Source organism: Agelaius tricolor, unplaced genomic scaffold (genome assembly GCF_023055355.1).
Source record: "Agelaius tricolor isolate 1412-34295 unplaced genomic scaffold, bAgeTri1.0.p SCAF_15, whole genome shotgun sequence".
Taxonomy (NCBI): Eukaryota; Metazoa; Chordata; class Aves; order Passeriformes; family Icteridae; genus Agelaius; species Agelaius tricolor.
This window is the reverse complement of record NW_027269275.1, coordinates 19161511-19303550: the sequence shown is the minus strand read 5'-3', so window position 1 is coordinate 19303550 and position 142040 is coordinate 19161511. Positions and strand designations below refer to the sequence as shown.

Here is a 142040-nt window from a genome sequence, read left to right as displayed (position 1 = left end):
GCTCTCCTGCCCTATTGTGTTATGTTATTATATCAAGTCGTGGCATGGCATAAAGCAGCTTAATGTGCCGCAGGAATGCAGCTCTCTCTGCAGTAATCCCTGTCAGCTTTGCTTCCAGAGCCTCTTCCATGGGTTTTGGGAGAGGTGTGATCCATCAAAGCCTCTCATTTTCATATCTACCTGGTGTAGTGTTACACAACCCAACAGAAAACCCCCCGTGTGCCATATCAAAGAGCGGCCCCGATTCCCAGAAGTGTTTTTGTTGGATCATCAGTGCCTGCCTGCAGCCAGAGGAATGGCTTATCCCCAGTTTTCCCTTTCCAGAGATCTGAAAGGTGTCAAAGAGCTGCAGGGCCTAAATCCTCATCCCGTCCCCATTGTCTCTGACAATGGAAATGGCATATCCCCACTATAAACCTGGATGGTTGGCAAGGGTTTTACCCACACCAGCACAGGGATTTCAATCCCTATAAAGGGTTGGGAAAGAAGCACCAGTGGGGTTTTTTTCTTTCAGATCAGTTTCTCCCATAAACATTTCTATTCTACTTTAATCACACAGGAATTCCAGTGACATCTTTACTTCCCAGTAAAGTGCATGGGGAGGAATTCCTTATGTAACTTCCCCGCCTGAGTTGCATAAAAATTCATCCTGCCAAGAAAGTGAGTGCATTTTGCATGCATTTAGATTGGTTTATATGGCTTTTATTTCCCTCGCTGGACCTGTTATCACATTTCATCCCTCAAAAGTGGTTGTTGGACTTCTCCTTATTTCTCCCCTTGGTGGTAGGGATGGTAACAGGAGAAGAGTACATTCTATTCTGGGTTATTTTTAGGTCTAAAATCAGAACATTTGAAGTCATAGCCCGAGTGGATTAAACAGTTCAGAGTAAAGCAGGTCCCATTTCTGTGTTTGCACAGCATCAGGGTCCTGGCAGATAACTGCAGGCATTGTGTTCATGCAGATGATGACAAAAGGGGTTGCTCTGCCCACTCTCAAACACCTCAAAGCTTTGCCAAGATCCCCATTTCGAAGAAAGCTGGGATATCAGATTTACGACTTCTAGAGGGAGAAAGCTGGGGCTGAAGGAGGTAAATTAAGGTCAGCTTAGAGAAGGAAGAAAGCCTCGAACTGCTGAGCTGTGTGTGAACATCCAATCCCAGATTCCTGCGTGGAAGAGGCTCCTCTGAATTAATCCTGAATTATTCCCAAGCAATGCCTTCTCCCAGAGTGGATCTGTGGGTGAAACATCCAACCTGTGCTGTTGGAAGAGAACAGGAGGTGCTTTCCAGGTGCAGGAAGACTCCCACCTGTTGTTTTAAATTCAGTTTTTCAGCTGTGCGGAACCATTGATTCGCCCACATAAATTTCCCCTAGGTACTCTAGGTAAATTCCTCAGTAACTTTACTTCCTCTAGGTAAATTCCTCAGGATGGGCTCTGCAGAGCCATTCTGCTCCTTCCTGTGGGAAATTGTCAAATTCTCCCTCTTTGGCTCTGTTTATTCACAGGACAAGTGGATCCAGTGCCACTGAGCCAAAATGGAGATGGGGTCTGGGAAGGAGTGAGCTCAGCCAGATGGGATTTCCACCTTCTGGAGCCAGGCTGACAGAAAACCACCTGCAGAAAACCAGGATCTGCCGCTCCTGGGCCCCAGTTCAACAGGGAAACTCCAGCAGAATTTCTCTGGTAGCTTTACGGACACTTCTTGGCAACCCCACAACCTCAAACACCCAGATTTATTTTTTTTTTTTTCCTCCTGGAATAACATCAGCCCAAGTCTTTCAAGCCTTCAAGACAATTTGGGCTGCAGTTGCCTAGAGAGCAACAAACACTCAGGGCTCTCCTTCCTGCAGCCCTGAGCCCAATCCCACGCACGTGGGGACGTGTGCAGGGGACAGAGGTGTGCAGGACTTGGGTGCTGAGCTCCAGCAGCTGAAGTCATGCCTGTGGTATCGCAAATATGAGAGCCCCAAGCCGTTTCAAGGGTTTCCAAGCCAAACACTCGAGCACATTTCGTAGCCTTTGAAATCCATCTGGCCAAAAGCTCCTGACAGTGTGATCTATGAGGCTGTGGAATAGTTTCCCCTGGGAAGTGTTGGAAGGGCTATCATTTGAGTCATTTAGTGCTGAGGGGAATATACCACGGGGAACAATCCCTCATTAGCTGGACTAATGGAGCTTTCTGCTTCAAACTCTGGTGTTCCTACAAAAAAAAAAAAAAATAATATCCCTTGTCTTCTCCTTGTTCTTCCATATGCTGAAATTGGCAGGGATGCGGGGCCGTTGGCTATTTTGTAGCTTTTGTTTATAAGGCACATAAATTTATCAGAGGAGGGGGGTTTCATGTGTCAGGCAAAGTGTGGAGTGTCAAGAGCAATCTGAAGGAAAGAGTCCTGGGGATAAATGAAAGGCACATCCGTTATTTGCTAAAAGGCAGGGAGACGTGTGGGTCCTTCCTGAGGAGCTCTGAGCCAGTTCCAGGGAATGGAGGTGTGGAATCTGAGTGGAGCTGAGCCCTGAGCTCACCAGCCACCCATGGACAGCACCTGTCTGCATTTGGCTGCTGGATTCCTGGGACATCTCATCCTCCATTCAGATCTTTCCTGGGATAACACAATTCCCAATAACACAACTCCAACCCGTCCTTTGCACCATGTCTTGTTCCAGATCAGTCATTTTTATGCCCTGGATGTGGAAGGATCCCAGGTCTGGTCCTCTGGGAACACCAGCACGGTGACTTTGAGGGTCAGGCTCCTGCTTTTTGGGTGACACCTGCTCCCTTCCCTCATGATCTTCCCATGTAACCTTGGGAATGCCACTTGGATTTTTGGGATCACTCACTTTGAGGTGCAATTTAACATCTCTGATGGGTGAATCACAGTCCCAGCAGGCTGGATCCTCACCAGCTTTGCCTTATCTGTGGAGAACATGGAGAAACCATCCCAAACTTTATTGCTAAGACCTAGGATGGGGTGTTATGACCTTTCTCCTATGGGCTGCATAGGTTTTCCAAGAGATCTGGTCACTCCAGAGAGCACCAACTCACTCATTGCTCCCTTGACTTTACCTGTCATAGGTGCCTCAGTGCCAGTGTGGCCTTTCAGAGAACACTGACATCACTCCAGGATCTGCAGTGGATTTTTTGGGGGCTATTTTTTTTTTTTTTTTTTACTTCCCAAAGTCTTGAATATTTTCCAGCCATGATGATTTTCCCTTCTGTGCTTCTTTTTTTAACAGTAGATTTTCCAAGTGGACAATCCCAAAGGTGGCCGGCTTCACGGGCGGGAAAAAGAAAAAGAGTCACAGAGATATTTTAAATGCGACGTGAATTTTATGCCAAAAAGTGTCTTTTCCATATTTATAAGCCCCTGTCATCCCCTCTCCCTCCGCCTCCTCCTGCTTAAAAGGAAACTCCATTACAAAGGCAGGAAAGAACATCAAACAAACCTCGCTTGGCAGCCATGTCTATATGTGAAATTACTGTCAGAGTACAAAGGAAGACTCAAGATTTAGAAGGTAACATGTGACAAGAGAATGCTGTCCTTCTCAATGCCTTTACCTTTTGTTGGTGAGAGCTGGGAAGGGGTTGGTGGTGCTGCTTTTTTTTTTTTTTTCTCTTTTGGGAAGGACTGTGCCAATTATAGAAAGGCACAAATCACGGCGGTTTGGCCGGCTGGGAGCCCCCGATGCCAGGGCTGTGTAGGCACTTGCTCACCCTCAGCTCCATCCCTCAGGGCCACCCCTGGAGGAGCAGCCGTGGTGTTTGATCCCACAAAGCTTTGATGGAGCCACTTTGGAGCTGCTGGGGGGGCTCTGGATGGCTCCCCTTGGCACGAGGCAAAATGTGTTTGGTTGGAGTGAGCACATGTGCCTTCCGTGCAGCCTTTCAGCAAATGGCTCCCAGCAAATATGTTTTATTTCACTAGGGGAGCAAATTCCTGCTCTGGAATGGAAGTTATTCCTGCTCTGTGACTGGAAATTAATTAATGGGTCAATGTAGCCACGGTCTTGACGTAGATCTCAGTCTCATCTTTCTCTTCATCTTGGACAGTGTCTTTATTAGCTCTATTCTTATCCACGCTCTTGCAATCCTGCTTTTCCTGCCAAAACAATGCTCCTTTTCCACATGTCCCAAACGCCGCAGGAGAGCAGGGCAGGGAAAGCAGTGGAGCAGCACAAGCTGCAGGTCCCCAGCCCTGACAGGTGGGACAGGAGACATCGAACCTGCTGCCCTCACCAGCCTTGGCTGCTTGGACTCTGCCCGAAAATTCAGGCACTCAGTTGAGAATCGAATATTCAGGTGTTTATAATTAAAAAAAAAATAAAAATCCAGGGGTTTTATTAAAAACCACAGGGTTTATAATTAAAAAAACACCAAATCATGGAGTTGGCCGCCTCATTTGGATGTCACCCTGCGGATTGATGCATCTGCCCTGCCCCTCCTCTACCCCACAGTCTCAAATGAAAGTTAAGCTGAGAACAATTCCCAGGCCCAACCCTAAATTAGTTTTCCCCTCCTGTATTTATGAAATGTTTGTATCTTTAATCTGCTTCTTGCCCTGTGTGTTTCCATGGTCTGTCCCTTCCTGGTCAGCCTTGGCTGCTTGGGCTCTGCCCGAAAATTCAGGCACTCAGTTGAGAATTGAATATTCAGGTGTTTATAATTAAAACAAAGAAACAAACAAACAAACCCAGGGGTTTTATTAAAAACCACAGGGTTTATAATTAAAAAAACACCAAATCATGGAGTTGTCTGCCTTGTTTGGGTGTCACCCTGTGGATTGATGCATCTGCCCTGTCCCTCCTCTACCCCACAGTCTCAAATGAAAGTTAAGCTGAGAACAATTCCCAGGCCCAACCCTAAATTAGTTTTTCCCTCCTGTATTTATGAAATGTTTGTATCTTTAATCTGCTTCTTGCCCTGTGTGGCTCCATGGTCTGTCCCCTCCTGGTCCCCTGTGCCAGGACCTCTGCAGGAGAAGCTGGTTCATGCCTGGTGTGGCTCGCTCAGGTGTGAATCTCTCCCCTTTGCTCTTTGAAGGAACGTTTTTTGGTTTTTTTCTTAAAAGCCAGGCTTAATGCAAGAGACACTTTTAATCCCTCTTAGTTTTGAGGGCTATTGAACTTACCCTCTGTAATCCAAAGGTGAATTTAACTTTTCAAAGAACAGGAGCTCTCTTTTTTGGCTGTTGTTGAAGCGTGGGTGCTACAAGGTCTCTTTCCTCCTTTATTTTAGGGATGGAGGCATTGTTTGCTTGGGTTTTTTTAAATACAGAGTTGATCACGAGCTGCAAGTGGCATTTGTTGACCTCAGACGTGCGGAAGCACCACACCAACTGTGTCTTGCATCTTTGGGAAGAACCATTGCCCTTCCTCCTTTTATTAAATACAGTAAAAATTGAGCCTTTTTCATTTTCCCCTATAGGAAAAAAAAACCACTTTAAAAATCTGTGTGGGGAGGCACGTCTGCAAACCTGGTTTGCAGCCTCTTTCCAGTCTCATCTGAAGTTTTTTTGAATGAGGTGCAAAAAAGTGGCTGAGAGCAGGGGGAAGGGAGGAAAACTCAGTTCTGTGCACACACACACACACACAAGATGGAGACACTGGTTAGCAACATAAACAAAAGGTGGGTGGTAACCCCCGAGCTTTTTTTTTTTGACAGCCAGTGGTGGCAGTGATGAATTTGTGAAGTTATCTAATTTTCCACTGTTTTAATTAGAGGCCTGGGCTATGAGACCTAACAGCTGGGTTCTTTGTACTGCTTTCTGTTGCCTGACAGAGAAAAATTTCTGCTGTATCTTCAGCCAAGCTTTCAGTCTGACCTGAGCAAATGAAACTTCTGGGACTCATAAACTGTGGTTTCTGGGCAGATTGCTTTTTGAACTGCTCCTTAGCCCTCCTAACATGCAAAGAACACAAAGGCTCACAGAGTGAACTCCCTTTGTACTCCCGAGCTAATGGGGATGCTCATTAAAGAGGTAGGAGGGGAGCAGGAGGGGAGGGAGGGACTCTCCCTGGCATATTAGAGGACTTATCAAGTGTAAAGTCTCTCCTGATCGGCCACAGCAGAGTTGGGAAGCTGTAAAGCTCAAGCCCTTGGAAGACAATGGCTTTGGTTGCAAAGCACGGGCCCGTTGAGCAACTTAATTTATGACTCAGCTCCTGCCAAGTGATTTTTAAAGCTTTACATTAGACTGGATGTGCATCACAGTTCATCACCCCTCTGCTTCTCGAGGCATGCACTATAACCACTTTCTTTCACTGTAATCCAGGAGGGAAAAAACGTCAGAGGAATTTTTAGACCTGAATTTAGCTCAGTCTAAAGCCTTTGCTTAAATCCCATTGGAGTCAAAGGAATTAAGCAAGGCTTTGACTTAAAGCACATACTGAATTGCTTTGCTGAATCAGAGCCCATATTCTTATTCTCTTCCTCAGGAGCTCTTCAGAGTCAGAAATGTGTTTTCATCCTCCAAAGGCCATTGCCCCCCGTTCCCCCACCTGCTCAGCTATGGCAGAGGAGTCCTTTAGGATTTCCTTGGGGCTGTTTTGCTGCAGGAGTCGAAGCCACTCGGCGATGACAGGGCCACTCAAGCCAATGCAACTTCAATAAACCAGAAAGTCATTTCATTTGCAAGGAACTCACTGGAAATAGTGGGGTTTTTTTCTGTGAAGGCAGCTGAGTAATGACCCATCACTCAAGCAGTTGTGAGAGGAGAGCCCTTTGCAGCTCGGGGGTGAAGAACGGTGCCTTTAATTGTCACGATCTCAGGCCTGGCTTGGACAAAAAATTTCAGGCATGTCCAAGTGCTGGAGCAGATGGATTGTGCAGCACAGGGAGGGGTTTCAGGCTTTCCATCCTCCACACCAGTGGTAAAACCATGGGCTGCTGCAGCACTGCAGCCCCACCAGCTCCAGGAGCAAGGGAAGGGCAGCTCTTGTGAGATCCACGGCCAGAGAGCAACAGCCACCCAAATAAACCTGGGAGCTGCGAGAGATTTTCCTCCTTGGATGGAGCAGTGTCTGGACCTCATCCACCCATTCTCCTTCACTCTTGAGACAGGTGGCCAAGAATGGCAGAGAACTTGGGCAGAGAGTATGGATGAGCACGATTTTGGCCAGAAATACCAGTTCAAAACTCTTACCAAACCCAGCTACTTCCAACAAAAACCTTTGTTCCCTTCTGATGGGAAGTAGGTCTGTGTGGGAACATGGTCATGCTCCTGTGTGATGCCTTCCCTGTGGTTTGCCCCATAAGTTTGGATCTGGTTTTATTGGATGAGTCCATTGGTACCGAAGGGAATTCAGGGCCTGCAGTGTGTGAGGAGTGAGAAGGGAGACCACAGTGCTCCTCTGTCAGGGAGAATCTCCATCTCCATCTCCCTGATGGGCACTGACAGCTCCTTGCACGCACTGACTGCTGCTTTCCCTTATATGTAAAAAAAAGGATGGGAGAAATCCTCTTGTGACATTCCCTATTTGTCCTTGGGTGGATTCTCCCATGAAAAAGTGGAAATTTCATCCTTGTCCAGTTCAGAGAGGTCACAACTCCCTCTTTATGAGCTCTGGCTCTGCTGGGCAAAAGTTCCTGTGTTTTGCCCTCGTGACTCTGGATTTGTCCCTCATGTGTTGGGCGTGGTCTGGGCACAGCTGTGCCCACGTGAAGGCTTTGGGGAAAAAGCAGGAATGGTGCCTCTCCTGAGGTTAATTAATGGGACAGTGCTGAGTGCATTTTAATGGAGGCCACTCTGTCGCCCCATGTGGAAACATCTGCACTTTTCTCTGGGATGAAGCGACAGCTGACATTAAGCAGTTTGCAAGTCCCAGGTGCCGAAAGTCCAACTAAAATGGGATTTAAGCCAAATTCAGGTTGCATTCCAGGCTGTGATGAAAGGGAATTTTGAAACGTTTGACTTCCCTGCAGAGCAGAAATTCCGTTTCCCAATCAGCTCCAAATAATCATTTAAAGATGGATTCTAAATTGGGATTGTTTTAATGTGTCATCTTGGTTTTAATTGCTTCGAGTTCTGAGTAAATGTTATCAGACCATCAGAGCCTGAGGATGGAGCAAGAGCCGGGTGGTGATTCAGATGGAATTGCCTCTTGCCAAAGAGGAAGTGCTGGGATTGGGATGACTCCTGCTCCAGCACAAGACAAGACACTGAACTCTCTGTTTACAGTGGGCCACCGAAAGAATGGGATAATTGCAATTATCCCAGCGAAGCAGCCTTTTAATGACTGCTTCATTTTAAAAATACATATGTAAATCTCCCAGGAGGTGGAGAGCTGCCAATTTGTCCTGGCCGAGCTGGGGACCTTTTATCTCCTTCAAAGAGCTGGCAGCTCAGCTGTGGCAGCAGGGTCCAGCATCAGGGCAGGCTGTGCTTGCTCAGCTCGTGAGTCACAGCACCAGCGTGCACAGACCACACCAGGACCCAGCTCAGACACCCAGGAGCAGCTGAGAGACGGACAGGGCTGGTTTTCCCTCTGAGAATCTCTGAGGTTTTGCGCAACAAGCAGAGTTCAGCTCTAGGAGTTTGCTCTGGGGAGATGCTGAAATGTGGGTGCTTCTCATTTGCTGCATTGGGCAGTGAATTCTTCTTTTCCCACCCCATTTTTCACCTGCTTCACCATTCCAGTGGATTCCCCCTCCAGGGTACATGTGATCCATCTTCCCTGGGGTGAAGTGATCCCATATTTATCCTGTCAGTCCAAGATACTCAACTCTGTGCTCTAAAGAATCTCTGTATTTGGAAAGGAAAACTTCACTTAGACTTTGTTGTAATTCCCCCCTCTCAAAAGCTCCCGATGCTGAATTTCTGAAGAGGCCCAAGGAATCAGGAGCCAGCACCCGCTGGGTTGGAATTTTTGGACCCTTTAAGGACATTGGAGTGGAATATTCTTAGTCTAACATGTGGTCAGAGGTATCCAGAGGATCAACAACATGTTGAGAAATCAAGATTCTTGAAGGGATAAGACCTTCCCATGCAAATCCTGGCCAAATTCTGTGCTGTGAGTAAGCGAACAGGAGCTGTGCTCTTAATGCTGAATTTATTGGTCTTTGTGTTTCAAGGTCTGCAGTAATTACCATCATGTGACTGGGGTTCATGGACTTGGGAATGTTACACGTCCCACTATCTGCTGTGGGAGTGCTCAGACACACGGCCCAAAAAGGCCCAGAAACCACAGATTTATGAGAGCAGCCTTTTTAAGCGTGCCCCTGTCCAAGAAATGGAAGTTTCTAAATCACTCCTGCTCTCCCTTCTTCCCCACATATTGGGTTGGCTTTGCTGAAGCAGGCGCTGCTCCCTGATATTAATTGCTGGATTTAATAAATTGTATTTGGAGAGAGTTGGAGATTTGCCATGTCAGCTTTCTAACTCCTCCTCTCTTCCCCACTTGTGGAGGGGAGGAAGGGAACGGCCACCCCTGGATGGATCAACACGTTGGAGAGCACGGAAGCTCCCCCTGAAATACCCTAAAAACACCTCAGATCCCTGCCTGAGCTGGAGTTCACTCGTTTCACCCATGGCTGTCATCCCCCCACCATGTCAAAGTTCCTCTCTGATCTCTAAGGGCCCAAAAGTGACCATGGTGTACTTGGATGGGTCCCAAGGAGCAGATCCCCATGGAAGCTGGGCACAGGTCCTCCAAATGTAACACTGTGAGGAAAATTTCTAGGAAAAATAAAGCCCATCCACATATTAGTGACAAAGAGCCTTCCCAATCAATCCTGCAGTGCTGGGAACTCACAAAAAGATTTGTGTGAGGTGAAATTCCATTTATTTTCATTCCCCAAACCAATAAACCCATCCATTATTTGCAAAATCTGCTTAAAAGGGTACATCCTCTGCTTTTTTTTTTTTTTCAAAACAAGGTTTCCAAATGGGCAATTTGACTGTGAAGATGAAATAAAAGATACAAAAAAGAACTACCATGGAGCATCCTTGTACCTCTACTCAAAGTACAACTTGTCTGCTACGAAATTTATTGGAGATACTGACTGAGCCCTGCCTGTGGGTGCAAAGGGGCCTGTTCTGCCGGCAGTTTTTGTGTGAAATGACCCTAATTTTGGTTTAGGGTGCTGATATTTAACAGAGGGTGTAAATGCTGGGGGCTGTTTGTGTTCTTTAGGGTGATTAAGCAGTGCCCGAGCAGGACACATGGCTGAAGTTAAATCTGATCCTGGTGCTTGGGTACGTGGAGGTTCAGGGGTGATGCCCATGTTGATGATGTGCTCTCTGTCCTCCCCTGACTCAGGTTATTAATCTAAGGTCCTTTCCCAGCCCTCACTGGTTTATTCCTTTGCTGTTTCTCCCTCAAGCTTGATCTGCGGAAAATAAAACCCCAAACTTGGATTTTTCCTCCATTAACTCCTGCAGAGGCTCATCCTTCAGGGAAGCACTTGAGTTTCTCCATAACCTTGGGATGATTTGCAGCCCTAGGCAGCAAAATCAGGAATTATTTGGTAACCTCATGCCAAAATGCTGTGGATACAACTGTGCGGATTAATCTCCATCACTGCAGTCCTGCCTTTTCCCTCCTCTTGCCACATTATTTCCATCCCTTCCCTTCTCCTGGCCCTGAGACTCTGGCCTGGCTGAGCTGGGAGAGTTTTGTAGGGCTCATTCTTCTGCTGATTCAATTAATTAGGGAGTCAATTAATCAATGAATTGGGGAGCTGGGTGAGTTGTGCCTAGGGATGAGTGAAAAGGAGCTGTATCCTCACACCCCCTGTTATTACTGGGGTTCAGATGTTGAACTAAAAAGCTCCAGAGGGTTTGGCAGTGAGCCTTGCTGCTCCTGGATGGTGCCTTTCTAAAAAATATCCAATGGATTGGGATTTTCCAGTTCTGGTGACCCAACAGGGCAGGGGCATGAGTGGGTTTGGCACAGGTGGCTCCTGGTGACCAGTTTTAGTGCTAGAGCAGATTCATCCAACTTCTGCTAGAGAAGCTTGCAGAATACTGAACTTTGCACTAAATTGATGTGTTTGCTGATAACTGAGTGTTTTAAAGGCTGAGTGAATCCTGGCTAACTGCCTGTTTGCCTTTTTATTGCATTTTTTTAAAATTTTATTTTATTTTTTGTTGTTGCTTCTCTTTTTTTTTTTTTATTTAGAGTTTTAATTTTAAAAAAACTCCTTCCTGAAATTGCCAAACCTCTGTAAAGTTCAATACTCTGTTCCATTCAGTTTACAATTCCAAAATTCCTATTTCACCTGCCACTGCGAGTTCACTTCCATTTTTATTGGAGCCTTTCAATTCTCCATAATTTTATCCCCAGATAAAGTTCTGTGCCTGAACACATCACACTGAGTTTAACACAGGAATATTTCTGCTGTGCACCTTCAGCAGAGAAACTTCCATTACTCCTGAGAAGAAACCCAGGACTAATTCCCTCCCTGCCCTCAGCCAAGACACATTTTCTGCCTATAGGACACCTGTCAAAGAGGAACAGACTTTTTAAATAAAATAAACAAAAATCATTTGGTGAGAAAACTCAGGGAAGAGAAAGAACCAGCCAAGTCCCGGATATCCTGGACAGAAGTTTTCATGCTTCCTTCAGCTGTCTTGAAGAAAAATGTCATCTCGTTCTGGCCAATTCCAGTTTTATTTTCAGCCTAAGGAATCGCTGCAGAGCGTAGATGAAATTTTCTTTCTTGCCTAATGTAATCAAAGGCTTAGCGGACAAGGCAAATGATGGCACGAGCTACAATTAAATGTTCCAGGGCTTGAGGTGTCTGACTGATCTGAGTGTCAAAAGTGGGGTGAAAAATGAGCTGGAACGTGGGCAACAGACCTGCATGGAGATGTTCCTTCTCTCCAGGAGGGACCAGGATGAAAAGGTCACATTCCAACAGCCCCAAAACGTGGTGATGCCGGGGCTGAGGCTCAGGAGGGACTTTGGGCTCTGCTGGGCAGGGCAGGAGGGTGAGCTGAGCTCAGCTTGGTGGGAAGTGCTGAGCAGAGCTGGGGGATCAGCCCATGAGCTGTGCTGGGATCAGCCCATGAGCTGTGCTGGGATCAGCCCATGAGCTGTGCTGGGATCAGCCCATGAGCTCTGCTGGGATCATCCCATGAGCTGTGCTGGGATCCTGGCTCAGGGCAGTCCTGGATGTCCCAGGCAGAGCTGTGGCCTCATTCCTTTGTGCCGGCCTGGGCAACCATAAATGAGTTTTATAAAAAGACCCTGTGGATGTGCCCTGCGTATCTGATACTGAACGTGGGCATTCAAAATCTCATTTACAACCTGTTCTGAGATCCCTGGCCCTGTGTCTAAAAGCCCAGCACCAAATGAGGCAGCAGATGGATGCAGGCAGGATTAATCTGGTGGGTTTTGGGCACACTCCACCCCTCTTTAGCTCCCACTTGGCTTTTTCCTTCTGCCCTGACCTCAGCGTGCCTCTTTTCCCTGCCTGCTGCTCTCTGAATAACACTGTCTCATAAAACTGCATCTCAAAAAATAAATTATAAAAAAAAAATCCCAGATTCCCTGTTCCTAATTCAGAAGCTCAGCTCAAATCAGGCAAAGAAATTGAAACAAAGACCAGAGCAGCTTAGACAAAACTGAATTGCTGCTTATTTTAATTCACCGCAATTTTCCTGCAAGCGGCTCTGGACGTTTTATTTGTGAAATTTTCAAGTGTGAAATTACCATAATGCAGGGAGGCAGAGGCCAGAGCTGGAAACTGTTTACCCACAAGTTAAGAAAATGTTTTTGCAGTTGGCTGATGCTCAGTCCCATGAATAATATTTTGCAGAGGAGTTTGCTCCCTGATTAGCACAAAATGCTCTGTGCATGTCTAGGAGCAGCTTTCTGGTGGGTCTGCAGGTTTTTTGAAATCCCTCCTGTTCCTTGGAATATCTGGGTTTGTCTTGGAACCCAAGCAGTGCAGAGGAGGTTGGATGGGCAGAGGAAAAGTTGTTTTGTCCTGGTTATTATCTCTGAATCAACTCTCTCATTTCTCAGGAAAAAATTAAAAAATATTTAATTACTCGTGGTTGGGAGAAGCCACTGCTGCATTCTGGCTCTTATTGAGCTTGAAACCCTTTAGTGCTCAGCCTTTCCCCCCTCTCAGAAAGATTTTTCCTACTTGAGCCTAATCCTGGTTTAATCTTGGGAGAAATCAGCAATCCATCCCAAAATCCAATGGCTTTTCCGGTGATTTTTCAGGATTCAGATTTGGGTGGGAATTTCCCTCCCTGTTTTTCTCACCATTGGAGAAAAGCTTTCAGCAGCAGTTTTAGGATTTTTTTTTGCTGTTCTTCAACCCTTCAGAAATGGCTCCTGTACACCCAGGAGCCTTCAGGCCACCAATGAAGCTCAGCCAGGGGAAATGCAGGTTTGGAACCATGATTGTGTGAAGATTTCATGGAATCACAGGATCATGGAATGGTTTGGGTTGGTTGGAAGGGACCTTAAATCCCATCCCCTTCTACCTCCTGCCATGGTTTATATCCATATAAAATCCAAGTCGAGCTGGAGCAATGCATTGATCAGGCTTCTATATCCTGTCCTTATTTTATCCATTGCTCTCGGAGGATAGAACATTTCACTCTGTCACAAGCTCAGAAGATATCTCAACTTTACATCCTTCTTGGATAAAAATATTTACTCTTTCTCCTCAGAGATAACAACTTCCTGCACTATTTTACACTTTCTCTTTATTCTTTCTCTATATTTCACACTTTCTCCATATTCTTCCCATCACCCAGTTTTACCTTTTAGCTGAGGAATTTATTCTGTTGCAATTATTAATGCCTGGGTCTGAGTGGAGCTGGTGGTAACACAACTGAGGGAGCTGTACGTGGAATTTTTGCGATATTCTCATTGAGGGAACCCAAAGAACGTGAAGAGGTCTCAGGCTGAGAGATATTTCAAGCTTTCTGAACATCTTCAGCATTATTTGCAGGGACAGAGGCATTTAATTTGTAGTTTAAGAGAATGGAGGCATTTTTTGGAGCGTGGTCAGATAAGAACAGTGAGAAATCAGCAGATCCAACATTTCCCTCAAGCCCAAAGCCAATCAAACAGTTGTCAATGAAATTCCCTTTGGTTCTTTAACTTTCTTTACCTTTCCAGAGGTAATCTCTGGAAAAATTGAATGAGTGAAGAACTTGGAAAAAACGGCATCAGAAGGCGCTTGAGGATGTGTTTAATTCTTCAACTTTTCATTAAGAAAAAAAAAAAAAAAGAAATTTCTAAGCATTTTGACCAGATTTCTTTGAATTTTATCCTGAGTGACTCAAAACCAGGATTACCGATACATTTATTGATGCATTTCTGATTTTTCTGTTTTTCCAGCAGCATACAAAGCACGCCTTGGGGAAAATCCCTGCAGGAACTTTGGCCAGGGTCTCCTCAGCTGTGCCCTGTGCTTCCTGCAGCTCCGTGGGGAACCCAGGCTCCTGAACAATGGGCCCCAGCTCCCAGCCCTGGGTACAGACCCCGTGCACAAACACAACATCAGCTGCACTTTCTCAGCCCCCAATTGTTTGAAGCTGCCTGAAAACTTCCTATGGAACCGAAAGGATTCAAATGCCCACAGTGGTTTCCCTCCCCTCCTCCTGCTTTGGGTCTACAAAACAACTCCATCAGTACAATTTGGGAAAAAAAATCTCTACAATGGGGGCACCTTGTTATTTCCTGATGGGTTTGCACCCCATGCTGGCTCTGGGAATCAAATGTTTTTGAGTTTATTAGGATGGTTCATTGGGCTGAGCAGCGGAAGGTTTGGGGTGAAGGAGAGAGGCCTGGATGGGCATTAAAGGATGGCAGAGGAGCAGGAGGGAGGAGGTGGGAGTGAGAGCAAAGGGATCAGAGCAGGGAGGCAGCAGCAGCACTGGGAATGTGCTGCTGGGTCTGTCTGTGCCATCTTCGGGCTGGCATCGCCCTCTGGGTGTGCCCATCTCCCCTGGCAGTGACCCTGGGACCCTCACTCCGACAGAGAGCCTGAGCTCTCTGCTCCACCCCTATCCCAGCGCCTCTCCCCAGCAGGGATCTCCAGAGGGAATCTGCTCTTTCCAGTTCCCAGAGAGGCAGGGATTGAGTGGGGGAAAGGGGGATGAGGAACAGAGCACCACAGAAACACCCCACAGAAACACCCCAGAGAAACACCCCACAGAAACATCCCACAGAAACACCACAGAAACACCCAGAAACACCCCACAGAAACACCCCACAGAAACACCCCACAGAAATACCCAGAAACACTCCACAGAAACACCCAGAAACACCCGACAGAAATACCCAGAAACACCCGACAGAAACACCCAGAAACACCCCACAGAAACACCCAGAAACACCCCACAGAAACACCCAGAAACACGACAGAAACACCCAGAAACACCACAGAAACACCACAGAAACACCCAGAAACACCCCACAGAAACTCCCCACAGAAACACACCACAAAAACACCCAGAAACACCCCACAGAAACACCCCACAGAAACACCCAGAAACACCCCACAGAAACACCCAGAAACACCCCACAGAAACACCCACAGAAACACCCAGAAACACCCCACAGAAACACCCAGAAACACACCACAGAAACACCCCACAGAAACACCCAGAAACACCCCACAGAAACACCCAGAAACACACCACAGAAACACCACAGAAACACCCCACAGAAACACCCAGAAACACCCCACAGAAACACCCACAGAAACACACAGAAACACCCAGAAACACCCCACAGAAACACCCACAGAAACACCCCACAGAAACACCCAGAAACACCCCACTGAAACACCCCACAGAAACACCCAGAAACACACCACAGAAACACCCCACAGAATCACCCCACAGAAACACCCAGAAACACCCCACAGAAACACCCAGAAACACCCCACAGAAACACCACAGAAACACCCCACAGAATCACCCCACAGAAACACCCAGAAACACACCACAGAAACACCCAGAAACACCCCACAGAAACACCCAGAAACACCACAGAAACACCCCACAGAAACACCCCACAGAAACACTCCTTCCCCAGGACAGGCAGCTCTTCATTGAATCAATTAGGGGCTGAGCTTCTTCTCGAGGGCAAATAGGATTTCAGGGAAATGGAAAAGTCTGAAGAAACATTTTAAATAGGATTTCAGGGAAATGGAAAAGTCTGCAGAAACATTCTTGGCTGAGCAGGGTGGGGATGCTCAAGGTCTGCTCCAGATGTGTCGATGGAATTAAATTGGGAGATGTTAAATTGGGAGATGTTAAATTGGGAGATGGGATTTCTGCATGGTCACTAAAGCTGCAGATAAATGCCTAAAAGGGAGTTTGCCTCACTGATTACCAGATTTGCATCAGAATTACTGGAATTCTGTGATTGATCAGACGGAAGTGGCTCTGTCCTGCACAAACCTCCCTTCTTTGAGGCTGCTCCTTCTCTGAAGCATCCTCAGCTTGTCCCTGCCCACCCTGTGCTGAATGCAGGCACTGATTTCATGTTTGTTTTCCCTCCTGTTGGGAAGGAGCTGCACAGCTCCTTAGTTCTGATTTTTCCCTGGCTCATTTTTGCTCTTTGCAAGGCCTGTAATTAGGATGGCATTTGATCAACTGGCTGAATGTTTCCTGAAGCAGAAGCAGGTAGAGGTGCTGATATATTTGTGCTTTGAACAGTCTGGGCCAGGCTGTTTTCTCAAGCCTGGACCTCTCTGACAAACTCTTGGAGGTTTGTTCCATGTTTATAATACACAAATATACAAATACGTTGAAAAGAAACAAGAAAAGATAAAAAAATACCCTCCAGTCCTCTGTGGAATCGAAAGCAGAAGGCTGGGGCTGTCTGTGAAGAACTGGGAGAAGTTTTGCTCTGGAAATCCCAGGCGGAGGCACAAAGTGGTGCCATCTGCCAGCCCCAGCTCTCCCAGGAGCAGCCAACCTGCAGCTCCTGCTTCCCATGCCAGCCCCAGCTGCCGTGGCACTGAGCCACCAGGAGCTGCTGGGTCACTCCAGGTCCTGCCTGCAAGCTCAGCCTGGCCTGAGCCTGCCCAGAGCCCCTGGGAGCTGCTGCAGTCCCCCCACGCCCCCCTCTTCCCATGGTTTTTTTCCAAAATGGGAGAAAATCTTGGCCAGATGAAGTTTTTCTGTGGTCTGCAGCACTGGGAAGGTTGGGTAACTTCTGTTCCTGCATTCCCACCTCTCCTCTTCATCCCTTAACACAGAGGGATGAGGACTCACCTGCTGTGAGTCCCTGTGGATCCTGTCCCACCTGGATCCAACCTTTCTCCCCCTGAACGCTTCGAGCTGGGATCTTTCCTGAAGAAACCTGGGATTATCAAGCTTTGGATTAGCAGGCAATTTCCTGACTTTCTCAACATCATAAATGAGGTCAAAAAGGTCTTTTTGAATGGAACCCATTAATCTCCTTGTTGTTAGCAAGGAAATGTTGAAAAGTGCAGGTGTTAACAGTCGCTGTGTTATTTTTGGGAGAATGTGAACTGAAACACTCACAGGAAGCGTAGTATTCCCCTGCCAGCATCCTGGACTATTATTTTAGGCAGCAGAACTGAGGGTTATGTGCAGGATTATGCTTTCATCACACCTTTAGGGCTCGAGCACTTTGTGTGCAGGAATTTTGCCTGGAGCGTTTCTTTGCTCTGTCTCCTCTGTTTTGGAAAAAATGAAAATAATCCCTGTGGTGGCCAAGCAGCAGCATCGTGGGTAAAACAACTGCTGGGTAAAAACAGGACAGAATTCAGCCCCTGGATCACAGGAGGGATTTGCTTCAGGGATCATTTCAGCTTTCTCCAAAATACAGCAAGGTGTGGGCATCTGTTCTCTTTGAAAAGGCTTCTTCAGGAAAAGCCTTTTTACAAATACACAGCTGGAAATGAGCCCAGGTAGGAGCTTTGGGGTCTGGATCCAAAATCCAGCCTGTGTGCTGACTTTGGGAGCAGATTCTGCAAGGAATGGGAAAGGATCAGGCACGTGTGGAGGTGAAGTGATGGGATGAGGGTCCCAGAGAAAATCAGAATTAGGGAGAGTTTTAACCAGCAGCTTTCTGCTGCCTCCTGCTCCACATTCTTCTGCTAATTGAATTCCCAAGCCTTGTAGCTAAAGTAAGATCCATACCCTTATAGCAACAACACAAGCTCGTGTTTCAGGCACACATCTAAATATGTTCACCACTTGAAAGGTTTCCAAAACATGGCAACTTCTCTGTGTGCAGTGGACAGAGCTGTAACGTGCAAAGAAAAGGAGAAAATCGGGAAAAAAAAGAACTCGAATTATCATGAAGGGCAATGAGTAATAAACGAAATAATGTGACTGAAGCCTGGATTTTGCTGGTTTGCCTCAGTGTAGATGTGGAATTGCTTGTTCTTGCAGGGAATGACCTTATGTGGACGGCCAGACAGAGTTAACAAAGCCACATCACAGGGGAAATGTCAGCACTGGTGGCTCAGTGCATGCGCTGGCTGCAGAAACTTTCCCCAGTGACACGGGCTGGTTATAAAAAGCAGCATCTCCACAGAGATTCAGAGGGAAACCATCCAGGATCCCTGAAGGAATTAATGACCCTCCAAGATCAAGGGCTTGATGTTATTTTCTGATATAAAAATGCTGAGTGGAGGAGCAGAGTCACCCCAAAGCTTCCCATTTCTTTGCTTTGATTTCTCCTCCTTTTTCGAAGCGTGGTGGCTGGAGCTCTCCAGCTAATGGAACTGATGAGGGAAAACCACCTGGATCCTGAGGTTTTCCCATCAGCTGATTAAAATCCAGCATCATCAAAGAGGAATCTCACTGAACATGGAAGAAATTCCCTTCCCATCCCCACCAACCTGTCCTGCACTACTGCTCTGGCAGACCAAGCAATTTTCCTCAGAATATCTGGAATTTGAGATGGGTTACTCATGGCCAGGCACTTTTCCAAGCATCTCTTTATCAGTTACGAGGGGTTTTTTAGGGTTTGTGGAGTTCTGGCTAACAAAGGAGGCAGAGCTTTTACATTCTGCAGAAACATTCTTGGCTGAGCAGAGTGGGGATGCTCGAGATCTGCTCCAGTTGCGACTCCAGACTGGGAGATGGGATCTCTGGGTGGTCACTAAAGCTGCAGATAAATGCTTAAAATTAGAGAGTTTGCCTCACTAATTAGCAGTTACCGTAATTCTGTGGTTAATCAGGTGTGTAAGAGAACTCCCCTGGTTTTAGTGCTGACACAGAAATCCCAGAAAAAGAGACATTTTTGGTAATGTGTTAATCAAACAGGAGAAAACACCCAGAATATAATGAAGGCCACTGTACAACACCAGCCAAATCAAAGGTTTTATCCTGAGAGCAGGTTAGAAATAACTCCAGATTTTCAGCCCTATAATTCCTTAGTGTTTTAAATGTTGTTTCTGATATTTAGGCCGAGCAGGATGATAGGAAAGGATCCCAGCCCACCAGCACTGCCCTGTTCCTGATAGGGAACCACTGATTGCTGCCCACAATCCGAGGCAAAGGGAGGATAATTTCCCAGGAACCAAAGCCATAAATACTCTCTTTCACCTTAAATGGGATTAATAAAGATACTCCCGTCTCTTAAATGCACTAATTCAAAATAACACACTCACTCCCCAGCAGATCTTTTATTTTTTTTTTACCTGACATCTGTTCCAACATCTGCTGAGCAGGACAAGAATGAATCACATTACACTGATTGTATTTGCTTAATTCTACCATGTAGGCTTTGATCCACATGAGGTGGACATGCTGAGCCAGATACCACGAAACCCAAACTCCAGGCTGGGAGTTCTTGCACCAAACAATTACAAGGCCCAGATTTTGATTCTTGGCTGCGTGGCCACAACAAGGAGAGAAGCCATTCCTTGTTCACAGGCTTCCAAATTCACTCTCTGTGTGTTGAGGGGAAGATTTTGCCTCTTGTCACTGAGTTTTTTTCCCCATAAAGGAGTCTGCAGCAGGCTGGAGGTTTCCTCTGGATGTGGAAGGTGCTCCCTGCTCCCAGGTTTTGCTGATTCTCCAAAGGACACCCTTGAGCACATTTGTCACCCACACCCTGCTCCCCCAGGGTTGTTCCCTCATCAGAGGCTCCAAAATCCTCATTAAGGGGGGGAAAAAAAAAATCTTCTTTTCCTCGTGGCACCATCCCAAAAGGGATGCTGTGATGAGAGGAGGATCACAAGCAGTTTGATTTTTCCTGTGTGTGCCATAACCTCTGGCACTCCAGTCTGAGTCTATAAAGCTCTCCTCCACTCCTCTGCAGCATTTCCAGCAGGTGCCCTTTCCAAGGGGCTGCTTGGAATCATCCCCTGACTCCAAAGATTTCTTTTGATTAAAAAAAAATAAAAGGAGGAGGAAAGAAGACTTGAAAGTCACCTCAGCCAAACTCCATTATTCCATGGTTTTAATTAGGCAGCTGGGAAGAGACCAACACTGAGCTCCAGCACATTTGGAAGCACCTCAGGCAGCCGTACAAATTACTGAGTTAAAACTAAATGCTGCAGAAATCCCATGGATTACATGGAGGCCCAAGCAAAGCTGCATGGAACGAGTCAGAAGAGGAAAAGCTGTTTTTATTTACATTTGGTGAAGTGCTCACTGGGGCAGGATACACAGGGCAGAGAATCAGAATCTGTCTGTAGATTTTTAGATGTGTGGACTCCGATTTTTTTTCCTAAAATGGCATCAAAACTTCCAGAGTCCAAATTCCAGAGAACTTCAGAACTGGAAAATAAAGCTGGGAGGACCGGAGTGAGTTCTCTCTATCCAGAACATCTTGGCTGTTTCCTCCTGGGATATATTGTGGCAGACTGGGGATCCTTCCCTAAGGTTGCTTTTACCTTAATTAAGACCCAATTTCTTGCCCCACAGGTAGATCAAGGCACAGAGGTGGAGGAGATGCAAACCATGGGTTAGGGAGTCCCTTTTGAGCAGATATGTCCATAGGCAGGACCTCAAACCATCCCTGATCTCTTTAGGTTTCCTCATTTCCACACAATTTTCCTTTTCTTCCTTTTTTGTTGCCCAGATTTTGAGGGATGCTTCCACTCTTTCAAAAAAGATCAGCCCAAAAATTGTTGAAATTAAAATTAAAAGAGAGACAAAGCAACAAGAAAGAGAAAAACTTGCTGCAGAAATTATCTGGTCACCCTCTTTTTCTCCACCAATTTAAAAGAGGAAAAAATGCCTCCATAAAAACCCATGTCCGGGGAAACTAAACTGGCTTTGGTCAAAATCTTGGTGTCCTGGAACAAAGAAAATGTGTGTGGAATAATTTCCAGCTAGTTTTAATTGGGATATCACTTATATTCCCTCTAGGTTTGTGCCTGGGGCAGGTGGGTGAGGAGCCTTTTGTGCCATCAGCACAAATCCAAGGAAAACGACAGCGGATGTTGGTGACAATTTTTGTTTCCATCTTCTCCTTCTATCTTCTACTTTTTTTTTGTTTCCATATGAGGGATCCCAGCGCTCTCCAAGGAAGGATGAGGGATTGGAGGACATTTCCTCATCCTGACGTGTTTGGGTGTTTTTCCCAGCCAAGTTTCCTTGGTTTTGTGCTGCTCCCTCGCTCCTCTCCTGGTACAGCCCACACAAATAAAGCTGTTTGTAGTGCCTGAGGCTCCTCAGAAACACAACAGCGGGGCTGGAAGAGTTTCCTGCAGCCCTCTGGTACCTTCCAGCCTCTTGTGTTTGGGCATGGATGTGCTTTGAAGGCATTTTTGGTTCCTTTCAGCCTTTGAGGGGTGTTTGGAAGGACCTTGGAAAAAGTTTGGGTGCTGGAGTTCACCTAAGTGGTTCCTCCTGGCCTCCCTCTCCCCACTCTTCTGATCCAGGATTCATTTTTAAATCATTTTTTCACAACACAGAGACTCCCTTGGGCGCTGGAGCATTGGGAATTGGGGTTGTTCAGTCTGGAGAAGGGAAAGCTTTGGAGTGACCCAGTTTCCCAATTTCAGCCTGCCAGGGCCTCAAGGCCAACGAAGAAGATGGAGAGAGGTTCTCTGCAAGAGGAAATTGCTTCCCACTGAAGGAGAGCAAGCTTAGATGGGATATTGGGAAGGAATTCTTGGCTGGGAGGGTGGGGAGGGACTGGGATGGAATTCCCAGAGCAGCTGTGGCTGCCCCTGGATCCCTGGCAGTGCCCAAGGCCAGGTTGGACAGGGCTGGGAGCAGCCTGGGACAGTGGAAGGTGTCCCTGCCCATGGACGGGATGGGATAAGATGAACTCCAAGGTCCTTTCCCACCCAAAACATTCCATGATTTCTCTGTTTCTACCCCATAAAAATCAGAGCCTGCCTTTGGGCTTGACCATCTCGGGAAGATTGAGGCTCAGACATTAAAACCGTGGGATAACGGAGGTTGGAAGGCACTTCTGAAGCTCTCCTGGGCCGTCAGAGCCAGAGCAGCTTTGATGTTGCACGAGGTTGCTCAGGTCCATCCCGCTCCTGGCAGTCAGTCAATCCTGGAACACCTCCTGCCACAGCTGGCAGGGGTCAGCTCCCTCCTGGCACAGAGGCTGAGCACTTCGAGCATTCCACAAAAAGCCAGATGGTTTCCCCAGCCCTCCCTGGAGGAACCTCTTGGAGGCAGTTTAACAGAGGGACACGGTGGGATGGAAATTCCAAAGGGTAACGCACTCCTAACACCTTGCCCTGCTTGAGAGGAGGAGAAAAAAAAAAAATTAATTATTAATGAAAACAGAGATCAATTGGCAGTGAAACCGTCCAAAAGCAAGGCAGATCCAAAGGAATGGCAATTCCCCGTTTGTCCACCAGCCAACTCCCATCCTCAGGATTTCAATTACCAACCTCAGTGCCTGGAGGTGGCAGGAAAGGATTAAATTGTTCCCCGTGGAGCTGCAGCTCAGAGGGAAGAAAAGGGATTTATTTTTCCTAAGGGAAATGGGGTCACGGTGATTTCTCCTCTCTCCATGGACTCACTACAGGGGGAAGTGTGGGTTCTGCTTGGGCTTCCAGAGAATTTGCTTTGAAACCTTTCAAAATGTCTCTGGAAGTAAGAAAAATGTTCCCATTCATGAATGCTCTGGAGTGAGAGGGAGAGAGAGGAGAAGGAAAGTCCATGGTCAGCTGGAATCAATGCAGCATTGCTGGGATTAAAGGGAGAGGAGAGGCAGGGGGAACCATCGTTTTTCATGGGGGAAGAAAAGAACCCAGCTCTCAAAGGAATGGGGTTGCCAGAGCTCAGGGCAGCCTTTTCTTTATTATTATTATTATTATTATTATTATTATTATTATTATTATTATTATTATTATTATTATTATTATGAGTGGTTTGAGCTCAAAGGGATCTCCTCAGATGCATTCCACTCCCTGGGTTTGGATTCCTGGCTGGTGGCTGTGGCTGAAGTGGTTGGAACCCTGAAAAAGATGGGAGAAGTGACCTCCACACCCACCACATCCCAACTCTGTCACCTTTTCCCTGTCCCCTGCCTCTCTACCCAGCCTTGAGCAATAAAAATATTGTCCTGTCCTAAAAATATTTGTTTTGCGTTTAACCAGGTTAATTAATTTTTTCTCTGTTTCCTGGAAATTCGTGATGGCTCCAGTTTGGTCATGATGGAAAGAAACCACTTCATTATTTTTTTATAGAGTGTGAATAGGAGGGAATAAACAGCAAGAAGAAGAGTTCTTGGGTCAGAGATGGGATATGGGATATGGGATATGGAATATGGAATATGGGATTTGGGATATGGGATAAGGGATAAGGGATATGGGACATGGGATATGGGATATGGGAGATGGGATATGGGATTTGGGATATGGGATATGGGATTTGGGATATGGGATATGGGATGGCACAGCCAGGGGTGTCCTATTGGCTCATGGATTTTCTCTCTTCATCCTCCTCTGTCCATCCTCATCCTCCCAGTGAGGGAATGGGGAAATCAACCAAGCCCAGACCCTGTTGGAACCAGGCTCTGCCCATGCCCCTGGGAAATGCCCAGCAAAACCAGGATAAAATCAGTTTTCTCCTCTTGCCAGCAAGAGAGAAACCATTATCACCTTCATCGTAACCACAATTAAGCCATTATCACCTTCATCGTAACCACAATTAAAGCAATATTAAAAGGGACAATAAAAAACTGTTGGTGCTGAATTTATATAGGGTCTGATTAAATACCTTTATTGAAATCCCATTTAACCTGTGCAGGCAGCAAGAGGAAAATTTTTGTGTGCAGAAATCTGATTTATCTCTCATAAGCTGAGCCTGGCATGGATCTTACCCTCTGCAAGGACCTCATTAAATCTACACATGCATATATTTATATTAAAAAAAAAAAAACATGCAGAGAAACTTTCCTGTTTTTCTAAGCATTGAAGCTTGCACGAAAAATATCACCACATGAGGATTTTTTTATTATTAGAGACATTTCTAGGTCTGACTTAGACTCTGATGGTGATTTTTACAAACTATTCCCATTCCATTTTACTCACATTGTTCAATGTTCACTGGTTTGGGTTTTTAGTGAGTTTATTAATAATTAAATGAATAAAAGAAGAAAATTCTGATTTAAAAAATTGATTTTTCATAATAAATATACCATTAATATGAGCCCTCATAAGGATCAAAGCATCAGCGATTTTTTAACTTGCCAGGAAAGTGGGAATGGTGGACTCTGAAGAAGTTGGAGAGTTTTGGTTCTCATTAAAAAGTTGGAGAAATTTGTTTCTTCAGAGAAGTTGATTGTTCTGAAATCACCTCCATCCAGCTGAAATTTTGTCAGGAATGTTTTTTTATTTATGTTGTGTCCTGCGGGGAAAGTTTTCCTGAAAATGAGAACACACTTTGTGTCTGCACAACTGCCCAGCCCTGTGCTGCTGCCATCACCTGCCATGATTGACACCTGTCACTCAGACAGGCAGGGGCTCCTTCTTCTGGGATTGATCCCTGAATTAAGGAATGAATGGAGGGAAGAGGAGTGGGGCAGGACCCTCCTTAGGATCAGTCTGGCAGAGTTAAGCCAGGTTTATTTGCTGGGATGTCACATTGGATGGGGCTGGAGAGGGCAATGCAGAGGAGCTGAGGCTTCCCAAGAGGCAAAACTGGATTTCACACTTTGCCCCTACAGATTTTAGATTTTCCCTACATCCATAAACGAGGAAAAAATCCATAAACAAGGAAAAATGGGACTGAGCCATCCACATGCTTCTCATGGCCCTGACTCTGAACTGGGAAATCAGTGAGAAACTTTATTTCTATGGATCTTGGGAAGGCTGGGGAGGCCCCTCTGGCCGTGCTGAGCCCGCTGCAGGTTTCACACTGGCTGTGCTAATGGGAAGGAGAATTCCCCAGGGCACCCTAAATGTGTCTGTCCCTGCTGTGTCCAGGCCATTCCTGCCAGGAACACCCAGGGATGCTGCTCTCCAAAGGGTGGGACCATCCAAGCCCTTCCCATGGAGCTCATCCTGCTCCAGCAGCACAATTAGCCCTGGATGCACTTTGCAATTTGCTTTTTTTTTTTGCCTAAAAACCCAACAACTCTGTGTTTTGTGAGTTGGAACGTTGCAAAAATAAAAAAAAAAACCCACCCAAACATAAAAGCTCTGAAATCAAAGGTTTCCTGTTATAAATAATCTTGTATCCCTCAGGCATTGAAGGGGAAAATATAGCCAAGATTAGATTAAAAGATTTTGGGGGCTTTCTGTGGTTATTTTTTAATTTAGGAAAAAAAAAAATATCTAAAAATAACTTTGGTTGGTGGGAGGTTGAGGTGAATGTTTCTTTGCTGTTTTGGCATATGTTTGTTAGGATGGAGTGTCTGTTTGTCTTTCTGGCACGGGCATTCCAAATCCATGTGTCTCCACCTCCCAGGATCCCAAATCTCCCTGCCTTTTCCAGAATAAAATTTTCACCCTGGCAAACACACAGCAAAGAGCTGCGGGATCTGATCCCTTGAAAAACCAGGCACAAACCACGAGGAGATTTAAATGAGCTGAGAGCCAAAAGTGCTCAAGGGCTTTTAGATAGAAATATGCTGATTTTTATTCAAAATTTGTCATTCTTTTCCAAGTGACAGCAAAGAGTGGATTTTTAGATTTCTTTGTGCTCTCCATACCCAAAATATCCTCAGGCCATTTTTTTTAATTGCAATTATGAAGTGTAAAAAATTACTATTTTCATTTTAGAACCATAGCTTGAACATTTAATTTGAAATGTCCAGCTTCTAAGAAATAATGAGTAATTGTTGCTTATGACCTTAATCTGCCACTCATAATCAAATCTTTATCAAATCTTCTTTTTTTCCAAGTTATAATTCAGGATTTACTCCAAGTGTAAAAAAAGCTGAGAGACATTGAAGGCTATTGTAATTTTCTTTCATTATTTGCATTTAATCCACTGTCGGGTTTGGTTGTCTGTCTCTGCCCCGACACGGGTAGAGTGGTTCTTTGGTGGGCGCGATGCAAAGGACGAGTCTGGACTCTTCAGCTTTCGGTCTTCAGGTTGTTTATTATTTCTTATTTACAAAATTTTTCTGTCTGCCTAACAGAGGTCTGATCTGCAGGCAGTCACAGGCACTCTCTGATCACTTACGGGGCGGTCATGTCTTTTTATACTAAAACTTACGTATACAATATTTACTTTTATTTCTTAATGCTTTTCGCTTATGTTAGCAAGTGCACCTTCACTAGAAACCAATCTCTAAGTGCTAACATCATCACAGGAGATGGAGGACAAGAAGAAGAAAGAAGAAGGACAAGACACGCTTTGATTTCTCTATCTTGTCTCTATAACTTTCTTGTACTAAAAACTTTAAAGTCTATATCTCACTTTCTAAATGTGTCTCTTTTACACTTTGTATTCTAAAGTGATTCTCTTGTCTTCAGACTCTTGTTACTTCTGTGGATGGATCAAAATCAAGCTACTAAGCACTCTTGGCAACATTCTAGGGTTTTCGAGACTCTCAAGGGTTCTCCTGGCATCTCTGGACATCGGGAACGATGTGCTGAGATCTCACAATCCACTACAGAGATATTATTTCTGGGAATATGACTGCTACCAGGAAAACCATCACCTTGCTAATGTGTTTTCTTTAATAAATATGAATTAAAATGTCTACTGGCTTAAACAGCAGCATTTTCTGTTGTGTCCCATTACAAACACCCTACGGATGAAGGCAGGTGTGACATGAGCTGGGAAAATGTAGTTTTGTCCTGGGAATGGTGGGGGAATGGTTCTGATCAGAAGGAAGAATTTGGACAATTAATGAGCAGCTGGAACAGTGTGGGAAGGTTGGGTTAATTTAAAGGGCTGATTAAACCTATCCATGAAATAAATAGGGGCAAGGAATTTTGCCTTTTCCATCTTGACCACGTGGAGATTCTTGATCCACACTCTGCCTGATCCCTGTGGCGGACATGAAGCCAAATATTCCTGACAGACTCAGGAGGAGGAAAAGAGGAGAAAACACTGGATTCAGGCCAACATCTCCCAAACTTTCAGGGTTTTTCATGGTGATTAAATTCTTGCATCCATTGCTTCTGTGTAAGTTTGTCATTTGAAGGCACAAGAAATGGAGATTTTTGCCATCCTGGAGTGACTGTGACTGGCAGGGATTTTCCTTCCCTTGGCTTAATGGAAATCAATCCAGTGCTGCAGACATCAGCAGGAACAAGTGTCCTTAGATTTCTTCTGGACAAGCTCCAAAACGTTGTGTAGGATTCTGTTTCTGTTTCATTTCCAGGCTTTATAGCATTGGAGATAATAGAAAGTTAAACAAACTCGACTCGCTCCTTTGCTCTGCACTTCTTTGTGGCTCCCATTTCCCTGAAAATCAAGGCAAAAAACACACACTTAGGGTCAGAGTCCCATTTCATATCAAATTTGCTCACAGCTAATTGAATTGCAGTGGATGTCTGAGAATTCTGCAAGAGGAATTTCTGGACAGAGTTACCTGAACACGGCTTGAGTGGAATTTCCAGTGGGTGTAAAGCCCAGCACATGTGCTCAGGAGATTATTTACCCTTTCCTGTTTGCTTTTCTCTTTTGAAGTTCCCAAACACCCAAGGAAGGCAGCTTGAAGCAATTTTTGCAAGCTCTTCACTGGTGAAAATTTAAAAATAATAAGGGCATGTGCCAGTTGGTTGGACTGAATTTCCTTGTGATACTCAATCCAAAGAAAGACATTCCTGGTAAAACGACCTGGTGCAAATTTGTTTAGATCTTGCACATTTAACCCACAGCCAGACATGTTAGGCTGTGATTCTTTATGGCACAGCTGCAAGAGCAAGATATTAATAGAAGTACTAATAGTTAGAATAAAAATAATTGTCAGCAAATCGCGTTGTACTGGAATACTGGAACACACAATGTGCAAATGCAGTTGTGTTCCTGTAAAAAATCCATAGGCACACATATGGTTTCATAATATATCCTAGATTGCAAAGAACAAATGGAATTTAGGAATGATTTGGTTTACAGTTCCCTTAAGTAACATTATCTTGTTAAAGACATTAACCTCAGGCCTTTACTGTTATATATTTGCTTTTATTGTTTTCATCCTGGGGAGCAACCTGTAGGAGAGACACTCAACAGGAAAAGAAGGTTCAAAGGGCATCAAAACATTGATTTTCAAGATGGCTGAACAGCTGTCTTGGGAGCACTGTGCAATTATGAAAAACAGACATCTCTCTTCAGCCTCCCTTATTATTAAAGATCTTCCCAGCCCTTCCCAGCACTAATAACTGGGGGAAGATTTACCTTGGCACTGTTGGTTTTCCTCCACGGGCTGTGCTACTCCCACTAAATCGAGTTTAACAGGATGGAATAAATTCTCTGGTGAGCTGCATCCAGTGAAATGCTGACAGAGTGAGGATGGCTCAAGCAGCCTCTCCCGAAAAGATTTCCCCCCAGCTTTAGTGACCCGACGTGGGATTTCTTCTTTCTGCTCACCCTCTGGGCTTTTATCCCACAATTTTATTTTTATTTTTGGTTTTGCTGTGGGTTTCTGGGATAGGTATGTGCAAATCTGACAACAAACTTCAGGAATAACATTTCCATTTAGGTTGCCTGACAAGTCCATTTTCCAAGTGCTCTCCAGGTTTGCTCCTATTCCTTGACACAGGTGTTCTTCCTTGGCTTCCCTTCTCCCTGCTGAAAGCCAAAGGAGCTTTTAAAATGCCTTTGGCAGCCCCTCCTCCGGCTGTCCGGGGACAAATCATCTCCCACCACGAGCTGTGCTGCTTCCAGAGCATTTTCCACAGCTTCTCACCTGCTTTAAATGAGCCGAGGATGGGGAAATCACTGTGGTCCCGATTGCATCATCCCCCCAGGCTCGGCTTTGCAGATGCTCTGAGCTGAGAGGTTTTAAACTGGGCTTGGCTCAAGTGTCCCCAGGAGTGCAAATCCCTGCTGGTCCTCAATCCCTTCCCCTGAGAGCCCCGGCCAAGGTGCAGCGCCAGGCTCAGAGCTGGGGGCAGTTTGTGTCCTACAGGAGGGTGATGGAGCTGTCCATAGAACCCTCCTCCCCCAGGAAAAAAAAAAAAAAAAACAGGAAAAAACAGGAAAAACCAGGAAAAACGGAGGTGATGCCAAAATAGACCAAACCATGAGAATGGGACAAGATGGGGAAAACCCAGCTGCTCCCAAGGGGAGAACAAACCCAAAACGACGCAAAATGCAAACGTTCCTCGAGTTCCATTGTTCAAACAGGACTCCAAGTCCCAGGATTGCTTTCCCAAATAAAATTTGTTCCCCAAATAAAATTGCTTCCTCTGGAAAGTCCTCATTGCACAGCTGCCCCAGACTCAATGACTTTCAAGCCCTTGCCTCAAGGTTTCCAAGCTGGGGCAGATTTTTTGCGTAGTCCCAGCTTCAAAGGTCACTTTGGGGTATGTGATGATGCTTTTTATTCTCTTTTTTTTCCATTTGCAGTTGTCCTCTCTCAGTCAAGGCAAAGAGTCCGTCCAGTGACATCCCTCCAGGAGGTCACAGCACACAGTTCACAGGAGCAGGCAAGGCTCTTCAGATCTCCAGCTCTCATTTCAGGCTCCTTGCAAACTCGAGCACCAACCTCGTTAATCGGTTACAGATGAAGGGTTATTTCTTTCCCATGACCACAAGAGATAGAGACTGATAAAAAAAAAAATATAAAATAAAAGCCCATATGGCTGAAACTGTCGGTTCTGGAAGAGAAAGAAGCAGCTGAGATGTCCTGTCAAGTGGTGTTGCTGTTTCTGCCTCTGCTGGATGAGTGTTTGGGGCTCTTTGCTGTTCCCCAAGGATGTAATTAGGATGCAGCACGGTGGGTCTCCATTCCTGGAGCTTCCTGGAGGCCAGCAGCTGTCCAAGGGGTTTTTTTCCTTTTGTCTTTTCAATAGGCTGAGAACTGGGAGCTTGCAGTTTTCCTTACTGTCACAACAATTTGCTGCAGAGAGAAAATGAACGAATCCTGTGGCAAACGGTGAGGGGGAAGAAAAACAATCAACATTTATTCTGCAATAATTCTGAATGAAGATGTGTTTCCTGAGGCAGAGAGGAATAATTGCACAGTCAGATGCCAATGCTGTGTTTAAAAGATCCATCCACAGTATTTAACCACATGCTGCCTTTTACAAACATGGGATTGTGGTTCTGTCAGTGCTATTTCCACCTTTCAGTGGAATCCAAAGATCCAGGAATGCTGCATTTGCATGTATGAAGTCATCAAAATCCCTTTTCCCCCCCGTTTATCCAGTGTGCTCTGACGACTTTTTTCCAGAATGAAGCTGTAGGGTTTGTGTTGTTGGATGCTGACGGGTGGAAAATTGGTTGTTTAAATTCCAGGAAATGTCTGATTTTTCAACTCCAACGGGTTTGTAATTAAGGAAGAATCCAGCTGTCAGCCAGGGGAGGAATTATGAAATGTTAAAATCACTGGGGGCGATGGAGAACAATTAACATTCTCAGCCGTCGGGCCGGGGTCTCCAAGCGCGGGCTCCGTACCTTGCACGCGCTCGTGGCCTCTTCCACTGAGGGCTCCTGTGGGATTTGGACACGACCAGAGAACATTGCATTACTTCAGCTCTTCTGGGGTCAGGAAAAAGTCATGGAGTGCTGGAGTTTCTTCTCCTTGAAGTCCACAGTCAAAGGTCCGGAGCCAAGTGAGTCGGGTGATGAGTTTCAGCTCCGTTGGCTTCGGTGGCTCCAGGGGGAAGTGCAGCCACTGAGGAGCTGACACGGGGGCTTTGGTGGGAGAGGGATTGTGGAAAAGCAGCTCAGGATCTCACATCAGCCCAGGCAAAGCTGAGTATTGTGGTCCAAGGGCTTAGGAACCAGAGCCAAGCCGGGCTCTTGCTGCTGTTGTGCTGGGAGGAGGAGGAAGGTGAAGGCAAAGAGACAGAGCCATGGGGTTGTGGTGGGGTTGGCATGAACAGAGCAGCTGTCACTGCTCAGCTGGAGCCTGCCCAGCCTTGTGGTTGTGCACAGCTTCTGGTGGGACCCTGGCCTGGGGGCGACCCTCTGCTCTGAGCACCTGAATTTGGGTTACAGCGCCCGGTTCTGTGTTTAGTCCATGGAGACAGATCCTGGTTCTGTGCTCGGTCTGTGGAAACCAGGGAGAGACTCAGGACCACGGAGCTCAATCCCAAGGCAGCCAACCCACCCAGCAGGACTCTGTAAGAAGCAGTTTAAGGAGCAGTTATCTCATTCTGGGCTGTGACTGTTCTTGTTTTATTAGTCTGTACATCCAGCCTGGATTTCTACCAGCCCAGCAATCAACACCAGCGTATTGACACGTTTGGAACCGAGGTTTATTTAAATCTGTCTTTGCATTTGTCCAATTCTGTGTTATATATAATTCTTTGGCACTCCTGTGTTGTGCCCACATTCCTCAAGTGGAAAGCCAGCCTTGTGAGATGCAAGTCACACTCATCTCCTGTCAGCTTTAAAAGGTACTGGCTGGAGGACAAAGTAGCTTGGAAGAAGTTTTGATATTATCTGGAAAGTAAAAAAAAAAAAAAAAAAAAGAAATCCAGGATGTGTTATAGTTGGAAACAATCAGCAGAGATAATGCTGGACTCGGGGAGGTGGAGAAGAAGCAGCCAAAAGGTGACCTGGAGGGAGGGAGTGTGGAATTACAGAGAGCACAGAGTGTTAGGAACCACGGTTGTTTCCTGGGACAGTGAGGAATCCACGGACGGGCTGGGAAAGGGGAGAAAGTCACGTGAATTCTGCTCTGCTGCTCTCCTTGCCCAAGCTGGATGTGAGTTACAGGGGAGCTCAAGCCAACAAGCTGGATCCCAGCTCCCTTGTCCAGATCCAAGTTTCATCTGCCTGACTCTCCCAGTGTTTATATGGGAACGCCTTGGCCGGTGTCATCACTCCTTGAGATGTTACAAAACCAGGGGAAGTGGGATCAAATGGGGTCCAAACTCATCCACAAAAGATCAACCCTACAACACTGGGCTGGGAGCTCAGAGGTGAACCCCCAGCCCTGTTCCCCTGCTGCTCCTGAGGTGCTGGACCCCCACCCATCCCTCCTGTCCCTTGAGGATGCCCCACAGGAGCTCTGAGCCTACAGGGGCTGTGCTGGATTCCCTCATTGCTCTGTTCTGGTCACCCAAATGAAAACCCCAACACCGCATGGGATTGCTTTCCCACTCCTGAAGAGCCCCAAGCCAAGCCAAGAGGCAAATTTTGGATTTGCTCAGGTTTGACCCTTCTAAAAAACACAAGGTGAGCTGAGAACTTGGGGTCTAAAGCTGGATGTGAGCTGGGCTCAGATCTGCTGATAACAGTCCTATCTCTCTTTTGGGGATGACATAAATATTTAAGAGTGCTCAGCCGGGTGTTTCTGTGAGGAACAGGAATAGTTTGGGATAAGAAGATGAGTCACGATTCTGAGATAGTGCCTGGCTGTTACTGGAACACTGTAAGGCAGCTATATCGAGTCTATATTAAGGAACAAGATGAATAATTATTTAAGGATGAAAAGCCACATTTCTTCATAAAGAGAAAATGTTAGCAGCTCTGCGAGTCTCTTCTTTCCAACAGCAAGAGTTTCACAGAAAAGAAGTGATAAAACAACCAAAAAAAACCCAAGAAACAGAAAGTGTGTCTCACATGCAGGGCCAGGAAACAAAATTCCCATTATTTGGGAATTATCTTCTTAGATAGAGATGTTTTGGTAGAGATAAAGGTGTGTATTGAGAAAGGACTGCTGTGGCCAAGGCTTGATGAGAATCTTGGATTGGGATTGTTCAGCCTGGAGAAAAGAAGGTTTTGGGGTGATCTATTTGCAGCCTTCTAATGCCTGGAGAGAGATTGTTTATAAGGAATTGGAGTGACAGCACACAGGGGATGGCTTCCCACTGCCAGAGGGCAGGGATAGGTGGGATATTGGGTAGGAATTCTTCACTTTGAGGGTGGGCAGGCCCTGGCACAGGTGCCCAGAGCAGCTGTGGCTGCCCCTGGATCCGTGGCAGTGTCCAGGGCCAGGCTGGACAGAGTTTGGAACAACCTGGGACAGTGGAAGGTGTCCCTGCCCATGGCAGGGAGTGGAATGAGATGAGCTTTAAAATCCCTACCAACCCAAACCATTCCACGATTTAATGAAATATTTTCTAACCTTCACTGCTCTAATCTCTGAACCCATAGAAGCTGTGAGCATCAATGAATTCCACAGGATACAGAAAATGCATATGGAACAAGACCTTGGGCATTTCTCACGGGGAGGGCACGCAGAGGCTGCTGTGGGTGAGCTGGGCACCAAGTGACCGCAGACACTGCTCTGAAGGACAGCCTGACTTTAAACCCTCTTGATAACCAATCACCTGTGCCAACCTGTTTGCCAGGATAGGAGCAAGCCCAACCTCTTAAAATAAAGTTTGAAAACCAAACAAAACCTCCTCCCCTTTGCATCAGAGCCATCCTCAGCCCTGCCCGCTGCATTCCCGAGCTTGGGGCGGGACTGGGAGCAGGGAGATGACATTACACACAGCCTGTCAGCACACACTCCCAGAGCCCAGGCACAGCAGGACAGCCTGGCTTGTGACAGGTGGGAAAATGTTCTGGAAGCAAAGCTTTGGGAAGAGTTACAGCCACGGAAGACGACGATTCCCTTTGCACTTTATCAGCCGTGCTTCCGATGGGTGCCGAGCTCTTGGCTCGTCCTCTGGGATGGGATGTCAGATAAACAGGGGCTTTGATGGAGCCTTCCTCATCCCCAGCCAGGGAAATGCAGGATATAAAATATGGGAGAGCAGGTTCTGGAGTAGGTGTAACCTGGAGAGGCTCCACAGCATCGGCGGGGCTGGGCTGGTTTATCCAAGCTGAGAAATCCCGGCTGGAATTGAGGATATTTCTCTGCCTTGCTCTTGGAGGGGTGGGAAAAGGAAAAAAAGAAGTCATAATGAGGATGGACTTGTCATGGTTTTGAACAATGGCCTTGGAAATTCCTCTTCTGGCAGCTCATGGGGAATGTCACTCGTCAGGGGAGTGGGATCCTTGTGGAACCCTTCCCACTCAGGACATTCCATGATCCCAAACCCTTGGGTGGCTCACAGGTGCTCCCTGGCACAATTCTGGGTGGCTTTAACCAACCTTTGTGGGGGGAAAAAAAGAAAAAAAAGCAAATGAAGAGGCAATGAGATTGATTTAGCTCCCTCAGGTCAGTAATTACCAGGGGTATGATGCAGGCTGTGTTGTGGGAAGATATCCATGATTAATCCTTGGAATTCACCACCACAAGACACGGCTGAAGCCAGAGGAGCTGCTGATTTCAGTCCCAGCCTCCAGGATTATGTGAGCAAGGTTGTGTTGGATTTGATTAGTTTGGGAAAAGCTCAAAGCCACAGCAGCTTGGATGAAATCAAAGCTTTACATGTTTTGGTGCAGGGCTGAAACCTGAGCCAAGGGCTGTAGGGGAGCCTGACAGGTTATTCCATAACTTCCCAAACTGGGGGTCCTCCTTGCAACTGCGACACCACACAACAGGAAAAACTGCTCCACAAATCCAGCTGAGGAATTGCCCAGGAGTGTGCAGACCTAAACTCAGTCCAGGGGTAAAAAATCTCTTCCCTGCTCCACAAATCCAGCTGAGGAATAACCCAGGAATGTGTAGACTTAAACTCAGTTCAGGGGTAGAAATCTCTTCCCTATTCCAAAAAATCCAACTGAGGAATAACTGAGGAGTGTGCAGACCTAAACTCAGTCAAGGGGGTACAAATCTCTTCCCTGCTCCACAACCTCCCAAGGAAAACCAGGGGATTTTTGCTGATACTTTTGGTTATCCCATCCTCCCCACTACAGTTGTGCTCTTCAACTTGAACTTGGCCACGAGTGGCTCCATCGGGAGCTCTGATGGATGGACAGGGGAGGCTCTGATGGATGGAGAGAGGAGGCTCTGATGGACAGACAGGGGAGGCTCTGATGGATGGACAGGGGAGGCTCTGATGGACGGACAGGGGAGGCTCTGATGGATGGACAGGGGAGGCTCTGATGGACGGACAGGGGAGGCTCTGATGGACGGACAGGGAAGGCTCTGATGGACAGGGGAGGCTCTGATGGACGGACAGGGGAGGCTCTGATGGATGGAGAGAGGCTCTGATGGACGGACAGGGGAGGCTCTGATGGACAGGGGAGGCTCTGATGGACGGACAGGGGAGGCCCTGATGGACGGACAGAGGAGGCTCTGATGGATGGACAGAGGCTCTGATGGAGGGACAGGGGAGGCTCTGATGGACGGACAGGGGAGGCTCTGATGGACGGACGGACGGACACAGAGGCCTCGCGTGTCTCCTCAGGCCGGTTCCCTTCAGCAGGTGTTTGCTGTGTCTGGGCCTCCTCTGTTTATAGAACCCCTGTTCCATTTGGAAGGATGAAAAATATCACTGGCTTTTATTGTAAACAGCCTTCTCTTCCCTTAAACACTGAAAGGAAAGGTTACAGGATTAGTCACAGGCCTCTCCCCCCACCCCACCTCGCTCTGCTCTCACTCCCAAAACCCAGCAGGGACAGATCTGCCCCAGGGCTGGGGCTGGAGCAGGGTGTGGGTGTGGGAAAGGGGGAAACCCTGGGGTCCAGCCCTGTGTGGGACCCCTGCTCTGGGTGAGGGGTGTCTGCAGCCTGGGGGGTCTCTGGAGCTGCCCAGTGCTGGCTATCAGCTTTCAAACACAAACTTGGATGAGTGTCCAGGTTTTATCTTCTGTTTGCTGCCAGCAAGGCTCATTTTGATTTCTTTTCCTTTTTTTTTTTTTTTTTCCCCTTCTTTTCTTGGTTTTTATTTTTTCCTTGACTGAAAGCTCCATCAGGGAAAGCCAATCTTTTATAATGACAGAAGCAGAGCCAGGCATCTGTGTCAAAGGGCTGAGAAAGCACAACGAGGGCTGGCCTGAGCTTGGTGCTTGGGTGAGGTGGGTTTGGAGACAAGATGGAAAGGGTGGATAGGTTTGGGATGTGGAAATCCAAGCTGGAAGCAGAACGTGGTGGCTTTGCAGTGATCTTAATGCAGACCGAGCTCCCCAGGACTTTCTGCAAGAGGCTGGGACATGGATAGAAGGAGTTTTCCACATTAAGGCCATAAAAAATTGGTGCAGTTTGCCCAGAGAGACGGTGGATGCCCCAAAATCCGAGTTCAGGTTGAACAAGGAGCAATCTGACGTCCCTGCAGGAAGGTTGGACTAAAAGACCTTTAAAGGTCCCTTCCAACCCAAATAAATCCAATTTTTTTGGCCATCACCAGAGGGGCAGCCAGGCTCAGGGCTCAGCTTTGCCCTGGGCACGGGGATAAATGAGCTCTGTGCAAAGCCCTCCAGCTCCAGAGGGGCACGAGCATCTTGACAGGGCCTCTAACATAAGGCATGTGTGCGTGTGAGAGCCGTGGCATGAATCATCAGGGAGCTTTATTTAGGATGCAGAGTCAGAGAAAATTCCACCCCTGCCCCGGGAGAAGGGGAAAGCAGGTGTTTTTTTCCATAAACTGTCCTTAGCCCTGAAGTTAATGGCCATAAATTAAAGCAGCAAAGGGAACAGCAGATGTTGCTCTGGGAATCCATGTGCATGGAGGTGAAAACTGGAGGGTTTTTTTTCCCTTTTTGAATCCAAATCCAAAGAGATGTCACACCTTTTTCCTTGCTGGCTGACGGCTCACAGGGATTTGAGAGCTGCACCTTCCCACCCTCATCCCAGCACAGGGATGGGCAGGAATCCCAAATCCCACAGCCCCTGCTCCCCGCTGGGTCTGGGTGTCCCTCCCTAGAGTGAGTTGCAAGGGATTTGTTTGTTAATTGAAAGAGCCCCCCCAGTACTCTTGATGAGATCTAATTCTCCCTTTTTTTCCCCTAAAATCGCTCAATTCCTGCCCTGTGGATCCCTGTGAGGAGGCACTGGGGGCTTGGCACCCAGAATCGCCCAGGCACATCCCACTCCTGCTGCTCCCGGGCATGGAGAAGGGGGAAAAGATGTTCCTTGTGGAAAAATGCCTTTGCTCATGGCAGGAGGTTGGGATGGGATGAGCTTTAATGTCCCTTTCAACCCAACCCATCCTGTGATTCTGTGATCCTCAGCTTTTTCCTTTTTCAGGCACTTTTCCAAGCAGATTTACCCCTTTCCCATTTGCTTCAATTCGCTGATCCTCCAAAGCAGGCAGGAGGGGAAAAAAATAATAAAAGGAAAGAAAAAAAAAAAAAAAGAAAAAAAAAAAAAGAAAAAGAAAAAGAAAACCAAAAGCCCTGGGGCTAAATTGAAGCCATTAGTAGCCTCCAACTGATGACAGGGCAATAAATTACTAATTAACCTTGGGGGCGAGTTCAACACCTTGGGGATAAGTGTGAAAACACGCGGTAATAAGGCCTGACACGGGCAGGCTCCCGCCGGGCCGGGCCGGCAGCGCTGCCGCGGCTGCTGCGGGAATTCTGCACGGATTAGGGAGCGGCACAGGGAACACGGGGCTGGGACCTCGCACCTCGCCTGGCCTCAGTCCGGAAAAAAAAAACCCAAAAACCACAAAAAAACTGCATTTCTGCCTTGTTTTTGCAAAGCTGCTTCTTCCTCGGGTGTCCGAAGAAGAAAATATATATACATACATATATATATATGTATGTATGTATATATATTTATATATTTATATATTTATATATTTATATATTTATATTTATATTTATATTTATATTTATATTTATATTTATATTTATATTTATATTTATATTTATATTTATAAAACATATATATATATAACATATATTTATATATTATATAAATTATTATATTATTATATAATTATTATTATATTATATACATTATTATATTATTATTATATTATTATATACATTATTATATATATATTATTATATACATTATTACATTATTATATACATTATTATATTATTATTATATTATATACAATTATATTATAATTATATTATTATGTTAATTATTATATAATATATATTATAATATATTGTATATAATATATATTATATATTATATATTATATATATTAAATATACAATATTTAAATATATAATAAATATAATGTTTAAATATATCATAATATTTATATATTTTATATATTAAATATATATTTTTATATATAAAATATATATTAAATATATATATAAATATTCTTTTTTTCTCTTCCTTATATATATTTAAGTGTGGTTTAGTGCAGCCACACTTAAAAAAAATCTATCTATCTATCTATCTATCTATCTATATCTATCTATCTATCTATCTATCTATATCTATATCTATCTATCTATATCTATATATGTGGTAATCACATCATGCAGGAGATTTTTTATGTCTTTAAATGCAGATGTATGGATATCTCCCTGTGATTCCAGGAGCAGGAGGAGAGTGTGGTAATTATTATCCCAACCTGAGCCCAGTCTCTGCAGGTTTTCTGTGGTGGTTTGAATTTTATTCCCCAGCAAGGAGGGGGAAATGCAATCCTGACCACCCACGGAGAGCTCTGGAAATGTGACCACGGTGGGGACAGGGGGCTGTGATTGCAGGGGGCTGTGGCACCAAGGAATCCTCATCTCTGTGCTGGGTGATGATGAAGAGGCAGCACACGCTCGAGGCAGTGAAGGGCAAAGCTCTTCCCACATCACAAAAAAACCCCCAAACATCCAAACTTTCAGCTTAAAGAGCAGCCCAAAGCCACCTCTGCTCTGAGACCCCCCCAACTTCTCTTTTTAATCGTTTTTATTTCCCCTCCTACTGGGGTGAGCATTTGCAAGGTTCAGTTTCTGGTTCAGTTCAGTTTTTGGTTCAGTTCACTTTTTGGTTCAGTTTTTTCAGCATCTTGCTGCTGATGGAGCAGGGGCTGTGCCAAGGCTGTTGCAGCAAGGTCCTTTCAGCTGTAATGGTGCCTGACAGCTCTGAGAGCAGATAGGGCTCAGCTAATCATATTTTAATAGCCCTACCTTGTAGGGAAGAGCTGGCTCAGAGTGTACCCAGTAATATTTTAATTTCTGAGCTCTGATGAGCATAATTTTGAGCAGGTATTCAGTTTCTTTGTGCTCCAAATCGTGCTCCCAGATGTTCGATGCCAACGGGCTCTAAAGAGCAACTGCACAAATATAATATTTAATACCCCATGTCAGTTTGGGTGTTCCACTCAATTTCCTGGAGAGATCTTTAAATTCATCTTATTTAGCTTGAATACCCAATCAGTTCCATACTCCAGCTCTGTAATTCCACATAACTCAGTTCTCTAATTTCTGGGATGCAAATGTGGAGCAGATGTAAAGGGGGAGTGCAGGGAAGGGGGGGATGTTCCTGCACTTTCTGCTGGGCTGGTTATCAGGGAGAAAAAGCCTGGCAGGATTGGCAACAAATGCAGCCCCAGATGCTTTGGGCCCTGAATGAGTGTTTGGAAAGGAGGAAGGACAACCTGATGTCCCTAACCATGAGGAATCATCCAGCTCACGATGGAATAAGTGCTCCTGTCCCATGACGTGAGCCTGAGCTGCCAGGCAGGTGGAAAGGGGGCACTGAGATTCCAGGGTGCTGATGATAAAGGGGAGTTTGTGGCTTTCTGGGCAGAGAATGAGCTGTGATGCCCTGGGATGGCTCTGAGGCAGCAGGAACTCGTTCCTTGCTGGTTCCTCTGCCACTCTGTGACCATGAGCTGCCTTTTCACCTCTGAGTAACCCGTGAGTGACCTCCAGTCTCTGTCCTCACAGCTCCTGGCGCTGTCCTGGGGTTATCTGTGCACTGGGAATCAGCAACAGCAGCAGAAATCCCCTTTCCATGCCCTGGCTCCCACCTCCTGCCCACTGCTGTCCCCACACCAAGCCCAGCTCTGCTCCAGAGGATTCTGCATCAATCCTGACCCAGATCCCTGCCCAGGAGCCCACAGGGCTCAAAACTGGGCTGGGACAATCCCAAAGGCATGGGGACAGACAGGCCAGTGACACAGCCCCTCCAGCAGCCCCAAAAATGCTCTCAGGGCTGGAAATCAGGGCTCAAAACTGGGCTGGGACAATCCCAAAGGCATGGGGACAGACAGGCCAGTGACACAGCCCCTCCAGCAGCCCCAAAAATGCTCTCAGGGCTGGAAATTTGGGCTCAAAATTGGGGTTGGGAGAATCCCAAAGGCATGGGAACAGACAGGCCACTGACACAACCCCTCCAGCAGCCCCAAAAATGCTCTCAGGGCTGGAAATTTGGGCTCAAAATTGGGGTTGGGAGAATCCCAAAGGCATGGGAACAGACAGGCCAACCCCTCCAGCAGCCCCAGAAATGCTCTCAGGGCTGGAAATTCAGCAGCTGCCACTCACAGCATCATCCATCACCACGGGCTCTTTGAACACTGCTGAGTTATTTGACCCTTTTTTTTTTTTTTCTGCTTTCAAAAGAAACACAATAAAAATGCAATTCTGGCTGCTGCTCTCTGAACCCAGCTGACCAAGCACCATCCATAGCATCAACCAGGGACTGCCAGGGACTTCCTTCCATGATTTTCAGCAATTCCCCTTCCTCCAGCTCCCTCCAAGCAGCATTAATCATGGGTTTCTTCAGAGAAAATGGGATTAATCTGCCCTCTTGCCTTTTCCCTGGTGTTCTGCAGCAAACTTGGGGTGCCTGTGGGGTCCTGTGCATCTCCCAGCCTCGAAAGGAAGCAGGAGTTATTTCCTCACAGCATTTCCTGCTCCTCCCAGGTGCTCACAGCCCCCTGTGAACACTCAGGTAAAGAAAAAAATCCTCACTTTCTCCAGGTTTCCTTGCCAAAAATAAAAATGTATTTTTGCTGACTGACCTGTGGGAAATGAATCTGTAGAATTTTTTTGAAATAGCTTCTAATTGTAATAGTGTGAATTATAACATATGTATTGTCTCATCCTTCTCATGAGACTAAAAATAAAATAAAAGTTTTTAAGAGACCTCTCAGTTACCCCATCTCTAAATCAAAAAGAAGTAAAATCCAACACTGACCCAATCCCATTTCTTCAATTGAAATCTCTCAGCAGCTTCAAAGGCTGCTGGATCTGGACCTTTGGGGATGTTCTGGGAAAGCTCAGAGGCTGTTTCAGAATGTGAGGAGGTGAATGTTTATTTCCACCTGTTGGCATCTTTAGCAGCCCAGGAGTTTCTCCCTTTTCTCCTCCCCAAAGGCATTTTCCAAAGGACTCCTTGGGGATGTGCTCAGTGTTAAGCAGACAAGTGTAATGCCATGAATGTACCCATAAAACATTAAAAAACCCCAAATTCTGTGTTTTATCTGATCTAATCCCAGTCTCTCTCTCACACTGACAATGTAGATCCTTCATGTCATGTCTTTATTAAAAAAACCTCTTTAAAACCTTTTTTTTTTCATATTTCTTTTTATTTTACTGAGAAAACCACTCATATTCTGCCACATAAAAGTAGATTTCCCTTCATCTGTGGCTGTGCTGATTGCAAAGCCTGGGAGATCTTCAATTAAATCACTTGGGCTTGGTGCATTCCTTTCAGAAAAAAACATCAAAACAGCATTTGTGTGCCATTACAGATAAAGCATTATCATTCTTTGCCTTCTTGCATTATTTATTTTCATCCTCTGAGTGAAGATCCCTCACTCAGCTCTGCAGACAAGGATGGGACTCTCTCCCTCCTGCAGGGACACTGGGAATTACAGGATTATTATTATTATTATCATTATCATTATTATTATTATTATTATTATTATTCAGTTTATTTTCATCATTTTATTTTTATTTTTAATTTTATTTTTATTTTTATTTTTATTTTGATTTTGATTTTGATTTTGATTTTCTTTTGTGACACCTCCCCCTCCATCTCTGCAATGTCACTTCAGCTTTCACCACGGATTTCCCCAGAACTGGAACATTTTGGTGAATTCTGAGCTCTGTGTCTCCAACCTCCCCCAGGTGCTTCCTCAGACAAAGAAGAAGACAACAAAATTGTCCTTTTCTTTCACCCAGGACCCTTTTTATGCACTGAAAATAGAAATATCATTTTAAATTAGATGCTCAGAGAGACACATTCTCCTAAATACAGATGAAATCACTTAAATATTTTGAAACTGGCAATCTCATATATTTTAATTATAGACTGCAGTGATGTTCTGCTGAAAGCAATTACATTGCAGCTCTTCCCACACACATGGGGAAATCCTGGGAGTTGGAATTCACAATGACTTCAGCATTTAAGGCATCAAGGATGTTTTTATTGAAAAATCCAATTTTTTTCCAGTGTTTTACAACAAGGCAAGAGGTTCATTGTTCTGGCCACAGCCTCATTGAATATGTGAGGGGTAATTTAGGCAGGTGAAGGTGTCTGTGTTGGTTCCTGAAGCAAAAACACACAAGAAAAACCTTTTCCCCCCACTTGTTGAACAGCCTCTTGTTTTTTGCTGAGAAAATGACCCAGCCCTGCTTCGTCAGGACTTTTTAAAACTCGCCACGGCCAGCAAAGATATTTCTGTTTCAAAGCAGAGAAATGCTCCCCTCCAGAGCTCCAAAGGAAGGAAATCTCTTTCCCTGGCTCGGACTGGCCAGCGCGCGGGGCTGGAGACGCTCAGCTCCAGCTCGTGCTACTGATACCCCTCAGAATGAACCAGGATGAATGGGGCCCTTTCAGCGAGCCAAGGAACGGGCAGGAATCACAACCATCCCTTTCTAGCCAGGATTCCGGAGCGCGGGGTGAGGCCAGGGGCTGCAGGAGAAGGAAAGCAGCGATTTCTCCGCGGTTTCCACGGCGTGTTGGAAGCTGGGGGGGATCTCCTCGCACGCAGCCCGAGTTCACCAGGGTATTTCTGGAAAAATCCTCCTTGCCCAGGGTTTTCTGCTGGGAAGCTGAGAGGAATGAACACAATGCTTATCTGATTGCTGCTCCTGTGTTTTGCTGCTTTGGAGTGCAGCTTGGGCATTGTTTACCAACAGGTGAATGCTTGATTGGTTCCGTAGGAATTGTTTTTAATTAATGGTCAATCATGGTCCAGCTGTGTCAGACTCTCTGAGTCAGTCACGGGTTTTTATTATTCATTCTTGTTTAAACCTTCTGATGTATCCTTTCTCTTTCTTTAGTATAGTTTTAGTATAGTATTCTATGATATGATATGATATTGTTAATATAATTAATAGAACATAAAATAATAAATCAGCCATCTGATTTCTTCTTTTTAATAATAAATAATATAATATAATATAATATAATATAATATAATATAATATAATAATAATATAATATAATATAATATAATATAATATAATATAATATAATATAATATAATATAATACAATACTATAGAATAGAATAGAATAGAATGTAATACAATATAATATAATGTAATGTAATATAATGTAATATATAATACAATATAATACAATATAATATAACCAACAATTATATTTTAATATATAATATATATTTTAAAGATATAAAAATATATAATTCTATTTTAATATATTTTAAAACCTTTTATAATTCTTTTTAATAATAAATAATATCATATAATAAATATAATTAATACAACATAAAATAATAAATCATATAACATATAAAATAATAAATCAGCCTTCTGAGAACTTGGAGTCAGATTCTCATCTCCCACACCCAAGCACTTTGGGCTGCCCTTGACTCCCTTCCAGCCCTTCAGTGCCATGGACTGGGGACCATGAATGGGATCCTGCCCATCTCCTGGTGGCCCTCAGGTGATGCTGGGAGGTGGCAAAACATCTCCTGGTGCTGGTGAGGTTTTCCTGTGTGCTTCACACGGCAGAGCCCTGCTCGGCTGAGAAGTTACACTTCTTTCCTGTTATTCCAGAACTAAGTGCTTTGCACATTTGGGAAATATTATTAAGTAATAGTCTGAGTGACGGGCTGTGGTCGGAGTTAATTTCTTCCAGTTCTCCAAGTGTCTAATTACACTTTCTTCAGTGCTAAGTGGATGGATTGTGTCGAGTGTGCAAAGGGCTCTTGTTTAAATTTAAAACAAAACACACACAAGGAGAAAAGCCTGGGTTCATCAGTGAAAGTCAGGGCTAGGGACACAACCCAAAAATCTTCTGGCAGCTGTGGTGGTTCTGCACATCTTCCCCCAAAAACCCACTGGGCAGCACATACCTGGTAAATCAAATAATCCCTTTTATACACCTCCAGTATTTCCCAGTTTAAAGCTGAGCCTGGCTTTAACTTAGACCCAAGAGAAGACCTTGTTAGGCAAACACAGGCAGCCCCATTTTTTAAGGAGTTATTCTCCACTTGGCATCCCTGTGAAGGGACCCTGTGTCCTGCTGTCCCCTCCTGGTCCAGGCTGCTGCCAAGGGAGGTGGGCTCTGGAAAGGGCTTTGGGCTGATGTGTGATGGCACCCTGACTTTTTAAGATTTTCTAAGCCTTCTGAGGTTTACCTTCTTGTAATGAACTTTTTCACACACTTTAGGTAAATAACTTATTGTTTTGCATTCTTTTATGGAAGAAGAGAAATTTGATGGACTGTTGGTTTGTCCAGTGTCATTGGAGAGGTGGCACTGTCACTTTTGGAAATCTAGAAATGTTGGAGGCAGAAATTAAAAAGTCCCTTTTACCTTGAAAAGAGCAGCGTGTCAACATCACATTATTTTGTGTCCCACAGTGACAGTGTTTGATCCCAGAGCAGGGTCAGGGCAGCAGAACATCCATGGAATCCCCAGCTGAAAACAGGGATTTGGTCAGACCTCCTGGCTGGGGTGTGCTTGGAGAGAATCTGAGCACCTCTTGATGCTGATGGGAGACTAAGAGAGGTTTTACATGGAAACAGCTCTCAACAGAAGGACAAACTCTGTTTGGAGGGAATTTCCACTGTAGCCACATTTCACAGAGAAAAGCAAGGCACAAGAATTCTTCCCAAGAATATTTCTGGGTTTCACATTCTCTGAACCTCAGAGAAAGGAAACACAATTCTTATCCTTTGCTGTGCCTGTGTTTGTACAAAAGCAGAATGCAGTATGGAGATTGTTTACCCACAGTGATGGTGTTTGGGTTCCTTGGCCTATCAAGTGTGTGTGTGTGTGTGTGTGTGTCAGGACTGTTGGGGGACAGTCACGGGTTTCAGAACAGCATGTGCAGCTCTGTGCAGGGTTAAGTGCTTGGCAGATTCAATTTTGAATGTATAGAATATGGAATAATAAAGTCATTAATCAGCCTTCTGCTATCCATGGAGTCATCATTCTCTCCCCTCGTCGGGGCCATCGCAACATTACAATATTTCCACCTCTGCTGTGGCCAGTTTGGGAAACCCAGGTGATTTTCTGGTTGTGGTTTAAAATTTCTTGGGGTAGGGGTGGCAGGGGAGAAAAGAGGGGCAGAGCCACACGAGGGGCTGAGGGACAAAGCAGGGACACATCACCCTTCAGTGCCAAGGACAAGCTCTAGGAAGGCACCACCAGCTTGGTCATGCTCATCAACCACCATGTTCAACCTTAATTTGGGTTGATCAGAAGTTTTTTTTTACTTTGGCCATGCTCAAAATAAGGATTTCATGGTTATCAGATCCTTTTTGGTGGCTGTGTTCGCTGATTTCTCTGAGGAATGGACACATCCAGTTGGGAAGGTGGCTTGCAGGACCAGACTGCAATCCTGTGAGACCAGGCAGGCTCAGGTTGTGATTTATTTTTCTTTCCTGGGGTTTGTGACCGAATCAGACGGGAGAGAGGAAGTGAAGGTTTGTTCTTTCTAAAGATTTATTTCGTTACATCTGCAACAAGTCAAGAGGAGAATGGGGTAGAAAGGCTTTTGGTTTTGGGCCTGGAACAAAGCTCAGGACTTGAGATAAACAAATGGGGGAAGGAATTATCAAAGAGAGAGCTGGCCACAGACTTTGTTATGAGCTTTGTGTAACAAGCTGAGAAACTTTGGGAAATTAAACCAAACTGGAAGTGCACAGGGGTAAGAGGAGAAGCAGATGATTGAGGCACCTCGAGGAAGAAAATGGGGATACTTGACATGGAAAACATTGATTTGATAGCCATGGACACGCTCTGCTGGCTCCTCCAGGAGTGAAATGATGATGTTTTCTTGGTTTTTACATCCCTGAGACAAAACACTGGCACTGCTGTGGGCAGGGATTGTGACCCTGGGAGCTTCACCTCCTGGGTGTGAGGTGTGGCAGCACCCACAGCCAGGAACTGCATCCACACACGAGATTTTTCTCAGAGCTGGCTGCAAAAATATCCAGTAATTTTGATTTCCTATTTACAATTGTGAGTAATTGAAAAGAAAAAACAGAACAACAATGTCACCCCATCCGAGTTTCCACTTTGGTAAGTAGGTGTGAGTAACTCCTACCTGGTGTTCAGGATAGTGTAGGAGCTGAATTACTCTGTGTAGGTCAGTGGAGGTGGTGAAAAATAACAAAAGTTCTGAGAGAGACAGCATTTGTTAAAAGAAAAAAATTTATTTCTCTGTGGGGAAGAAAAAAGGGGAAAAAATGTTTAAAGTTTCATTTGCACGGTGTTAAATTGACAACAGCAAAACCCAGCCAAAGGAATAAAATGCATGTTAAGGAAATTTAAGAGTTACTCAGAAATGAACGCCAGCTTGATTTTCTGAGCTCCTGAGTCACCAAAATCCCACAGGGCACCTCCTAAAAAAGCTTTTCATCCTCTCTTGAAGATCCCTATTAGGCTCTGCACAGACCCCCAGGATCAGAGTGTTTCCCTTTGGAATGGGTGCCCTGTGCTCTGGGGAGGGCAGATAACCCCTCCAGAAGGTGCCAGCACAGCTCTGCCAACACTTCACCATTACCTGTGCTGAGTGCTCCTTATCTCCCTGATACTCTATCAGCCTGGCCAGTCAAGTGGCTCAATTAGCAGTAATTAGTGCAAAGAAACCCTCTCTGTGCCGGCATGGAGCAGGTCTGTGCCTGCTGGTCCCTCCAGGGAAGCTGTGGGCTTGGACTGGGGGCCAGGATGGGTTTTGTGCTTTTTTTGGTTCCCTTTTCCTGCTGGGTTTTGTGGGACTGGGTTTAGGGGCAAAGCCTAAAAGTGGGGAAATGGTGGAAATGATTCCATCGGGGCAGGGAGAGGGTGAGGGAGGCTCCCCCCTCCATCACAGGGGTGCCCAGACAGGAATTGCAGAGCCACTGGGCTTCCCAAAACTGTCCTGCAAGGGATGGGCCCTGGTAGGGGCTTGGCAGGGGCTGCAGCTCCTCACTGGGGTGGGGATTTCTCAGTTTGATGGGAAATCTGGGGAACTGGGAGATGTGAGCTCCTCTGGTACAGAGATAACAGGGATTTTCTACAGCAACAAAGCCCTTGAGATGCCCCAGCCACCAGCACATCCCATGGGAGAAGAGGGAAAACCTCAGGCAGGAGATCAGGATATTTCCTGCACACACAGATTGCTCTGCATGGCTCCTCTCTCACTCTGCCCAGCTTTTCACTGCAGATTTGGTATTGCCTGCACTTTCCAAGTTCTCACCTTTGGGGTTGAGGGGGTTGAAGGGGTCGAGGGCTGTCCTGTCTCCAGCCCACAGCACGGCCAGCGATGTCCCTGTCCCTCCTGCAGGCACACAGTTAAAACCCAGCATCTCCAAATGTTGGCCTCGGTGTCAGTCCTCAGTGCTGCTGGCCAGAAACCTGCAAAGCAGAAGAGAAAAATGGTTTTGGTGGCAGAACTACAAATGCTCCATAAAGCACAGCTTGTTTCGGGCCTTTTTAATGTGGTTCTCTGCTGACTTTTTGTCCCCTAATTCACAGCAGAAGCGGAGCAGAGCTCGGTAGAGATTGAGCATGAATCCCCTGTGCTGGGTTAATGGGAACAATTACAGAGGTTTCTTCTTTTTCTGCTGCCAAGCTGTGATATGAAATCATTCTCTGGATTCCTGTTTCCACGGGAACAATTAGTTTCATGCCGTTTTGCTCTTAGACATCAATGAAGTGTTTAACTAAATGAAGGCCAACACTTCATAAACGTATTGTCTCATGCAATAATCAAGTAGCTACCAAGTGCCACAGCTAAATGCACCGAAACCAACCCCAAAAAACGCTCTGGAGCATGTGAATATTTATTGATCTGCTACAGCACATCACCCATGAGCCAAAAATACTGAAAATTCCAGCCGTGGGTGTTTAGGTGTTACCAGCTTTTGTGCCAAGCCACGTTTTCTCAAAGGGTCTGGTGACCTTGAGGCATCTCCAGGAGAGGCTTTGGGGACCTGCTGGGTGATGCTGATGGGTTTCAGCTGGCCCATCCTGCGGGCCAAGGGCAGGGGGCTTGCAGGACCTCGTAGCCCCGCGGTGCCGGAGCTGCCAGGGCCGTGCCTGGTCCCCAGCCTTCCTCCAAGGACTCCACATATTTCCTCCTTCAAGCAAAATATACAAAGAGTCCACACGGCAAGGAGTGGAATTCAGGGCTCTGCCTGCTCCCTCCCCAGCACATCTGGGAGCCTTTCCCTCGCAGAGCTCAGCAGCTGCACGGGAGGGAGGGAAGGAGGCAGGCAGGGAGGGAGGCAGGGAAGGAGGGAAGGAGGGAGGAAGGAGGGAGACCATTGTATTTTTGGGGTGCCCCACGGCAGGAAGGAATTATGAATCTGACTCCATGTTCTTAGAAGGCTAATTTATTCTTTATTATTATTTTAAATTATTATTTAATAATTTGCTGTTAGTAATAAATATATTATTATAATTATTTAATTATTAATAAAATATTAGTTTATTAAATTAGCCTTCTAAGAACATATATATTATACATATACATATATATAATATAATATAATATAATATAATATAATATAATATATATAATATAGTATAGTATAGTATAATATAATATAATATAATATAATATAATATAATATCGTATAATATCATAAATATGTGTGTGTATATATACCTTATATATATATGTGTGTGTGTGTATATATATATGTGTATATATATATACACACTTATATATATACTATATTATATAAAGGAATACTATTCTAAACTGTACTAAAGAATACAGAAAGGATGCTTACAGAAGGCTAAAAAGACAATAATGAAAACTCCTGACTCTTTCTGGAATCCCAACACAGCTCGGCCCTGATTGGACATTGAGTCAAAACAATTCACAATAAACCAAGGAAACAATCACCTGTGGGTAAACAATCTCCAAACACGTTCCACATGAACACAACACAGGAGAAGCAAATCAGATAATTATTGTTTTCCTTTTTCTCTGAGGCTTCTCAGCTTGCCAGGAGAAGAATCCTGGGCAAAGAGATTTTTCCAGAAAACATGAGTGTGACAGGAGACTCCTGTGCTCTGCCACGGAGCAAAGAGAGGGCAGAAATGGGAATGGAATTCAGGGATGCTGCTGTGGGTGGCTCGAGTGGGACAGGGACAGTAGGGAGGGAGGGGCAGCTGGGCAAGAGTGACTTCCTGAGCTTCACTCCTGAAAATGAGCCACTCAAAAGGTTTGGGAGGAGCTGGAGTAACTCATTTTAATGAGTTGTTAAGGAAGAATTCACTGTGCAACCCTCAATATTGGACCCTGAATTATTACTTCACTGAGCAGTGGATCACATCCTTTGTTGATACCAGCCCTTAGAAAGAAGGAAATTATGTTTCCCCCTGCATTCAAGAGGGATTTATACACAAAGAGTAACCTGATTTCAGTTTAGCAACTTGAGAAAATCATAATTTTGCTTGCAGCATTCCCTTTGACCCCTTTTCATTCCCTTGACTGAAATATGTCCTGGGAATGGTGTTGTACCCAGCCTTTCCCTGTTCCTGATGGACACTCAGACCACACTCAGTGACCCTTTGCACGGGCATTTCTTGGATGAAGCCCCCAAGTTGGCCCTTCCAGCCAAATGCAACAGAGATTTCACAGAGAAACTTCACATGAAATAATTTTTTTACCTGATCCCAAAGAACATTTTCACACAGGAGGGAATGGTTCCTCCACGTGTACAGGGTGGACCCTCTCTGCCCACTGCTGTCCTTTCTGCTGACAAGCTGGCAGGTGCTGAACCACCTCAACTCAACACAAAATATTCTGTGATGGATGGAGGAAATGCACGAGCTGTTTCTCCATCCATTCACCCCCATCTGACAGAGCTCTCCCCTTCTCCCATCTGATTTTCCTGCTTATTTATCCTTCCCCATGAGCTAAAAGCAGCCTTGTTGACCGAGGAAGGAACCAGGGATGAAATTATCCCTAACAGGGCTGCCTGCACATCCAACCCTTCCTCAATCCACCTGGATCCATTAAAGCAACCAAGGAAAAGGGTGTGAAGCCACCCTCCTGCAGGACACCTGGAAGCTGGAGCTGTGTCCATAACCTGATGCAGATTTCCAGCCAATCTGGAGAGGGGAACAGGCTCAAGTCTCCCCTCCAAGGCAAATGTAAACATTTCTATGAAATCTTCATGCGGGGCCAGCCTTGAATCTCTCCCTGCTATTCCCCACTCCCCTTTTACCACCCAACCTCCTGACCTTGCTAAAATATGGCTCTGGAGGGTCAGAGCAGGGGCCTGGAGCAGACACTGATTCCTGGGATTAGGGCTGGGTGGCCCAGGGCTGGACAGTGCAGCATTCCTGCTCAGGGGCTCTGGTTGAGATAAGGCAGGCCCACACTGTGATTTACTCCAAGCAAGAGGAGTTGAGCCCTGTGTGTTCCCTGGCAGATGAGGCAGGGAAAATTCTGCAGGATAAACCCCTTTTAATCTGTCAGTAATGGTTTGCTTTGGAAAAAAAAAAAAAAAAAAGGAATTTTGTACAGCTAAAAGCACCAGGCTGGGCTGGACCACAAGCCAAGGCTCACTCCCTCCAAGCCCAAATGCACAGGATGTGCTGAGTTCTTTTATTCCTGCTTTGTTTAGCCCTGGTCCAAATCTTCCTGGGTTTGCAGCCTTCTCCTGGTTGGATTTCAATAGCAAAGTGAGGCAGAGAGCAGCAGAGTTTCCAGGTGAGAAAACTCATGTGAGATGCTTGGATTTCAGGGCTTGGTGGGGTCAGGGCTAAATAAAAGTATCAATCTCCTTCACCTGGCTGGAAAAGAGAGAATTAATCCCAACCAAGAGGTCCAGCAGTATGGAAAGGTAACACAGAGTTAAATTCTTTCTCCAGGGGGATTTCATTGATCAGTTTGGTGGAAGGATTGTGTGTGTCCCTACCAACACACCCTGCCTTTTCCCACACCCAATCTCTGACATTCCCACCAGGCTGCACACACTGGGAAGAGCCAGCTCCACCCATGTGCAATCCCTCGGGCCATTCTCCAAGGAGGGAAACCTGCAGGAAGGGCTCTTCCAGCCCCTGTGGAGCCCAAACACAGCCCCATGGCTCACAGCTAAGGAAACCTAAAGAAATCAATGCATGGCCACCATGAAACCTTCAGGTCTTCCTACACCTGCAGTGCTGGTCCCAGCTACCAACCAGCCACTTCACCACCTGGGGCTGGTTCTTCTTGTGCCCCATCTGGGTGGCTCCAGAATCTTGCCTGGAAAGCATTTCCAGCATTTTTGGGATGTTACCAAGAGTTGCCAACGCTGGGAACTGTTGCAAAACGTGTTCAAGGCAAGAGGAGCCTGAGTGAGGACTCCCCATCCAAGGTCACCTCGAGAATTTGACATCAAACACAGGATTGAATTCTTTCAATGCACGGAAACATTTCATGGAGCACACAGCAGATGACTTTGGAATTTGAGCTTTACTCTTTTCTTTCCCATATATTTTATTACACAACTTCTTCCCCTCAGAAGAACACCAAGTTCTCCTTCCACTTCGTGAACCAAAGCAGAAGAGGTGACTCTGACAATCTGGTCCTCAGCCTGACAGGGCTCCTTTCATCCCTGCCACTGATCTCAGGCCCATCTCGGGGAGGCCACTGGAATGAGTCAGGTGACAAATAGAAAACACATAGTTTATGCAAGAGCCTGAAATGAAGGAATCTCCCCTTGGAAAAACAATAGGGCCATTGTGTTCCCCACCAGAGCAGTTGGGAAACTGCTCCTGCAGGGCTGTAATGAATTAAAGGTTTTTCTGCAGCTGATGCAGTTGCTGTTTGCTGCTAAGAAAAGCTGTCTGGGTGTCTGCAGCATGTTAAATCCTTGAGTTCATGTTCCCAGCATCACCAGAACTTGCAAAATAGCAACAGAATAGAACACTAGAATTCTTCATTAGAATTCTTTATATATCTAATAGAATTAGATATATAAATTCTAATAAAACTAAATTATAATAGAATTAATTGTTTAATTCTATTAAATTCTAATCTAATTAAAGATTAGTTGCTGTTTGCTGCTGAGAAAAGCTGTCTGGGTGTCTGCAGCACGTTAAATCCTTGAGTTTGTGTTCCCAGCACCACCAGAACTTGCAAAATAGCAACAGAATAGAACACTAGAATTCTTCATTAGAATTCTTTATATATCTAATAGAATTAGATATATAAATTCTAATAAAACTAAATTATAATAGAATTAATTGTTTAATTCTATTAAATTCTAATCTAATTAAAGATTAGTTGCTGTTTGCTGCTGAGAAAAGCTGTCTGGGTGTCTGCAGCACGTTAAATCCTTGAGTTTGTGTTCCCAGCACCACCAGAACTTGAAAAATAGCAATAGAATAGAATACTAGAATTCTTCATTAGAATTCTTTATATATCTAATAGAATTAGATATATAAATTCTAATAAAATTAAATTATAATAGAATTAATTATTTAATTCTATTAAACTCTAATAGAATTAAGGGTTTTCTGCAGCTGATGCAGTTGCTGCTTGCTGCTAAGAAAGGTTTTCTTGGTGTCTGCAGCATGTTAAATCCTCGAGTTTGTGTTCCCAGCAACACCAGAACTTGCAAAATAGCAATAGAATAGAATAATAGAATTCTTTAATATAATTCTTTAATAGAATTAAAGGTTTTTCTGCAGCTGATGCAGTTGCTGTTTGCTGCTAGGAAAAGCTGTCTGGGTGTCTGCAGCACGTTAAATCCTTGAGTTTGTGTTCCCAGCACCACCAGAACTTGAAAAATAGTGCAGGGGAGGGAGACAACCAGAGCTGAGTGACTCAGCCCCGTGCTGATCTCTTCTGTTTCATGGGATATTGCTCCTCAATCCCACAGTGGAAGGAATTACAGCCAAAGCAGCTTCTGCTCTGACAGCAGAGCCTCCCAGCCTGCTCGGGTGGACACGAGGGCACTGAAAGCTCCTCTGCTGCTGGGCTGTCCATAGTCCTGCTTGCTGGAGCCTGTCCTTGGAGGCTTCTAAGGTTCAGCTGAACCAAGTCATGGCTGACCCTGTCTGGAGTTGCTGATGGACCTGCCCTGAGCAGAAATTTGGGCTGGAGCCCTCTGAGGTCCCTCTGGATCATGCAGAGACCTCCTGAGTAGGTCACAGGAGGGGCTGTCAAGGCAGCAGAGCCTTCCCTTGACTACACTCCCATTTCTAGTCCATCAGCCTGGTTTTTATTGGATGTACTCCCCTCTTTTGGCTGGAAGAGGCCACCTGGCAGCAGCTATGGGACATTTCCAGTGGGCTCTGAAAAGCTGGAGCTGTTTGAGCTCCAGCAATGGCTCAAAGGGCTCTGGCAGCACTTCTGCTGTGCCCCCAGCAGCATCAGGGCTCGCTGGGAGACAGAGGAGCTCCAATCCCGGTGCTGGAAGCGAGGAACTGAAATGCCAAGAACAACAAGCACAACAATGCCATGAATTTCCTCCTCCACAGCGCTGAGGGAGAGTGACAGGGAACATTTTGGTGGGCCTGAACAGTTCTGAGCATTGGTTTCACTTAAGAAATTCCAACCGGTTGTGTTTTGTTTTTTCCAGTGGTTGGAATTGCTCTCAGGGGTAGGAATAATTGGAGTGGATCCTGAGCTCCTGTCTTGCTGCTCCATGGGCTCCAAACCAGTGGAGCAGCTGGGAAAAGGGAGCTGGATGCTCGAGCTGGCTCTGTCCTGCATCCCACGTGTCATGTGGGAACTGGATGCACCTGCTGGAGGAGCTGTGTGGGGGCAGGCGTTCTCCACCAGTTATAAATCCTGGGGCTATCAACAGCCTTCAGTAAACATTTGGACAATCCTTCCTACCTCTCCCTCGTCCAAATATTTGCATCACAGGGGCTGCTGCCCGTTTCCTGACACGCTGCACAGCTCAGAATATCCTTGGGTCCCAGGTCGGTTCCAGCTCGCTGTGATGGATGGACTTATGGGATGAAATAAATGGCTCAGGGGAGAAAGAAAAGGAAAAACAAAAATCTGTCTCCTGATAATAAATCCAGGCCAGGATGGAGTCAAAGAGGTTTTTGGTGGTTTTAGGAGCTTTTAGGATCTATCTGGAGCACCCAAGGGTTAACAATGAGCAGCTCTGAGCTCTTTTAGTGGACTCAGACCACTTCATCTCTTGGAGGAAAGGTTGAAGATGCTCCTGAAAGCTCTTCTGTCCTGCTGGCTTGGGAACAGCCCCAGCCAGCCTTGCATGGAAAATAGGAGCCTGCTGCATGAAGCCAGGTTTGGTGGTTCTTCCTCCAGAGCAGAGCCTCCCCCAGATGAGCCACAGCAGAACCACCAGGTTGTAACCTGTGTGTAAAACATTTCATGCAGCAGAGCTGCCAAACAGAAATAAATCTCTTTTTTTTCTCTTAATGCTGAGAGAGGAAAACAACCTGAACTCTCCTTTAGCAGTTAAAAGGGTTTAGCAGTTAATTGAGTTTAGCAATTAAGAGTTCCAAACACAAAATCTGTGTTTTGTGATTTAAGACTGCTGTGCTAAACAACGACTTAAGGAAGATTAAGGCTCACAACACAATAATTTTAGTCTTTTGCTTAAGAGTTGACATGGCTGGGACTTTATGGCTGAACACACACCACAACAAGGCAGTGGATTTTCTGATAGAGTAGTAAAGAAAATAATCAACCCTCAGCTTAAGTGCAGGATAAACAGCAACCTGGGCTGGTGGAAGGTGTTGGAACCCATGGCAGGGAGCTGGAACAAGACGAGTTTTAAGATCCCTTCCAACCCAAACCACTCCACGAGTTTATGATAAAACTTCAGGTTTAAATTGGCTTTACCACTGCAGCTTCAGCTTGGACTTTTTGTTTTCATCTTCTCCCCTGCCCATAAACCCCACCACAAATAAGAGCAGTGCTGTGAGATAGCTGGGCCACAAATACGTTTTCTAATCCTGACACGGGACAAATCACATGGAGGGTTTGCTCACCCCCAGGTAATTCCCTTCTCCCAGCCTCTCCCTTTCCCCCACCCTGCTCATCACTTCTCTCTGAGAAGCCCAAAACCCGGACCCCTGTTTTTGGACAGACTAAACAACATTGCAGCGCTGGTGGGGGAGCAGAGGCGGGACAGGGCCGGGACAGGGCCGGGACAGGGCCGGGACAGAGGCGCTGTCACCGGGGAGGGCGAGCGGCGCTGCCGGGGGCCGCGGGCGAGCCGCGATGTGGCGGAAGCATAAAGCACCTGTTGGGAGGCTATTTAGGGATTAGCCGAGTGCTGACAGACAAATTGGCAAGATTAATAAGAGCAATCAAGGCTGTGTGGGCCCGAGCTGTGAGCTGACATTAATGTGACATCACTTTCATCTGCTCCTGCCTCGCCCCGCGCGGCATCCCCGGGGCTCCGAGGGAGCAGCGGCGGCGGATGCGGGGGTTGCAGCCCCGGGGGTGTCCCTGAGTGTGTGGCAGGGCAGGGGACAGCTCTGTGTGTCCCCTCGGGGAGCCAGCAGCACGTTTGGGGGAGCCCCGGTGTGCCCCAGCCCCGGCAGCTCTGCAGGGCCTGCCTGGCTCGCACAGCACTGGGGTGGTTTTGGTGATGTTTGATTCAAAACTCGCTGGGTTTGGGGTTTTGTTTTGCTGTGCCTCGGAGAGAATCGTTGGATGTCACCGAGGGAATGCAATGCTCAAAAAAAAAAAAAAAAACCCAACCCAAAAAACCCAAAAAAAACCTCAAAAAACCCACCCAAAAACCAAAAAAACGAAACAAACCCCCAAAACAAAACAACAAAACAAAACTCCAACAAACAAAAAACAACAGCAAGGAAAGAGAGGAAAAAAGCATCAGGGAATAAAGGCGAATTCCAGGTGCGAGGAGACAACAACGAAACTCCTCTGCTGTCGCTCTAAGCCCCGCACATGGAGACTTCGCTGGCTCGGGGACATGGTTTGGCACCCTAACAATGTTTTAAGGCAGAAAAAGCTGTTTTTAGGGCACTCCTCTGTCTCCAAACCCCGGGGGGAATTCTGCCCTGCATCCCTACTGCAGCACGGCCTTTGCACGGGGAAAATTTGGGGGATTTTTAAGGGATTTTTCTTTTCCCCTTGTTTTTTCTTGAACACATTCCCTGCTAAAATCTCCCTCGCCCCGAACTCTGCTCGCATCCCTTTCCAACGCGGAATTGGATGGATTTTCTTTGTTCTTCAGTCAATGAGCGATTCTAACAGTAGTAAAATATCTGAATGTCCAAATCCTGCAGGTCTGCCGGGCTCTGCCGCTCGGGCTGCTCTGCCGAGAGCTTTTGCCCACAAAAGGAAAGTGTTGGAAAGGAGGGAGATGCCAAAGGCTGAGCGCACGTTCGCTCCCAGAGCTCCTGGGGGAAAAATAATCCTCTGCCTGGGACCTCAAGTGGATCCCTCTTAAATAAATGAGGGGATTTATCGAGTACGAGGGAAAAACATCTCTAAAAATCGGATTTTTTAACTATCAGCTGTTCTAACTTTCAAATATAGATGGAGATAGAAGCAACTGGGGGGGGTCAAGAATGATTTTGGAGAGAGGTTTTATGAAGAAAACAAGAGACTGACCTCAAAACCAGACTCAGAAAACAAAGTTACAGCATGATGATTGCTGCTCCAGTCCCCCAAAAATTAATTTAAAATCTCCTTATATTTCAATTTTTATGTAAAGTAGTGAATTTATTTTTTCTTACTTGCATTTTGGAGTTATTATATATATACTGGAGTTATTTTATATATATATATATATATATACACTGGAGTTATTATATATATATATATATATATATATATATATATATATACTGGAGTTATTTTATATATATGAACATATCTATCCCATCCTAAATGGGTGAATTAACGGGGTTTTTGGAGTGAATTTCAGGTTCCTCCAATCTGCACCCGGCAAGGACAAACTCCTGAGCACAATGTCCCCAGCAGCCGAGGTTTGGGGGACACAATTCCATTTCCACCGGGACCCCTTCGGCAGGGTCGAGGTGGATTCAGGGTGGGCGAGATGAACGCCCCTCTTCCCTGCCCTCCTCCAGGGCTCGTTTTTGTCGGATTTATGGCCAAATTTTGGAGTTTTTTTCCCCCTGCAATTCTTCTCCATCCCCGCCTTCTCCACTGTGAAACCACACGGAAAGGGGCAGCCCCGGAGATCCCTAATTCCTTACCGCTACAAATAATAATTCCCCATCATTTTTAATCAGATTTGCTGCCCCTAGAAGCGATTAGGTTAAAAGTACACAGCTCCCACCAATCCGGCAGCACCACGGCGGGCATTCAGCGGTCTGTTTGTAATCTCAGCCTTTTTCACCAACATAAACACGGCTCCAACCCAAATACACGCGGCCACCTACGGAGCGAGCGCGGGGCCGGGCGCGCCGCTCTCCCGGCGGGGTTCACCCGGGTTTAGCGCAGCCCCGCGTGGAAAAGCCACGGGGAAATCGCTGCCAAGGCTCGGTTCTCTCTCGTGTCCCTGCCCCGGGGAAAGAGCAGCGAGGGAAGGGAGCGCTGAGCGCCATCCCCGCCCTGCCCAGAGCCGCTCCCCGCGCACCGAGAGCGGCCGGGCCCCTCCGGGCTGTGCCTTCCCTCCCTCTCACCCCCGTCTGCCAAGGCAAAAATTGAATTTTCTGTGTCGTGTCCTTGGTTTCGCAGAGAAATCATTTCCCTTTTCGTACTCGCTGTGTTGCTTTCTTTGGGTTTTTGCTTTTGGGGTTTCCCTCTCATTCTGCCCCTTTTCTGTCTTTTTCGCGCTTCTTTCTTTTTGTCTTTTCTCTCGTTCTTTTAATAGTTCTCTTTAAATCTTTTGTCTTTTTTTTTTTTCTTCCTTTCTTCCCTTTTTCTTTGCTTTTTTTCTTAATTTCATTTTCTTTCTTTCTTTCTTTCTTTCTTTCTTTCTTTCTTTCTTTCTTTCTCTCTCTCTTTGTCTCTTTCTTTTTTTCTTCCTCTCTCTTTCTTTCTCTCTTTCTCTCTTCCAGCTTTCCCCCTTTCCCTCTATTTTTCCCTTTCTCCTCATTTCTTTTTTATTCTTGTTTCCTTTTTTTGCTTTTCCATTTCCCCATTCCTCCGGGTTTTTTCACCCTTTCTCTATTTCTCACTCTCTTCATTTGTCTTAATTTCTTTTCCTCTCTTATTTCTTTCAGTTTCTCTCTCGTATTCCTTCTAGTTCTTGTTCTTTGTACAATCTTTTCTTTCTTTCTTTCTTTCTTTCTTTCTTTCTTTCTTTCTTTCTTTCTTTCTTTCTTTCTCTTTCTTTCTTCCTTTCCTTTCCTTTCCTTTCCTTTCCTTTCCTTTCCTTTCCTTTCCTTTCCTTTCCTTTCCTTTCCTTTCCTTTCCTTTCCTTTCCTTTCCTTTCCTTTCCTTTCCTTTCCTTTCCTTTCCTTTCCTTTCCTTTCCTTTCCTTTCCTTTCCTTTCCTCTTTTCTTTCCTTTTCTTCTTCTTTTTCTTTCTCTTTCTTTTTTTCCTTCTTTCTTTCCTTCTTTCCCTCTTTCTCTCTCTCTCCTCCCCAATCTCTCTTTCATTTCTCCTTCTTTCCTTCTTTCCTCCCTCCTGCCCGTCCCGCCTATTCTCTGCTTTTCTCTTTCATCCCCTCTCCCCTCCAGCACGATCTCTCCGTACATTCATTTATTACAGTATTTGGAAACATTTCTGTTTTCCTTTCCTGGGGCTGCGGGGCAAACCAGACCCAGGGCTGTGCTCCAGCTCAGCTCCAAACCCTTTTCCCGAGGACAGAATATTCAGAATATTCCCTGTCCTGCAGTGCCAGCGCGGATTTCCCAGCTCGCTTGCGTTTGGCTCAGCCGGGAGGGCTCTGCCGCCGGCCCCGCTCCCACTCGGGACTTTTCCATCGCTTTTGGGGCTCAGCTCCGCTCCCGGGGGTGCCCACGCGTGGGACGGGGGGGACACCGCGGTTCCGAGTGGGGAAAACTCCTCCAGCCCGCGGTGCTCTGAGCCAAGCGGTCAAATTCGATCGTTTCCAGAGGAGAAACGAATAATCCTGAAAGGCAAATTGTGATGCTGCAGCCTCAGCCCTCGGGCAGCATCTCTGCGCGCAGGTATCCCGCAAAATCTGCGCGAGAAAGGAGCTGGAGAAACTCCTTCGCTGCCCGGTTTTAAAGAGGATTAGTGTAAAATTAGTTGGTGTATTTTAAAAACTTGAATTTGAGGGAGATTGGGAGACAGGAGCTGAGGGTGCTGCGCAAATCGCGCTGGGAGTTTTGCAATTTTCCGAGCGGTTCTGAGAACGGGAAAAGCAAAACCATTTCTGGGTTCATTATTCGAATTTTTAGTGAGTTCTGGTACAGTTTTGGTGCGGTTTTTCTTTATTTTAGGTGGGGTGTTTTTTTTGTTTTCAATGGATCGTTCTTTCGGGTTTTTTGGGTGTTTTTACAAAATCCTTCCAAATTCCTCTCTGGCTTCGGAATTCCTCCCAGTTCCTCTGGCACATCTACCCCAAAAGCCAAAAATATTCACAACGGGAAGATGAACACATGGATGCACCCGTTCCCTTCCCGTTGCCAGGATGATTCTCCCCAAAATAAAAATCAATCCCTTTGCTGCAGAAATCGTTTAACTTCGGGGCACAACAACCTGAGCTGGGGAAAGTTTTCCCACCTTGGCTCGGGCATTTTACGTATCCACAACTCATCTTTCCCAGGAACGCCAGCCGAGCTTTTTATTCCCTGCAGAACATTGTTTAAAGCCCCTCCAGGTCGCTTTTAATATTTAAGTAGGTGCTGGTTGTGCAAAAGGGATCGATTTAGGAGGAGCTGCTCTGTTATCAGGGGGTGGGAAAGACGATAAACCAATTTTTGGTGGATTTTAACTCTCTGCTCCGGCAGCTGCAAAGCAGAGGGGTCCACGAACCTGCACCACGCAGAACCCGCTGGTGCACGACATCATTATTTGGGAATTCTAGCGGTGGAAACCAGGGTTTTTTTGTAGGGAAAGCTTCCAAGGCAAACCATCCCCAGATCTTTGCAAAGAAAGAATCGAGGAGAGCACAACTGCAGTTGTTTACAGCGGAAATTTCTGACGGTGTTTGTGAGCGAACCCCGGGTTTGGGGTTGGGAAAAGGGAGAAACGGAGTTTCTGTGCAGGATTGAGTGTAGAAATCAGGTTTAAAATCCGCAGCCCACCAGGCCGTTGTGCAGCCCAGCCCCGCTCCTGCGCTTTTCCTTTCTCCACAAGAACGCCCCGAGCTTCCCTACAGCAAAAGCTGCTTTTGCAATGCTCTGTCCCTGGGAACCGTGGGCACGAACAGGAGGGGTCCGCAGCACCAGGGACCTTCTCGCCCCGGGCTTTTGCTCCCCCGGTACCTCCAGGGACATCCCCGTTCTCAGCATCCCTGTCCCTGTCCCTGTCCTTGTCCCGCCCGGGTGGCTCTGCCCGCTGGGCAGGTGACAAGGGACAAGGGCTGCTGCCTGCTGGGGACCCCGACACCTGCCCAGGGCAGTGCCAGGTGCTGCCACCCCCGCCCGGGTGATGCTCTGGGTCAGCCCGTGCTGGATAAATTCCTTTTTCCCTGCAAGGAGCCCGCCTGGATCTGCACCCAGTGGGTCCCCCCAGGCTCCCCTCGGGGTTTTCCTCTTAGAGACCGCGCTGTCCTCACCTCCAGGGTGCTGTGCCCTGGAAAAGGGAGCCTGGATCTTTCCCCAAAGCCGCCGTGGTTGTTTTCTGCATCTCCCCGCATGTTTAGGAGCGATCCGCGCCGCCACCTTGCTCGTTATTTATCCCCAGAATGGACGCTCCCTGCGGCTTTGGCACCCGTGGAAAAAAAATAACCTGTTCTTCCTTTATGTGGGATATTCCGTTTGAATTTCTCCCACCTCTCGGTGCAGACGGATTTTGTGGGACGCCCCGAAATGAGGCTGGTGACCCTCGCCTGCCCGATGCTAAAATTCCCCCTTCCTCCAGCACGGGCACATTGATGGGATTTCGACAGGGTTTTGCTTTAAACTTGGGGAAAAAACAAACCAAACCAAACCAAAATAAAACAAAATAAAACAACAAAAAGGTTCCATACGGCTGGAAATGAGGCTGAACCCCTGGAATTCCCTCATCCTCCTCGTTTGGTGGAGACCCCCGGCCCGGCTTGGCCCAGCCGGACTTTTGGCATCGGGAGTCGCCGGGGGCTGGAGGTGGTTCCCGATGACAAAAAGCTCAGCAGCGAATCGAAAGGTTTCTCCTGCACAATTTTGTCTCTACCCTGACGGGATTTGGTGCTGGAAAAGCTGGAAGTGGTTATGAATTTTGTTTGGATGCCACCGCTATGCCAAGTTGTTGGGAGAAGGGAAATCCCATCGCAAGGGTTCTGTTTGCTTTGGGAGCATCCCCAACCCCGGCCCCCCAGGGAAGAAACCTCGCTCAGGAAAGCCTGAATGCCTCAGGAACGGATTTCCACCTGGATTTACACTTGGATTTACAATTCGAGCTGCCTTTAAGGGCGAATTTGTGGGATGTGGGAGCATCACTTGCCGGGTCCCAGCCCTGCTCCGGCTCAGCCCCGCTGTTTCTCTCGGTACCAAATTCTCCGGGGCTGAATCCCAGCCAGCCCAAAAGCATCCCCTCAGGAAAGCATTCTGGCTATCCGTCCCTGAGCGGGGATATAAATACCCGGAGATATTTGGAAGATCTCTGTGGGAAGCGATTGTGTCTGAGTGGTAGCGCTCCGAGCTTATTATCGCTGGAACCGATTTGTATTGCAGGGAGCGGCTCCTGCCAGAAAACTCCACAGCAAAAAAATCCCGAGCTGAAGAAGGCTGTAAATTCCTGTGCTGCAATATTTCATTGAAGGACGTCATGGAAAATCTGGGCTTGAAGGGCGGGGGAAGACTCGGGACGGGGAGAGGGGGGGAAAGGGAGACAAAAAGGGGGAGATTAAAATTTTCTTTTTTTTTTTTCTTTTTTTTTCCCTTTCTGACCAAAGCCTGAACTTCTGCCTGAGGCACGGCGGTGACAGCCAGCCCGCACCTCCCCGCAGCCGCTTCAGACACTTGGGCAGCTCTGTTACACTCCCAATTTCGGCTCCTGCTCTCCCAAAATCTTCTCCAGGTCCCGGAGACCGGGCTTTGCCTCCAGGAATGCGAGAGGCCAAGGCTGGGACTGGGAAATGTCCAAAGCGGTGCCGTGTGATGGACCCGCAAAAAAATATTTGGGGTGTGCGTGCGTCTCCCTAAAAACATCTCTCCCTCGGTGCTTCCACCTTCCCCCAGCTCTCCTCCCTCCATCCTCGACCCCCTCGCCTCTAAATAAACATTTAGGGATCAATTCGCCGCGGATTTGGGGCCAGCGGCCACGGGGATGGCGGCGACTGAAAAAAAAAAAAAAAGAAAATATAAAAAAGCCAAAGCAGGCGAGGGGGAAAGGCTGGTGCGGGGAACAGGGGGGGTCCCGCGGGTGGTGTTAATGCAAAGCAGGACAGCGGGGAGGGGGACACGGGGCGGTCACTCCCCTCGGCCTGGGTGGTCCGGGCTCGCAGGAACAGCCCGGCCCCTGTCGGAGCAGCAGCACCCTGGAACAATCCCACCTAGATCCATTTCCATCCTCGGGTTACACCGGCCTGCTCGCCGAGTTGACTTCACTTAAGCAATTAGCTAGGAAAAATACCTTGGGCGCAGGAAAAGGAAGAAAGCTCGGATTTGTCTATTTTTACACAAAACACGGCCCGAGTTTCGGGCAGGGGGAGGGAAGGAGCCGGGTGGGAAGCGCGGCGGGGCCGGGGGTGTTGCAGGGGTCGGGAAAGCGGCTCCGAGCGGGATGGGAGAGCCCAATTGCGCCAGATGATAATTTCATTTTTGTCATTTCTTCTTTTTCTCCCTGCTTTTCATCTCTGCCCGTCGGGGGCTGGGGAGGACCCGATGAACCCACCCAAATCACGGGCAGACAACACCAAAAGCGAGTCCCGTTCTCCCTCACACCATCCTCCTCCTCCTCCTCCCCGTACACCAGGCTTTTCCTCCGCAAAACTCTCCTTTCCCCAACTCGTGCGCTCGGATTAAAACCCCCAAACATTTCTGAAATTCCCACGACGAGGCCTATAAGACCCGGAGCGAGATATTGCCATTTTTAACTTTTGCTAGCTGTAATAAACGCATCGCAAACCAAATCTTCCCCCTCCTAAAAGATATTGCGAGAGGGGGAAAGGGCACTCGTGAAGGGATTGATTTTCTTTGAAGGGAAATAGTTCGATGTCCACGGAGAGTTTGGGGATTTTTTAACTTGGAGATATTTTATTTCCTCGTGGAAACGCTGCCGGTGGCAAACGCTTGGAACGGGATTTTTCCACGGGTGCTTTGTGCTGTGTTTAGAGCTCCATCCCCGGGTGTTTTGGGGGCAGATCGGGGAGATTCGGTCTCAGAGTGATATAAAAGAAAGAAATCCACCCTTTTCGCGAGCCGGGGGGGGAACATTCGATGCGGAGCAGAGCTCAGGGTCAGAGATGCGCTCCCACAGCAAAAATAAAAAGAAATGCAGCGAGAAGCAGAGGGAATATTCTGCTCCGGCCTCCTCGGGGATGTAAGCCCCGGGGCAGGTGATTGCTTCCCAAAAAAATGGATTTTTGGGGAGCTTTCCCCGCTCCCTGAGCAGCCCCCGTGCTCCGCGTTCTGCTCCGCGCAGAGGGAGCAGCGGCCGCCGCCTCCCCGGGCAGCCGGAGCTGCTCCTCTTCCTCCTCCTCAGGGGAAAAACTCCAGAAATAACTGTCCCAACCTCCTCCCAACCCTCCTGGCTACCTGCCCCCGGCCGGGGCTTGCCCGGGGCTCTCCCGCGCCTGTCCCGGGCCCGTTTGCACCGGGAACGGGAGGGCCGGTGCTGCCTGAAGGATAATTATGATTTTTTTTTTTCCTCGAAAAGTGGGGAAAAGACAGGAAGGGTGAGGATAGAAAGGTAAAAAAAAAAAAAAAAGAAAACCCTGATGTGAAATCCCTCTTGGTCGTACCACAGATGTGACAGGCGCCCCGGAGGCTGCTCACAACTGCTCGCCAATAACTGCGGAGGGAGTTAGGAAACCCGATCGGTGCCTATCTTTCCTTTAAAAGGTATTAAATTATCATTAAAACCTTGAAAAGCGAAGCTGGAAGACGAGGGGCTTGGGGAGGGGGCTGTCCCCTCTCTCTCTTTGCTCAGGGATGCGCCCACAGCCCTGCGGCGAGGCCTGCAGCGGCGTGCGGGGGGACGGGATGGATTTTTATTTATTTTTCCCCTTTTCCTTTCTCTTTTCTTTTCCCCAATGTCGGGAGGGATCAGGCGGCAGCAGCCGGCACATGGGCAGCCCTGAGAGCCCAGGCTCCTTCCCCCGTGCCCTCCCACAATGTCAGCACCCCCGCACCGCGCAGCTTTCCACGCGCGGCCCGCGACAAGGTGACAAAGGTTTCAAGCGACTTACCTCGAGTGACAGCTCTGCCGGCGGCACGGCGCTCAAAGAGGTGGCTTTTGGGGGAGAGGGGAGGGAGAAAAGGGGGTTTCTACCCCTCTGGCGTTCTATTTTCCTGCCCCCCACCCGCCGCGTGTGCCCGCGGCACGGCCGGAGCCGAGCGTCAAACTCCGGGCACGGAGCCGCCAAACTCCAGCGCGGATTTATACACACCCCCCTGAAAAAAACCCCAAACGACCCAAAACAAACCAACCCACTCTCATCCCTAAAGCAGCTCCGGAGCAGGCGAGGGGTCCGCAGCCCGTTCCCGGCCCCGGCGCGGCGGCGGAGGCAGAAAAGGGCATTTCGCGAGGCAGCGGCAGTTTTCGCCGATTTCTTTTTATTAAAGCACCCCCGAGCCCGTGTTTACATTGCGCAGTATAAACATCCTGCCCGGGCCCGCCGAGCTTAAAAAGAGCGCACGAAGAGGGGGTTTGAGGTGGGTGAAGCTGCGCGCAGCGCGGAGCCGGGGCCGGGCAGCGCCGCGCTGCCCCACGCCACGCGCGGAACCTCCGCGCTGTCCGCACGCCCTTCCCCGGCCCGCGGGGCCCGGTCTGTGCTTTCCAGGGCTGGGAAAAGGGGCAGGGAGGGGATGGAGGAGCCTCATATGGTCACGCGTGGCATAAATCACACACAGACACACGCACAGAGATACACGCGCGGTTCTCTCCGCGGCGGGCAGGGGCGCGGCGTGCAGCCCCCCCGGGTGGGGCAGGGCAGGGCGGCGTGGAAAGGGCTCTTTAAAAGCTGCCCACCAGCGGGGAGCGGCGGCAGAGGGGGCCGGCACGGGGCCGGGAGGGCGGGGGGGAGCGGCTCGGGGCGGGGATCTCCGCTCCGCGCTTACGTCTGTCAAAGGAGCGGCAGACGCCGCTGCGAGAGATAAAGTAGAAGGCGAGCGGCGGGACCGGGGGCAGACTCGACAGCCACCGCGATGGGAAGCAGCTCCCCGCAGCAGCGGCAGCGCCAGCCCAGCTAAAGCCTCCGGAGGGGACGGCGGCGGCCCCGGGAGCCCGGCCCGGCGAGGGGCAGCGGGGCAGGCGCGGGCGGCGGCCCCGGCTCGTCTCTCGCAGCAGCGGCAGCAGCAGCCGAGCTCAGCTCGCTTCCACCCGCCCTCCCATCCCGCCTCCCCCCCCCCCGACCCTCCGCCTCTCGCTCGCCTTCTGCAGCCGCGCTCGGATTTAGGGATAAAGTGGGAGGAGGAGGAGGAGGCAAAAGGGGGGGTGGGGGGTGTCGTCGCTTCCATTTGTTTATCCACGGAGGGGTGAAGTCTCCCGGTGGAAAGCGAAGCCGCCGGGGGGCCGGGAGGACGCCGGAGGGAGGGCGGTGGGTGAGTGGCGAGCCCCCAGCAGCGCGGCCTTTGGCGGGGGCGCTGGGGGGGCGGCAGGAGGAGGAGGAGGAGGGCCGGGGCTGGGGCTGGCCGCCGCGGACCTGGCCGTAGATGACTGCAGAAGCGCAGCAGGCTCTGTCCTCTCAGCCCCCTCCTCCTCCGGTGCAGAGCAGCTACGGCCCCATGTCCTCCGTGGCTGAGAAGCAGCCGCAGAGCTCGGCCATGGACGCCGCCTCCGCGGGGACCGGCGGCGCGGCCGGCAGCGCCCCGGGCAGCGGCGGGGCCCCGGGCGGCGGCGGCCCCAAGGCGAAGAAGACGAACGCGGGGATCCGGCGGCCGGAGAAGCCGCCTTATTCCTACATCGCCCTCATCGTCATGGCTATCCAGAGCTCTCCTTCCAAACGCCTGACCCTCAGCGAGATCTACCAGTTCTTACAGAGCCGCTTCCCTTTCTTCCGAGGCTCCTACCAGGGCTGGAAAAACTCGGTGCGCCACAACCTCTCGCTCAACGAGTGCTTCATCAAGCTGCCCAAGGGCTTGGGACGCCCGGGCAAGGGCCACTACTGGACCATCGACCCGGCCAGCGAGTTCATGTTCGAGGAGGGCTCGTTCCGCCGCCGGCCCCGCGGGTTCCGGAGGAAATGCCAGGCGCTGAAGCCCATGTACAGCATGATGAACGGGCTCAGCTTCAACCACCTCCCCGACAGCTACGGCTTCCAGGGCTCGGCCGGCGGGCTCTCCTGCCCCCCCAACAGCCTCTCCCTCGAAGGGGGCTTGGGGATGATGAACGGGCATTTGTCCAGCAACGTGGAGGGCATGGGCCTGGCGGGACACTCCGTGCCCCACCTGCCTGCCAACGGCGGGCACACCTACATGGGCGGCTGCACCGGCTCCTCGGCCGGGGAATACCCGCACCACGACAGCTCCGTGCCCGCATCCCCGTTGCTCCCCGCCGGCGGCGTGATGGAGCCGCACTCGGTTTACTCCAGCTCGGCCTCGGCGTGGGCGCCCAGCGCCTCGGCCGCCCTCAACACCGGCGCGTCCTACATCAAGCAGCAGCCCCTGTCGCCCTGCAACCCCACGGCCAACCCGCTCTCCTCCAGCCTCTCCACGCATTCCCTGGACCAGCCCTACCTGCACCAGAACAGCCACAACACCGCCGACCTCCAAGGTAAGGCGCGGCCACGCGTGAGGCGCGACCTCGGTCGGGGCTGCGGGCCCCGCCTGGATCCCGGCGGTGCCGCTGCCAGCCGGGATCCCGCTTCGTGGGCGGCTTTAATGCTGCTCCCGAGGGGAAGATGCTTTGTCCTCGCTCCTCGCCTCCTTTCCCGGGGGCAGCCCGTCGGGGCTCTCCCGGCTCGGGACTCCGCTCTCCCGGCTCGGGGCTCCGCTTTTCCCGGCGGCTCCCTCACGTCCAAAGGCCGGTGGGCTCGGGCAGCGGGGAACTGCGGGAAGGAGAGGCCGGGAATGCTCCCTTGGGCTCTCCCACCTCCCTCGGCACTTGGAGGGAAAAGGGAGGAATTCCTCATCGCCATCCCACCCCGTGCCACCCCGGCCCTTTCCCCGCCATCAGCTGTGTTTTTCACACATCTCAAGGCCGTGTTTTCCAGGCCCATCACCTCCCTCCATCCGCCGCCCAAACCGAAGCCGGTGGCCTGGATCCCCCAAATCCTCCCGCGACCCAAAACCCCGGCTCGGTCTCGTCCCTGGAGCTGTCGGGGCTGCATTTGCCCTGAGGCTGGACCGGAGATGGTGTTTGGCCGGGAAAAGGCCTCGGAAGGGACGAGGCCAGCGCTGGCTTTCGCTTTGCTGCCCAGATTCCGCTCGGGCTGCGGTGGCTGCGGGGTTCTCGTGGCACGGGGGAGCCCCGGAACCATGGGCGGGTGATGGGGCAGATTTGGGGTCCCTGCCCATCACCCCGGGCCTTCGGGGGAGCGGGACGTGCCTGACAGGAACGGCTGCGAAGCGGAGAACAAACGGGTCAAAACCACAAAGCGAAGCGGGGAAAATGCATCAGCCGGGCCGGGCCGGAGCTGCATTACCCGGGCAGAGCCCCAGTCCCGGCCGTGCCGGGGCAGTGCCCAACACGGGCGCCCTCCAGCCCCGGGGCGGTTCCCGGAGCTCAGCGCATCCAGGGCCTCTGGAAAACGGAGCTGGGAATCCGCCCCGAGGAGCCACCGGGCCCGTGCGCGGCCTTCACCGGAACGCTCCGATTATCACCCAAAGGAGCGGCGGGAGCGCTCCGGGGCTGGGCACCCCCTGCCCAGCGCACCCCCAATTCCCGGGGGGCTTTTCCATGCCGAGGTGGCGGAAGGGGCGGCGGGAACAGCCCCGCTCCCGGCGGCTCTCGGCCCCGGCCTCCTCCCGGTCCCACCGCCGCCAACGGAGCTGCCCCGCTCCGCACCCGGCGCATTTTCCGCAAGGGCCGAGGCGGTGGGAAAAGCAGCCGGGGCGAAAGGAAAGAAATCCAAGTGTTGAAACAAAACCAAAAACCCTTAACCCCAAAGCAAATCCCTTCTGCTCGCAGTGCCCTCGGGCCAGGCAGGGAATCGCCGTCCCCGGGCCGCGGGGCTCTCTCTGCCGCACCTGCCCGCACCCGCGGAGCCCCGATGTGCCAAAACCAGCCCCAAATCCGCGCTCGGAGCGGGCCGGGCGGGCGGGTTGGGTTGTTGGGATTTTTTTTAACCCCATTCCGAGTTGCTCACCCTCTCTTCCTGAACCTCTTCGCACTGCTGACCATCTCTCCCCCGTCCCGCAGGCATCCCGCGGTATCACTCGCAGTCTCCGAGCATGTGCGACAGAAAGGAATTCGTCTTCTCTTTCAACGCCATGGCCTCCTCCTCCATGCATTCGGCGGGCAGCGGCTCCTATTACCACCAACAAGTGACATACCAGGACATCAAGCCGTGCGTTATGTGAGGAGCCGGGCCGGACAAACCCCGCTCCCGGGAGCCGGAGCCGGGCAATGAGCATTCCCCAGGACGCTCCGGGTGCCAGGGGATGTCCCATGTCCCCACGTCCCATGTCCCCATGTCCCAGGCTGGCTTTGAGCAGCAGGAACGGACCCGAGCTCCGGGCAGCGCTGAGCATTCCCCAGGACGCTCTGGGTGCCAGGGGATGTCCCATGTCCCCTGTCCCATGTCCCAGTCTGGCTTTGGGCAGCAGGAACAGACCGGAGCCGGGCGCTGAGCATCCCCCAGGACGCTCTGGATGCCAGGGGATGTCCCATGTCCCCATGTCCCATGTCCCATGTCCCAATCTGGCTTTGGGCAGCAGGAATGGACCGGAGCCGGGCGCTGAGCATCCCCCAGGACGCTCTGGATGCCAGGGGGTGTCCCATGTCCCCATGTCCCATGTCCCAGCCTGGCTTTGGGCAGCAGGAACAGACCGGAGCCGGGCGCTGAGCATCCCCCAGGACGCTCTGGGTGCCTCCCCGAGGACGCTCTGGGTGCCAGGGGATGTCCCCATGTCCCCATGTCCCCATGTCCCAGTCCGGCTTTGGGCAGCAGGAACGGAGCGGAGCTGCCGGCAGCGAGCTGAGCATCGAGCCCGTGTGTGCCTTCTTCTGCTCGGGGAGGGATGGAGGAGAAAGCAAAAGCAGCCCCCCCGTCCGTCCCGAAAGCCCCGGCTGCGAGTTTGGGGTGAGGCTTTGCCAAATGAGGTTTTGATGCTTCTTTAAAAAAACAAAAAAAGGAATTGCAAACTCAGTTTGGGAGTTGGCGGTGAGCGATGCCACCGGCTCGGGCTGAGGGGCTGGAAAAGACCCTGAACTCAAATCCCCTCGGTGCCGTCTCACTTCGAGCCCGGAAAAATACTTTGAAAAATTTTTTTTTCCTTCCTTTTTTTAATTTTTTTTTTTTTTTGCCGGCCAACACCCAGCGGGCAAAAAAAAAAAATCTCTCAGAGGGATTTTTTGGAACTATGAATTTTGGTTTTTTTTTTTGCCTGCATAAAGACTGCAGGATCAGACCCTATGCAGAGAGAACAAGGCACTTTGGAAAGAGACAGCCATGCTCATCCTGTTATTTATTCTACAATTCTTTTTGTTGTTGTTGTTGTTGTTGTTGCTAATAATCGAGACACGAATAGTCTCAGTTGATCAGTATTAAATCGGGGAATCTCTGTTGGCAATATTTGCCATATAGATTTGGGTTTTTTTAGTTAACCTTTGTAAATTTGCAAGCGACCGTGGTCTCTGTGTAAAGACAATCCTCCATATGTTTTTATAGAAATATATATATAATGAAGGATTATTCCCCTCCCTCCCCTCTCTATTTTTTTTTCCACCCTGACGTTGTACAGTTCGGTGACACCTATTTTAATTCTTTCTGCACTGTATAAAATTGTAATTACGTGGGTTTGTTTTTTTGATTTTTTTCGCCTTTTTTTTTTTTTTGTGTACGTTTTGTCCCCAAAGGAAAAAAAAAAATCCCGAAATAAAACCTGTATGTTATTTGTACATGGGCTTCACGATTGTATGAGCAGCAAATAAACGAGCATGCGGTGTAATTAAGCTTAATTAATGAGGAGTCCGGCCCTGCAAACCCTCGGGCAATAATTCCCCGTCCCGGCACAGACTCAAAATCGACTTTTTAGGGTTTTTTCACCTTGGTGGAGTCCTGGTTGCCAATTTCCCTACTGGGAAATATTTCAATTCAGGCTATTGAAACGCAGAAGGAGGAAAAGCGGCGGTGCTTTTTATTTTTAGCTTTTTATTATTAGGATTATTCAATTTTTTTTTTTTCCAAGGCGCTGTTTGACAGCTCTTTGCCTCTCCCTCGAATTCCAGGCGTGAGGCGGCCGGGATGGAGCCCGCGGCTCCTTTTTCCTCCTCCTCCATCCCAGGAATTTTCCGGCTCCTTTTCCCTCCTCCTCCATCCCGGGAATTTTCTGAGCCGGCAGGAAAATGATTTATTTTCCCGCGTGTAAAAATAAATAAAAATTCATAAAATTGAAGGAAATTTACCCAAATCAACCCAAATTATTAGGAATTAATAAACAGGCAGAAATTAAGCAGATCAACTGCGCCATCTCCGTCGTGCACGGGGCAGTGATAAATCTGCATTTAAATATCGGTATTTTCCTGTGAGATTTTGGGGGGATTTTGGCCAATTCAGGATCCTCCAGTATCCAGAATTTTTTGCTTTAATTCGCGGGCCAATCTGTCTCTATTAATATTCAATATTAACGCCCATAAAAAAAGAGATGCAGGCGAATGAATCTGATTATGTGGATGTGGATTTCTGCCTTTAGAGAGGGAAATTTAATCACTGCACACTAATTAGCCCAGCTCTAGAATCAACTTAATTAAAATCCAAGTTTGCTGTAACAAGGGAGAAATTGATGATATTATTATAATTAAGGCAAAGCTTTCTTAGAGCTGGGGAGGCCTTTTCAGAGTGGGGTTTTTATTGTTGTTTTGTGGGGTTTTTTGAGGAGCGTTGTGGGCTTTTGGGTGTTTTTTTTTTAAATTTTGTTAATGTTTTGGGGTTTTTTAAATCTCTGTTTAGATCTCTTTAAGCCAGCAGCAATCTGCCTGCAGCATTATTGGTTTTCCTCATTTTTATGCTTTTCTGGGCTGATCTTTTCCACATCCCTCTCAGAGGTGAGCACGTTGTCTCCATCCTTTTAGGTACAAGCTGAAACCAGAAGGTTTTTTACTCCTGAAGTAAATATCTGTACTAGATGTGGCTTCAATAATGGTCCAGGGTTAGGAGCTCAGCTCCTTGCAATGCCATTGTCACTCCCAAGGTTTGTTTTCATCCCTTTGGGTTGATTTTGGGTTGATTTTGGGTTGATTTTGGGTCCTGTTTGGCATTTGGTGCTGCTGGAGGCTGGGAAGGGCAGGCAGCACCTTGTGAGGCTCGGGGTTCTGTATCTGCTCCCCACCAAAGCCTGATGTGATTCATTCCTCTCCCTCCCGTGGCTTTCCAAACCTGGAAAAACAGAGCGGCTGCATTCCGGGGACGCCACATATTCCTCAAGCCAGTGAGCTCAGTCTAAACAGGAGCTCTCCATCCCAGAGCCCTCCAGCAGCCAGGAGGGACCAAAACCCCCCAGCTCCTCCAAAACCCCCAACTCTCCATCTGCAAACTCCCCCAGCTCCTGCAACCCCCCAGTTCCAGCAAAACCCTCCCCAGTTCCAGCAAAACCCTCCCCAATTCCAGCAAAACCCTCCCCAACTCCTGCAAATCCCCCAACTCTTCATCTGCAAACTCCCCCAGCTCCTGCAAACCCCCCAGTTCCAGCAAACCCCTCCCCAACTCCTGCAAAACCACCCCCAGCTCCTGCAAACCCCCCATTTCCACCAAAACCCTCCCCAAATCCTGCAAAGCCCCCATTTCCACCAAAACCCTCCCCAGCTCCTGCAAACCCCCCAGTTCCAGCAAACCCCCCCAGCTCCTCCAAAACCCCCAACTCTCCATCTGCAAAACCCCCCAGCTCCTGCAAAGCCCCCAGTTCCAGCAAAACCCTCCCCAACTCCTGCAAATCCCCCAACTCTCCATCTGCAAAACCCCCCAGCTCCTGCAAACCCCACATTTCCAGGACCCCCCCCCGCCCCAGTTCCTGCAAAAACCCCCAGTTCCTAAACCACCCCCCCAGCCCCTGCAAACCCCTCAGTTCCAGCAAAACCCCCCCCAGCTCCTGCAAACCCCCCCCCAGCTCTCCATCTGCAAAAGCCCAATGGGATTTTTCCCAGTATTTTTAGTCCCATGGGATGGCAAACCCCAAGGCAAAACCCCCCAACTCTCCATCTGCAAAAGCCCAACGGGGTTTTTCCCAGTATTTTCAGCAAACCCCAGTATTTTTTGGGCAAACCCCGAGCTGTTTTTGCTTTTCCAGGAGTGGTTGGGCTCTGAGAGGAGGTGAGGAGGGATAAACTTGCCCAGAAATGCTGTGGGAGCCCTGGGAGAGCAGCGAGGCAGGGCTTGCTCAGAAATGTGGGATTTGCTGCTGGAAAGGCTCAGATCTGGCTGAGCTCAGCACCAGCTCCCTGCTCCTCATCCCTCACATCCCAATCCTTAGGGGAAAGAACCCATTTTCTTTTGGGGTTTTGGCATTTCTACTTCAGGAAACAGCTTCTCCTTGCTGATGCCCTGTGCAGGCCCAGGAACTTTCTACAGGATTGGAATTGCCCAGGAATTTTCTACAGGGATGGAATTGCCCAGGAATTTTCTGTAGGGATAAAATTCTGGAGTGTGATGACAAACAGGGCCTGGTGTCTCCAGGCAGGTTGTCCTCTCTGGATCAGGGGACATTGGTGTCCCCAGGCTTTGTGCAGGGATTCTGGTGGCAAATTCTGGTGGCAAATCTAAAAGATTCTGGTGCTTCCCTCTGCTCCTCCCAGGATGTTTCCCCCCGTCCCTACAAGGCCCCCATGGAGCTGTGTCTGTCACTGTCACCTGCTCGTGTCCCCAGGGGTGTTCGTGAGCCCCACGTGGGGACAGAGCTGGAGGGAGCACAGGGACAGTGCAGGGATCCCAAGGAAGGCCTGGAAGAGGGGATGTGGGGCTGTGAGGGGCACACATTTTTTGGGAGGGTCCATTGGGATGATCTGCAGCATTTTTTGGGAGGCAGCATTGGGGTGGGGATGGTTGTCAGGGGTCTCTCAGGGATCCTGGGGGGTTTGGGGGATCCTGGGGGTTCTGGAGGGTCCCAGGGACATTGGATGATCCCAGAGGATTGGAGCATCCTGTGGGAGAATTGGAGGGATCCTGGGGGGCTGAGGGGTCCTGGGGGATATTTTGGATAATCCTGGGTGGGTTTGAGGGATCCTTGGGGGTTTGGAAGATCCCAATGGGTTTGGGTGATCCCAGGGCTGTTTAATGATGCCAGGGGTGATGGATCCTGGTGGGTTTGGATGATCCTGGGGGGATTTGGATGATCCTGGGGGGATTTGGATGATCCCAGGGGTGTTGGAAGATCCTGGTGGGATTTGGATGATCACAGTGGGTTTTAGATGATCCCAGTGGGTTTGGAGGATCCTGGGGTGCTGGATGATCCCAGGGAGATCTGGATGGTCTGGGTGGGATTTGGATGATCCGGGTGGGATCTGGACAGTCCCGGGGGTGTTGGAAGATCCCGGTGATATTCAGATGATCCCGGTGGGATCTGGATGATCCTGGTGGGTTTGGAAGATCCTGGTGGGATTGGATGATCCCAGTGGGATTGGAAGATCCAGTGGGATTGGATGATCCCAGTGGGATTCAGATGATCCCAGTGGGTTTGGATGATCCTGGTGAGTTTGGACGATCCCAGGGAGATCTGGATGATCCTGGAGCTGTTGGATTATCCTGGTGGGTTTGGATGGTCCCAGTGGGATTGGAAGATCCTGGTGATATATCGGGATGATCCCGGTGGGTTCGGGATGATCCCGGTGATATCCCGATGATCCTGGTGATAAATTCGGATGATCCCGGTGATAAATTTGGATGATCCCAGTGGGTTCAGGATGATCCTGGTGATAAATTCGGATGATTCTGGTGGATTCGGGATGATCCCGGTGATATCCCGATGATCCTGGTGATAAATGAGGATGGTCCTGGTGATATCCCGATGATCCTGGTGATAAATTCGGATGATCCCGGTGATATCCCAATGATCCTGGTGATAAATTGGGATGATCCCGGTGATATATCCTGATGATCCCGGTGGGTTCAGGATGATCCCAGTGATATCCCGGTGATATCCCGGTGATATCCCGGTGATAAATTGGGATGATCCCGGTGATATCCCGATGATATCCCGGTGATATCCCGGTGATATCCCGGTGATATGCCGGTGATAAATTGGGATGATCCCGGTGATATCGCGATGATATCCCGACGATGGGTTCGGGACGATCCCGGGGGTTTGGGGGGGCGGTGCCGTTCCCGTGGCGGCAGCGCCACCTGGCGGCAGCGAGCGGGAGCGCCGGCCCGCGGCTTCCCCGCAATTTGGCTCCAAGCCCGTCCAGGTAGGGCCGGTTTGGGGCCTTTCCCCACCTGGTGGATGCTAAAAAGCTTCCGGTTTTTTCTTTATTAATTAATTTTTAAAAATCTCTTAAAAATGTATTTATTTTGTTTTCATTTTTCCCTTCTGACGTCCGCACCTGTGAGGGGAACATCCCTTTATCTTCACACCAGGTGAACCTCCTCTATGGAGCACTTTGGGATCAAACCTTTTCTGTGCCCAGGTGGGACAGATGGGAATACCTGGCATGGAAAAGCATGGAGTGTTCCATGGATACAGGCACCTGACACAGGATGCCCTCAGATGGGCTGGATTATCCAGATTTACAGAAAACCTTGGAGATTTAACCTGTGGGAACAACACCTGGAATCTTCCCTGGGTATTTGGGATACCAAGGAATGAGTGTGGCACCAAGTTCTTAGCAGCTCTAAAGGCTGAGATCCACAAGAATCAGTAGGCACCTGATTTCTCCCTCAAAACCAAACTATTTAGGATCTGTGCACCTCAGGGGATCAAAGAACAGCTCTTGTCACTTTTGGAAGGGGACTTCAATTTCTGCAATGCTTTTGGGAGGCCACACCTGAACATCTGTTCCCTTTCCAAGCATAACTCCTGCCTGATGCTCTGCAGGAAAAGGCAGCACTGGGATGCTCCTGGGGGCTTTATCCCTGCCAAGGAATCTTTGCACAAGGAATCATCCTCAGGGATCAACCAGGTGGATGAAAGGAGCCCCCTGAGGAGCAGGAGGTGCCCCCAGGGCAGCTCTGTAGCTGGAAGCTGATGTTATTCCTAGAAATTCTCAGGTTGCCTCCACAACTGAGGAAAGGCAAGGGGCTCCCTTGTTTCCTTTAGTAACTTTCCCTGTCAGAATCCAGAAAGGAATTAAAACCAGAATATTCATATCAGTGATTGGACTGGATGATCCCAGGGGGTCTTTTCCAATCTAAACGATGCTGTGGGTTTATTATTAATAAAACATAACAGAAGGAATAAATCTTATTGAGTTGTGGCTCAATATCCACATTTCCATTATCACAGGATGCCCAGAGCAGCTGTGGCTGCCCCTGGATCCCTGGAATTGCCCAAGGCACCCTGGGATGGTGGAAGGTGTCCCTGCCTTGATGAGCTTTGAGGCCCCTTCCAACCCAAACCATTCCATGAATCAGAGGTTGCTCTGCTTCATCCAACTTCTGATAAATATTCCAACTTCTGATAAATATTCCAACTCCAGTCTTGAAATGAACTAAATTTTTCAGGGGAGCTGCAGATCCTTTGGAAAGTCTCACTGAGGAGTCACTGAGCCATCAACAGGGATTTCCTTTCCTCACACTCTTCTCCAGGTCACCTCAGAGATGTCTGGAACAACACCAGAGAGCAAATGGCAATTCCAGGGGTCAAACCATGGTTAAATCATGGGAAGGGATGTGGGGACACTGGCAGTGCCACTTGGCAGTGAGAACAGGAGCCTGAGCACAGAGCTTCCTTTATTTAAAGCAGCAAAGCTCAAAACCCCTGGAATGGCACAGAAAGTGCAGCTCTGTGGCTCAGCTCAGCTTCAGGCTAATTACTGCAAAAATAAACAAACACACCTGGGAAAGCAGGATGACATGGCCTGGAAAGTTTTGCAGGGACTTTGGGGGTACCAGGAGCTCGTTTGGAGCAGAATTTGCTGCAGCAGTTGTGTGGGGGTGAAGAGAAGTCCCTGCAGAGGGATGGAAACGCCACACTGCAGAGCCTGAGCAGTGCAGGTGCCTGAAACACCCTGAGATGCCTCTGCAAAAACACAGCTATGGCTCTTGTCTGGATAATTACCCACTCTGAAATCTGAAGGAGTGGTAGCCATGGGTTTGGTAATGCTTACAAATGTGGCAGCTTTCAGCACATGAATGTTTCTCTTTTTCCCTGGCCTTTTTTTGATCCCGTTTCACTGCCCTGTGTTGTTTGCTTTATTCTTTAAGGAAAGGTAAACCTGGCTTGGCTCAAAGTGTGGGATAGGGGGGGTGATAACACATTTGTGTCACTTGGACACCTCTGGAGGTGGCACATTTGGGGAACAAATTCTGGTTTGTGTCTTTTCTCCCAGAGCAGGAGCTGTGCTTTGTCCCTGCTTCCATGTGCTGTTTGTTCCATGTGCTGGAAAGTTCTGGAGCAGGAGGATCAGTGGGACAAAAGGCTCCAGGTTTCCCTTGGGAGACAAAATGTTGGGAACATCACTTCTGTCACACAGAAGAGCGCAAGAGGGGCTTGGTTGAGGTATTTTAGAACTCCTGCTGAGTTTTTGGCCTGTCCTCGTGTTGTTTTCCAAAGGGGTTGGAATGACCAGTTGTCTTCAGTCTATCAGGAGCCATCTCTCCCTTTCCATCTGTAAAATGGATGCTCTTGGGGCAAAATTCTGGGAAAAAATTCTCATTGGTGCCTTGTGTCCCAGAGCAGGAGCTGTGCTTTGTCCCTGCCAGGTGCTGGGTACCTTGATGGAAAGTTCTGGAGCAGGAGGACCAGTGGGATTAGAACCACCCTGACGCTCCAGGTACCAAAATCCTCGTTGGGAACACCAGTTCTGTCACACAGAAAATCCCAAGAGGGGCTTGGTTGAGGTATTTCAGAACTCCTGCTGAGTTTTTGGCCTGTCCTCCTGTTGTTTTCCAAAGGGGTGGGAATGCCCAGTTGCCTCCAGTCTATCAGGAGCCATCTCTGCCTTGCCCTCTGTAAAATGTGGATGTTCCTGGGGCTGCAGCAGAGATGGAGCAGAGATAGATCCATATCCTGAACTCATTTCTCCCAGGCGCTTCAGTGGGATGCCCAGCCCAGAACAATGGCAGGATACACGACCCTAAACATTTCTGCAGGGCTTTGAAAGATGAAAAGCAGAGATTTTGCTACCTATGTCAGAGGAGGGCCAGGGAAAACGTTCCACGGTGTTTATAGCAGCCATCGCGGACATTGCACATGGGAACATGGGAAACGCTGCCCTTCTCTGGGAGGCAGATAATCTTGAAGAGATGGCAACCAGGAAATCAAAGCATTTGGTACACAGCAGCCTCCCAGGCAGGGGGGGTTTGCCTCCTGAGGAACATGGCCATGGGCACAGATGTTTCCTCCAGTGCAGTGAGGGGCTGTTCCTTCGGAGGAACCGGAACGAGAGAAATCCCTGCACGCGCTTTTCCTCCTCACCCCTGGGGAGAGAAAACACGGCCCCACTGCTGGATTTTTCAATGGAAATATTGCCCTAAAAGCCGTTTGTTTCTCCCTTTGGAGCAGTAGAAGATGATGAAATAAAAAAAAAAAAAAAAAAAGCATACACAAAATAAAGACATGACTTGGAGACAGTGTTTAATCATCCCTTTCCTGAGTTTTTAAATTGGGATAATGGGAGAAAACCTCTGTCCTTCCAGGCTGCTTGTTGGGAGGGGGTCATGGAGATGCTGGACCTGGATGTGAGATGCAGGAAAAAGCCCTGATAGTGAGAGATTTTCTTCTCCCCTTTCTCCTTCCCTGGAAACAAACAGTCTCTGACTCTTGTAACTCAGAGCCTACCCAGCAAGGCAGCTTGTTTACTGTTGTCTTTGGTGGCTTGAAGCTGTGTGGCCTTGTCCCTGTGCCAGGAAATGCATGGACATGGCTGGCTGGAGGAAAACCCTCACGCCTGTGCAGTTTTGGGGTGGCACAGAGCCACCTCAGCCTCATTGTTAGCAGATTCCAGTCTTGCCTCACTGCTCTGTGCCACACACCACGCTGGGACTGATGGCCTCCAACAAAAACCCCTCCAAAGTCACCCTGTTCTCCACTCTGGAGCTGGTGGAGCCTCCATTCACCCCATGCTGGTTTCTCTTTGCATTTCTCCCACAAATGAGGGTAGGGAGGAAGGGAGAATGGTCCTGGGAAGGTCACACCCCTCATGGAACACCTTGGTGGTCACTGCTGATCCCAAACCCAGCCCCAGGGGCTCACTCCAGACCAGCATCTTCCTCCTCTGACCCCTCAAAAAGAGGGGAGAGCAGCAACAGCAGCTCAACAACAGCATCCCAAATGTTTGAGCCATGAAAGGAGCTGGAAAGAATGTGCCTGACCACATGACAGGCGAGGCCATCGAGCTGTGCAGAGAATAGAGAGCCCTCAGCCTGAATTATTGGGAACAAAGTTGGCTCAGGAAAGCATTTCCCATTGTACTGCTGAACGTTTCTGCTCCTCACACAGCTCTGCTGCTGCTGCTAGGGATCACTTCACTCCCTATTGAAAGCAGAGTGGAGATCCATCAGCAGCATTTCAGACTGCTCTGCAGCATCCAGGCACTGCTTTGCCACTGTTGAAGATTTTCTGATGAGTCTCAAGCAGTAAAACTGGGCCAGGATGCCCCTGAGATGAGGCACATTTTGTGTCTTTGTGCACAGGTCACAGCTACAGCAGGTACAGAATGAGGAATTCTGATTTGAGGAAATATTCTGGTCTTTAAATGATGTTCATTCACTCAGAGAATATTTCAGGGTATGGATTTTTTATGGTATCACAGGTCACAGCTACAGCAGGTACAGAATGAGGAATTCTGATTTGAGGAAATATTCTGGTCTTTAAATGATGTTCATTCAGGCAGAGAGTATTTCAGGGTATGGATTTTATGGTATCACAGGTCGCAGCTACAGCAACTACAGAATGAGGAATTCTGATTTGAGGAAATATTCTGGTCTTTAAAGGCTGTTCATTCACTCAGAGAATATTTCAGGCTATGGATTTTATGGTTTCATTGTTGGTATCTTGGTATAACAGGTCACAGCTACAGCAGGTACAGAATGAGGGATTATGATTTGAGGAAATATTCTGGTCTTTAAATGCTGTTCATTCACTCAGAGAATATTTCAGGCTATGGATTTTATGGTTTCATTGTTGGTATCTTGCATAGCCTTGGCCTGGGCCAAAGTAAAACATAAGCAGGCTTTAATTCCTTGAGATTTCCTATAAGATCAGAACCCAAGGATTCAATAAAATCTCCTGCACTTCAGAATTTTGTGGAGTTACAGAAACCCCTCCAGACTCTGCTCTAAGTGATGCCTTCCTGAGCATGCAGAGAGCCTGGAACAATAGCTCTGACACAGGCACACTGCCCCATTCACTTTTTCTGCACAATCTGCTGCTTCCTTTAAGGTCAGCCCACAAGAGCAAATCCACATCAAACAGCTGCAGACACCAGAAGGCCGTGCAGGGCTGTGCCCTGGCCACTCTTGTGTTTCATTAATTTCATTTAATCCAACTGCAGTTTGGCAGCTTTGGAACTGACGTGTCTTTTAGCTGGAGAAGAGCAGCACCAAGAGCCCCATCCTGATTTCAGAGAGGGATTTACTGACTGAGATGGCAGCACCTGAAAGACCTTGACATTTATTAATAACCTGATCAAAAATACAAAAAATACTGCAGCATTTTTCCAGTCCGTTCAAAATGCTAATAAAGCTTACAGTAATTATTTTTCTTCCTAAGCACAGCTCATAGAATCAGAAAAGTTGAAAAAGAGCTCCAAGATCATCAAATCCAATCTGTGACCCATCCCTACCTTGTCACCAGCCCAGAGCACTGAGTGCCAGGTCCAGCCCTTCCTTGGACACCTTCACCACCTCCCTGACCACCCTTTCCATGAAGAAATTCCTCCTGATTTCCAACCTGTTGCACACCCCTAGTTAGCACCTCCTCATAGCATGGTTTGGAGTTTGAATCTCAAGGTGGGAAAGCAACAGGATGTTGGGTGAATACAGTGAAATGTGACCTTGAATGAAACACATGGCAGAAAGAAGTGACAGGCTGGAAAGAGCCAAGGTTTTGGACATTGCTCACCTGTGGGTTCACCCAGAGCCACAACTGCAAACAGAAAAACATCCAGATGTTTGTCCAAACAAAGCTGGGCCCTGGCTGCAGCTGGGCTGACAGGAAAGCAAGCAAAGTTACCAGGTTTACAGAACACACAAAGAGACCTGCACTGAAACTCGAGATGGGAAGAAAGGAAAGAAGGTAGAGGATGTGATTCCCACAAATGTGACCAGAAAAGGGTGGTTCCACCTGAAATGCAACAGGGGAAGTTTGAGATGCTGGAAGTTTTCTTTGGCAGAGTCACTGGTTTTTAACTGCTAAGGTCACCTGGATATCTTCAGCAGAGCAAGAAATATCCCAGAGGCAAAAGGAACAGCAAATGATCTCATTACTCAATTTGCCATCATCTGGAAAGGGCAGGCATGGATGGATAATTATTTTTTTGCTTTTCTTTCCTCTGCTTTGGAAGCTGCTGATGCAGTGAGTGTGTTTGGGCAGTAACATAACCCTGGCTCTCAGCCTTGAATGCCAAGGCCTGCAATGGGACCTAGAGGGTTGTGCAGTCTGAATTTGGGCTCAGGGATACTGGAAATCACTTGGAGCTGTACAAAGAAGGGAATGGAACTACTGATTTGTTCCAGATCCTTTGCTGACCTTACAAGAAGTTCACAGAATGACAGAATGCTTTGGGTTGGAAGGGATTTCAAAGATCATCCTGTTCCAACCCCTGTGCTGTGAACCAGGACACCTTCCACCATCCCAGGGTACCCCAAGCCCTGTCCAGCCTGGCCTTGGGCACTGCCAGGGATGCAGGGGCAGCCCCAGCTGCTCTGGGCACCTGTGCCAGGCCCTCCCACCCTGCCAGGGGAGAGTTTCTCCCTGATATCCCCTCTAACCCTGCCCTCTGGCAGTGGGAGCCGTTCCCTGTGTCCTGTCCCTCCATCCCTTGTCCAACCTCCTTCTCCATTGGGAGAGGAGTGAATTCCACTTGGAAAGTGATGAGCTCACCCCTGAACCTTCCTCCCTCCAGGCTGAACAATCCCAACTCTCTGTACCTTTCCTCCCAGCAGAGCTGCTCCATCCCTCTGCTCATCCTGGTGCCTCTTTGTCCTTCCTGTGCTGGGCTCAGGGCTGGGGCAGCTCCAAAGCTTTCCTTCAGAGCCACAAACGATGAGAACTTTATATTTAATACTGAATAAATGTCTGACCCTCAAGGCATAATAATCTGCTTAAAATATACTTAACAGTACTCCCTGGCTAAAAGAAAAAAAAACTTTCCAACTCTTACTTAAAAAAAAAAAAAAAAAATCCATTTAGATGCTTACTTTGACTACGTGCCCAGCATCACTGGCAAAAGTGCTTCTGTTTAGAAAGGATGGCTGGGCCAAAATTTAACTTGTTTTTCAGGAATAGGAAACCCAAGAGGGAAAAAAAAAAGGTAATAAGAGCCATAGGAGATAAATCATTATTGGCCATTCCACTGGAAGGGAATGTTCATGTCCAGGAAAGTGTCTGGGAGCATTTTTAGCATTTTCAGCTGGAGAAGTTGGGTGGTGATGCCTCACCCTCCTCACTGGGATGTGGAAGAGCATCAGGGATGGTGACAAAGCATCAATCTCCAGCAAATTCCCAAAGAATTCCATGGCAGACTGAGCACCAACAAGTTCTGACCATGGTGTGCCTGCTTTTCATTTCAATAATAATAATAATAATCATAATAATAATAATAATAATAATGATGATGTTATTTCACAGAGGCAAAGGAATCACATCCCATTAGAAGAGACAGTCAGGAAAAGCAGCTGAATTATAAAATTATACAGCTAAATTATAAAATTATAATTTTATAATTATCTGATCCAACAGAAAAGCAGTTTTGGGGAAAAGCAGAGAAAATTGGGATTTGCTTCCTCTGAAATAATAAATATAAGGTTTACCAAGGGCTGATTTAGCAAAAAGCTGAGAAAAGGGCTCCCATCTTTCCCACCTGATGTTACCAGCTCTTACTAGAGCTAGAACTAAGCCAGTGTTTCCACAGCCACTCTTCAAGGCACAAAAAGAACAATCTCTCTGTCCCTGGTCATTTTTATAAAAAATAAACTGAAAACTTCCAACAGGCAAAGCCCATTTTTCAGTAAACAGAATTGTTCCCCTCAGGACAGATTTCCTGCTGCTGCCTTTTGACCTGGCAGGTCTCAAGGGGCAGGTGTAACCTAAACTGAGTGACTGCAACCACCTTGCTGCAGGTGGGCAGGGCTTTAAGCCAGGCTTAACAAAACCACCAGACAGCACCAAACCAGAGTGTGGGTACTTTGTGAGCAATTGTTCATAGAGAAATGGCTCCTCTGTCACCTTGTCCCTTTGTGGGGACAAACCTTTGCATGTCCACGTGCAGAACTGAGGAAAGTTTGTGCAGAAATTTGATTTTGTTAAACCTGACGGTTACAAAAAGCCTTAAAACTTCAGGTTGGCTTCTCACAAAACAATGAAAACACCTTTTTTGTGTTGTTTTGGTTTTTTTTCCCCTCCATACTCATTTGTGACTATCGATTTCTCCTTGCCCTTTGTTCCTGTGGCTCTTGGCCAGCTCCACTCTCAGGGCATTGCCCCCAAGGCTCAGGCCCTGCAAGGAGGACAGAGCCCTGTGTGCAGCCCCCTGCTCCCTGTAGGCCAGGAAAGCTCTGTGCTGTGCTCCCTGCCACTTCAGGGCAGCAGGAACCACCTGCAGCTCCCTCAGGGCACTCTTCAGCTGGCTCACCCTCAGGCTGCCAGGCAAATTCCCCACATACACGGTGGTGATTGGGGCAGATCCCTCAGATTTGGGATTTACGGGATCACTTCCCACGTGGGCTGAGCCTGGAGCAGCCCATGGCTGGGGATCTGCAGCCATCACCTCCCTGTGTGAAATTGCTGCTCTCTTGGTGTGTGCCAGGGCTGGGTGTTCATCTTGGAGGGTGACATCCTTGCCAGCCTGCTCCTCCCTCCAGCGAAGAGTCTTTAGGATGGGGATTTTCCCCAGCATCTCAGAGCTGACCTAAAAAGGAGGAAGATGGATGTAATTATTGTAAAAGAATTTCTTGCCTTCCAGAAAAAGATGATGAGCATCAGGGCTCGTTTGTGCCATAAAAAGAGAGGAACCTTATTGTCCTCCTGCCATGCAGACAGCCAGAGCATTCCAAATGTTCCTAATTGCTGCTCTGATTGGGAAGGCTCCCTAAATACACACTGCAGGACAAAAATAAACATTAGTGACTCCTGAAGTGAGCAGCACAACGTGGATCCAGCAGGCAAATCCCAAAGTCAGGGCTATTCCAATGTGACATTGATTTATCTGAGTGCTTTCAGATCTGCATTCTCCTTGTTCACCTTCTGGGTTTGCTTTGACTGAGGGCCTGTGCTCCTGTCCTGGCAGAATCCTACAGAATCCTTGTCCTGGCAGAATCCTACACAATCTTTGTCCTGGCAGAATCCTACACAATCCCTGGCCTGGCAGAATCCTACAGAATCCTTGTCCTGACAGAATCCTACACAATCTCTGCTCTGACAGAATCCTACACAATCCTTGTCCTGGCAGAATCCTACAGAATCCCAGCCTTGGAAGAATCCTACACAATCTTTGTCCTGATAGAATCCTACACAATCTCTGCTCTGACAGAATCCTACACAATCCTTGTCCTGCCAGAATCCTACACAATCTCTGCCCTGGCAGAATCCTACAGAATCCTTGTCCTGGCAGAATCCTACACAATCTTTGTTCTAACAGAATCCATCCCAATCCTTGTCCTGACAGAATCCTACACAATCTCTGCCCTGGCAGAATCCTACACAATCTCTGCCCTGGCAGAATCCTACAGAATCCTTGTCCTGGTAGAATCCTACACAATCTTTGTTCTAACAGAATCCATCCCAATCCTTGTCCTGACAGAATCCTACACAATCTCTGCCCTGGCAGAATCCTACACAATCTCTGCCCTGGCAGAATCCTACACAATCCTTGTCCTGGCAGAATCCTACACAATCTTTGTTCTAACAGAATCCTACAGAATCCTTGTCCTGGCAGAATCCTACACAATCTCTGCTCTGCCAGAATCCTACATGATCCTTGTCCTGACAGAATCCTACACAATCTTTGTCCTGGTAGAATCCTACACAATCCCAGCCTTGGCAGAATCCTACACAATCTCTGCCCTGACAATGCCCTGGCCTGACAGAATCCCACACAATCCCAGGCCTGGCAGAATCCATCCCAGCCCAGCAGACACTTCCATCCTGCAGAGCTCCTGGTGCTCTGTTCCCCCAGCACAGGAAATCCCGTGGGCTGGGTCACACAATGGTGGAGCTGCAGCAGGAGCGTGCCTTGGAGCAGGGTTCCTGTGCATTGGGCCCAGCTGGAGGCACGTCCCCTGCTTGGGGCACATCCCCTCAGTGCCACCCGACCTCCCACAGCACCCACAGCTCCTCAGACCCCACATGGATGTGCTGGGCTGGGGCAGGGAACAGAAGTGCTCGGACACTGCACTCACAGTGTGAGCCCGTTATTCCTGCCATCCATCCATCCATCCATCCCTGACCCAAAGAGCTTTTCTGGAAGGGCCCTTCCTCTCAACAGCTGAACCCCATCCATGTGAGGCATGAGATGCCCCAGGCTGCACTCAGACACTGGCAGGAAATGCAGTGGTTCCCCAGCTAATGTGGTCGAGCTCTTGGCTTGCACACTGAGCTTGGAAGGAGGAGGAATTCCTGCTTGGCTGCTGGACAAGTCCAACATCCATCAACACCAGCTCCAATGCTGAAATGTAGGGAGCAAACCAGAGCCTGGGGAAGCAGTGCCTGAGCTAGCAGAGACCCAGGCTAGTGGCCCAGAGTGTGAGAGGGCTGGAGCAGCACCAGTACATCCCAGTCTGCCTGCAGAGCCCCCAGCCCAGAGCCTCTGAATTGCTGCTCCTGCAGTTACAGGCACAGCCAGCCTGCATCTGCACAGCATCAGGCTCAGCTCCCTGGGGACAGAAACCCAGCTCTGAAGGGACTCAGGAACAGCCAAGGCAGGGTGGGGGCAATGTCAGGATGAGGTGACAGGCAAGTCACTCAACAGAATTCTCTTCATCTTCTGAAGAGCAAACAAGCAGTTTTATTTCAGGCTGGAACTAAATAAAACCACGATTTCCATAAAGCCTGCGCTAGTTCTGCTAACACAACATCAAACAACAATGACTTGCTCCAGGAGCCTCCACACTCAGAAAGGTGCAGAGCATTTCCACATTTTACAGAGTTATTACTCTGTGGATCCTGGGGCTGATTTGTTTTTCTCAGCCAAGAACTCCAAGTGCTGTGTTTGACAGCAAGCTCCCCTTCCCCGAGTGACACAAACATCAAACCAAGGGCTGAAGGATCTCACTTTGTTTGTACTGGCCAACAATGAAGGAGGTTTGTTGTCCTCTGTCAAATTTCCATGTGAAATGGAAGCTCTATGCTAATTAAACCAAACAGGAAAAACATTTTTCTGTTCTCATGCAACTCAATCGCTCCTGGCCCCAAAGCACAACCCAAGAACTGCTCCTTTCATCCTGAAATTAAACTCAGTTGCCAAGGCATGGGTTGGGTGTTTGGTTAGGAAGGGAAATGCTACCAAGGGCAAACCCCCAGGGCTTTGGAGATTGGGACAATCAGAGATGGGCACTGAGAGTGGAATTCCAACCCTGGAATTCCCAGGACAATCCAAGGGCAGGATGTAGATAATGCAGGGAACAGCACAATCTCCAGGGACTTCCACCAGGCATCTCCTCTCACTCAGGAGATTTTGGCATCAGCCTGCAGCTCTTGGAGCTGCTGCTTCAGGCTCCTGGCAAACTCAGGAAGATGCAGTGACAACAGCATTTATGTTTCAGGAGGAATTTCTGCACAGAAAGGGGGATTAGACATTGGAATTACTGCCCATGGTGGAGTCCTCATTCCTGGAGGTGTTTATGGAAAGACAGAACTGGTCTGGTCTGGGATCTGTCACAGTTGGACTTACTGAGATTGGAAAAAACCTCCAAAATCATTGATTCTGGGATTTTTGTAAGGGCTATGAACTATTTTCTTTAAAGTTCTGGTCAAACACCACCATGAAGTGATTCCATCATTCCCTCAAAATCCAGCCCTGTGCAGACACAACACCAACAGACCTTCACCAAAGCAACAAAGGCAGCTGATTTAAGACTTTTATATTTTTTGTATTAGGAAAGATTTTGTAAAAAACATTAGGCAAGTTCTGCCACTGTCAGCTGACACCTTCCTGTCACAAGAGGCACAGAGGATTTACCTTAAGGGCTTTTTTCTCTGGGTTCTAGGGGAACATTTCAGCTGGGCCAAACCTTCTAAACCCTTCCCTGTTTTCTCTCACTTTTATGCCACTGAAAGGCAGAAACTCCAGTTTGGGGTTTCAACTCAACAAACAAATCCATTGGGGTTTTGGGGGTGAGAACTGAAAGGGCAAAGGGGGCAGTGGGTGGCAGGGGAGAGGAAAAAGCTTGTTCTGCTCTGTTGCAAAAGAGCAAACAAAAGAACCCTGTGATAGCACAATGTGTTGCTAATTACAATCATGCTAGAAGTTCCTTTTGTCCTGTGAGCTGGGGAGGATTGCAAGGATTTATTTCCTTGTGGAGAGAGGCCAAAGATATTCCTCCTCTCTTTCAGCAAGCTGCACACTTCTGGGATGGCTGCTCAGTCCTCCCTGGCCCTGTCCCTGCCTTCTGCTTTAGGCTAAACCAGAATTTAGGGACATTGCAGCCCAAGTCTGGTTGTTCCATCCATGTGAACAAGGGCAAACCCAGTACTGGAAGCTTCCCCCATCCCTTCAAGCCAAGGCCAAACCATTTACTGATGTTTTGAAAGTTGGGATTGAGTGTTGGGATTTAGCTTTGCTAGTGAAACCAAAGCTGAAGAAGTTCCCCTGTCATCCCCTGACCACCAATTCCACACTTCAGCCCTCTGGGGTTGGCCAAAGAAATGCTCATGGCTCTGTGCCATAAACTCTGAAATAATCTGGGTTTAAAATAACCACACCAAAGGCAATTAATCATTTAATAATCCCTGCCATGGCTGGGAGAGCCTTGGGGAAGGAGGACAGCAGGCTGGATAAACTCTTCTGGCACACAATTACTGGGAAAGGAGCTGAGGAGGGAAAAGTGGCCCCTTTCTGACAGAAACCTGAGGAAAAAAGTCCTGGATGCTGAGTGCACAACTCTCCCAGCACTTAACCCACAGCATCCATGGCTCTGACACCTGGTTTGATCCCAAAATGTGGTGGCAGATGGATCCTGCAGCCTCCCTGCTGGACACCAGGGCTCTCCTCACCCTCTGCTCTCCCAGACCTCTGATCAGAGCCATTTCCAACATTCTGCTGAGGACAATGAAGGATGTGCTTGTCCTGGGGCAGAGTGAGAAATGCTGAGCCCTGAGGCAGCCCAGGGCAGGGCAAAGAGCACTGAGATCTCCCTGGAAGCACTGCAGGCCTGGAGTGAGGGATGGGGATGGGATGGGATGGGATGGGATGGGATGGGATGGGATGGGATGGGATGGGATGGGATGGGATGGGATGGGATGGGATAAGGGGCTGTCCTTATCCTGCTATTTCATTCTGCTCCTCATCACACTGACACAGGAATACCTGGATCTTGTGAGCCCCCACCTGGAATCCTGTGTGTCCCCAGCAGCAGAAAACCATGGAATGTTGGATTGAGTCCAGAGGAGGCCATGAAGGACTGGGACACCTCCCCTGTGGGGACAGGCTGAGAAAGCTGGAGCTGTTCAGCCTGGAGACATCCCAGAACCTTCCAGGATCTGAATGGGCTGCAAGGAAGCTGGAGAGGGACTGTGACACCAGTGACAGCACAAGGGGAATGGCCTCAGAATGGAAAAGGGGAAAATTTAGTTTGGATATAGAGAAGGAATTGCTCCCTGTGAGGGTGGGGAGGCCCTGGCACAGGTGCCCAGAGCAGCTGTGGCTGCCACATCCCTTGGGGACATTTGGAGGTGTCCAAGGCCAGGCTGGGGAGCACTCAGGGACAGTGGAAGGTGTGCAGGGGCTGATTCCAAGATTCTCTTTCAAATCCCTTTCAGCACAACCCATTCCTTGATTTTAAGATGGAGACTGATGCAGCTGCCCTGGCAGGCAACAAACAGCACCAAACACCTCCAGGGCTGCAGATCCAGCAGCCCTTCCAAACAGGTGGGCAAAAGTGTTTGCAAGGTTCATCCTCAGAGGCCTCTGACCCCAGATTGTTCAAAACCTCCTTGGGACAGACCAAATTTTTTGTGCTGTGTCCTCGTTTCCAGGAGCTCTGAGCAAACAGGGATTTGTGGCACAGACAAGGCCAGGACAGCAAGGCCAGCACAGCTGAACATTTTATCATTCATTTGCACAAAATGTCCAAATATGAGCACACAATCCAAGGGCACGTTGGCAGCCTGCTGGGGTCCCTCAGGAGAAACTCCTGCAGCCCACACTGGGAATGCACCAGGGCATTCTGGGCACTCTGCTGCAGAGAGGATCAGCTTTGCCAAGGTGCTGGGGTGTGTGACCAGGTGTGAAAGCATTCCCTGCCCTCACCATCCCAAAAACCACACCAAAGCAAAGCCCTGCCTACACTGACTGCAACTCCTTCTGCTGAAGGATTTGCCAGCTTGGATGGGTGCATTTTTTGAGCTTTCCTTTCCAAATGTTCTATCACACACCCAGAGCTGTTTGTTGTCAGAGGGTTTCCATCTCTGCCACTGGGATTCCCCCCCCCCAGTTCAGTTCATTTCATATTTAATTTAATTTCATTTCATTTCAGGAAAAATTCTTTTCCTCCTGCTAGAAAATCCTCAGCAAAAGAATGACTTCAAAGCCAGAAGGAAATACTTGCTAAAATATAGTGATTTTTCCACCAACTACTCTCTTTTCCCTCTTCGTGAGCTCAAATATTTTAATTTGTCTGTACAGTTTCAATTTAAAATAAGCACAGCACAAATAACTTGATAATTGGGACAAATATAATAGCCAGTGTCCCAGATAAAGATCACAGTTACCCATAGAAAATATTAAATGAGAAAGCAAGTAGCTTCATGAATTTAGAGTTCCCAGAAACAATGGGTTGGATTTTCAAGACACATGAAGCCAAATAATTCTCCACTGGCATCCAAATAAAGTTTTCCAGAGTCCTCAGCTCTCAGCAGCTCTTGCTGCTCTCCAGTAACTCAAATTGATGTCCCAAACCTCAGAGGCACAAAAGTTCCACAAACACCCCCCAGCAGTGGGGATTTTGAAGTGTTTCTGGAGTGCCTGATCATGATTCTTTGGTATTGATGATGTTGTGGCTCTTCCACTTCTCTTGGAAGTCTTTAAACAGCTCAGAACACACAAGAGCACTCCAGGAAAATGCAGCAGCTCCTTCAGCATGGAAATGCAGCCATGGATTTGTTTGCTGGGTGAGCACCTCCCTCCCTTCCCTCTGGAGCTGAGTGTGCATTACTGGCAGCACATCCTTACAACAACCCTTAGCTGTAATCCCATATTTGCAAACACCTGGATTTCAAACTCCTAAACACTGTCCTGGCCTGATCCAGCCCTGCTCCCCAAGGATTTGGGGATTTTTATTTTTTTTTTTTTTTTACAATGTATTTTCCACCTCACAGCTCCTCACAATGAAGTTAAGCTACTCAGTGTTGACAAAAGCCCATGTTTAGAAGTGGGTGATTTATTTACTCTCTGCCTCTTGGTTCATTTAGTTTTGCTCTGAGGAACAGGAATGCACCAGCCAAGCCAGGATTTGAAGGAGAAAAGGATGGAGAGAAAATGATGGAGAAGTAGCCAGGAAAATCCAAAGGACAAACACTGAAATAGCCCCTATCAAATGCTGCCTTTTTCACAGCCTGCTGATTACCCAGACCTCCCACCTCCAAACCCCTCTGTGCAAGAGCTGAACACCACAGGCACACACAGAATAAATGTCACCCATTTCCCTGGGGAGTAATGGCAATTTCTGCTTCATACAGGCACCACACTTTGTTCTGGTCCCAAAAAGACACAAAAGTGATTATTATCCCTGGTTTTCTCTAATATTCCTATTTAATCCATACAGCTCCAAACAAAAGGTGTTAAATCAACACTCAAATATTCAAATCAAGGGTCAATCTGTGCTCCATTCTCAGTGAAAGCTGCAGAAAATTCAGTTTCTGCTAAAGGCACAAAAAAAAGAAATAAAAAAAGTGTCAGCAAGGCCACTTACTGAGAAGTCTGACACCAAGGCAGACAAACTGATCAAAAATATGTTGGCAAGATGGATGGAGCACAAGGGGTAGGCCTTCAACACAATTACATTCAATAATATCCTAAAAAAAAATTACAATTCAAAAATAATTCAATGGAAAAAATGCACTAGGACAGACAGAGCTGTTATTTATTTATTTATAACCTCAAATCCTCAACCACAGGCAGGGTAAAATGCTCTCCCACTTCTGGAATAAAAATAGTCCTGGCTAGAATTTGTTTGTTGTAGATACATTACCTAAAGAAATTTAACTCTTTCAGCTGGTCGACAAATTTTAACCAACAAATTTTGATTTCCCTGGGAGTATTCCCTTAGAATTGCTCAGTTTCTGCAAGATGTGGGTGCACAATTCCTCATTTCAGCATTCCTGCTGTACTCACTCATGCAGGATTGGGTCTGCTCCCTGACTGGATGATTTCAGAAATGAAAATCCAATGACAAAGAAAAAGCTTTCCCAGCAGGAACCTCCAGTAAAACAATTCACTCAAGGCTTTCCTGAAACTGTTTGGGAAGCTGAAGAAGTTTCTGACAGTGGGCAGGGGGAAAAGGCCAATCCATAACAGATCTACCAATAAATAAAGATTCAAGTTTAAAGTCTTTGTTCTTCCACCTGAAACTGCAGAAGCAGGAATGTACCAGCAGCAGGTTGTGCTTTCCTCTCACAACCAGAGCAGCACACACTCCTACCCAGCAGTTCCACCCCTGGGACTCCTCCCACTACCCCAGATTGCTCCAAGCCCATCCAGCCTGGCCTGGGACACTTCCAGGATGGGGCATATCCTGATAATCCATGGATACAGCAACCTCAGGTGTAGGGAAATATCTCTCCTCCATTACCCCTTAAACCCCACTGCCCACAGATGCTGCTGCTTTGTTTCACCTGACAAACACATCTGCTCTTTTACCAAATATTTCTAATTTAAAAAAATTGCTTCTATATAAGAATGGAGGGGTTTATCAGGTTATTGGTACCAGTAAACCACCAGCAGCAAAAGTTTAAGATTTAACTTGATTAAGATTGAACTTGCCTTGTGCCACCAGCAGCAAAGGTTTAACTTGAATAAAGAATGAACTTGGTTTGTGCCACCAGCAGCAAAGGTTTAAGATTTTAACTGGATAAAGACTGAATTTGGTTTGTGCCACCAGCAGCAAAGGTTTAAGATTTTAACTGGATAAAGACTGAATTTGGTTTGTGCCACCAGCAGCAAAGGTTTAAGATTTAACTGGATTAAATTGAACTTGGTTTGTGCCACCAGCAGCAAAGGTTTAAGATTTAACTGGATTAAATTGAACTTGGTTTGTGCCACCAGCAGCAAAGGTTTAAGATTTAACTGGATTAAACTGAACTTGCCTTGTGCCACATTATTCCCTGAGGTTTTGGGCGTTTGCAATTGGTCTGGATGGTCCTGGTTGGAGTGAGGATGTAATCCACAGTTAAATCATGATCACCCAGCAGCTCCTCTGCTATGTCAAGCACCTACAAGGCAGAGATTTGGTTAAGTAGCTAAAAACAAACTCCCTAAAGCTGTGCCCCATTCCTGATGGCTTGTCACATGAAAATCCATCAAAGACAATGGGAATGAAGATGCCAAACGAGCTTCATTCCATGTCTCCTCTGCAGACAGAGCAGGAAGTGTCCCAGAGCTCCCTCCCAGCTGCAGAGGGGATATTTGAACATCCCAACTCACCTGGCAGTCATGCACAATGGTGACCACAGGTGTGTCCTCCTGCACTGCCCCCATGGACACCATCATTGCATATTCCATGTCTGCATAACCTTCCCCTTTGCCAATTCTCCAGCCTAAAGCACAAAAAAGTGGGAAAAAAAAAATCAAAGAGCACAGTGGAAAGTTGTTAAAATGGTGTAATTAACCCAGCAGTCTGCAAGCTGTAACTCTGGAAAAAATCAGATCAGCAACTCTCACAGAGTGCAGCTTTCCTTGAAATCAGCACTGAAATGAAATAAAAAAATCAATTTCAATGACTCCTAAAAGATCTCAGAAGCTTCCCATTCAGAATAAACAAATTCAGTGTAATTAACCCAGCAGTTTATTTAGCAATTGTATTTAGAACCTTCTATTCATGTCCCACACAGGTTAATGTGGGTAAAGAGGAGTCTGGGTCACATATAAAAACTGTGTTATTTTAGGCAGGGGATAAAGTCAGTGGAAAATTTTCAGCACTAGCAGGTTTCCAAAATACTAGAAAATGCAAAATCTGATCCCCAGATAGGTCCTGAATCAGCAGGTCTAACACAAGTCCTTTCACAGAGCCTGTGTGAGCAGAGCAGATCTCTGACAAGGAGCCTGCCTGGACTCCTTCAGAACACAAACCATTGCTTTCCTCAAGAGTTCTCCTGAACACCTCAGGGGCCACTGCTGTGTGCCCACTGCATCCTGAGGCACCAGCCCTGCTTCCTGCTGCGCTGGCAGCAGGGACTGGGCACACACAGGGCCAGAGGCCAAGGCCACAGCTCAGCTCCAAGGAGAAATGTGGCCCTGCCACTGGGCTGGCACTTGGGACCTTTCTGCTGGGAGTTTTTCCTTACCTTTTTCAGAGACAGCCACTGAGCCCACAACAACCAAGTCCACTTGTGCTTTGCTGTCCAGCCCCACAGGCACGCTGAAGTCTCTTACACCCTGCAGGAAAAAAACAGCATTTGAGGTTTGCAGAGGGCACAGTCTTCCATGGACCGAGGCAGAAATCCAGGATATTTTGATAAATCCCAATAACTCCCCATGTTTCCAAGTGTCTCTTCCATGTTTAGCCAAGCTGTACATGTCTGGGAAGTTATCCCCCAGGGAATCCTAGAATAGATTCCCTACTACAGTGACAAGAATTTTGGCACACTGCAAGGAGAGCTGAGGGAGGTGGGCACTTTTAGAAGCAAGGATTTTTACTTAGGATCAAAAGCTGATATTTTGAAACACTTCTTTGGAAATCTGTTCCTAAAAATGAGGGCAAGTGACACTTCCTATTTACACTTCCTACTCTACTAAAAGCTTGAGGAATACCAGAGCACTACAAATGCTTCAATTAATTCTGAAATACAAATCACAAAGTTAATTTAGACACAGACAACTACAGCACAAAGTGATACAATTTTTTTTTTCCTTCCCTCTCTCCCTGTTCAACCCCACCCACTCCTCTTCAATCTGTTCTCATCTTAACAAAAATTCTCTCCAGATTACAGAAATTAAAAATCATGTTTACTAGGGTTTTTAAATATCAAAGGTTCAGAACTATTAAAAATCCATCTTGTGACTCAATCACTCCCAATATATGTGTACAGCACACTGCAAATGCTCCTCACACGAACTCAACTTGCTGATAATTATAAATTAAGAATATTAAAATCACAATAAAGAACCACACATTTTCTGTGCAGAGCACAAAGCCCAAGAATTCGGTAATTTGTGGCTGACTATCAGCACTAACACCCATCAGGCACTTCCCAGCAGCGTGGTAAGGATTGTTTGCACAGTGCTTTGTAAATACAAACTGCCAACAGCATTTTTTCATTAGTGGGCTGGGGGAAAAACCAGACACATGGTGGTAAGAGCCCAGATCAGACAGCAGGCCAAGAGAAAGGTCTCTTGCAAAAGTGCTCTTCAGCCCTGAACAGCTTAATTAGTTAATGACTGCAATAGAAGTTCCAACAAAGACAGTCACTACTAATTACCAGCCTTTACAACCTCGGTTGTTCACGGGGTTGCTGCAGAACTTTATTGCCTTGAGCAGGAGATAAAGGAGGAAATAAATCCCCGTAGTAACCTCTTCATGTTGGGTTTTCATGGCAAATAAAGATGTAAACCCTGCAGGGCTGTCTGGGCACGGCCCTGGGCTGTGCGGTGAGGATGGAACACGAGAGGGCAGCAAGAGACCGCGGCAAAGCCCGACCTCCCCCCGTGGAGGAGGAACCCGCTGCACGCAAATGCCTCAATTCACGGCTCTTTGGGTGCTGGTAACACCTAAGAGCACTAAAATGTTCCCCCGAGGGTTCAGCAGCTCAAAACTGCAGGATGGAGGAGCATGAAGAAAGCTGTAACTCACCTCAAGTCATGATTTTCCAAAAGACACTGAGAAATATCAATTCAAATCCCTTTCAACCCTGCTAAGACTGAATTTTCTCCTCATTTCAACATTATCCATGTACATAAACCCAAGAATAACATTCTAACATGAAGATATTTCAGGTTTTCCAACTTCCAGCTGGTCCATCCTAAGCCCACACTGTCCCAAGGTTAACTCAGCCCTCCCTGATGCCTCAGTCCCACCTGAGATGTGGCACATCTCCTCAGCATCCCCTTGGTTGAAGATGATAACTTTCCCATCTGGTTACACCTAGGAGCACTAAAATATTCCCAGAGGGTTCAGCTGCAGGATGGAGGTGCATGAACACCAAACTCACCTCAAGCCATGATTTTCTAAAAACCACTGAGAAGCATCAATACTGTCCTGCTAAGACTGAATTTTCTCCTGATTTCAACATGATCCATGTACATAAACCCAAGAATAACATTCTAACATGAAGGTATTTCAGTTTTTCCAACTTCCAGCTGGTTCATCCTAAGCCCACACTGTCCCACAGTTAATTCTGTCCCACCTGAGATGTGGCACATCTCCTCAGCATCCCCTTGGTTGAAGATGGTAACTTTCCCATCTGGTTACACCTAGGAGCACTAAAATGTTCCCCAGAGGGCTCAGCTGCAGGATGGAGGAGCATGAAGAAAGATCTAACTGACCTCAAATTGCTCATAGTTTTCCAAAAAACACTGAGAAATATCAATACCGTCCTGCTAAGACTGAATTTTCTCCTGATTTCAATATTATAATGTACACAAAGCCAGGAATAACATCCTAACAGGAAGATATTTCAGGTTTCCAACTTCCAGCTGGTCCATCTTAAGCCCACACTGTCCCAAGGTTAATTCTGTCCCACCTGAGATGTGGCACATCTCCTCAGCACCTCCTTGGTTGCCCCTGGAGGGGGAACAATCCTGTTGAACAGCCCAGTCCTCAGACGTGGTGTGGGAACCAGCAAAGTCTTCCTTGCCTGAGGAACCACATGAGAAGGTTCATTTTACACTGAAGAAATATTTTTATTGTCACACAGTAAAAATGACATGGCCAAATATTTAATTTTTTTATATGTTGTAGATTGTGAAGTGCTTGTAGGGTTAATTTCCTCCAATAGAGGAAAATTCCATCAAAAGGTTTATTGAAGAAATAAAAGGTAAGACAGACATTTGAAGATATTTCAGGACATACCTTTAAAGACAATTCCTCCTTTAAAGCTATGTCTCTAAGCAGGTTTATGAGATAATAGTTTCAAACTGATGAAGGGCAGGGTTAGATGGGATCTTAGGGAGAAATTCTCCCTGTGAGGGTGGGAAGAGAAGGTGCCCAGAGAAGCTGTGGCTGCTTCTGGAATGTCCAAGGCCAGGTTGGACAGAACTTGGAGCACCCTGGGACGGTGGAAGGTGTCCCTGCCATGGCAGGAGGTTGGAACTGAATTATCCTTCAAATCCCTTCCAACCTAAACCATTCCATGACACGTTGATTTGAGCATAAACCCCTTGAAGATGCAGTGCCAGGTGTTGCTGAGGTGAGTTGTATTTTCTCCTAGAGCCAGGTCTTGTGAGCCCTCAGAGAAACCCATCACACCCGAGATAGCCCAGCATAAAATCAGCAGGATTGCTTCTGAGGCATTGCTGGAAACAGAAAATGTTTTAATAAAAAGCAAAATAACAAAGCTCTTACAGAGACAGGGGCAAGAGGCTCTTGCTTCTGGTAAAAACACCCCACAAAAGGGATTATTTCCTTTATTCTCTTCTTTTTCTAGTGAATTACCTAGGCAGGACCTTTTAGCTTCTGTCCAATTGGGTTTGAGGTGAAGTCCCCTATGAGGTGGCTTTTTGCCACCTTGAGGAGAGAAACTTCTGGGCTTTTTAAGGAGACAAAGGATCATTTGTTGACTCAGGGAACACATCCCTACTGCCAGGCTCTGCTGTCCCCTCCCAGCCCCTCCTCAGGGCTGCCTTTACCTGCAGAGCTGCCAGCCGGGCACCTTCCAGAGGTTTGTCAGGATCCACCTTCACCTCCCGTGCTCTGCTGAACACTTCCAGCTCCCTGAGAGAGCAGCAGGCCTGGAGGGAGCCCTGGCACAGGGAAGGAGCCAAGAGCAGAGGATTTTCACTTACTTGGAGCATTCTCACTTACTTCCAGGGTGAGGAAGCGGGCGTTCCTCTGGGGAGCATCAGGGTTTATTTTTACTGCACGGGCAGCCCGGAACTGCTGCAAGCCCAGGAGCCTGGTGGCAGCATGGGAGGAGCCCTGTTTGCATAAAATATCAGCTCACAGCAGAAATGGGTAAAGCAGAACCTTTCACCCTCTGGACAGGCTGATTTTTAATTGAGGGGCTGCTAATTTTCTGTGAATCCCTGGAAATGTCCAATGCCAGCTTGGACAGGGCTCAAAGGGGGATAGTGAAGGTGTTCCTGCTGAGGGAGCTTTAAATTCCTTTCCAATTCAAACAGAATCACAGAATAATCAGGTTGGGAGAGACCTCTAAGATCACAGAGTCCAACCCTTGCACTAACACCTCAACCAGACTATAGCTCCCAGTGCCATGTCCAGGCTTTTTTTAACACATCCAGAGATGGTGATTCCACCACCTCCCTGGGAAGAGCATTCCAGTACTTCATTATTCTTTTGGTGAAAAATGTTTTCCTGACATCCAAACCGTTCTGTGGCTTGGGAATTGACAAGGGGGTTTTGTTTGCTTTCCCTCCAGGGCTGCCAGGTGAGAACTAGGGGCACTGGAGGGCACTGGAGGGAAACTGGGAGGCACTGCACACCACTGGGGAGCACGGGGGGGGCACTGAGGGCACTGGGGGGGAACTGGGGGAGAGCTGGAGGTATTGGAGGGCACTGGGGGGGCATTGGGGGAGCATTGGGGGCACTGGGGAGCACTGGGGAGGAACCGGGGGCACTGGGGGGGAACTGGGAGCACTGGGGGGAGAACTGGGGGTACTGGGGGGGATCTGGGAGAGCACTGAGGGGACTGGGAGGGGATTGGGGGGCACTGGGGAGCACTAGGGGGTAACTGGGGCGGCACTGGGTGCTCACTGGCGGCCGCTCCCGGCAGAGCGGGGCAGGGAATGAGCAGCAGCAGCAGCAGGACGCGGCCCAGCGCCGGTCACCGCCGTACCTTGAAGTTGGGGATGCGGCCGCGCACGGGCCGCGGGAACTCGGCCAGGCCCGAGGCCTCCAGGTGCTCCCACACCTCCTCCCGGATGTCCCACTTGGAGCGGCCCGCTGGGGGCAGCGCCCGGCCCGCCGCCGCCGCCATCGCCCTGACGTCACCGCCATCCCGCACCCGCCCGCCGTGACGTCACCGCCATCCCCTCCCGCCTGCCCGCTCTCTCCGCCACCCCGTGACGTCAGCGACGCCCCGCCCCTCGCTATCTCATCACCGTGACGTCACCACGGCGTCCCGCCCCTCAGAAAAGTGACGTCACTGCCGTTAATCCTCGCCTCCTCACGCGTCAGCACAGGGGGCGGAACCTTCGCGTTGGCCACGCCCCTCCGGCGCGCGCGGCAGCTACGGCGGCGCTGAGGGCTCAAAAGGCCTCGAAGGCAGAGTTGGGGAAGCGGCGTGAGGGGTCGCTGAGGGCCCGATTTATTTCTGGAATTAAACATAAAAAAGGCTGTGCTGGCGAATTGATGGGAGATTTTCGCCCTCATTCGACAAATATCACGGACTTTCCATCACGTTTTATGGCTGGGGGTAAAATCCCACCCCACTTTTTGTAAAATTATCCCTCACATTAATTACTTTTCCATTTAGAACTGGCCGGTGGTGAATAAAACAATATCCAGCCTCTACGTGGGTACCCACAAGTTCACTTCTTGCTCGCCTTTAATTGGATAATAAATGATTCGTTCGCACAATTTATTATTTATAGAATTAGCTCATTCTACTAAAACCACCCCAAAAAAAGGAGCGTGAGAATCCCAACATTCCTGAGCGGGATGGAGGGGTCATGAGAACAATGAAACGATGAATAAAATTTATGAAGGTTTATTTTAAAGCGTGCTGGGGAATGGGGGAATGTCTTCAGAGTTGGTATATTTATTATTATTTATATTATATTGTATTGTGTTGTATTGTATTATATTGTAAATATGATATGATATGATATGATATGATATCCACCCCACTTGGCCAGGATGCTGCAGCTCCTTGGTCAGAGCCGAGTGCAGCTGTGCCAGCCCAAAAAATCAGAATAAATTGGGATGCTCCTCTGAGGGCTGCAGATGCAAACACCTTTTCTGAGTTTTTTTCTCTCCACAACGACCAAGACTGCTGAATTTAGGAGTTTTCCCCTCCAGCTCTGAGAGATTCATGTGCATCAATGGGTCTTGGCTGGACTGGTGCCAGATAGAGCCTTTCCTTTCTCCTTTCCTTTCCTTTCCTTTCCTTTCCTTTCCTTTCCTTTCCTTTCCTTTCCTTTCCTTTCCTTTCCTTTCCTTTCCTTTCCTTCTCTCTTCTTTCTTGCGTTTCCTCTCCTTCTTTCTTCCTTTATTTCTGTCTTCCTCTTTCTTTCATTCTTTCTCTTCCTTCCTTCTTTCTTCATCTTTTTCTTTCTCTCCTCACTCCTTTAATGTCTTTCTTTCTTGTTCTCTCTTTTCCTTCCTTCCTTCCTTCCTTCCTTCCTTCCTTCCTTCCTTCCTTCCTTCCTTCCTTCCTTCCTTCCTTCCTTCCTTCCTTCCTTCCTTCCTTCCTTCCTTCCTTCCTTCCTTCCTTCCTTCCTTCCTCACTCTTTTCACTCTTTCCCTCCTTCATTTCCTCCTTTCTCTCTTTCCTTTTCTCTGCCTCTTCCTTCCTTCCCCACTTTTCCTCTCCCTTTGCCCACTCGTTTTCTCCACTCACCCCCTCTCTCTCTCTCTCTTGTTCCCACCTCCATCCCACACTTCTCCCTCTTTCCTCTTGTCCTGCTCGGTCTCTCCCCGTCCCCATCTCTGTCCCCGTCCCTCTGTCTGTCCCTGTCCATCTGTCTCGTCCCTGTCCTTCTGTCCCCGCGCCCGGGCGGTGCCGGGGAGCGCTGCAGTGCCCGCGGTGTCCCCTGGGGGGCGACACACGCCGTGCGGAGCCCCCGCGGGCAGGTGAGACCGGAGCGAGCCCGGGAACGACACCGGGAATAACAGCGGGAATAACACCGGGAACGGCCCGGGGAATGACACCGGGAACAGCCCGGGAACTGTCCCAGAGCGGCACCGGGAACAGCCCTGGAAACGACACCGGGAATGACACCGGGAACGACACCAAGAACAGCCCGGGAACGGCCCGGGAATGACCCCAGAGCGACACCGGGAGCAGCCCCGGAGGGGCCCCGGGAGTGGTCCCCAGAACGGCGCCCAGGGCGCCCCGAGCGCTGCGGAAGCTCCGCTGCCGGGAAGGCTGCGGGAGGAAAACCGGCGGCTCCCCCGGAGAACCGGGCGAAGGGAGCCCTGCGGGGAAAATCCCGCATTTCCAAGCGCCTCCCGCTCTCCTCCTCCAAGGGGCTCCTTTCCCTGCGTTCCCCCCCCCGTATTTTTCATAATGCTGATTTTTATTGTTTTGTTTTGTTTTCTTGAAGCCATTCGAATTTTGGGCTTTTCCGAGCCCGTTGGATCGGTCTCTGCTCGGTGCCCAGCTCTAGCAAGCAAAGAACTTTTGCTGCTTCTGGGGGTTCTGTAGAAATTCAGCTCGGTAAAGTTTTCAGCCGAGGAGAGGTAAGATTCCATCGAGGATATTTCTCCAGGCTTCTAGGAAGAGACAGCACTGTGACACCGCAGGGGTGGCTCTCTTTTATTAAATTCCAACATTTTATAAACTTATATCGTTAAAGAAATCCCATTTGCTTGTGTACACGGAGACGCAGCCCGAGTTGTTACGAGAAACGTGATTTATTTGAAAACCGAACATAAAAGTGTGAAGTCGTTCTCAAATTATTCCAGAAAAAAAAAAATAAAAGTTTTCTTTTATGGTTATACATTTACATGAAAAGAATCAGCTTATCTCGCTGAATTCACGTTTTGTTTTCCCCAAACAAAATATCCCCGGACATTTTCTCGGTGGATGAAACCCTCCCCAAACATTCAAAATTATTTCCGTCAAAACTAAATAACAATTTTGAAACACCCGTAGAAACTCCCCGATCAATTTTTCCATCGCAGATCATTTTTAACCATCCCTCCTTGTAGAGGATCTACCTCATCATTTCATTTTTTTCCCTCCCCTTAGTTATCGCCATAAAATCGTTTCCTTTCTTATTAAGAAAATCTCCGGTAATTAACAGCCCCGCCGGGTTCCCACGGCCGGAGCCGCCTGCGGTCTCCGCACCGCCGGGGCTGCGAGCGGGAAAGGGACCCTCGGTGCCAGCAGCCGCCCAAAATCCCAGCCCGGCTTTGGGGGGAAAAAATATCTTTGTTTAAAGCCTTACGAAACCGCACAAATTGCAAGGAGGGCAAGGCAAAATTACAGTGTAAGAAACCCAAAAATCACCGCTCGGGAATCAGAGCGGCAGCAGCCAGGCTCGGGGGAAGGCGGCGGGAAGGAGCCCGAGCGGAGTGACAGCAAATTTATTTTGACCTTATCTCGGTCTTTTCGGGCTCGAATCGATTTTGCAGCGCTATTTTTGATTATAGATATAATCTGATTTTTAATTTCTTTTTTGCTCCTGCGGAGCGGGGAAATCGCTGGTTTCCCACCTCGGTTCCTTCGCCCGGCGGCTCCACTCTTCTCTCGGGTGGAACAGAACAATTCGCAGCAGTTTCCCCCAACACTTGAGTTTACACTTGGTCACCATGCGTCCCTAATTGTCCCGCTCTGATTGCCTCTAATGAACTCATTAGGGACAAGGCAGAGGGGCGGATTTCACAGCCACAAGAAAATCCACCTCAATGCCCGGAACGAAAATAAAATATAGACACTTAAATGCGCTTGCTGCTTTTTGTCGGGTTTGTTGGGTATTTTCTAGAATAATAAAATATCCCCAAACTCCCCCAAAGCGGCAGAGCAACCTCTGAACGCGCAACGACGGCACCGCCGGGGCCGAGCCGCAATGTCGCCGCCGCCGTGCAAGCACCCAGCGGCCTCTCCGGATGAATTCCATGGAAACACATTTAAAACCGTGACCGCACGCCCCGCCGGGCACCGGGACACGGGACACCGCGACACCGCCATCAACCTGCCCGCACTCAGCGCTGACAAACCCCGCCGTTAGCACGGGGCGGGCAGCGGGTAGCGGGCAGCGGGCACATCCCCGGGCCGGCTCGGGGCTGCTTTTGGGGCAGAACCGCCAAACCCCGCACGGAGGGCCCGGGGGTGCCGGAGCGGGGCTGGGGCCGAGGGTGCCGGGGGTGCCGGAGCGGGGCCCGGCCCGGCCCGGCAGCGCCGCCGCGTCCCGCGCTGCCATTGGCTGCGGCTGCGGAGCCGCGCGCTGCCATTGGCTGGCGGCCGCGGCGGGGGGCGGGGCCGGCGGGCAGTAAAAGCGCGGCGGCGGCGCGGGGCGGTTTTGAAGCTGCGCAGCGCGGCCGGGAGGGAACTCGGCGGCGGCGACTCCCGCACCCCTCCGGGGGCTCCGCAACGCTTCGGGCCGCTCTTGTGACAAGGACTGGGCTTTCCGCAAGGCTGCTTTTTCGTCTTTTTCCTTTTAAATTTTTTCAAGTTGTTTTTTTTTTTTGTTATTATTCAGGCTCTTTTTTTTGTTTGGTTTTTTTTTTTTGTTACTTTTTTTTTTAAAATTCCCTTTTCCTGCGAGAACAGCCCCCCCCACTATCAGCCCAGCTCCCCGCAGCAGCGCCCGCCGCGGGCCGTAGGCGTGTGTAGCAGAATCACAGTCATACAGAGGGAGGGAGAGGCCGCCAGAGACCACCCTGCCCCCGGCGACCCGGAGGATGCCGCTGCGGTGCCGCTGCTAGAGGACACGCTGGGATTGAGCTCGGCTCCGAGACTCTCTCTCTCTTTCTCTCCCGCTCTCTCCCTCTCTCCCTTCTCCGCGGAGGGGTCCCGGACGGGGGTGAGGCCCTTCCACCGTCCTCCTCTTCCTCCTCTCCTCCGCGGCCGCGGGCAGCCCCTCTCCATGATGCAGGCTCGCTACTCCGTCTCGGACCCCAACGCTTTGGGAGTGGTGCCGTATTTAAGCGAGCAGAATTACTACCGGGCTGCCGGGACCTACGGCGGCATGGGCAACCCCATGAGCGTCTATTCGGGCCACGCCGAGCAGTACGCGGCGGGCATGGGGCGCTCCTACGGCCCCTACCACCCGCACCAACCCACCGCCCCCAAGGACCTGGTGAAGCCACCTTACAGCTACATCGCCCTCATCACCATGGCCATCCAGAACGCCCCCGACAAGAAGATCACGCTCAATGGGATTTACCAGTTCATCATGGACCGCTTCCCTTTCTACCGAGAGAACAAGCAGGGCTGGCAGAACAGCATCCGCCACAACCTCTCGCTCAACGAGTGCTTCGTCAAGGTGCCCCGCGACGACAAGAAGCCGGGCAAGGGCAGCTACTGGACCCTGGACCCCGACTCCTACAACATGTTCGAGAACGGCAGCTTCCTGCGCCGCCGGAGACGCTTCAAGAAGAAGGACGTGTCCAAGGAGAAGGAGGAGGCCCGGGAGCGGCTGCTGAAGGAGCAGCCCAAGCCCCCCGGGCTGCCCGGCGCCGACCTCCCCAAGGAAGCCTCCTCCTCCTCTTCCTCTTCCTCCGCCTCGGCGCCGGCCTCCGAGAAGAAGGTGGTGATCAAGAGCGAGACGGCGTCTCCCGAGCTGCCCGTGATCACCAAGGTGGAGACGCTGAGCCCGGCCAGCGGCGGGGCCGTGCGGGACAGCCCCCGCAGCGCCGCCTCGCCGCCCGCCGCCGCCGCCTCTCCGGACGCGGCGCTGCCCGAGCATCACCCTGCCGGTAACGGGCTGCCGGGCTTCAGCGTGGAGAGCATCATGACCCTGCGGACTTCCCCCGCGGGCGAGCTGAGCCCGGTGAGTGCCGCCTCGGGCAGGACGGGCGGCGGGCTGGCGCTGGGCTACCCCGCGGCGGGGCAGCCGTCGGGGTACGGCGCGGCCTGCGGCCAGGCGCTGGACACTAGTGGGAGCTACCACTGCAGCATGCGGGCCATGAGCCTCTACAGCGGCGACAGAACCGCGCACATGTGCGCTCCCATGGAGGACGGGCTGGCCGAGCATCCCACCGGCGCCCCGTCGCCGCTGGGCACGCTGAGCCTGCCCGCGGGGCAGGACGGAGCGCTGGGCACCGGGCATCCCCACGGAGGAGGAGGAGGAGGAGGAGGAGGAGGAAGCGGAGGGGCGGCGGCAGCAGCAGCAGCGGGGGGACAGCCTGCGGCTTCTTGGTACCTGAACCACGGCGCTGAGCTGAGCCACCTGTCCGGGCACACGTTCGGCTCTCAGCAGCAGACTTTTCCCAACGTGCGGGAAATGTTCACGTCGCACCGGCTGGGGATGGAGAGCGCGGCGCTGAGCGAGCACCAGGTGAGCAGCAACTCCGCCTGTCAGATCCCCTACAGATCCGCGCCCTCCCTATATCGCCACGCCGCCCCCTACTCCTACGACTGCACTAAGTACTGAGTAGCCGCCAGTAAACCCCGCTTAGGCCCATTAAAAAAAAAATAAAAATTATAATTATTAATAATAATTATTTTTTAAAAATCGGGAGAAATAAACCCACGGCAATAAAAATAAATCTGACAGCTTCCCCGTGGACTTTGTGGCCACAGAGTTTGAAGATTCCCAAAAAGTTTTCCTTAAATTCCGGACAAGTAGATTTTACTTGAAAAAAAAAAAAAAAAAGGGGGGGATCTCTCATTTGAAAAAGAAAAAAAAAAAGAAAAGAAAAAGGTGAAAAAAATTATATATATATATGTCTATCTAAAAGTGGCAAATTTTATATGCTAAAGTATAGGGGGACTCAGAAAAATAAGTTATGGACCAATATCACAACAACCATTTATACGTTTTAAAAGGAAAAAAAAAGTTTATAAATATATATATAAATATATGTCCTGGGTATTTTTTGAGTTCTCTGTTGTGCTGTAAAAAATATGTGGATTTCTAATCAGGCTGATTTTCAGAGCCATTAATATAATATTTAAAGTTGAGTTCACTGGATTATTTTTGTCTCGCCCAACGGTTCCTAACTTCCAAATTCATGACAAGTGATTTCTTCTTTTTCTTCTTCTGTGTACAATTATGCAATAGATTTTCTTTCGTTTTAGAGCTGTTCTTTTCGCAAGACGAGGAAATAATTTATTTTTTGCTGGTGGATTTTTTTTTAAAGGAAAAAAAATAGACAAAGTATCTGATACTTTTTTATTATTATTTACGACGTGTGATGTTTTGTATAATAGATTTCACCTTTACCATTCCTAAGGACTATTTGCTTTAACCTGCTTCCAAGTTCGTTTGTCTTATGTGGTCCTAATTGTTGTACTTACCTTAAAATAAATCCATGCTGGTTTTTTCTGCTCCAAGTCTGCCGCTTCTCTGTGTATAAACCGGGGATTTTTTAACAGGTTTTGGTTTTTTTTTTTTCCCTTCCTTCACGCAGAAAACGTGGCATTGGTTTGTTTTTAAAACAAAACCTGATTTTCCTGGAGGTTTCTTTCTTGGATACAAGGTTGAATTCACGTGAAGAGCCGGAATTGTGCAACTGGGGAGGGTGAGGAAGGAAAACCACAGCGGGGCTGAGCCCCCTCAATCCCAAATCCCTGCCAGGGTTGAAATTTCGGGAGTTTTCCCAGGCCTGCCATGGGGAAAACAGGAAAACAGGAGGCGCAGGGAGGGGAATTTCTGCTCCTCTCGCCCCGTCCTTGCGAGCGCGGCCCTTGCACGCCCGGAGCCGCCTCTTCCCAAGGCAGCAAACACCCACCCCCCCCTAAAAAAATCCCATTTCATTTCTTTATTTATTTGGTTTTCTTGAAAGGAATCCCGAGTGCCTGGGAGTCAGAGCGATCCTTTCAACCCGGCCTCGCTGCGGAGTCTTAGAAAGGTGGAAAAGTTCACTCGAGAATCGTTTCGGGTTTGAAATCCTCCCTTGGTTGAAGAATTGGCTGATTTTAACTTTTTTTTTATTTTTTTTTTTTCATTTATTGAAGCTCCTGTTCGCAAGGCCGGGCGCTGCCAGCTCTTCTGGCTTTTCCCAAATCATCTTTTAACCTGTTCAAGTTTTTTTTTTTTTTTTTAATCCAGGGCAAAGCGCCGGATTTAGCAATCCCGAGAGCCTGGGAATGCCGGCAAAGCCTAAAGCCGAGTTTAGGAGGTCTTTGGAACTTTTCAAGCCCAGATTTCTGGAGCCAGGCTCCTTTCCCAGCTGTAAAATCGCATCCATGCAGCCAAAAATCCCGACCGTGCCCCATCCCACCTCTCGCAGCCCCCCAGTGCCCCTAAAAACCCCTTTTTTGGGTTCGGGAGGGGTTTTACCCACGTCAGGCTGTTAAAATCGATGATCTAAATTGGTTTTGACCGGCTGAATTTCGCCTGCGCTTGAAAGCTGGCAAAAAGCAGTGAAACTCTCGATTTAAATGAGAAAAAAATGTCTGAACCTTACTTGATCTGTATTTTAAGGAACATTCTTGTAAAAAAAACTCCCCGCCGTTTTTTCCTGGCTCTCGGAGGGTGTTTTTTATCTAATTTTCTATTTTCTTCTTTTTTTATTATTTTTTTATGAAACAAAAGTCAAAGTGCTTTCTTAATAAGAGAAAACACAGAGTGTAAAGGACTAAAATATAGGGAAATCAAGGGAGCAAAACGGTGAAACGAAAATAAATAAGAGGAAAAAGGGGGGAAAAAATACGAATTGGGAAAGAATTCTCCCCTGGTCCAGACCATCTTCCCGTGGGATTTTTTTTCCTGCGTGGGTGCCGGGGTCGCTGTGGGGGGAGATGCCTGAGGTCAGGCGCCTGCTGAGGCTTTTCCCACCCGCGTGGAGCAATCCCGGGATGCTCCCAGCCGGGCGCTGGGAATTTGGGGACCCTTTTCCTCAGGCAGGGATGGGATTCGGCACCGGCATCAGGGACACCCCCAGGGCTCTGCTGCTGGACAGTTCCTGGCATCCCTTTTTCCCCCAAAACTCCTTTTTTTGGTGTTTCTTTCCCCACCTCACCCCGCAGGACGCTCCCTCACGGGATCTGTGCCGCTCCTGTCCCCTCTGGAGAGCTCCTGCGGGGCTGTGAGCATCGTCCCTCTGCTGTGTCCCCTCCTGTCCCATGGGCCCCGTCCCCTGTCACCCCAAACACCCCACGGGGAGCCCTTTGGGGCGGGCTGGTGTCATAGGGGAGCCCTTTGGGGTGGGATTGTGTCTCATGAGAACCCTTTGGGGTGGGCTGGTGTCAAAGGGGAGCCCTTTGGGGTGGGATTGTGTCTTGTGAGAGCCTTTTGGGGTGGGCTGGTGTTTCTGGAGAGCCTTTTAAGGTGGGCTGTCGCAGTGGGAGAGCCTTTTGGGGTGGGCTGGTTTCACAGGAGAGCCTTTTGGGGTGGGTTGGTGTTTCTGGAGAGCCCTTTGGGGTGGGCTGGTGTCGCAGTGGGGTGGGCTAGATTCATAGGAGAGCCTTTTGGGGTGGGCTAGATTCACAGGAGAGCCTTTTGGGATGGGCTCACGTCTCAGAAGAGTCTTTTGGGGCAGGCTGGTTTCACAGGAGAGCCTTTTGGGGTGTCCTGGTGTCACAGGAAAGCCTTTTGGGCTGGGCTGGTGTCACAGGAGAGGCGAGAGGATCCTTTGATGGCTCTGTTTAAAAGCTGCGATAGGGATCTCGATCCGAATCTGTCGCGACAGGTGACTCCAGCCTGGCCGGAGCAGAGGGGAAGGAAGGAAGAATGAAGGAAGGAGGAAGGCCCGGGGTAACTTTTGAAGGCAGCCATGACCAGATTTGTCTTGCAGCCCCCGAAGGAGCAGCACAACGCCCCCACAGCCCCTGTCCCGCAGGTCAGGGGAGCCAGGCTGGCCCCGGCACTGCTGATGCTGCTGGCGGCCGGCAGCCCCGGCCTGGGGCTCAGCGAGGCACCGGGAAGAGGATGAGGATGGTGGATGTGTTTCCTAATTTTTTTTATTGTATTACCATTCACCACCGGGTTTGCAAACCTGTTCCAAACTCCAGCCAGTTTCGGTCCTGGGCAGAAGAGCCAGCAGTTTTCCACCTCGTCCTCACAGCCCAGCCCAGGCGGTGTTTCCCTGGTGCTCCAGGCCCCGGTGGAACACATTCCCCCCAGGAATGCCCCACACGGCCCAGCAGAGCTGCCTCGTCCCTCCCGAGCACTCCCACCTTCCCCGGAGCTCGGGCGAGCGGTTTTTGGGGAAGGCCACGAGCTCCTCTGCCATTTCCGAAGGGATTTCGCAGAAAATCCATAGCGGGCACTGGAAGGCCGGGAGAGAGGAAATGCATCCCTGATCCCGGGGCAGCAGCGAGCGACCGCGTTCTGTGCTGGGCCAGGGCCGAGGGGCGAGGGGCGAGGGGCGGGCAGCGACAGCGGGGAGAGCGTCCCTGAGGAGCCCGGCCGGGATCCAGCGGGAACGGGGAGCTCAAATTCACATCCCGCTCCCCTCCATGCCGGGATCCAGCGGGAATGGGGAGCTCAAATTCACATCCCGCTCCCCTCCATGCCAGGATACAGCGGGAATGCTCAAACTCACATCCCGCTCCCCTCCATGCCGGGATCCAGCGGGAATGGGGAGCTCAAATTCACATCCCGCTCCCCTCCATGCCGGGATCCAGCGGGAATGGGGAGCTCAAATTCACATCCCGCTCCCCTCCATGCCGGGATCCAGCGGGAATGGGGAGCTCAAACTCACATCCTGCTCCCCTCCATGCCGGGATACAGCGGGAATGGGGAGCTCAAATTCACATCCCGCTCCCCTCCATGCCGGGATGCAGCGGGAATGGGGAGCTCTGGTTCACATCCCGCTCCCCTCCATGCCGGGATCCAGCGGGAATGAGGAGATCAAACTCACATCCCGCTCCCCTCCATGCCGGGATCCAGCGGGAATGGGGAGCTCTGGTTCACATCCCCCCTGCCCTCCAGGCCGGGATGCTGCAGGAATGAGGAGCTCAAATTCACATTCCTGCTCCCCTCCAGGCCGGGATGGGGCAGGAGAGGGGATCACTGTTTTTTGCCCTGCTCCCCACACCCTGGGGTGCAACAGGAATGGGGAGCTCTGGTTTACACCCCTCCTTCCCCCATTTCCCTCAATGAAGCAGGAATAGGGACCTCGGTTTTACACCCCCATTACCCCCGGGCAGGACTAATGCAGGAGTGGGGATCGCTGATTTACAGCCCTTGTTGCTCCCAAAGTTGTGATGCAGAAGGAGTGGGGACCTCTGATTTTTGGCCTGCTCCCCCCATTTCCCGGCATGGATCAGGAATGGGTGATCACTGATTTACACCCCCTTTTCCTCATTTCCCAGCATGGATCAGGAATGGGTGATCACTGATTTACACCCCCTTTTCCTCATATCCCAGCATGGATCAGGAATGGGTGATCACTGATTTACCCCCCCCCTCTTCCCCATTTCCCGGCATGGATCAGGAATGGTGATCACTGATTTACACCCCTTCTTCCCCATTTCCCGGCATGGATCAGGAATGGGTGATCACTGATTTACACCCCTTCTTCCCCATTTCCCGGCATGGATCAGGAATGGGGTGATCACTGATTTACACCCCTTCTTCCCCATTTCCCTGCATGGATCAGAAAACGGGAGCTCCAATTCACACCCTTCTTCCCCTCAAGACTGGGATGCAAGATTGGGAATCCCTGATTTCCACCCTTTCCCCCGCTGTTTCCCGGGATGCAGCAGTAAAGGGGAGCTTTAATTCACACCCCTTCTTCCCCTCGAGACTGGGAATCCCTGATTTCCACCCCTGCTCCCGCAATCCTTAGGTGCAGCAGGATTGGGAATCCCTGATTTCCACCCTTTTTCCCCTATTTCCCGGGATGCAGCAGGAACGGGGAGAGCTCATTCGCGCCCTGCTCCCGCCGGGGGCTCCGGGCGGGACCTCTCCTCGCTGCTGCTTTAAAAGGGGCTCGTCAGCTGGAGAGAGGAGGGGAAACCCATCCAGGAGCGCCTCCATCGCCGCGTTGTTTATTTGTTTTGGTGGGTTTTTGTTTCTTTTTCTTTTTTTTTTTTTGGTTGGTTTTTTTTTCAGTTTGGGGAAAGAGCGACGGAACCAACAGCACCGAGAACCCCCCCTCTGTCTCTTTTCCCTCTCGGAGGCTGATCCCGTGCGGATAACGCGGCTGAAGAGCTCCAGCGATGCCGCCGGCAGGAAAGGGATAACAGGGATAACACAGAGCTGGGAAAAAGGAACGGAGGGAAAAGCCGCATCCCCGCCTCCAAGGATTTCCCACCGCCAAGAGGGGAAAACAAGGGAGGAAGCGAGAATTTGGCTGGGGGAGGGAGCTCGGGGAGAGAGCGGGAGCCCTGGGACTGTTCCTGCCCTACACGCGAGTATTTATTGTTCTGCTAATCCGTGCCTGGAGTGGCTCAAGGAGCGGGGGACTCCCCGAGGTGGGGAGAGGAGGAGGAGGAGGAGGAGGAGGAGGGGGGGGGGAGACCCTCGGCCGCTGCTCTGAGGATGCTCGGGGCGGCTCAGAGCAGCCGCGCTCTGCTCCATCCCATCCCATCCCATCCCATCCCATCCCATCCCATCCCTCCCTGGTGAGGATGCTCCAGGGGCGGGGGGGCTGCCCGGGGCTGGGTGCTGCTCCCCAAATCCCTCCTTTCACCTCTCTCTTTATTTCTTTGGGGCTTTATCGCGCTTTTGGCACGGCGGGTGGGTGCTGCAGCTGCCGGGGGTGCGCAGGGCGCGGGAGGGGTGCGGAGTTACGGGCGAGGGCGGTGGTAGAGGGGTGAATTCCCCTCCTCCCACGCGTGGGCTCAGCCAGTGAGAGGGGAGAGGGGACACCCCCACACCCCCGCCCGAGAAGCCGCCTCCCCGCGCACCCCGGCTGCGGTTCCCAGGCTCTCCTGGCGATTTGCAGCTTTCGGGACCCATCCGGAGCTTCACAGCATCGCGCTGGGTTTTAGCCGGGGGATGAAAAATCCTTCTCCTGACAGGGGAGCGACGCTGGGCCAGAAACCCCCCCCGGGTGAAGCGGAACTTGCAGGGAAATGCGGGGATGGCATGGCCAGGGCAGGGCGCTGCTGGGGGACAGCCGGAGCTCGGCTTTTACCTCCTCCCCTGCCAGGTAAAAATCGCAGCAGGCCCGTGGGAGCTGCTGTGCTGTTGGGATGCTTCTCTTTGAAGGAGAAAAGGGTCCCCCTCAGGCCTCTTCTTCCCTCCCTCGGAGAAAAGATGCTCCACAGGACAGGTCTAAACCCGCGGGGGGACTGGGGACACAGGCGACACCTCCAACTGCATCGGAATCCCTCGGGGCCTCGGATTAAAGCTGTTACGTCAGTAAATTAAAAAAAAAAAAAAGAAAGAAAAAAAATCCGACAACAGAAAACACAGCCCCAAACCTGGACGTTTATACAGAAAAAGAGCATCACAAATTCCTAATGTAAGCACCGGCCAGCTGTGTGCACTTGTAAAGTTGTTATAATCCCCCTCCTTGTTATAAACAGGAAAGTACATAATATAAAGCAACAGGCCCGCATTCACAAATACTGACCCTCCTCCCCGGGCCTGCCAAATTCCCCTTTTGCTGCAGTCTGCCCCTGCTGCCAGGGGGCTGCACCGGGGGTCCCCCTTCGCCCTCCCCGGGGGTCTCCCCGGGAGCGGGAAGTGCCAAGGACCCCTCCACACCTGATCCCCCCCCTTCCCTTTTCCTTCCTCTCCATCGCAGCTCTGCTTCCTCCCCTCATCCACCCCTTTCTCTTCCTTTCTTCAATTTTTTTGAATTTTTTTTTTTTTGAATTTTTGTGTTGTTGAACGCCCCAGTTTGGCTGCGGGGATCCCTGCCCGCTGCTCCCCAGCTCCAGCAGTGAACATCCTGCTCTGCTGTGTGTGCTTACAGCGTCAAAGGGTGGACGTGATATTTCAAACATCAGATCAGTGCGTTTATATATTGGGTGCCCGGAAATTTTTCCAAATAAACACAGCTTGATTCGACTTGGGTGGGCAGACTTATCAACAGACTAATTCTATAAACAAATGAAGGAATAACCCGGAGACCATTGGCTGGTACCAGAGAGACACGTGGAGAGAGCTCGGAGTTTTGTAGCAATGAAATTTTAATTAATGTGGGTGGGCTGAGAACACAAACGACTGTTTATCAGAGACAATTTATTTTCCAGCGCTAAGTCAACATATAATAGCAAACTTACAACAATTATTTAACTTTTTTTTTTTTCCTCCCCTTTTTTTTTTTTTTTTTTTTTTTTTTTAAGAGCTATGAAGCAGGGACAGAGGCAGAGCGAGCTCCTTCAGGCAGGGCTGGGAGCTGAGCTCGCACAAACAGCTCCCCGGTGGACTCGTCCCACGTTCCTGCTTCGCTCGGCTCCGAGGGGCAAGACGCGGAGCTGCGATGAGCCACATCTACGGCAGCCACCTGTCCCCCCTGGGCAGCCCGTCCATGGTTTACCTGCCCGCCGCTCTCGGCTTCACCCCCGGGGCAGCGATGTCCCGGCAGGACCCCCCTCAGAAACCCCCCTACAGCTACATCGCCCTCATCGCCATGGCCATCAAAGAGGCTCCGGAGCAGAAGGTGACCCTGAGCGGCATCTACCAGTTCATCATGGACCGCTTCCCCTTCTACCACGACAACAAGCAGGGCTGGCAGAACAGCATCCGCCACAACCTCTCTCTCAACGATTGCTTCGTCAAGGTGCCCCGCGAGAAGGGCCGGCCCGGCAAGGGCAGCTACTGGACCCTGGACCCGCGCTGCCTGGACATGTTCGAGAACGGCAACTACCGCCGCAGGAAGAGGAAGCCCAAAGCCGCGACCCCGCCGGACGCCAAGGGCACCGAGCAGCCGGGGCCGCCCGCCCGCCCCGTCGAGCCCAAGCGGGCCAAGGGGGACGCGGCGGTGCCGCGGCCGGCTGAGGGGACAGCGCCTTGTCCCCCGGCCCCGGTGCCCCCCGCCGCCGCCCCGCCGCACAAGAGCGTTCCCCGGGGCCGCAGCTTCAGCATCGAGAGCATCCTGGCCCAGGGGCTGCGGCCGCCGCCGCCCGGGGCAGCGCCCAAGGCGGCCCGGGCCAGCCCCGGCGGCTGCCGCGGCGGATCGCTGGTGGCCGGCGGCGCCTTCGGGCCGGCCCTCAACGTTTCGCTCATGCTCGACTCCCAGGTGCACGGGAGGCTTTACCACATCGGCATCCCCTTCCTCTCCTGCTTCCCGCTGCCCTTCTCCGAGGCGGTGTTTAATTTCCAGTAGCTGCCCCCCTCCCCTGCAATCAACGCGCCCCCGGCCCCGAGCGCTGCTGCGGGGGGCGCGGTGGGAGGGGGAGATCGGACTCAGACCTCACCACGCGGGTAAAGACCTAAAAAATCCCCCCCCCCCCCCCGCCCCAAAGCGATGTTTTAAAGGTGACTCAGGATTTCAGGGCATTTTCAAGGCGCGTTTTGCTGCGGACTCTCTTTGGGCGGGTGCCTCCCACCCCCTGCCAGAGCGACTTTGGAAGGTAAAAAGCGGCTTTGTGCTCCCGTGGGCGGTGGAGGCAGAGGCAGCCCCACGCTGGCCCCAAGCCCCGTGGGCTTTGCTCTGCACCTTTAGTCTTTGCATCCCTCAGGTTCCTCAGAGCAGGTTTCCCCCCCGAGCCCTTCAGGTCTCTGTTTTCTTTTCTTTTTCCTTTGAAAGCCAAGCCCCATACCGGGGGGAGGAGGCTGAGATTTGTTTTGCCATCATTTTGTTTTGCCATCATTTTGTTTTGCCATTATTAATACCCACAGATATTAATAATGCTCGTAATTTTGCCATCAATACCCACAGGCACATGATAATTCCTGATATTCCCCACTGGCCCAGTCCTCCCAGTGGGTAACTGGAGCTGAACTCATGGCAGACCAAGCAATCCAGGCTCATCCTGAATATTCCTGCTTGCTTTGACCCAGCATGGGGTGGAACTGGTTTCCTGCTCAGCACTGGTGCTTTGGAGTATCCCCACAGAGCTTCTGCTCACGGATGTGGCCAAAAAAAAGGGGATGGATGTGCAAACATGAAAATTTGTCTTGTTCCAACTCTTACTGGGATTGGTTTCTTCTGACCAAAAACGACTGAGGCAGGGTTGTGGAGGCCAGGAGAAATACCAGAAAAAAAGATAAAAAGAAACATCAGCAATGTTTCTAAAGTTTTTTTTTTTGTAAAGAAGGAAGAATCCTGACACACTGCAAGAAATAAGGAATATTTTGTATTTTTGTTTGCCGTAAATAGAGGCTTTTTGTATATTCGTGGATAAATGCCCTTTTGGGGAAAAAAAATTATATTCTCAATTTTCATTCTGAAACTAAACCTATATCCAATAAAGGTATTTTTGTTCAGGATTGTGGCTGGTGTGATATGAAACACCTCTTGGCTTGTGCTGGAGGATGGAGGAGTGGGGCCTGCTGCTGACGTGATGGGCCCCAAAGAAATGGAAGAGGCTACAAATAAGCTCCTGGGAAATTGCCTGTTCCTTGAAACTGATGAAATCTTTCCCCAAATGATTGTTCCTCCTTTTCTTCCCCTTCTTTCATCCCACCCTGTCTCAAAAGCAAAGCTTGCTCTTAAATGAGCACCTGGATATTGAAAATGTGGGGGTTTCAGGTGAGTTTTGGTTCAGTTTTTGCAGAGGAAGGTTGGCATCAATTCCTTGATGTTTGGACCAGGGTTGCTCATTTCAGCCCAAGACAAAGAGCTCTCACATGGGGAAGGACAGAAAATCTCCAAAAGGTGAGAATTGTTATTTAGCTTCCCAAAAAAAGGATGCTCACAGGCAGATCCCTGGATTGGCTGAGCTGGAACTTCTCAATAGAAAGACAATAAAAAATATATTTTATTTTTTAAAATCAGATTTGCAAGACAGACTTTATTTTATTAACTTCCTATTTCTGGCAGCTGCTGTTTGAATGTCTATTGAGTTGTTTAAAGTTCTGGCACTGAATGAGAAAGCGAAGAAACACTTGCAAAAGGTTGTGAAGGTGTCACTGCTCAGTCCCCAGCATAATTCCCAGGGCTGGCTGAGAGCTGAGAGGGTTCAATGTCCCTGTGTGCCACTCCTGGCCCTGGGTGGCATTAGGGACAGGTGCCAGGTGCAGAGGGGGTCACCTGGCCAGGAGGTTCCATTCCAGGCTGGCCCTGACATCACCCACAGGAGGCTGCAGGAGGAGGAAAATGAGCCCAGCAGAGCCCTCAGATCCCCCCTGCACCCCCTGTGTGCTGATTTGGGCTCGGGCTGGGGTGGGAGGCTGATGCTCCCTCCCAGGAATTGTTTGATGGGTCTCCATCAAGCCCTTCCCACAGGGAGGGACCCTGCATCCCTGGTGTCCCCACAGCCAGGCCCATGGAAAGGTTTCACCCCCCAAAATTGGATATTCATGCTCTCAGTCACCACTTTTAACCTGTCTTCAGCTCCTCTGTTTCCCTTTCTCCTGACTTGGCCTCCCAGCTGTGACCCCCAGTTTTGTCACCTCTCAGCTCCTATTCCAGCCCCAAAATACCTTTTTGGACCTGCAAACAGGGCTTTTATTCCTTTCCTACTCACACACGTGGGACCCCTCCCTGTCTGAGCCCTTTCTGCACAAGAGCAGTTTTTTAGTGGTGAAAAAAGTGAGTCTCAGTTTAATACACGATGTATATTTTTATCACAGACACTTTTTTTTTTGGAGACCCAGCTTTTTCTACGCAATGGGAATTTGTTTCTTTGTGAAGCTTTGCTTTGACATTTGATCTTATTTCTGTTTTGGTGGAGTGGAGTGGGACCAAGTGCAGCTGCAGCCTTTAAAAGCCACATTGAGCTTGATTTTGGTTTCGCTCGAGGGAGTGAAATTAGTAAACTTAACATGCTCTGCACAAAAGTGACACTAACTCCAATGAGCTCAGAACCCGGTGAGCAGTTCTGAGGGGCAATTTGGAATTAATTGGGATCAGGCCAGTGCTGTAACAGGAGATAAATACTAAGAAAAAGGGTCTCATTGCCAGCAGGCTGGATGAGTAACCACACACGGCTTCTGCACGTCATCTGTTTATAGAGAGGGGAGAAGTCATGGTACAATAAAAACATACAGTGAAAACATAAAATAAAAACACACAGTAAAAACAACAGCAGAGCAATGAGTGTGCAGTCAATTCACCAATTCCTGCCCTTTGCATGGGGCTGAGCATCCTTTAATCCTCTCCATATCCACGTGGATTTTGGTGCCAGGGAATCATCAAGGACCTGAGGAGCTGCAAGGAATCGGTGCCAATGGTTTCACACCTGCTTCACAAGGCACAAAACCAGCTGCCAAGCACAGAACTGCCACCCAGAACTTCACTCATCCCTGCTATCTTCCTCCTCCTGGCTTTCCCAACCTCTCAGGGCTGGCTATAAACACCAGTGTGGAATAGTGGGGAGAAGTGGAAGCAGCCTGGGATGCAGGATAAACAGCGCACTGCCTGTGTGGGCGATGGAGATGCCTTCCCCTTCCTCTGCAGAGGAATGACCTCTCCCAACCCAGCAAAGGTTTCTCCTCTCCCAGCTCTGCAGCCAATTTTAACTCCTAGGAGGAGGGAGATCACAGAGGAGTTTGGTTCCCAGAGGGGCTTTGCTCCAAGCGTGAGTTTCCTATGAGGGGAACTGAAAGTTGGGCATATTAAAATAATTCCGGAGTTTAATTCCTCATAAATGGGGCTTCCAGTCTTTAAATAGGCTCAGTGTGTGTTCTCCTAAAGTTGGTCTCATAGCATGGATAAAATATAATCAAGTATTTAAGCATGTGCAGAAGCTGCTTTCAGGGTTTGTCACTCAAGGTGTGGCTGTCCATGCCTGATTCCAAGGTTCCACACATCTGAGGGACTCTGTAGCCTCTTCTCCTACCCCCATTTTAAAAGTTAATTCTCTGTCCATTCCTTACCACAGGAAACACCCGAAGGATGGACCATCCCTTTCCACACCAAAACCCGCTGGCTTCCTGCTGGCTGCTCCTAAGCCTGGTGTGAGGAGCAGTCAATTCCCAAAGCAAAAAAGGGAAGAAGGATCTGCTTCCTCACTTGATTCATAGCCCCACATAGCCAGAGAAGAGATCTCCCAGGAGACAGCATTCAGGATATTAAACAGATCACATATTTGATTTGAAGTGAAAGACCAAGAAGACAAGATCACAGAATGAGAGAAGTTACAGATGGAAAAGGTCTATGAGGTTATGCAATCCATCAGTCTGGACGTTGCATAATTGCTCCCCACAGTATATTTTTAGTGCTTTATCCAGACAAATCATTAAGTGCTTTAAAATGGGCTAGATTCCTCAAATGCAGTGCGTGCTAAGTCACAGCTGATTTCCCTGAGCCTCGCAGCTCCAGTGTCTAACAAGACACCAAAAGGAAGTTGTGTGTGGTCACAGAGAACAGAACGGACCCTTCCAGAAATAATCCAGGCTATCCCTCACAGGAATCTCTCCTAAATTGACTGAGTGAGACCTCTAAAATCTCATTTTCGGATTACAGTGAATAATACATTATTACTTATTCAGATGTTCTCTTAGGCCAAAGTCAAACATTGCTCGTGTTCATGCGAGCACCATTTGTTTTAAGCCAGCTTCAAAGCCGGCTCAGCAAAGCGTAAAGAATGTTTATTTAAAATATAGTTGCTAAATTTAGCATGAGCTCGGTTAGCCTAAATCTTAGGGACATTTTTAGAGAGCACATTGCGAATCAGGAATGCATGGAGAAATAAATAAACTTTCCCACATTTTTGGAAATCGAGGGAGAATTTGCGAGCTCTTTCTCGCACGGGCGATTTCTGTGGATTGGAGGATACAAATTTCCCACTGAACAGACAGTTGGAAATGCACAATGCTGATCATTTTCACCAAAGCAGTTTGGTTTCAAATAATGCTCCCTCAAGAAGGAAACAAAAGCTGTCAGCTTTTTTTTCTTACAGAAATTACGCAGAGCACCAACATGTTTCAATATTTACCCAAGCTCTTTGCAAAGCACTGAGAAGCAAATGGAGCTGGGCTTGGGCACCAGCCAAATCTCAGGTTTGGATTAGGTCTTGTGACCTTTCCTAGGAATTCTGATACTGGATTTTACACCCACCTCTTGCACATTGGTTCAAACATCCCCCAGCTGGATGCTGGGCTGGGTGAAATGCCAGCTGGCCTCTGGATTGGATATTTAGACAGAAAATTTTTATGAAGAAATTTATGAAAATTTTTATGGGTTTTTTTAGACAGAAAATTTTCACTTTCCTAAGCTTCCACAGCTTAAAGAGGCACATCTGGGTCACCTTTGCCTAAAGTGACATTGTCTGAGAGATCTGAGCAAACCCGTGATGAGCAGACATGTGACAAATAGTTAAATTCTCTTCTATCAGGTGACTTTTGATGATCTCCCTCCATCCTTCCCATCCTTTGGTTGCTGTGAGTGGGGTGTTTCTGCTCCTGGAGTGGGAGGATTCCAGCTGTGCCCCTCATGGGGCTGCAGGGCACAAGGGATGTGTCCAAGCCCCGCCATTGCCTTTGGTGGGTTTGGGATCAGCTCCTCCCCAAGCACACAGGTGGAATAAGGGGCCGTGGAACAAAGCACAGGGTTGATTTCTTCTCCTTCCAAAGTCAGAGCTCCACCACTTCTACTGGTTCCAGCAGCTTCCAGCACCTCCATCCCGTGCTTCAGCTTTCCATGGCAGTGCCAAATCCTACCTGCAAGACCCATCCTTCCCAGAGCTCTCCAGATGAGCCTTTGCAAATCCACTGGCCCAACCCAGTAATTCCCAAATCCACGGTGAGCTGGACCCCCTAATTCTTCACTACCTATCTCCAATTGCTTACTGAGTTTCTGTTTTCCTTAGAAGAGCAATATGTAATAATAGTTGTTACAATAATTGTATTTCTGTTTTTACATCTGTAAAGATTAAGTTAAACAGTATGAAGCCCATTAAACTATTTCATGTCATGCTGCCATAAATTTCCTCCATTCCCATTGCTACTATTATTCCAGAGTAAACTCTGAGATCAAGCTGCTGCCACAGAGAGTTATTTATAGGAGCTCATTCATCAATAAAAACTTCAAAAGAAATCTGTTACTCTTCTATTGGGAAGCCAAAGAAAACTAACATAAAGACAAGCCTGTTAAGAAACAAAGCTAAGGAGACCACAAGACATTTAGTTAAGAAAAATCCTGATTTCTAACAAATGCCATGCAAGGAGGGGAAGAAGAGAAAAAAAAGGAAAAGATTGTTGGCAGCATGAATCCTTTAAGTTGTTTTGCTCTCATTGGATGGTTAAAATAAACTGTTAAACAGTTGTATTTGGCCTGGCTCAGCCCCCTCATTAGGCTCCATGTGATGGATTTGGGATCTCACAGTGTGTAAGGAGCTCTTCATCCCCTGCAGAAGCTGGTGCTGTCCTGCCCTGTGTCCCAGCTGCTGCTGCACCCATCCCTCAGCACAGCAGAAACCCAACCAGGAGTGAGGACTGGGTACCAGAAAGCATCCACCTCCCTAAAGGTAAACAGATAAAATAGGAAAAGTTGGCTTTTGTCATCTCTACTTTCTCTCACTTCTTGTTGTGCCTTTCTCTGTACGCCTGAGCTGTGCAGGGTTGGATTGGGTGGTCATGGTAGTCCTGCAGAGAATTAAATGGAGGAGAGCTCCCTTCCCTGTTCCACCTGAAAACCAACCTGAGAACAGGCCAGGGGAGGGGATTCTGCTCCTGTGAGACCCCACCTGATACCCTGTTCTGGTGCCCCCAGTAGAAGAACATGGGGCTGTTGGGAAAAGTCCAGATGAGGCCACAAAGTTGATAAGGGGACTAAAGCATCTCCTCTGTGAAGACAGGCTGAGAAAGATGGGACTGCTCAGCTTGGAGAAAAGAAAATTGTGTGGAGACCTCACAGCACCTCCCAGTATCTGCAAAGGCTATGAGGAAGCTGGAGTGGGATCCTTCATCAGGAGCTGGAGTGACAGGACAAGGGGGAATGGCTTCACAGTGGAAAAGAAGAGGCTTGCATTGGATACCAGGAAGAAATTCTTCTTTGTGAGGCCCTGGCACAGGTGGCTGCCCCTGGATTCCTGGAAGTGTCCAAGGCCAGGCTGGATGGGGCTTGGAGCCATTTGGGACAGTGGAAGGTGTCCCTGTCCATGGCAGAGGGTGAATGAGATGATTTTTAAGTCTCTTCCAACTCAAACCATTCTATGATGCTGCAATCTCTCTCCTTTTGGTCCCTGTCTCATTAACAGCTCCACAGGAGTGAGACTCCCATGAAGGAGCAGGCACTGAGGATCGGCCACACCAAGAGCCTCAAACTGTGGTTTTGGAGCTCAACAGGAGCACTCCCTCATTTCCATGACAGGATCTGAGTCCTGAGGACAGTATGGACCCACAGCTCCTGCAGGACCTGGGTGATGATTATGAACATTTCACAATCACATCCCCAAAGCTCAGAGGTGAGGGTTCTTGTTCCCAGGGATCTCTTTCCATCCTTACTCATCACACAAAGCTGGGCAGGGCACTTTGTGTAGATTCACCTCCATCAACACTCATCACACAACAGCCCAGTTCCTGCTCTGAGCTGGCCATCAAAATTATCTCCAGAATCTGCCAAGCCACAAAACCAGAAGGCTGGAACTCCCAGCCACGTGGGGCTCAAGCTTTGGTGAAATCACCCTTTGGTTATATGTGGAGGGGCTGGATAAAATCTGTGGTTTAGGGAATTAGGGGAGGTGGAATTTCACTTGCAGAAAATGCAACCTTTGCCTAAACTGTCCTCTCTACACTCTCCCAAATGGCTGCTTTTATTTTCCTTACAACCTGTTCTTGGCACTGCAGGTGAGGCATCCCTGGTTTCCTTGTGCTGAGGATTCACAGCAAGAACTCCCAAATCTCAGTGATGTGACTTAAAAGCAGCCCCAGCACTTCTTTCCAAAACTGAGGTAAAAGGTAAAGAAATCTGTCAAAACTCCTCAAATCAGGGGCTGAATAAATCTCTTTGCCCACGACATCTGAAAGAATTACCCTCAATTTTGCCCATCTTTGCTTTGCTCCAAATTGAGGCTCATGTAGCCAGTTTGTAACTGATGTAATTATGGTTGTTCAAAAAGAGTGGCAGAGCCAAGTCAGTCACACTGACTCAACCATGCCAAGAGAAAAGTTTTTATATATTGCTACAGCTCAGATTTGGAACTGCTCTAAACACTAAACACAGAGATTATTAATAAACATGCAGTGTCTCTCTGTGCAAACCAGATTTATTCCCATTTAACTGTATTTACTGTTAAATAGAATTGGCTTGTTATGAAAAGGGCAAAGAGAAGCCCTCAGTTGTTGTGTCTGGTTTCAGATTAGACACTACATAATTTCTGAGTAACAATAACAGCAATTGTGACCCACTTCTCATGGAGTATTTTTCACTGATTTCTCCTAAAGTGCTTTGCAGGGAAGGTCAGTAGAAAGACCCATTGTAAACACAGGGAAATCTCCTGATTATTTGTTTTGGATGGTTAGAGAGGAAATTGCATATACTTTCATGGAAAAAAAAAATCCTCTATTATTATCCTCTGTCCTAAAAAGGTGGTGGTGGGGGAAAGCCTGGTGACTCTGATCTAAATTATCCTAAAGCAAATTTCTGACAAACCAAATGAAGCCAGACGACTCTGGATTTAATGAGAGTAAATAGTAGCAGACAAAGTTAAAGCTTGAACCAGGGCACCCAGCTGCTGCTCTGCACAGCTTTGCTGCCTGTCTTGAAGCCTTTGATTGCCCAGTTTTATTTTCTTTGCTAATTTCAGAGATATTTTACTTCGCTTGAGCATCAACAGGTCAGCTGCTGGCAAAAGCAAGTGGCAAAAAGCCGTAGGCGTAGTTTATAGACAATTAGGAAAAGAATTGTGTTTAGAGTGTGAAATGCAATTACCTAGCCAAACTTGCCTGATAAGGCTTGAGGCTGAGCAGAGCCAGCCCTAGAGCAGACTGAGATGTGATTCAGCCCTTTGAAGTCTCCTGATCTAATTCTTAGTGCAGCCATACATGATTTCCGTTGCTGGGGAAAACAAAAAATCCCATCCCACATCCCAGAACCCCAGGTGCTCTCCTGTGTCTCTTGGCTGTGGAAGCTCCTTCTGGTGTGACTCCCCTGGAGCCCAGGGAGGGTGTTTGGAGGGGGTTCTGCCTCTCAGGGCTCAGCCAAGCTTTGCTGAGTGTTTAATTTGCAGCACTCGGGCTTTGCCTGGGCAGGCACCTACCGAGCTTTGTTGGGTTGGCCTCCCAACCTTGCCCTCTCTGCCTTGCTCTTGTCAAGTCTCTCATCAAGACAGGACTCGTCACACTCCACCCTGGTGGCTCAGCAGAGACCTTTTGGCCTTTCCTTGAGTTTCCAAAGGTGGGGGCATGTTGTGAGAAAAGCTGGATGAAGGGAGGCTTCTGTTCCCACTCCTGCTCCTCAGCAGGGCCAGCATTCTCTCAGGGTTTCCCAGAACTCAGAAGTGGTGGACAAGTGGTCACTGCTTGTAAATTGTTGCTTGTCCATCCAAATAATATGAAGAATTAGTGATTCCATGGCCTTTTCCCATTATTTGTTAAAATTTCCTTGTTAGCAGCTCCAAATGAGACACGCTTCCCTTTGCTCTCACCCCTGTTTGCTTTAAAAGGGATCTTCTTTTCTTCCATTGAAAAAAGAGAAGCCAATAGGGGGGAAAATATCTTTAGAATGTCTAAGGAATGAAGCTTCTCCTTGAGAATGTTAAAACTACAGAGGAAACGTGAAGAATCAACTCTGACACACATGACAAATATTGAAAGGGAGCTGAAGCTGAAAGGCAACTCCTCGAAGACTTTGGATCATTAAGAAAGTACATGAATGAGTTGGAATTCTTGAAAGAAAACCTATCCCAGGCTTACTCCCTTGGCTCAGAGCCAGGGGCTCTGTGTTTGCCTCCCAAACTCTACTGCAGTTCTGATGTCTGAGGGAAAATCCATCTCCTCTGATTTCCTAAGGTTGGGCAGGATCAGGGAGCTGGGGGTTCCTGTGTGTTCATCTGGGGGCTTGGAGCAGCACTGGGAGCCCATAAAATCCATAAAATCCAAAAGCCATAAATCCTGGCTGCCTTTGCTCCAGCCAGGGTAAGAGCAGCAGCTCTTCTGTGGCCCAGAGGGCGACCACCAGAGAGCTGGGCTGGGCTGTGCAGAGCTTTCCCAGGCTCAGGCTCTCCCTGGATTGCTCTGTGTCCACTGGAAAGTGCTGGGATGCAAACCCAAGGTCGTGGCTGCTCAGTCCCGTGTGGATTCGGCAGTCCTGGGGCTGTGGCACAGAGATGTGAACGTGGAGTTTTTCACAGTGATGGTTGTCTCTCCAGGAGGTTCCTTCTTTTCTTAAGGAATGCTTTGGGATTGAAGGTGAATCACCCACATTTTGTCCAGGGCAGCTGCACCCTCAGCTAATGAGGGAACCTTTGGGTTCTGGGAGCAGAACATCCCTCCTGGGTGGCCTGAGCAGATCCTGGCCTCTCTGCACAGCTCTCCGTGGCTTGGGCAGGCGTGGGAGCTGAGCCCTGAGGGGTGTCCAACCCAGAGGATGATGACCTTATGGACCACAGAAGCTCCACATGTGACATATCCAAGCCCACGCTCCTTCCTGTGCCCCCACACAGCTCTCACACCAAGTTCTGCCCCACACCACACCACCCCAACAGCTCTGAGCTGACCCAGCTGCCCAGCAGGGAGATTCACACCCAGCTGAGGGCCCACACTCAGCTCTCCCTCTGAAGGGAGGTGGTGTAGGAAGTGGCTTTGGAGTGGTTTGGTGTGGGAGAGGAGGGAGGGAGGCAGAGGGATGTGGAGCTGAGCTTTCCCATGGTGGCTGCAGCAGAGTCATCTCCCAGGACTCTCTGTGTCCTTTCTGCCATCCACGTTTTACAACCAATTCCCAGCTAGTTTTACAACCAGTTCCCAACTAGATTTACAACAAATTCCCAACTAGTTTTACAACCAATTCCCAACTAGTTTTACAACCAATTCCCAGCTAGTTTCCCTAGGAACAGCCTGGCTGGGAGCTGGCCCAGGCTGGTGAGATAACGCCACGATCCGCGAGCTCCGAATTTCACAGCTGTGGTCAGACAGCCTTTAAAATCTCCGAGACAGAACTGGCCCTGTGCAGAGCAGAAATTGTAAGTTTTGGCCCTGTCTCTAACCTTTGGAGAGCTGCCCAGCTTCTGACAGTCTGTGATGATGTCTCTGTGGAGGAAATCCTACTCTGAAGAAAAGCATGTTGCTCTCTCCCAAAGTTATATTCTTCCTTTCATTCGGCCACCATAAAGGACACTTTGTCATCTTGGCAGATCCTAAATATTCCCTCCTAATTTTATGGGAGGCAGAAACAGGGACAAAAAATTAAGGATTATTCAGGAGTGTTATTTATGGCTAAGGATATAAGGGATTTGAATGGAAATAACAATTAAACTCAAGAAAAAATTCACACTACAGGTCACTGCAATCCCAACTTTTCCCCTCATGAACTCAAGCCGAGGAGGTTTTCTTCCCCTTTGTGATTTAGGCTTTGCTAAACTTCTCTGAAAATAGTTCATATATCACAGAGAGGAATTTCCATGGGGAACATAAATACATCTGTGGAAAGAAGGGAAAATTTTTCCTTGTCTCTGGGAATGGATGAGAAAGAAAGACAGTTGACGCCAGATATTAATGATGAGTGGAGGAAGCCATCCAAAGAAAAAAACTACTGAGAATACTAAAACTACCCCAAAGTCACAGACCTATAAAAACCTACTATGGAACAATGACTTTTCCACTAATTCAGGCTTAGATTCAAGAAAATATTTAAGCACAGGCTTAAGCTGGTCCCAGTTTGGAACAGCTCTTGAGTGAATTTCAGCTTTGTGGATGTGTTTTTCAGCTCTGGGGATCCCAGCTGGCATTAAACATGCCCACAGTTAAATCCAAGCTTAAGGTCTCTTGGGAGGGGAGGTTTTTCTCTTCTGGTGGGACTAAGTGACACAATTTTCAATTTCTTTGGTCCTGTAGGAGTTTATATTAAATTCATAGCTCAGGAGACAGCGCTGAGGGCGTTTTGAGCTTACAGGTTTTGATCAGAAGGAAGTTGGATCAATCTAAAGGAAATACAAACCACAATATTCAAATATTTGTGGTTGATACATTGAGATATAAACATGGATCCATTGTCTATGTGGATATATGGACACATCACAGGCTGCAGAGGGTGACAGCCACGGAGGGACATTAACAGCTGATCCTTTCCAGCAAACACCTCTGCAAAACAGAGCTTTTGTGATCCCTTCAGCAGTGGAGGGAGGGAGGGGATAACTGAGGGAGATAGCTGGGCTTGTTTCTCCTCTTCCATTTTCTCAACTAAAGTAAGTAGAATTAAAACAAAAAGTGGGATCAGTTTGGACGCAGAGGTGTCCCCCTGGTTCATCAAATCAGTCCATTTTCTTCCAACCTTGTCCCACAAGGGGATGGAGGTTACATTCATGGGGGACACTTGAGGGAAGTGGAGGAACAGCCAGCAGACTAATCTTTTTAATAGCCCTTTAGAAAAATGCTTTTCCCCAGCTCTCAAGATTCCCTCAAGCTGGGTAAAAATCCCTCTTTGCTGTGCTGATAACTTTGCACACATGATAAGATATTTACTCGGGTCAGCTCAGCAAACTCTACCCTTGACTACAGCAAAAATATTAACTCAAATAAAATAAAATGAAAAAAAGGTCCAGAAGCAGCCTGGGGACAGGACACTACCCCCTCCTACACTTCTAGGGGGCTCAAAACACAAGTGCACAGGAGTGACCAGAGTGGGGCAGGGAGACATTCCTGCCCTCCTGAGGTGGATGGGAAGCAGAGACACAACAACCCTGCATGGGCAAGTCCAGGCAGCCCTGAGCTCTGGTCCCACATCTGCCTTGCACCCTCCCCAGCAGCTGCTGGGCTCTCCTGTCATCCCCCAGTGCCTTTGCCATGGGAATTCCATCCTTTGCACAAGGGCAGTTGGTATTTCTCACCTCTGAGGTCATGAGCTGAGTACCTTCTGCCATGTCTCACACATGGCCTTGTGAGTCCCCATCCTCCTGACATGGTCAGGAGGTGCTGTTGGTGTTCAGTGTCCATCCAGCTTTAGATTTTAGCTTTTCACTGCCTCCACCCTGCACAAGACCCCTGTGGGGACGAGCTGGGGTTATGTGGCAGCCACGGGGACGTGGCTTTGGCATGCTGCGACACGGCCCAAGGATTGCAAGGCCGAATCTGCCGGCCTCGTGCATCCCCGTCCCCCTGACATGGTCAGGAAGTGCTGGTGGTGTTCAATGCCCATCCAGCTTTAGATTTTAGCTCTTCATTGCCTCCATCCTGCTCAGGACCCCTGTGGGGACGAGCTGGGTTTATGTGACAGCCACGAGGACGTGGCTTTGGCGTGCTGTGACGCAGCCCAAGGATTGCAAGGCCGAACCTGCCAGCCTCATGCGTCCCCGTCCCCTGACATGGTCAGGAAGTGCTGGTGGTGTTCAATGCCCATCCAGCTTTAGATTTTAGCTTTTCACTGCCTCCACCCTGCACAAGACCCCTGTGGGGACGAGCTGGGGTTACGTGGCAGCCACGGGGACGTGGCTTTGGCGTGCTGCGCCCAAGGATTGCAAGGCCGAACCTGCCGGCCTTCCCCGAGCGCTGGGATTTGGTACAGCTGGGTGAGCAGTTTAATTGGGTTATTAACACATCTCCACGCTGACATCAGGAGCATTAAAGGCTGTGTAAATACTGGGACAAGCAGCACTGCCAAGGTGCTGCAGGCAGGTGGGAACGCCTGTCCCCAGCCCCTCTGGTGTGGGAACCCAGGACATTCCTCTGGCTGCCCTGGAGGACTTGAACCCCTGCCCAGGGGACTTGAAGACCTTGGCACAGAGCCCAAGACCCCCCTGCCTTTGATTGAGCCCTTGGAAAAAAAACAATTACCAACCTTTATATGAAGGATTACAAGCCACGAAAGTTTAAGTAGAATGATAGTGAATTTATCACAGGGTGAAAAATAGATTTTTGGGGTTTTTAGAATGGTGGTTCAGGGGGCAAGATGGAGGAATCTGGTCATGTCCAGCCTTTCTCCTCCTTCTTGGCCTCCATCTTCTGCTCTGATGTTGGCATTTTTAGATCGGTTTAGAGTAGAAGCTCACTGTCTAACGTAGGTGATAGGTATTGGAAAGTAATTATAAATATTGTACACATAGTTTTTAGTATAAAAAGATAACACTGCGCCGGGGGAGGCAGAGTGCCTCTGTCTGACCTGCTGAGCGGACCTCAGCTGGACAGGAGAAAAAAATTTATAGATAAGAAACAATAAACAACCTTGAGAATGAGAACTGAAGGGCTCTGACTCCTTCTTCGACCACCAAGCTGGGAAAAGAGTCTTTCCAACACATCTCGGGGTCACTCTGAGCAGCTAGAGAACCCGAGACTCTTGGGAGCCCCATGATCTCCTGCTGTCTTTGCACCCCTGGGGTCCAAGCTGGTGGAAGGCAGGAGGCAAAATCTCAGCTCATTTCTGAGCTGGAGACAGGATTTGTATGCTCCACACCAGCCTCACGTGGCCCTATTCTTCTTCAGAGCATCCTGGGAGCTGCACTAAAATCATGTGGAGACCTCATTGCTACCACAGCCTTCTGTGGTTTCATCCCAGGAGGTGAGATGGGCTTCCTAAAGTCCTGGTCCTGCTGCATCCTCTGGGGTTCTCATCACTGCTGGGGTTTCTCCTCCTTCTCTGGGCTTCTTCCTCCTCACTCATGGGCTCTCAAAGGGCACTCAAAGGACTTTTTTTTTTATTTTGGAAAGGGCTTTTGGGCCACTCTCTGTGGCGTTGTCCTGAGGCAGAAGCTCCTCCAGCACCTTTGCTCTGAGCCAGAGCCAACATTTGGGTGAAGCTCCGCGGCTGTCACCGCTCAGAGCTGTGCCTCATGTCCCGAGGGAGGAGAGGATTAGCAGGGCACTTCAAAGCCTTGTGTAATTGCACTTTCACTCAACTCGCACGCCTTTGTTCGCTTGATTTCCAGAAGAAATGTCAGGCCGAGCCTCCAGGGACGGGCGAAAGGATCCCTCTGATGGTGACACCGGGTAGAACAGAGCCCGCACGTCCTGTCCCCGCACGGGATCCTCTGGTGCCTGTGAGGGCGAATAAATCCGCTTGGGGTTCAGCCCCTTTGGCCTTTTGAACCCGCAGCAGGGAGCTCTGAGAGCTGCTGCTCCATGCTGGAGCTGCTCTCTCTGATTTAGAGGGTGAGAGCCAGGGCTCCTGCACCCCCTTCCCCTCCTGCCACCCCACAGGGGGCACTGGGCTGGGCTCAAGGCCTGCTCCTGCCTCTCTGAGCTCACATTCCTCTCTTCTCACACCCCCTGAGCTACCTAAGGGAGTAAATCCCTTTATTCAGGGGGCTCTCAGAGCTGCTGCTCCGTGCTGGAGCTGCTCTCTCTGATTTAGAGGGTGAGAGCCAGGGTTCCTGCACCCCCTTCCCCTCCTGCCACACTGGGCTGGGCTCAAGGCCTGCTCCTGCTTCCCTGAGCTCACATTCCTCTCTTCTCACACCCCCTGAGCTACCTAAGGGAGTAAATCCCTTTATTCTGTTTGTTGTGCTGCTTCTGAGTGCTCAAAGCTTGGGGCAGAGGAGCCTGGAGGTGCCACCAGCAGCCGGAGGGTCAGTGCCCACCTCTCCTCCTCCATTCCTAAATGGAAAAGGTTATTAAAGATTATAAATGCTTTGAACAAACAGCACAGCAGAGAAGAAATCAGATTCCCTTGGCTGCTGTCTCAGGGAGCACCAGCAGTGCTGCTTTCATAGATTTACTGCCTGGAGCAGCTGCAGCCTCCCTCTCTGCAGTCAGAGCCTGGCCCAGCAGAGCTGCAGTCACAACCAGGGTGGAACAATCAGCTCAGAGATCCCTGACCCTGCACCAGGTGCTGCAGGATTCACAGTTTGCAGGCTCTCACATGGTAACCAAATCATCCACCTTTGGGAGAAAGTTTTAGGTTTTTCTTTAGAAGGTGCAGATTGTGCAGAAAATGGCAGTGGGGGATTTCACACAGGCACCATCAACCACTTCAGGGGATCTCTAAGTCAATCCTGTCTTAAACTTTCCCTGGTTTTTCCCCTCTTTTTCACTGTCTCTGATTAGGAATCATCCTCTACCTTCCTCTGTTTCTGACAGTTCATCCCCTGACCAAATCCTGGCTCTGGGGATGCCCTCTTCTCTTTGATTTAATCAATCTTTCTGGCAAGTGGGTTTTGAAGAGAGAATGAGCCATTCACTTAGAAAAATGAAACTGGTGCATCACAGAAGATAAATATTGGGAACTGGTTTATCTGGTTTGAAAATATGCTCTGATTTTCTTCTCCCACTGTTCCTGGTGAAGAGTGAGCTGTTGTCTCTGACACCGCTCTGGGCTCTTCTCATCTTGGTTGGGACTTAGAAGTGAAGAAATTGAAAAGAAAAAACAAAAAAAACAACCAAAAGAAAAACAAGGGAGTGTTTTGAATGTTGGGTGCTTTTGGTGGGATGCCAGTCAGAGGTGCTGGGTGAAGGCAGGTGATGAAGGGTTTGCCTGGCTCATCCCCAGACATTTTGTTCCTCCTAAATCAGCTTTGCCTCTCCTGAGTGTCAGGTGAACTCAGAGCTTGTCTGTCTTCAGAAATGCCACAAAAACTTCTCATCTGACAAAGGTTTCCTTTGCTGACTGGACTAAAATTCACAGGCTCGAGTCACTGTCAGCTCCTGCCATTTTGACTCATTAAGATACAGAAATTTCAGGGTTTTTTTAATATTAAATATTGTTTTTCTGCCTGGAGATCTCTGGGGATTCCAAACCAGTGCTCAGCTTGTGGCATTTAAAAGTGGGCTTGGAAGTTAAGTTTAGCCTTCAAGGTGGGACCTGCTGCCACAAGGATTTGAGAAGTTCAGTACAAGAAGATATTTTTAATGGTGTCACCTTTTATTTTCTCCTTCATGTCCCTTTCTTCTCTCCTCCCTGTTTTCTCAACCCTGGTGCTAATAAATTAGATTATCACTTGCTCTAGACCCTTTCATCCTTCAGAGGGCTGCACTGGGACCTGAAATGCTGCCCCACTTGGAGGGTTGTGATCTTTTTTAAGGCAAAAGGAGGGGGAAATAATTTGATTCTCATTCTTAAGAAAACCCTTGTTTGAAGAAGTCACAGGGTTGTATGGTGCATTCCAATTTCCCCCCATTTATGTGGGAACAGCAGCATTACCCTCAGAGCCAGGAAAATATTTCTTCACATTTCCAATTCTGACCAAATGGGGGAAAAAAAAAAAATAAAAGCCCTTCCCCCTTGTTTGTCTGGCTGACTCTAATTGACAGCATTTGGGATGGGCCAAGCAGATGACAGAAAAACATCACCCTGCAGGTGCTGTCACACCACAGCCACTCTTGGGACTGGCTGCTTTCCTTCCCCACTCCCCAGACTCCCAAAATGGGATGGAGCTGCTTCCCAGGGGGCTTGGGGCAGGAAAACTCATCAGTGCCCAGCCCAGCCCTGGGGAGAGGGGGCTCATCACCACGTTTTCTCACCAAACAGATGCTCAGGTCAATAAACAAACACACAAATCTTCTCAGTTGCTGGAGTTTTGGGGAGCAGAGCTCCCACAAAAAGCAGAATTCTGCGGCTGTGCAGCTTTGGGATACTCTTCTCCCATCTGATAAGGTGAGAGGCTGTCCAAAAACAACACTGCCAGCTCCATGATCTCATCCACCCAACCAGGAACAGTGCAAAGAAGTGAAAAATTAATGTGAAAAGAGAGAGATATGCAGGAGACGGGGGGAATAAACCCTCAGGAGTCACTGAGAGCAAGAATAAACCAGGCAAAACAAAGCTGGGCCTTATGTGAGCTCTGATCCTGCCTCCCCTCCTGGATGGGAATCAGGATGAGGGCAGGAAGGCTGAAGGGTCAGGATGAAACCGTTTCTGGGCTGGAATTTTCACTCTGTAAGAAGCTGTTTACACTTTCAGAGCAAATTGTGCCTCACAGAGGTGACGCTCACGTGGCAGCATCACCTGCAGCAGAGAGCAGGGGCTGGGAAATGTGCAGGAGGATGGATGGGGAATGCCCTGGATAATGAGAGCCAGCAACTCTCTTCCTCCCACATGGAAAGTTTCTTTTTTAACCCAAAATTTAACAGAACAAGCAAAACAAAAAAAAATGGCATTTTCACATTTTGAAACTCAAACCTGCTTCTTGTCACAGCAGTGACAAAGTCCCAAGTTTATTGTTGGAGTGGAAAGTGAAGGATAAGGAGATTCAAGATCCAACCACAGCCACAGTTGGTAGCAGAGTTCAGAAAGCTGAAAACTTTTGTTAATTGAGTGACAACATCATTTCTATTCTTGTGATTTTTGTCTCTAATGGGAGTTGCGAGAAAACCCAGCAAATATTACAGGAACAAAATTCCTGAGACCCTGAAATACCTTATTAACCCACATTTGTAAAATCTGCCTTCAGCATCAGTTTTGTGCCATTCCTCCTTGGTTTAGGAAATACGGACAATAACCAAGCACATGTAATTAGAGAATAAATGAGAATTTTAATCAATTATAAATTTTTTAAGGTTGACATTGATCTCGGAGGCTTTGTGGGTTAGAACTCCTGGTGCCTACCCAACAAGAAGGAAATATTCAGCCAGCAGCAGTGGATTATATTTGCATCTTCAGCAGAGATGTTTATGACATTTGCTAAAAAGATTGTTGTGCCACAGAAGGGAACAGAAAATTGACACTCTTTTAAAGGCCTTTTGAACACAAGACAGAAACCAGCAGGAGAAGAAGGGTGGAAAGTTTATACAGAAATTACTTCTGAGAATCTGACACTGGCAAAACAAGAACCACATTTCCTTGGTGGAGCGAGGATTTGGGTTTGCAGGGATGCAGTGAGAGTGCATTAATTCTAAGTGAGGAAGAAAATGATGCATTTCCTGAAAAGAGAATAAAAACAAACCCAGAAATCTCATTGTGGCTGGAGTGAGAGATGTCTAAAAGCAACCAAGAAAATAAAGCAGAGGTGGGAATTCCTGGAGGAGCTGGAGATGGGGAGGAAAGGCCAGCTGAGTCCAATCAGGGCTCTCTGCTCCTCCTGTCAGGGGCTGCTGCTTGATGGGTCTTATCTTCTGCATCAGCCCCACCGAGCCGGGCCGTGTTCTTAATGAGCTGATAAATGAGACACTGAGAGCTGCGGCTTGGGGAGAATATTGTCCCTTCAGAGACCCCATTTTTCAAAGGGAACAAATGGCCTCTGGAGCTGCTGGTGACTGGGGTAATGGATGAGCTGTCTGGAGCAGGGTTTTTTTAGGGCCATGTGTAGGAAAGGCGTGTTGGAAATGAGCTCTGATGGCAGTGGCAGGTTCTGCTGAGGCACTGCAGCCGTGGGGATGGGGCTGACCCCACGTCCTGGCTGATTCCTTGTCTTGGCATGAGCGTCTGGGGATGTGCCACTGTGCCAGCGTCTGGGGATGTGCCCCACTGCTGCTGAATGATTTGGAAGCCCCATTGTAGAATCATCGTGGAATGGTTCAGGTGGAAGGGACCTTAAAGCTCATTTCATCCCACCCCTGTCATGGCAGGGGCACCTTCCACTGTCCCAGGTTGCTCCAAGTCCTGTCCAGCCTGGCCTTGGGCACTTGGGCACAGCTTCTCTGGGCACCCTGTGCCTCCCCACCCTCACAGGGAAGAATTTCTTCTCCCCTATTTCTTCTTCATCTGACTTAAATTTCCCCTCTCTCATTTTGGATATCATCGGTGTTCTGGCACAGAGAACTCAGACAGCCCCTTGTTAGTCTTGAACCCCTTGATTCTGAGCTCACGGATGCAGGAAATTCTCCCACACTGTCCTAAAACATTGGAGCTGTCTGTGTGGTTAATGACATAGTGGGAAATATTTCCTTGAAAATACTGTGAGGCTTCATCCAGGTGATGGAGCAAATAGGGCCAAAAACCATTTTGTTGGATTGGATATTGGGAAGAAATTCCTCCCTGGGAGGGTGGAGAGTCCCTGGCACAGGGTGCCCAGAGCAGCTGTGGCTGCCCCTGGATCCCTGGAATGTCCAAGGCCAGGCTGGACAGGGCTGGGAGCAGCCTGGGACAGTGGAAGGTGTCCCTGCCATGGCAGGGGTGGCACTGGATGAGCTTTAAGGTCCTTCCAACCCAAACCATTCCATGATTCTGACAGTGCCGCCCCTACTGGAGAGGCACAGCTTTATGGACACACTTAATTTCCTTCCAATCCACAAAATTATCATAGCACTGGGTTTGAACAACATTTAGGAAGATGATGCAATGGATACAACAAAAGCTGCAGTTATCCTGAAGGGATTTCCATGTAATAATATTCAGGCTGACACAATCAACAGAATCTCTGAAGCGTTCAAGTTTCAGCCAACATGGGCAATTAAGAAATTTTACCAAGAAATGTAACTTAATTCCTTATTAGCACTTGGATCCCTATCAGGAACACTGGAAAAAAAAATAAACTAAAAAAAAAAATATCCAACAGCATTTTTCAAATTAGCAGCCTTGAGGGCAATATAATCTAAGTTCAGCCAGAGTGAATCGAGTAGGAATAGTTAATTTAGTTCTAGGAAATTTAAGAATCCCTCATCTCCTCATCAGCAGTAACTTGCTTGTTAAAGGAAGACAAATGAAAAGGTTAATCAGCAAAGATTCACACTGGGGAATTGCTTGGAATGAATCCCTCCTCCCCTGCAGCCCTGGCCAGGTCATGTGTGAGTAACCAGCACTGAAACTCTGGGCTGCAGAAATGGCATTTAAACCCTGCCTGGCACACTGGGTCTGGCACAGCTGGCCAGGGTGGCTCCAGGATCGTGACCAGGGCTCTTGGTGCTGGCAGTGGTCTGAAAATTGTTTTTATTGCTCTCTGTTTCATCCAACACTTGGTTGGGGCTGATGAATGTGCCCTGTGTTGGATCTGATATTGGTCCTTGAGTGGCTTTTGGTGGGATGTTGTGCCCTCCTGGGAAGGGGAGGCAATGCCCTCAGAGCTACATGGCCAGGTAAACAAATTTAAGGACTTTTAAAATCATCCTAATTTTTTTTTCTGTTTTTTTTCCCCCCATTTTTTTAACAGGAGAACCAGCTCTGGCTGGTTCTATGGACCAGAGATTTAAAAATAGCTGGGTTCCTTCCTGTCTGAGGTAGAGAGAAAGATATAAGCCTGATTTATTGGCTGTCCAGTGGACTTTATATTCAATTTCCTCTTGTCACATTCCTATCAAGTAACTGCAGGAGTGTAGCAGAGACAGGGTGAGCCTTTACAGAATAAATACATTAATTTACATGATGAATACCCATATTCACGTGGATAAAAGTCCCTCTTCAAACACTCCAACAAATAAAAACCAGCCAAACATTGTTAGCAGCGAATTGCTGGAGGAAAGCAATCTCCCATATTTTAATTCAGTATTTAAATTCCCATTTTGAATTCACTTTGGTAGGATGTGCATGTGGGATGCACTGAAATGACTGTCCAATGGAATGAGGGATAAATCCTGATTTCTGGAATACAACCACACCTTTCCTTTCCTCCTTTCCTCCTTGATGCCTTGGGAAGGCTGACCTAGAGCAGAGGCTGGGCAGAGTTACAGAATAAAGCAGGGATTTATTAAAAGGATCTCCTCAATGGATGCACCTTGGGCAGCACAAGAGCCCAGCCAGGGCTGCACCCAAGGTGAACCAAAATGGTCTCAGAATGAACCCAAGATGAACCAAAATGGTCCCAAAATGCCCGAGCGCTCCCGAGGTCTCTCCCTGGGATCAGTTCTGCTCCATTTGCATCTTGCAGTTCATTGTCCCATTCCAGCTTTAGCCCCTGCAGTCCCATCCTTGTTTTTCTCTCTCCAGCCCACGGGGTTTGTGCTCCTGGGCTGAGATTTGGATCATTTGTCCTTGGTGCCCAGCTGGAGCAGGAATTGTTTTGTGTCCCTGCTCTGTGCACAGAGCTCAGCATCCCCTGATGTGAACCCAGACCCACACACTAAAGCAGCACAGAGTGTGAAAAATAGAAAATCTAAAACCTGAGGCATCACCTCCTTGTGCCTGTAGTGGCCGATGCTGCTCAGTAGAATTGTTAAGGTTGGGAAGGATCTCTAAAATCCTCAAATCCATCCCTCAGCTCAGCAGCACCACTAAATTGTGTCCTCAAGGGCCATATCCATGTGTTTTTTGGACATTTCCAAGGATGGTGACTCCACCACTTCCCTGGGCTCGGCACAGCTGAGCATCCTGCATGTGCTGGGGGAGGAAAACTCCTGGTGGGGTTTGGCTTGGAGCAAACAGCACTGGCTGAGCCAGACTTGCTCAGAAACAAGGCTGAGAAAGGGAAAAGAGAAATAAATAAATTTTTAAAAATTTAAATAGATTTAGAGCTTCTCTGCAAGCTCACATCCCAGTCTGGGCCCAGGTTTGCACAACTTCTGCTGGTTGAATGCAAAGTGGATTTTCCTTGTGGGATGTTTCCTTAGAGATGAAATCTTTGTTTGATGTTCACAAGGTCCAAGTGTTTCTGCTTGGACCATCAAGCAGGAACAACACCAAGAGCTCCATTTTACATTTCCAGGGGTTCCAGTAGCTGCCTAAAGCTCCCATGAACCTCACATTGCACACACAAACAGCTCTTATTTTTCACTTTCATCATGTGTTAAAAATTTTTCTTCTTCTCAGAGAAAACTTGGCCTTTTGAAAGGTTTATGAACTCACATGTATTTATGGAACTGGGACAGGGAACTGACACGAAATGTTCTCAGGATGATGGATGCAATCCTGTCTCCAGGGAAAAAAATTAGGAACCCAACCAAGGAAAAACACTCTGGAACACTTCACATCAAACAAGGAAACGAAGGAGTGAGAAGAAATGAAACACATTGAGATTATGAAAAGGGGGTTAGTTAATGTCTGAGTTTTGTCTGATGCCCTGGTGATGGCCATCAGTGCAATCAGTGTGGGGACTGATTCCACTCAGGAATTACTCAGGAATAATTCCAGCTCCAGGATAAAGGCCAGCACAAGGATCACTGCAATGGTCAGTCTCGGGCATTGAAATGCATCCAGCTTGATTTGCTCCAGCAAACTCAAAAATCCTTTCCCTGCCTTGTATGAAACATAAACAAAGCCTTCACTTCGATTGCATATTCTCCTGCACAAGAATGTTATTTTAATTTCCCCCAAGAGCTAAAAAAAGAACCTTTTTCCCCTTATTTTTATTTGATATACATAATGTAGGCTGGCAGTATTAGTGTAAGTGTTTTCTATTCATGGCTTTCTGAAACTTTCTGTTAGAAGTCTTTGAAATCAAACACCCTTCTTTTTATCATATATTACTTCCTCCCTGGGAACTATTCCCTCTCTGTGCAGCGATCCCATTAGGCTTTTAACTTTCAGATGTTAAAAAAAAACCAAAAACCTACCCCAAAACCTGTGATAAAAATGTATTGATGTTTGAACACCATCCAGCACAGGCAACTTCAAAAAAACAACACACAAATTTTGTGAATGGAAAATGGGAATTTGATTTGCTGGGAGGGGAAGAGCTTTTCCATAGGCAGTTAGGATGTTTAATGGACCATCTATTGATTTTGGGCTTACTCGGTACCACTGATGTTTGCAACAGCATTTAAAACAAAATTTCCAAAGGAATGGGCCATGGTTTTATGGAAAACCACAAGTGACACAAGTGACTCGTAGGCTTGGCCATGTCTGCAGGGTTGTTTGTTCTTGCAGCACTCACAGAGCCCAGGATGGCTGTGGTTCTCCTTGCAAACTCTGAGGTGGTATCAGGCAGGAAAAACTAGATTTGAAAGACTAAAAGTTATTGGACACATTAAGAGCTTGAAATTCTGAGCTGAAATGGATTTTTTTCGAGCTTCAAAATGCTCCTTTGGATCAGATTTTATGACAAATTTGTTTTCAGCCTCACTCGGGTCTGTTCTTTCACTATTGAGTATTTCAGTGGACTTGGAATATCCTCTTTGAGTAGTTTTCCATATTCATGAGATAGACTTATTTCATATTAGAAATGTTGCAAATTTAAAGCCATAGATCCATTCCATCTGAAATCAGCCTCTCCTCATCCAGACATGTGCGTCCTGAAGGGCCTGGGTGAGTGTTTGGGATGTAAAAGAAAACTCTGAGGCAACAGAGCTGAAAAGGAGGAAAAGCAGGGGCCTTGAGGTGTCCAGACTGAATGATCTCAGCATGTTAATTACTGGAGCACACAGGGTCAGGGATTTAAGGGATTTACACCTCTGGAATGAGGGGAGCAGGGGACACACCTCATCCTGGGCTGGCTCTTCATTTTCAGGCTGTATAAATGCCGAATTTCTGGCAGTGATGACAACCCCAAGGTGTGAGAACCATCTCCCCCTTTCTCACTGCACCCTTAATTCCCCTGATTTATTCCCAGGTTGCCTTTTCTCCTGCTGGAGCTCAGTATTTCCCACAGGAACACTCTGGGACAGCAGATCACACCCACTCCTCGCCCTCAAATGTCTGTGTGAGCACTCCAGGTTCCCCACCTTGTCCAGGTCATTCCTGGGGTGTTCTTTCAGTTCCTTGACTGGAAACTCATCCAAATTCTGCCTGGAGGATTCACACAGAACCCTCTTAATTCACCAGGGTTAAATTAACACATCCCTTGAATTTAACACATTAATTTAATTAATTTAACACATTAAATTTAATTAATTTAACGCATCCCTTTCACGCACACCTGCCCCCAAAACTCCTGCAAAGACAGTGATAATTTAGAGAAAAACCAAGTTCAGGAACCTCTAAAGTGATTTCATTAAAATCAAACAAACTGCTGGTGCTTGACATAATTAAGGGTGTTTGGTTTGGCTCTGCAGCAATGAAAAAAAGAAAAGTGGTTGCAGCTTTTGTTCCAACAAATATGAAGCATCATTTATCCTCCACCAGCTCGGTACCAATCCTTTTCTGTTCAAATCTTTCAAACATTTCTTCTTTTTCCCTTTTCCTGGCCCTGTAGAGCCAAAAGAAATGTTTGACAGGTATTAATTTTGAAAACAAATGGTAGATTTCCAGCTCAGCTGCTGAGGAGAAGGCAGGGAAAGAGCAAATTGCAGCTTGTTTTAATTGCAAACTGGGAATTTTATAAACAAAAGCCACGCACGTATCATTTATAATCATGATCCGGGCCAGAGCAATAATTATGATAAATCCTTTTTCAACCCTACTAAGAAGTCTTTTATGAAGTAGTAGGGAATTAATTCACATTCTAGACAATGGCTCAATAAAATGCTTTCCAGCTTCTCTGACATATGGAATTCCACATGGGCTGCAATCAGATGTTCCCCAAATCACACTTTTTCCTTGCTTAACTCCCTGACAGTTTAACATAAACAAGCACTGAATTCATTAAGCTGTAATTTTTAAGCCTTCTAATTAACTGAATCAGCTGAAGTTTGACTCTTCAAACACATGTTAAAGGCTTAATTTTCAAGACATAAACCACTGGGAGACCTGCAGTTTATTAACATTTGAGATGTTCAGCAGAGAACCTTCCCTTGTGTCCTTCTTCGGGGTTCTGCAAAATGTAGAATTACAACATTTTAACATAAGGCAATTAACAAAATACCTCATTTTTTATAATGAAAGGCATTATTGCTTTGATTTGGAAACAGAGTTTTTGACTCTGAGCTCCCTGATTATCCAGTCTTATCAGACTACTTTCATTGCTCCATTAAAGGTCCAGTGGCTCCCTAAACAACACTTAACTAAACTGTACTAAAGGTATTTAAGATTATTCTTTAAAAACCAGGCAGTTTTCTGCTCCATGAAGTTCCTGTCACATTCATTCCTGCCACAGTCCATTCAATATTTTGGATGCAGCCTTGACCCAGAAGAAGGGAGTTTTAACCCATTAAAGTCTTTTAATCTTTGCCGTGATTTGAGAAATGTGCTTGTGGAAGACTTAAGTTTTAATCCTTCAGTCTTAAATGTTAAAAACCTTGCTTTTAACTGAGAGAGGGAAGGTTTAGATTGAATATTGGGAAAGAATTGATCCCTGTAGGGTGGGCAGGCCCTGGCACAGGTGCCCAGAGCAGCTGAGGCTGCCCCTGGATCCCTGGCAGTGCCCAAGGCCAGGCTGGACCCTGGGATTGGAGCAGCCTGGGATGGTGGAAGGTGTTGGGGTTGGAACTGGATGGGCTTTAAGGTCCTTTCCCAGCCAAACCATTCCATGATTCTGTGCTTTACTGTGTTACACAAGAATTGGGAAGGCCTGAGGCTGATAATGCAGCATCATCCCTGTGTGATCCCTGCTGGCAGCCAGGGGAGGCCAGAAATGCCCAGAACACTGCAGAAATTCCAAAGGTGTTCCAGTTACTCCAAACTGTTTCTAAATGCAGCCCCTTGGAACTTGATTTAGTCACCTTTTAATTCTTAAATTAAAGGAAACTCAGCAAAAGCATCACTTTATTAGGGGCAGGCACAAATCCCTGTGGCTGGAGGCCCTCATGGCCGTGGCACCGTGGCAAGGACACAGATCAGTGCTGGTGGAGGGGACAAAACCCTTTTAGCTCTTCTAATCCCACCACTGTAGCCACATTTCTCTTCACAGGGAAAAGAAAAGCACAACTTCCCAAAAATATTTCTAAAATTCACATTCTCTGAACCTCAGAGAAAAAAAAAACCCAACAATTCTAATCTCATTTGCTACTCCTGTTTATTCATAAATAAAATGCATCGTAAAAATTATTTACCTGAAGAAAATTAATAATTAAATTCTAGTGCCAGTGTTTTGATTCACTAACCAATTAAATCCATATGTGTGTGTGTGTTGGGACTGTCAGCTGACAGTCACAAAGTAAAACAGTCACAAGATGCTGTGCAAGAAAATCCAGTTAAGTGCTTAACAAATTCAGTTTAGATTGTAATATATAATATATCTAATATGTTATAAATATAATAAATATAATAAATATAATAAAATAAAATATAATATAATAAAATATTTTAAATAATAGTAATATAGCCAAAAATAAATATAAATATATAAAATACAAATATAAATATAAAATAAATATAAATATAAAACAATAGTAATATAATTTAAAATAATAGTATAGTAGAGTAATTAATATAATAGTATAATAGAGTAATCAATATAAGAGTACAATATATGCTATATTATATATATTATACTATTATATTATATATACTATATTATATAATAGTATAATATATATAATTAGAGTAATTATATAAATTAATTATATAAATTAATAATTATATAAATTAATAATTATATAAATATAATAGTTTAATATATACTGTATTATATATATTATACTATTGTGTTATAGATACTATATAGTAATATATATTATAGATTATATAATATACTACATAATTATATATACTATATAATATAATAGTATAATATATATATAATTAGAGTAATTAATATAACAGTATAATAGAGTAATTAATTAACCTTCTAATAAAATAGAGTCCTCCTCATCATTCCTCTCCTTTATCAGGAGAAAAAATATCACCCATATTCCACTTATGGATGGATGCCATGGCGAACCAGGCTGCCATGACCTCTGCCATTGCAGGAGCCCCCAGCTGCGTGGTGGGGCTGGGATGCTGATCCTGGATGCTGAGCTGTGCCCTCTCCTTCCAGAGGAGACAATAAAGCTGAGCCAGGCACCAGGTGCTCTGTCCTGCTGGGGGGTTCACGTGTGAAATGTGGAGAGGGGAGGAAGTGGCAGGAAGCAAAGCCCCATCAGCACAACTTTCATGTGGGTTTTGTTCCCAGGAAACCACTTCCTCTGTTTGTCTGGCCTGCAGGGGATGGGACTGCACGGGGGCTCTCAGCTCCTTCAGCCGAGCCAGAAAAGCCATGGCACCCAACTACAATCAAAGCAGGGCTTTTTTTATTATCCTATGTTTATCTGGATTCTGCTGTCATGGAGTTTTTGTTGTATGGGAATTTTCCTCCTCCTCTTTTTCCTTTCTTTCCACCCTTAGTTTTTCCCTACCCAAACTGATTACAGTCAAATCAATATTTGATTTTCCTCCTCATCTTTTTCCTTCTTTACCTCCTTATTTTTCCCTAGCCAAACTGATCACAATGAAATAAATTTTTGATTTTCCTCCTCTTCATATTTTTCCTTTCTTTCCCTCTTTATTTTTTCCTACCCAAATTGATTACAGTGAAATAATTTTTTTTGACTTTCCTCCTCGTCTCTTTCCCTCCTTATTTTTCCCTACCCAAATTGATTACAGTGAAAAATTTTTTTTGACTTTCCTCCTCGTCTCTTTCCTTTCTTTCCCTCCTTATTTTTCCCTACCCAAATTGATTACAGTGAAATAATTTTTTTGACTTTCCTCCTCGTCTCTTTCCTTTCTTTCTCTCCTTATTTTTCCCTACCCAAATTGATTACAGTGAAATAATTTTTTTTACTTTCCTCCTCGTCTCTTTCCTTTCTTTCCCTCCTTATTGGAGTGGGTTCATGGGGAATAGAGCACGTGGGCTGCTGCTCCCTCAGCCA

The 142040-nt window shown here is 48.3% G+C and overlaps 4 protein-coding genes across 6 annotated transcripts; 3 read left to right on the top strand and 1 right to left on the bottom strand.

The window, feature by feature from the left end:
* Window positions 1-66406: 66406 nt before the first annotated feature.
* On the top strand, window positions 66407-69318 carry FOXF1 (forkhead box F1). The gene is made up of 2 exons (XM_071440178.1): window positions 66407-67466; window positions 69054-69318. The coding sequence occupies exons 1-2, from the start codon at window positions 66407-66409 to the stop codon at window positions 69212-69214; spliced, it is 1221 nt and encodes a 406-aa protein (XP_071296279.1). The 3' UTR covers window positions 69215-69318.
* An 11240-nt stretch (window positions 69319-80558) lies between these two features.
* Window positions 80559-98729, bottom strand: MTHFSD (methenyltetrahydrofolate synthetase domain containing). 3 transcript variants are annotated; one of them, XM_071440787.1, is made up of 7 exons: window positions 98543-98729; window positions 97552-97665; window positions 96272-96385; window positions 93878-93968; window positions 93018-93130; window positions 92681-92806; window positions 80559-84071 (listed from the first exon to the last, which is right to left on the bottom strand). In XM_071440787.1, the coding sequence occupies exons 1-7, from the start codon at window positions 98681-98683 to the stop codon at window positions 83571-83573; spliced, it is 1200 nt and encodes a 399-aa protein (XP_071296888.1). In that variant the 5' UTR covers window positions 98684-98729; the 3' UTR covers window positions 80559-83570. The 3 variants fall into 3 exon arrangements, with proteins under 3 accessions (XP_071296888.1, XP_071296887.1, XP_071296889.1); XM_071440786.1 differs by lacking the exon at window positions 97552-97665 and adding an exon at window positions 97377-97490 and having other exon boundaries at window positions 98543-98726; XM_071440788.1 differs by lacking the exon at window positions 97552-97665 and having other exon boundaries at window positions 98543-98726.
* Window positions 98730-102910: 4181 nt separating this feature from the next.
* FOXC2 (forkhead box C2) lies at window positions 102911-105871 on the top strand. Its single transcript, XM_071440785.1, has one exon. It carries the CDS (start codon window positions 103461-103463, stop codon window positions 104967-104969), a length of 1509 nt encoding a protein of 502 aa, XP_071296886.1. The 5' UTR covers window positions 102911-103460; the 3' UTR covers window positions 104970-105871.
* Window positions 105872-111320: 5449 nt separating this feature from the next.
* On the top strand, window positions 111321-113796 carry FOXL1 (forkhead box L1). Its single transcript, XM_071440177.1, has one exon. It carries the CDS (start codon window positions 112864-112866, stop codon window positions 113707-113709), a length of 846 nt encoding a protein of 281 aa, XP_071296278.1. The 5' UTR covers window positions 111321-112863; the 3' UTR covers window positions 113710-113796.
* Window positions 113797-142040: the final 28244 nt, after the last annotated feature.

What these genes read in the sequence shown, in the direction of transcription:
- FOXF1 (XM_071440178.1), top strand. Translation starts at nt 66,407, where the DNA reads ATGACTGCAGAAGCGCAGCAGGCTCTGTCCTCTCAGCCCCCTCCTCCT. An exon ending in CAACACCGCCGACCTCCAAG is followed by an intron (nt 67,467 to 69,053) that starts GTAAGGCGCGGC and finishes CCCGTCCCGCAG; the next exon opens with GCATCCCGCGGTATCACTCG.
- MTHFSD (XM_071440787.1), bottom strand. Translation starts at nt 98,683, where the DNA reads ATGGCGGCGGCGGCGGGCCGGGCGCTGCCCCCAGCGGGCCGCTCCAAG. An exon ending in CCCGCTTCCTCACCCTGGAA is followed by an intron (nt 96,386 to 97,551) that starts GTAAGTGAGAAT and finishes GTGGTTCCTCAG; the next exon opens with GCAAGGAAGACTTTGCTGGT. An exon ending in CCATTGTGCATGACTGCCAG is followed by an intron (nt 92,807 to 93,017) that starts GTGAGTTGGGAT and finishes TCTGCCTTGTAG; the next exon opens with GTGCTTGACATAGCAGAGGA.
- FOXC2 (XM_071440785.1), top strand. Translation starts at nt 103,461, where the DNA reads ATGATGCAGGCTCGCTACTCCGTCTCGGACCCCAACGCTTTGGGAGTG.
- FOXL1 (XM_071440177.1), top strand. Translation starts at nt 112,864, where the DNA reads ATGAGCCACATCTACGGCAGCCACCTGTCCCCCCTGGGCAGCCCGTCC.